We start from the raw sequence: 144,179 nt of genomic DNA on the forward strand, positions 1-144,179 counted from the left end.
GTCCTTGGCTAGGCTGTTCTTGTTTCAAGTTATTGAGGTAAAACATACATACAATAAAGTACATTAAACACAAGGCAACATTCCAACAAATTTTTCATATGTATAATCAACTCATATAATCATCATGGAGATCAAGATCTAGAACATTTCCAGCATTCCAGAAATTTTCTTCATGCTTTTTCCCAGAATATCCATCCCCAGAGGGAACTACTATTCTGGCCTCTATCAATATTAATTAATTCTGCTTGCTCTTAAACTTCATAGAAGTGGAATTATACAAATGTACCCTTTTATATTTGGCTTCTTTTACTCACGTAATGTCTGTAACATGCCTCTGTGTTGTTGCATATATCAGAGTTTGTTCATTTTCTTTTTCTCGAGTATTCCATTGAATAAATATCTCACAATTTGTTCATTTTCTCGTTGATGTGCATCTGGGTCATTTCCAGTTCTGTGATGGCATAAATACAGTTATTATAAACCTTCCTATGTCTGTCTTTTGGTGAATGGATGCACTCTTTTCTTTTGGGCATTGACCTAGAAGTGAGGAGGCACATTCTTCTCCAAAGTTACTGCCCAACACTCTCGAGTAGCTATACTAAGGGAGTTTTTACTTTGGCCTGAGGAAGTCAGGAAATTATATGATGAAATTTACATCTGTCAGGCACAGTGGCACATGCCTATAATCCCAGCCACTCTGGAGGCTGAGGCAAAAGGATTTCAAGTTTAAAGCCAGCCTCAGCAACTTAGTGAGACCCTGTCTCTAAATAAAAAATAAAAATGGCTGGGGATGTGGCTCAGAGATTAAGCACCTCTGGGTTCAATCCTCAGTACAAAAAAAAAAAAAAAAAGAAAGAAAGAAAGAAAAATAAATTTACATCTTACTCTCTCAGCCCCTGAATTAGATGTACTGAAAAGAGATGATATTCTAGGGAGGGACACCTGTAGGGAATCACAAAGGAGGAGCAACAGACCAGGTGAGGGACGATGAGGCCGAGTTTGGGCAATGGGCATAGAGGAAGAGGATGGTTTAGAGAGATGGTAAGAAGATAGAAATTATGATTGGAAGTGGTGGGAAGAGAAAGAATGAAGTCCAGGATGACTGCCAGGCCTCTGACTTGGTTGCAGCAGAATGTTGGCGCTCTTCCCTGAAAGAGAGGGCACCAAGAAAGAACTGGATTGAGGAAGAAGATGAGCTCTGTTTGGAACATGTTCAATCAGAGGGACCTATAGGAAATCAAGGTAGTATCCAGTAGGCAGTAGAGGACACTGCAGACTGGCGATTTATATTATGGAATCAAGGGAATGACTGAATCATCTAGAACTTTTGGAAAGAGGATCCCAAGGTGATGATGAAGGCATTTCCTGAGAGGTGGGAGGAAAACCAGGAGTTTTCCTGCTTCGATGAAAACCTGGAGAGGGAGGGTTTCCACAAGGAGGAAGTAGTCAACCTCTCAGAGGCTGCTCAAGATGTCAGGAAAGACAGGCACTGAAAGGTACCCAGTGATACTGGGCTGGCTAGGCCTCTGCCCCCTCAGGCCTGGTTCATGGCCTCTCAGCCTGCTGTGAGGGGACAGAGAATCAGCCTCAGTCCAGGGAAAGTGTTGTGGCCTTTCTGAGAAGTTTTGTGGGGACCTCAGCTGCACAATAGAGGGCAGACAGCAGCTACCACAGGGGCTAACCAAGTCCCTCCTGACATTGAAAGTAGTGACATTTCCCCTATGGAAATTCCCTGTTGTAAACCATATTGACTTTAATCTCAAGTGTCAGAAGGTTGCCCAGGAGTCTGAGAGCCAACCAACTGAAAGCACATTTGTATGGAAGTCAGGATAAACAAAATAGGGTTCAAAACATTTTTTGAGATTCACACCAATGCTGAACTTTTCCAGGAAATATGACAAAAACTTCCCTCTTAGGCAGAGAAGCACTGGGGTTTATCATTATTAATTTGTATTCCAACTGATACTTAAACTTGGGGAAACAGAGAGGGAAAGAATAGCACATGTCCTTTTTCTTTGCCAGGCCCAAGGGGATTGGAGGAGGCTCCCTAGAGTTTAATAGGCAGCTTTATGTATTTATATGCTTTGACTGGAGCTAAAGAGCTCTGTGTCACACAATGGGCAGTTTCTAGTTGGATTTTAAAAAGAAATAACTTTGATCATTTCAAAAGCAATGAAGCCTGATGCAGTGGAGAGAAAAGAAGGCGATAATTTATGGCTACCATTAAGAACACAAAGACAAAGGCGGAGAGAACGTTTCACTAAGTGAAGATTTACAAATGTGTAAAAACCATCCTATGACTAGAAATAGCTGAATGTCTCTCTCAGCACCAAACACAAAAGGGGAGGGAGGGAGGAGCAGAAGACAGAAAAAGGGATGGAACCTGCCTGCCTTTGCTGCGAATGAAAAGGTCAATCTGAAAACTACTACAGAAAACTTATTTTCTCAAATTCTCCATCAAGCAGCAACACTAGTAACACCTGCAAAGAGGCAGGCTCAGCAGGGGCCCTGGGCAGGGTGGCTAGTAGCAGATAGAGGTGCTGAGGGTGCAGAGGGTGGGAGTTCAGGGTAGCAGATGTGCCCCCCCCAAAAAATTTGTGTTTGTGTGCATGACCTAAGTGGGGTTTTCTGTGACATTTGTTTTGTTCACCAAAGGAATTATCATGTGTGTTTTCATAGGAGAGAGTGGAAAAATGCTGGGCAGAGAAACTCAATGGAAAACACTCATATACCTAAGTATGGCATTTCTTGCATCTAGGGCTTGTTTGTTCCTGAAGTGATGCTTAGTGTACAGCTCCAACAATCTCATCTGTGCCTAGGGTGATGTAGGAAGACCTGGTGCCTGTGTTCCCTTGTAAGGACTGTTAAGCTTGGAGAACCGAATGGCAGGCTGGCCAGACCTGATGTTTATGAGTTTAGATGATCATCAATGCCACCTGCATTCCAGGAAAAGTTGGAGCCGTTTTTTTGTTGCTGGCCCACTCTTGATCTCTAGACACGTTTCCCTTCAAGAAAATAACATTTAACTGGTTTACAGTGAAAGGAACATTTTTTTTTTTTTTTGCAGTGATTCTAAGTCCAGAAGTGTATTTCTTTCTGTGACATCGTGACCCACAGCGGGACAAGTGGGCCGGTGTCTTCAAAGGGTTGTGGGATGGGAAATCAGAGGGTGTGGGTTGAACAGTATGGAGAACGCTGCGGATATGTGCAGGCGTCAACAGAGAAGCTACCACTCTCTCCATTTGCATTGCCGTTTTCTTGAGTGCTACTCACAGGGTCAAGAGTATGTGTAGTCCCAAGACGGCTTTGGAGTTTGGGAACCATACTGGACACTTTCGGGGTGCCCTGTAACCGAACTTTTCAGGCTAGTAAGACTATTCGTCCTCACAAGAGGTAGTGGGTCAAGTTGTAGGACACTGCGAACCGGTGGAGCACCGACAAGGTTCTTGGAGCGCTGGAGTCAAGCGGGTGCGGTAGCAGCGGTTGGTGCCGGGAGCTGCGCGGGACGCGGGCACCGCCAGGCCCGCCCCGGCAGGCTGACAGCCGCCCTCGGGCCACCGCGGCCGCGCCCCCTCCGCCCGGGGCCGGGGAGGGGCAAGGGCGGGCGGGGAGGCACTGCCCCCCGCGCCGCCCGCCCCGGCCCGGGGAGGACCCTGTGAAAATGAGGCCGGGGCTCGGGGAGCGGGCGGGGCCCGGCCGGGGGTGTCAGAGCGCGGCGGGCAGGGCGCCCGCACACACCTCCCGGAGCTGCCGACGCCGCGCTCGCCGCCCGTGTTGCGTCGCCTTTGCCCGCAGCCGCCGCGCCTTCCATGGGGGCCGCGAGCTGCGGCCGTCCCGGGGCGACCCGGGCGCTGCTGCTGCTGCTGCCGCTGCTACTGACCGCGACCGTCCCGCCGAGCCGGGGCCGCTTCACCGGGCAGCCAGAAGGTGAGTGTCGGTCCGCTAGGGTGCACCTGGCACAGCGCGGCGGCTCAGACGAGCAGGCGGGCGGTGGGAAGAGTGTCCTGGGGGCCGGCAGCGCGGGACCAGGGGCTCGGCGGCTGGAGTTCGCGTGGCCCTTGCTCTCCTGGGGCCCTCACCCGCTGACCAGGCCGAGGCTCCACTATCGCTTGGGCTAGAGGCCCAGGGCCTGATTTCCCTGGCCCAGCCTCGGACCTTGGGCTATTGACAGTTTACATCCCATAGCCCAGGGACTCTGCTCCCGCCCTCCCCCAAAAGTGCCTGCTGGCTGGTCAGATTGTAGCAGTTGAGCAGGGAGGAGAGTATTGGGGCCTCCAGGCCAGGTCCCCATTGTGTAGATGGGGAAACTGAGGGCCAAGCCTGGGGTACATCCAGGAGGCCAGAGCAGCCTTTCCCTGGCTTTTTCTTTTATATGGGAAGTTCTCCTAGTGGCCCTCGGGGTCAACTTGTATCTGCGGAATGATCACTGTTTGAAAACTTGGAAATGTCCTTAAGCAGCAATCAGCCTAGATTTTGGGCAGCCAGAGGAAAGAACTCTGGAAATTCTGCACTAACTGGACTTGTAATACTTTCAAAACTCTCGTTTTACATTAACATCCTGGAGAGGGGTCAACCCAGGAAATACTTTTTCGAAGGCCAGTTCCCAGGTGAAGAGCATGGGCAGGGGTGCGGGTGGGGCAGTTGGGCACTATATCGGGTTTGCTCCATCTGAGAGCTCTGGATAGTTTTTGCTCAGAGCCCAGGGTAAACCTCTGGGTGACAGACAACTGCTCTCCTTTCAGAGCTGTTTTGCCAATTTGGTTCTTCCCTCCGAAGGCATTTTACTGTTGTTTCCTTATGTGCCAGGCACTGTGCTGGCTTGATATCAAGGCCATGACTCAGTCAAGACATTGTCTAGTGAAGATACAGCCAGGAAATAATGAGAACCCTACATGATATGTGTACTGTGAAAGGAGAGCACAGGATAGCATATAACTCCCCTATGGTGAGAGTCATGGCAGGCTTCCAGAAGGAGGTGAATCTGAACCAAGTCTTGAAGGCCAGTTGGTGATGGTGGAGTAATTCCAATTAGAGGAAACCAGATGGACCTAGCAATAGGGACCTGGACATGGTATGGCTCATCCCAGGGCTCTCAAGCACTTTCGGTTCTGAGGAGTCAAGAGGGGTGGGCTGGTGGAAGGTGATGTTAAAGAGGGCCAAGCCAGATCACACATGACTTGGACACCAAATCAGGTGCTCACTGTGCTCTTTTACAGATGTGGATGAGTGTGCCCAAGGGCTAGATGACTGCCATACAGATGCCCTGTGTCAGAACACACCCACCTCTTACAAGTGCTCCTGCAAACCTGGCTACCAAGGGCAGGGCAGGCAGTGTGAAGGTAAGTGACTTGGGGACCATTGTAGGTGGGCTAGTAGTGGACACTCATGTTGGTAAAAATGCTGCCTCCATCTTGAATCACACCACCTGCTGTCTGAAATGTATTGTAGATCCTTAAAGCTTTGACTGTAAACATCAGGTTAGGGTTGATCATAGTTTTAACTGGCTTTGAAATGTCCTTTTATTGAGCTTGTAGAAATGATAAGAGGTGTTTTAGTATCTTTTGGTCCCACTCAGCCGTACTCATGGGAGAGCTGTGCCTGCCAGAGCAGGGCTGATCCTGTCTCCCTGGCGCAATATGCACCCCCTTACTGGAGATTGAGTGCTGGAATCTTGCCCTCTCCTTCTGGCTCTGGAGGCTCCGTCCTGTCCATGGCTTTGAGATGTTTGGCATTGGGACTTGCCAAGCTTTAGAGCTACACCTCATCTGAGCTGAAATTTCACCCTTGAAAGATGTGTGTAAAGGAGTATTTTAACCATTAGTGCTTCAGATCTGGGAATGCAAAGTCCGGACTCTGCCCACTGGGGATTAGTTCAGTGTCATGAACTTTAAAGTTCAGAACTTGATGGAGACTGGGCACTCACAGGAGGAGGCTGTTCTTAGGGATGGAAATCATCATACAGTGGAGCTGGTAGGCTCTTCATGGAGCTCTGGTCCAATCTATCACTCAGATGGGGACATCGAGGCTCAGGGGATTTGTGGCAATGATCACACAAGTCTGCTGATGAAAAAAGGTCATGTCTCTACCCCAGTTCTGTCCCAGCTCCACCTCTCTCATATATTCACTCAGCTTGTTTCTGTCCCCCTTTGGTTGGGTAAGAAATCATACTATTTATTTATTTAGCAGCACTGGAGTTGGAACTCAGGGTCTATCTACCATAGAGCAACATTCCTAGTCATTTTAATTTTTTTTTTTTTTTTTTGAGGCAGGGTTTCTAAATTGTCCAAGCTGGCCTTGAACTTGTGATCCTACAGCCTTAGCCTCCTGCCTTCACCTCCTGAGTAGCTGGGATTTCAGGCTTGCACTAATGAACCTGGCCAGAAATCCTACTATTTATATTACTTATAGTCTTCCTATGCAGGAAGAAGGTTAAAATTGATGAGGTGCATTGAATTCATTCCTGCAACTCCCTCCTGCCTCTGGACCCAACCCCTTCAGTCTGAGAGGTTTTATACTCTTTACAACTTGAGCTTAACCCTGGCAGGAACTGACCTGAATACTTGCAGGATCTAAACCTACATAGTGAGTAGTCAAAGTCCCTATTAAGCACTTTGAAAAATACCTCATTAGACAGGAGGAAAACTTTTAATACATACCTATTTTAGTGCCTTTTAATGACCTCGTGTTCAAACCCTAATGTTTCAAACCAATCTGTTTCATCTTGTGGCCTCTGAGTAATGAAGGTTCTTGGTGTTGGAACAGTGTGTAATATCCAGTACTGCCTGGTATGTGGTAAACACTCGTTCTTGTTCTTTTGTTTTGTTTTATTTTGGTACTGGATTGGAACCAGGGAGGCTCTACCACTGAGCTACACCCCTAGTTCTTTCTGTTTTTTTTAAAATTTTGAGACAGAATCTCACAATAAGTTGCACAGGCTAGACTTGAACTTGCAATCCTCCTTCCTCAGCCTCCTAAATATCTAGGATTACAGACATGCACCATCGTGCCTGGCACTAGTTTTTAAATAAATGACTGTGCAAGATGAGCTCAATCATTGACACCTTGACACAAGGTATTTTCCAAAAATACTCGAACCTGTGAATGAAATATCTAGGTACAGAATATTTAGATGATTAAAGAGGTGACTGTCAAGTGCATTTGTAGTATTGTAGCAATGACTTAACCTCTCCCAGCCCCCACCTCCTGGTCTTACCTGAGACATCCTGAGATTTGAAAAATGGAATTATAATGGGAAAATTTGGGTTTTGTGGTAGGTAAAGACACTCCTTGGGAAATCATTTGGGAAACTCTCTTTTGTGCCAGAGGAGCGCAGATCTGAGTCAGGTTCACAGTCAGGGGTTGGTGGTCCCTCTTAAAACCCTTGTGTTTGTGAAGCCAAGTTTGTATTTTTCTCAGAGGCAGGCAGCCACAGCCATCTCTGACAGCCATCTCTGTATCTGTCTCTCTCTTGCTCTGCCCTGTGTCTTGGGAGGTCAAAAGACTTCCAGAAACAAACATCTCTATGCAAATTCCTCCATATCACACCCTCTGTATTAAATATTCTAATTGCAGTATCAGAATTCACATGTTGCTTCTCTGCTTGGGGGAAAAAATTCACATTTTTACCATGTGTATATAACATATCCTCTAGTCACTGTATATTCTCCAGGGGCACAAAACTGTGTCATTGGTTTCTTTTAGATAAAATATGTCTTTAATAAATGATGTCTCAAGTGACACCTGGCAAGAGTTTCCTTACTCTGAGCTCTTGTTTGACATATTACAAGTGAAATTGAATTGCTAGCAGAGTACAATAGAAAAGGCTACTATTTAGTTTAAAATAACTAATAATTGGCATTGTTGCTTTTATATATTTCGATTTGCTTTTAAATAATCTATGATTATTGTTATAAAAAATCAAAATGCAAAAATGTTGAGAAAATTAAAAGCACTTCTCATCCCTTTACCCACAGGTAATCACTGTTAACAACAAATACATATTCTTTGTACTATCATGTTAAACTAAAATCTGAGGGCTGGGGTTGTGGCTCAGCGGTAGAGCTCACTTCACTCGTGCGAGGCCCTGGGTTTGATCCTCAGCACCACATAAAAATAAATAAATAAAACAAAGATTGTGTAGAACTGAAAAATAAAATATTTTTAAAAAACCTAAAACCTGAAATGATTTGGTGTTTTGAATACTTGTAGTATTAATGTTGTGAGTCAGGATATCCCTGTTTAGTTTGGATTTCTTGCTCCAAGAGTTCAGAAATGGAAATTTTCTTTTAAGAAGGAAAAGGAGAGAAATAAAGATTGTAAGGATTCAAAGATGTGGATATTCAAAGATATAACTCCTTTATCTGTGTTGCTTTGTTTACTAATTTTTTGGTCTCTGGGGCCCAACCCAAGGTATCATTTGTGATGTGATTCTCACCAGCCTCACTGCTCATAATTACTCTCACGAATGGGAACTGGGTTTGCCTGGAGTGACTGGAATTATCTTCCATAAAGTTTCTTCTACAAAATATTAGAGGAATGGAAGTATGGGCCTGAAATAAGTAGTTTTTTTAAATAATGTGATTCAGAAGTGGCTTTAGATAAGTGATTGAGCCACTGAGCTACATCCCTGGCCCTTTATATTTTTTATTTCGAGTGCAGAACAGTAAAGAATTCATCTATGTCCTTTGCTCATCTTACTCTAATTTTACTAGCTTACAAAACCAGAAAATTAACACGGGCATAATGTTATTCACTAAATTGTAAATGTTATTCGGATTTCACCAATTTCCCCCTGATATTATTTTTCTGTTCCAGAATTGAATTCAAGGTCTCACAGTGTATTCAGCCGGTGCTTCTCTTTTGTCTCACCCAATCTGTAACACTTCTTCAGTCTTTCCTGGTGTTTCATGACATTGACATTCTTTTTTTTTTTTTTTTTGATGAATACTGCTGGCTTTGTTTGTCTTATGTTTTCTCAAGATAAGAATTGATATAAGGGGCTGGGGTTGTAGCTCAGTGGTAGAGAGCTTGCCTAGCACATGTGAGGCACTGAGTTAGATCCTCAGCCACCACATAAAAATAAATAAATAAAGTTATAAATAAAAAAAGAATTGATATAAGAGAATGTCTTGTGTTTTCCAATGATAAGATTGAGATTATTTATTTGGGGCAGGACCGCCATAGAAATGCTGTGTGTTCTTTTTAGTGGATCACATCAGGGAGACAGGTATCATCATATTCCATTTCTAGCTTTTTTTAACCTTGGTCACCTGGTTAAGACAGTGTCTGCTGGGTTTCTCCACTTCATAGTTACTACTGGTTTCCCATTACAATAGAAACATATTTGGGGAAGATACTTTGAGCCCAGGGTCAATATTGTTTCTTCTTAAATGTTTATCTAAGGATGTTGGGATACAGTTCTGGATCTTCCCTGCAACAATTATTACTGTGATGTGTGCCTACATTTTTTTTTGTACTTTCCTCATTCCTTATACATCTATTAATTGAGATTCTTCTTAAGAAAAAACTGCTTTTTCTTTCCTATTTATTTATGCATTTATTTATGTATGTACTTATATAACACTGTGGACTTATGGGAGTTGATTTTATTATATGTATAATAATTTATTTTTGGCTCAAATCATTCCAGCTTCAGCCATTAGGATTTCCTTCCCAGTGTTTCCTGTGTCATTCTGACATCTGTTTTTTGAGAAATTCCTGATTTTCTGGTATTTTAAGATGCTTGGGTTAAATCTTTTTTCTTATCTTCAACCCTGGAATCATCCACTTCTCTAATGCAGTCTGACCCCTTTAATTGGAAAATGGTACACTGACACTTTGGATTCCATATCAATATCAAAAATTCATTATTCCTCTTTAATTATTATTATTATTATTATTTTGGTACCAGGAATTGAACTCAGGGGCACCTAACCACCAAGCCATATCCCCAGCCTATTTTGTATTTTATTTAGATACAGCGCCTCATTGAGTTGCTTAGTGCCTCACTTTTGTTGAGGCTGGTTTTGAACTCCCAATCCTCGTGCCTCTGCCTCCTGAGCTGTGGGGATTACAGGCATGTGCCACTGCATCCAGCTGCTCTTTGTTTATTTATAACTTCTTTCTCCAACAGTGAGAAGTCTGGCTCTCATTATCTGCAATGTGTTTACCTCTTTGTTTAATCCTAATATAGACACAAGTATTTATAGAGTGACTGAGCCATAACCCTGTGAGTAAACCAGATTTACTAACTAGAATATAGCATACAACTATTTTTTATTTTAGCTCTAAAACATCCAATTATACATCCATTTGTTTTCTATTCCTATTCCTTTCAGTGTGGTACTTTTCTTTCCTATTCCTTTCAGTGTGTTTATGTTATTAATTTATAATACATTAGGTTCATTTGTTCCTTTTTGTGTTTCGTTTTTATCACCCTACCTCTCACCCCATCTCCTGGTTGGTTGTATATATGTGTGTATACATCTATGTATAAAAATCATCATTATGGTTCTAAGAATCAAAGCTATTCAAAAATGTACCTCAGAGAAGTGTGGCTCCCTCCTCATTTCTGTTACCCTGTTCCTCTCTCTCCATCTTTCCACTCCTTTCCTCATTCCTTGTAGGTCACCGGTCTCTGTAGTTTCTGGTTTATGCTTTCTTTATTTCTTTTGGACAAGTAAACAGATAAATTTATGTTTGTTTGTTTTTTTAGCAACTTTACTGATGCATAACTTACCAACCATAGCATCGTCATTTGCCTTTTTTGTTTTTTGGTTTTGGAAGTACTGAAGATTGAACTCAGGGGTGCTCTATTTCTAAGTTATACCATCAGCTCCTTTCTTTATGGGGGGTGGTACCAGGAGTTGAACTCACTGAGCCACATCCCTAGCCCTATTTTGTATTTTATTTAGTGACAGGGTCTCACTGAGTTGCTTAGTGCCTTACTTTTCCTGTAGCTGGCTTTGAACTGGTGATCCTCCTGCCTCAGCCTCCCTAGCCACTGGGATTACAGGCATGCACCACTGTGCCTGACACCATCAGCTCTTTTAATTTTATTTTTAATTTTTTTGGTACTGGGGATTTAACTCAGTGGCACTTTATCACTGAGCTACATTCCCAGATCTTTTTAATTTTAATTTTGAGACAGGATCTTGCTAAGTTGCTTAGGGCCTTGCTAAGTCATTGAGGGTGACCTTGAACTTGGGATCTTCCTGCTTCAACCTTCCAAGTTGCTGAGATCAATGGTATGTACCACCTATACCTCGATTTTAAATTTTATTTATTTATTTATTCTTTTGGTACCGGATATTAAACTCAGGGGCACTCAACCACTGAACCACATCCCCAGCACTGTTTTGTATTTTATTTAGAGACAGGGTCTCACTGAGTTGCTTAATGTCTCTCTTTTGCTGAAGCCTCAGCAAAAAAGGCTGACTTTGAACTCTTGATCCTCCTGCCTCAGCCTCCTGAGCTGCTGGGATTACAGATGTGTGCCACCGCACTCAGCTTTTTATTTTGTTTTTGAGACAGGTTCTCCCTAAGTTGCCGAGACTGGCCTTAAACTTGCAATCCTCTTGCCTCACCCCTCCAAATTGCTGGGATTATAGGTTAGTGCTACCATGCTTAGCTGATAGGAGAATTTTGAAGAGATTTTTATACATCTGTGTTCATAGCATCATTTACAATAGCCAAAAGGTATAAACAATCAAAATGTTCACCTGACATTGGATGAATGGATAAGCAAAATGTGCTACATACATACAATAGAACTATTGTCATCCTTACAAAAGAAGGAAACATAAACTGGGGGCTTCAATCCCAGCAACCTCACAATGTGCCTGTAATCCCTTGTTCTTACAAGTTCAAGGCCAGCCTCACCAATTTAGTGAGTTTCTGAGCAATTTAGTGAGATTCTTTCTCAAAATAAAAAAACTGAGGATGTAGCCCTGTGGTAGAGCAGGGCCTAGGTTCAGTTATTGGTATCAAAAAAATAAAATCTTGTCACATACTTAATTGGGTAAACTTTGAGAACATTATACTAACTGAAATAAGTCAGTTATCAAGAGACAAATAGTTTGAATCTATGTATCTGAGATACTTAGAATAGTCCAAATCAAAGAGACTGAAAGTAGATGGTGATTGCCAGAGGCTGGGGTGGAGATTAGGAGTTAATTGTTTAATGGGTAAAAAATTTTAATTTTACAAGATGAAAAGATTTAATGGAGATGAATGGAGGTGATGATTGCACAACATTATGAATGACTTAATAATACTGAACCATACACTTAAAAAAAGGAAAAGAAACTACTAAACTGTTTTCCAAAGTGGTTGTGCTATTTTATGTTCTCATCAGCAATGTATGGCAAAAGGATCCCCATTTTTCCACATCTTTGTCAACATTTGTTATTGTCTGTCATTGTTATTATTCAAGTGAGTGTGAAATGGTAGTCTTAATTTGCGTTTCTCTAGTCATTAATAGTATTGAGCATTTTTTTCATGTGCTTATTAGCCATTGGCATACCATTTTTGATCAAATGTCTTTATCTTTCTTTTTTCTTTTTTTACCATTTCTTTCTTTCTTTTTTTTTTTTTTTTTTTTTTTGGTCAGTCGACTTTTATTTTATTTATTTATTTTTATGTGGTTCTGGGAATAAAACCTAGTGCCTCACACATGCTAAGCAAGCACTCTACCATTGAGCTACAACCCCAGCCCCTGAAATGTGTTTTTAAATCTCTTGCCCTTTAAAATTCAGTTGTCTCACTATTTTTAAGTCCTTTGTAAAGCATATGACTTGCAATTACTTTCTCTGACTCTGTGGTTTATCTTCATATTCACCCTTGCCCACTCACCCTACTTACTGGGGATTGAACCCAGGGGCACTTTACCACTGAGCTAGAAACCCAACTTTTATTATTTATTTATTTATTTATTTATTTATTTTTAAATATTTATTTTACAGTTGGACACAATACCTTTATTTCACTCATTTATTTTTTACATGGTGCTAAGGATTGAACCCAGGATCCAGTGCGTGCGAGAGGCGTACTTTACCTCTGAGCCACAACCCTAGCCCTATTTATTTATTTTTTATTTTGAGATAGGGTCACTAAGTTGCTCAGGCTGGCCTTGAACTTGAAATTTTCTTGCCTCAGGCTCAGCTTGCATTACAGGTGGGTACCATCAGGCCAGGATTGTCTTTATTTTATTTTTAAGACAGGGTCTTGCTAAGTTGCTTAGGGCCTTGCTAAGTTGCTGAGGCTGGCTTTGAACTTGTGATCCTCCTGCCTCAACCTCCCAAGATGCTGGGATTATAGGCATATGCCACATCTTTATTTTCTTAATGTCTTTTGAAGTATAAAAGTTGTAAATTTTGATGAAGTCCATTAAATTTATGCATTATGAGTTTGGTGTTGTATGAAAGAAATCTTTACGAGGGTAAATTCTCAAAAACTTTTCTCTTAAAAACTTTATAGTTCTTACATTTAGGTCTATGATCCATTTTAAGTTGCTTTTTGTATATAGTAGGAGGTAATGGTTAAAATAATTTTTGCATGTGTATTTTCCATTATTCATCACCATTTAATGAAAAGACTATGATTTCTCCCAATGAATGCCTTAACACTTTGTCTAAAATCAAGTGACCATAAATCAAAGGTTTATTTCTGAATTCTCAGTTCTGTTCCATTGATCCATATGTCTCTTTATGCCTATACACACTGTCTTGGTTAAGTATAGCTTTGTAGTAAGTTAAATTTCCCCAAATGTGTTCTCATCTTTCAAAATTGTTTTGACTCTTCTGAAACATTTGTATTTTCATATAAATTTTAGGACAAGCTTGTCAAGTTCTAAAAAAGCGTGCTCAAATTGTGTGTGTGTATGATTTTTTTATTGTCTTATTTCTTACATGAAAACATGCTACATATACTTTTTTGCATTTTGATTTTTTTTCCATTAAATAGTGTATTCTAAAAATTACTTCAAGTCAGTTCATGGAAAACATCTTTACTTTTTTATAGTTGTATAATACTACCATCAAGTAGATTTACCATATTCAATAAACCTGTCTCCTGTATATGGACTTTTAGGTTGTTTTCAGTATTTTGTAATTTCAAACAATGCTTCCATGAATAATTTGGAGTATTTTTTATTTTTCTGCTGTTGGGTGAATTCTGAGATGTGGAATGGCTAGCTACAAGTCATAGGTCAAAGACATAGCACCTGTTTGATTTACTTCTGTTTTATTCCTTAGACATTGATGAATGTGAAGATGAATTCAATGGAGGCTGTGTCCATGACTGTTTGAATATTCCAGGCAATTATCGCTGCACTTGTTTTGATGGCTTCATGTTGGCTCATGATGGTCATAATTGTCTCGGTAAGGAGAACCTTTAGAAAAGGCAGTTCTCATCTCCCCACCCCTTTCTTTCCTTTGGTGAAAACCTAGTTATTAAGACAAAAATGGCATCAGAGACTTGTTTTTTCCTGACCCATGGAAATGAGACTCCCCGCCGGGCATTATGTGGAACACCTTGTAACCCCAGCTAGTTACTAAGGAGGCTGAGGCAGAAGGTCTGTGAGTTAGAGACAGCTTGAGTAATTTAGTGAGACCCTGTCTCAAAATAAAAAATAAAAAGGTCTGGGGATGGTGTTCAGTGGTACAGCTTCCCTGGGTTCAATCCCCAGTACTGTCCCCTGCACTCTGCCCCCACTAAAAAAAATTCAGACTCCCTAAGAGAAAATCAGGTACATGATTTATCTATAACATAGACCCATCAGTCCAAGGAGATGGGTAGACATTGTCATTATTATTTACTGATTATCTGTCATTGATTTGTCACCTTTAAGATCTTTGATTTTGTGTTGAAAAGATCCTAACTTATAGCCATTTCTTTAATGTTTTAAGTGTCATTATTCTGAAATTAGCCCTGAAGACTTTAATGTTGGCTTGGGTCACAGCCAGATAGACCTCCTTCTTTTTTTTTGAAAGAGAAAGAAAAATCAAACAGAAACTTTCCAGGAACATCCTCTTAGTAGTCCACAAAACAGAAACATCTGTTGGAGTTTCAGTCCTTGAATTAGAGACTGCAGAGTGTTGTTTACATCAATTCCTTATACCAGAAATAAAATGGAACTTAGAAATAGTGAGCAGTTGGATGGGGCTGAGTGCTGGGAAGTCTTTGAGGACTCAGCACACCTGCCAGGTAGGTGTTTGTACTTTGCTTTTTGCGGGGTGGGGGGTACCAGGGATTGACTCAGGGGCACTTGACCACTGAGTCACATCCCCAGCCCAATTTTGTATTTTATTTAGAGACAGGGTCTCCCTGAGTTGCTTAGTGTCTCACTTTTGCTGCTTTGAACTCGAGATACTCCTACCTCAGGCTCCAGAGCCTCTGGGATTACAGGCATGTACCACCACGCCCAGCTGTGGTTTGCTTTTTTTTTAATTTATTTTTTTTTAGTTGTAGTCGGACACAATACCTTTATTTATTTATTTATTTATTTATTTTTATGTGGTGCTGAGGATCGAACCCAGGGTCTTGCACGTTTGAGGCGAGAGCTCTATCACTGAGCCACAAACCTAACTCTGTGGTTTGCTTTTTAAGGCTGGCATTACCAACTGTACAGGAGGTCATTACGGGAGACAAATGGCATCAGGGTCCTTTGACACTGATGACCCTTCATGTGTTTGACCTGCTTATTTCTATAAAGCCAACCAAGAAGTAACTTGAGCCAGGCTCTGACTCTGGGAACAGCTATTTAGATGTCCCTTAGTGGTTTGTAGGGAATGGTCACTTGATCAAATGCTTTGAGATCAGCATTAAAGGGCCTAGGAAAGCTGGGTGTAGTGGCCCATGCCTGTAATCCCAGCACCTTGGGAATCTGAAGTGGGAGGATCATGAGTTCAAAGCCAGCCTCGGCAATATAGTGAGACCCTAAGCAACTCAGAGAGACCCTATTTCTAAATAAAATATAAAAAAGGGCTGAGGATATAGCTCAGTGGTTAAGTGCCTCTGGTTCATTCTTCAGTATCAAAAAAATAAATAAATAAAAGAAAAGAAAAGAAAGAGAAAAAAAGGCCTTAGGCAGAAGTTGTGTTTTAAGTGGTGGAGTTCTGGAGTGGGGTGGAGAGTATTTCCATTTGGGATGCAACCCAGATGTGACCTTTATCCCATTTCAGTATCTTCTGTAGCTCCATTCTCACTTAGATTCTGTCTTTTGCTATCTGTGCCCTATGGGAGAGGCCAGGCTTTGGGTACACAGCCTTGAAAGCCTGAAGTGTCAGTAAGATTTGATTGAAGACCAGGGAAGCAACCACCTCTCTGCAAACTTTCTAGGCAGTCAGTGTCAAAAAAGACACATTAAAGAGACAGTCCTGAGACAGGAATGAATTGCAATGAATTAAAAACTCTGAAAAGGGAAGTTCTTTTTCTGTTGGGAGGCTTATAGTATGGGTTTTTTGTTTGCTTTGTTTTCCATTTTCAGCGGGGAGATTTCCCTTTGATTTGCCAACAGTGGCATTCTGAGGATTCATATCTGATGGCAGACCCAGTCATTATGGTTATGCTCTGATCCACAGCCTTCGGGAAAATGTGAGCTTCCTAAGAGCAAAAAGCTGACCCATCCAAGGCTTCAGGACCTGGGCCAGGGCAGGTGGAATGGTTCTAAGTACAGGCCTGCTCAGACATCCTGAGGCCTGGATTCTTGCTTTGCCTTGGCCAGTAACATAGTAGGGTATTTCATCAGGGTATTTCCATTTCTCCTCTTCGGGTCTCTTTTGTGAACTTGGTGACAAACATCTGCCTTACAGAGAGACCCTGAACATCCACTAAGCATGTCTGCAGGGGCTAAGGATTCTTTAAAAGGAAGGCATGAGAAGATGAAGTCCATTTGGAAGAGTGGGACCAGTATACATAGTGACTGCCACTCAGACCAGAAAGTGCAGTTTGTGGCAGGAAAAGAAGGTCAGGACCCAAACTCTTTGGGAATGGCAGGTTCCTGTGATGACCCCTTCCTTCTCATCAGCCCACTAGCCATACATTAGCCACAAATGTATTAGCCAGAGTATAGAGTACTGGCACCAAACCCAGGGTGTTCTGAGATCCTGAATGCCCACTAGCCTGAGAAATGAATGCAGCCCACCCTGCCTGAGTTCTGAGTTGATAGAGCGCCTGGGAGCTCATCGTAGCCGTTTGGCTTCATAGCAGCAGTTCTCAGTCCTCGCCTCACTTGAAAAATCACCTTTAACCATTGCTTTTGCCTTGGCCTCACCCAAACCCAGTTCTATGTGTGTCTCTGGAGGAGGAGTACAGCAATCTGGGTGCTAACATGTGGGCAAGGCTTAGAACCCCTGTCCCGTAGTCTGGAGAAGCTCACAAGCCTGATGATATTTATTTGTGTATGTGAAAACACACTGTTGTGTTTATCTAATCATGGTGTGACACTCAATGACACAGTTCTGATTGCTTTGGAGAAAAAACAGTGGGTTAAATGTGAGGTGGGCACATTTAATCCTGGATGTGGTGCTGAGGGAAACAGCTCTCCTGCTCACTTTGAATCCTCCATGTGGAACACCAAGGCCAGGTGTGTCTCAGCTCGGCTCATCCTCTGGAATGTGCTTCCTTTACCCTTTGGCATAGACAAGGGTGAGTTTGTTAGGCTTTAGGGGATGGCTCAAGTCCCATCAGTTTAGTCAGGCATCTGCTTCGCAGTGTGGGAGGACAGATGCCTGTAAGATCTGAGGCTTGAAACCAGATAACAGACATTTAAATGTGAATTTTCTGGTTACAGATATGCCCAGGAGCTAGTGATAGGCATATGAGGAATTAGACTGAAGAAAATAAACTGTTTTTTTTCTCCCTCTGTATTGGAGATGGAACCCAGGGGTACTTTACCATTGAGCTCTTTCTGCAGCTCTTTTCATTTTTTTTTTTTTTTTTTTTGACACAGGATTCTGCCTCCTTAGTAGCTAGGATTAAATTGCTTTCTAATCAGCCTTCTTCACAAAGAGTCTTTGTGGCATCTGAGACTCTTCTTGAAGTTTTTTCTTCTTTGGTTCTGGTGATGCTCCTGTATGGATAGTGAACGACTACCTGCTTGTTCTAGGGCTGAGTTAATTAAAACAAAAATCTTGTCCTCAAGGAGTTTGCAGTCTAGTGGCGATGGATAGGTAAAAGGTCTTGAAGATGCACCTGGGTAAATGTTTCGGTGAGGGGTGCACAGGGTGTTGTGGCCACAGTGGGAAGAAAGGCCTCTAAGCCTATCCAGGGTATGAATGCAGGAGCAGGTTGGGGAGGCCTCCTTTCTCCCTGCATTCCTGGCCTTTCCTCTGAGGCTACTTGTCCCTCTTCTACCTGCTTCCTGCCCTTGATGCTGTCCAGAATTTGACTGCTGCTGTCTCCTTTCTGCCTGTTTCTCTGCTTTCATATTCCTGCCCTTGGCTTTCTCGTGTACAGTCACTACTTTGGCAACTGCAAGTAAGTGGTTTCCAAGGCTGTACATATGGCCCTGGATTCTCTTCCCATTTACCCTCCAGGTTTCCCCCATCTGCTGGATCTAGCCCTGATGTCACATGTCAGGCACATCCTCTCCCTGTCTAGAGATGAAGGGGGCAACTATGTCACCATCCCCATTTCAGTCCCCAGCACTGGTCTTGCCTATGTTTGTGTTCTAGAAGGACCCAGCATCAACTTCCCATCCTCTAACAATGCCCCACTCACAGCCTGCAAGTCTTCCAGCCCTGTGGGCACCTTATCCACCCACAATCTTCTACACCTGCCTTGCTAGCAAACCATGGTCAGGCCCAGTTTGCTGTCTGTCCCCAGTTAGGACAGCACTGGCCATGGCTGCCTGGTGTGTGTGTGCAGGTGGATTCCCAGCTATCAGTTCTTTCCCTTCTCTGCATCTGACCCTCAATTGCTGCCTTATTTTTCCCAAAGTGCCCACCCCCGCCAGTGGTTCCCAACTGCCTTCCTTTGCCTGGTATTCAAAGTCCTGCAGTGTGACTTCAATCTATCTTCCCAGCTGTATCTTCTGTGACTTCCTTCCACATTCCCTGTGCTCCAGCCAAATCAAATGACTCACTATATCTGAGTTCTTCCATGCTTCCCAGCCTCTGGGCCAGGACTTACATTCATTCTTCTGCCTGCAGTCTCTTTTCCTCCTAATTTATAATGCAAGGAATTCTAAGGCCCTCTTTTTATCAGTTTCTCCTTAAAAACTGTGCTGATCCCACATGATCAGATGTGACCTGTCTTTCCTCTGTACCACCTTTTGCCTTATCTCAGATGTCTATTTGTCTTTCTTCCTCTCCTGAAGGACATGCTCCTAGAGGGAAGAAATTTTATCTTACTCATCTAGCTCCATGCTTTGGAAAGTGAAGGTGTTCAGTAAATGAACTGATCATCTAAGCAGAGATGAATAAATGAACTGATTTATTCATCAGCCAGGGTCCTGGCTAAGTGAGTCCCAGACACATGAGGCTGGGTAATCATCTGCAGTCCTGTTGTTTTGATTCTGAGAGCTTCTGAGATGCAGGGACAAGGAAAAAAGCCCTCATCTCTGCTTAGCAGGAGTCCTTGAGCTGCTGGGCTGGGTGGGGTATTTGAAACAGTCACAAAAGCAAAGGCAAATCCCTCCCTCCCTCCAGATGTGGACGAGTGCCTGGAGAACAATGGCGGCTGCCAGCACACCTGTGTCAACCTCATGGGGAGCTACGAGTGCCGCTGCAAGCAGGGCTTTTTCCTGAGTGACAATCAGCACACGTGCATTCACCGTTTAGAAGGTACCTCTGCCCTGTTGGGGGTTGTCGAATGGTCATAGGGGAGGGTCCTCGCCCCCATGCGCACACAGTACTTCTGAGGGTAAGCGCAGCATATTGAAAGTCTGGAGGCCTGGGATCAAGTCCAGACTGAAGCTGGGGAGCCATGGATAGTTATTTCCCCTTTGCCTTCCTTACCCAGAAAACTCAGTATAAGACACTGGGGAAGCTCCAAGGTCTTCACAAACCCTCATCTCCTCTAGTTCTAATCTTTAAATAGAGTGTATTTCAAACAGAACTAGATGTCTCTGGAGAAATAAGATGGATGATCTACCAAGTTTTTCACAAGTGTGCTGAAAACCACAGTACCAGTGCCAGCCTGCCCCGTGTTCTGGGTGGATTCAGAGGGGACTGTACCTTTCTGTGGAGACTGGCCATGAATTGCCCTGCTTCAGCCCTAAACTAGTTTTTTTTCCCCTGTGTTTTGCTTTTTTTTTTTTTTCTTTGACTGGGATCAAACCCAGGGCCTCATATATGCTTGGCAAGCACTCTGCCACTGAGCTATATTTCCAGTTCTTTTTAAATTTTACTTCACTAAGTTGTCCAGGCTGGCCTTGAACTTGAATCTTCCTGCATCAGCCTCCCCAGCAGCTGGTATTATAGGCTTGGGACATGCCCAGCATGTTTTGCATTTCTTTCTTTCTTTGTTTTTTGTTTAATGGTTTGCATTTCCAACTCCAAGCCTCTAGGATTTTGAGAGGCAGGAGGATCCCTTTCTGCATTGGGGCTCTCTATGCTGCAGTTTCTTTATCCTCCATAAATGTACAGGAAACCCATCTCTTCTGATGGCCTCACTTTCATTCATTCTCTTTGATTTGAGTTTATGCCTTTTTTAAAATTAATTAATTTATTTATTTATTTTTATTCCTGATGGTGGAGTGTTGGGAGAGAGAAGCATTAAGGACATGTAGCCAATCAGTTATTTTTAACTAACTGTCATCCTTTTAATTCTTCACTGCTCTTTTAAAAGAGCAACATTGTGGTGGCTGTATTTCTCTTGCAGTTACATCTGCCTGTTTTTTAAGGGAAGTGCCCTAAATATTAAACTATTAATTTCTTTTGGCATATTCTGCAAATTCACTCTCATAACTTGAGAGTGAAGTCATTTTAAGTTCTGTTTAATCACACATTTGAAGATTTATTGTTTATCATAGTTTCGGTGACTTTTCAAGGGTTTCTTTGTGAAAGATGATTTTGACTCATTTTTCAAAGATGCAAACTCATACTGTATGCCTAATGAGAATACTAAGAAGAGTCCTCAGAGAAATCACCAGGGGCCAGTGACTTTGATGATTGTGATCACCCCAATCTGCCTATTCTAGTGTTTGTGGTGGGGGAGTCACACATGCTGACTCTAATTGTAACACAGAGTGTGGCTGTCAAGTGGGTTCTTGTCTCATGAATTTAAAGAATGAAATCCACGGACACAAAGATGAGAGCAAGGTGACAGGATTTATTACAGTAACAGAAAGAAATCAGAGCTTCCAAGGAGGGAGGGGTCCCAAGAGAGATGCCAGTTGTCCAGGGGTTTGTATGGATCTTTAGGTTTAAGGAAGTCGGCCTCCTGCCCAATCCTGGGTAAGGCATTCAGTGTTTATGAGGCATTCATGCAGCCTTTAGTCCAATCAAAATATTGATCAGGCATTTTTCCTTCTTTGGAGAGGTTACGAATTCCAAGTCACATATGTCCTGATTTAAAAATAACCTTTTTGCAAGTTTCTCAGCAAAAACCTACAGCTGCTATTTGTGCTTTGCTGCCCAGGAAGTCACCCAGGGGCCCATTTCCCTATCTAGCTAGACTTTTCTCTTCCTCCTGACTTTATAACCATGCAAATTACTTATCCTATGGTAGGTGTGGCCCTTGATAGAGTAGTAGTTGGGTTTTATTTTCCTGCCGGGTTCTGTGGTGTGCACTAAAGTCTTGTCCAAAGTAGGTAGAACTGGAGGTGGGGGTGAATTAAGTTGCCAGGGACAAAGAGTGATCCGAACCTCAGAGCATCACCCTCATTGGTAGTTCAAAGCTGTTTCATGAATCATGCTGGCTCTTCTTCTGGTGGTTGGGACAGGAGGAAGGGACCTATGGTGAAGCCATTCCTGGAAACCCCGCTATAAGTCCCACCACTCAGGGCAGCTTGTAGAGATTCAGATGCTCTCTTAACTTGCACTTCCCGGGCCCTGGCTCAACCTTTCTCTCCTTGAAAGCCCCTAGATTGAGTAGAGACAGAGGATCCTCATAACAGAAGTAAATACAAATGCAGTTCCTTCCTGCAAGCTGTTTTCTAAATTTCCTCCAATTCAGACATTCTTAGATCCCCCGAAGAGTATTTAAAATGATCATATTTGTCTGGAACTAAAACCAAAATCCAAGAATTTGGGTTGTGGTCTGGAAGAGCTCTCTGTGATTTTCTGTTGCGTTTCAACCTGATAGCTTGGTAAATACACACCAGTGGGAGCCAGCTGATCACAGGAATTTGTGACCCCATCCAGCCTAGGGTCTTAGTTCTTTAAACTGAATAACCTCTGAACAATATTCCTGTAGGACCTCCTCCCTGGGCTCTTAGAAATTGTATTAAAACAGACTTAAAAACCCACAGTTGGTATTTTAAAGGCTGTCAAAGGAGGTAACACCAGCAGGTTAGTATTTTCCAGTGCTGCTATTGTTTTTAATAACTGTTTACTAAGTACTCTTGAGTATAGGGGATCAAAACAGCTGATTCTGAGGGAAAGCTCAAGCTATTTATCTTTTTTTTTTTTTAATCCTTAGAGACCCTAAGCTCTGATAAAGAGACTGTGTGTTTTCACCCATGTAATGGGGGTAGGCTGGAGAGACACACATCACCCCTGCCTGCCATTGTTCCTATTCATGGGCGCTCAGGCTCTCAAAATGAGCATTCCTCTTTGGTTTTGTCTGCTCTGAGAACATTTAGATGGTGCAGGTAATGGGGAGCATTGGGGTGAGGAAGGCGCTGCTTTCTCAGTCCTGTATTATGTGATATTTTTTGCCTCATTCTCAAGACGTGCTCTTATTTTATTATCTGTTCCTAGAAATATCCTTCATTGCCTGGGGAGCATCAAAACAGGGAATTTCTGGTGTTTCTTAACTGTCTCCCTTCTGGTGAATGAAGGGTCTCAGATATTCCTGAAGAGCTGGGACCCTCTTTGGGCCTCCTGATTTTTAACAGACCCATCTGCCTCCCCCAGCAGTGATTTTGTTTTGAGTCAGGGTACTATGAAAGGCTTGGGGGATTGCCTCTTGAAAAATGGTCTAAGCCTCCATTACTTCTTGGTAACTGCCAATCTAGCTTGATATGATAGAATATCAGGGGGCAGCTTCTCTATGTACTGGATAGTGTCTGGCACCTAGTCATTCTTATGAAATATTTTTTCTAGATGAACTGCTCAAAGACAGTAAAGATCACTTTGCAAACATCTTGACAGACCTGTAAACAAAGTGAAAAAGGCAGCGAAGATGAAGGAAATATTCTCTTCAAGTGTTCTGTCACCTTTTCTTGGGCACCGTTACATTTACCCTCCAGTGTTCCTGGTGTGGTTATTTCAAGTGCTTCACTGACCCAAATACACACTGCTTACTGGTCCTTCTCAGGAGGACAGGACACTGCTTCTTTTGGGAGTCAGCTTTCACCTCCAGTTACCATCTTGGTACTGGGGAGTGAATGATATCTTCAGAAATTACCAGCCAGAGCAGAGAGAACTATGCACGCATCCAGAAAAATCTCTGTGTTACTTGACAGCAGTCCTTGCTTGGCAGGGGCAAATGAACCTCAGCAACATGCACAGATTGGGTACCAGGGTGCAGACCATTCAGAAATGTCAGATAAAAAGCAAGGTTGTTCTAGGAGAGACACAAGAGAGTAGGGGATGTCTTAAAGCTGTGCTGTCTTTTGGAATAGGAATGGTACCTGTTTATGTTGAAAAAGCTGTTCTTATGACACATTGGTGGATGGAGGAGACTTGTGATTTCATTAGAGCCTATTGGCTAAGGTTTTAGAGACACAATAAGAAACAGTGTTAGATCCTAGAGATGTTGAATGAAACCTGTTGAACTTGTATTTAAACAGTGCTACTTCTAGTATTAGGAAGTGTCTTGTTAATAGAGAACCAATGAGAACCAAGTCCCTACTTAGAGATATTTTAGAGTTGTACTGCATAGAGGCCAAGAAACAGCATATGAACAGGTCTTTAGTGCAGTACTCAAAGTTCCTTCAAAGTGATGGCAAATAGCAAGATCTCAATAAATTGGTTTCAAGATGAGGCAGGATCTGGTAACCCACACAGGTGTACTATACTGTTTCTATGCTATCTAAATGATGCACAATAACCCATCCAGGAACATAGCCACCTGTCCCCATTCCTACCATAATTAGTACAAGATTGGCTCTAATAGAAATTTGTAGTATACCTAAAAAATTGTACAGTAGCTAAAGGAAACCACATGTATGAGACTGACTCTCTCTCTCTCTCTCTCCTTCTGTGTTCTCTTGTCATAGTGCCATTGTATGATGCTGTCTGTCAGAGGCTTATGTTATGAAGCTGCGGAGGGCAGGGCCTAGGAACCAGCATAAAAGAGGTCCCTGGCAGGTGTACATGTGGTGATGTCAAAACGTAGTTGTCACCCTCAGCTCCACATCTGTGGATGTGGTAAACGTGGAGAGGAGGGTTGACATTTTTTGAAAAAGGTCTTCAAGAATATGTGAAAAAATTGAGACTTTTACCATCTCACCACCCCATCTGCAAATTTGCTTAGAGAGATTCTCCTTTTCTCTTTCTGGTCTTGACCAATGAATGAATGAAGTTATGGCAGAGATAAAAGTTTGGGTCCTAGTTCCTGGGGTAAGCAGGCTCAGATACCACACCCAGAAGAGTATTCCAGGTTATTGAGGAGGGCTCCCACCTCTAGGAGAGTTGAGACATCATGTCTCTTGGGTGATTAAAAAAATTGTGTTTCTGTTAATTTACCTAGCTTATTTTGAAATATTCTTTTAAAATGTGGAGCAGATAGAGACCCAGGAGGGCAGGTTTATGGCCTAGCTTCCTACCTCCCATTCCACCAGTCTCTTGGAGCTCCTCTGCAGAATCCTCAGGATCCTGACCACTACCGGATGACCTGCTGCATGCTGCTGTTTTGCAGAGGGTCTGAGCTGCATGAATAAGGATCATGGCTGTAGTCACATCTGCAAGGAGGCACCGAAGGGGAGTGTTGCCTGCGAGTGTAGGCCTGGTTTTGAGCTGGCCAAGAACCAGAGAGACTGCATTTGTAAGTATGGTCTGGAACTCAGCTGTATGAGGGACATCATACCCCAGAGGCTGCCTTCCATAGCTCAGCATGAATATCTCCTGGCACGGGGAAGGCAGTTGGCACAAGTGCTGTCCTCTATCCAGTGCTTGGTTCACTGCATGAGGGTAGTCTCTGTAGGAAAGGGGAATGTTATTTAATTAATTAACTAACTAACTAATTAATTAGTACTGGGGATTTAACCTAGGAGCACTTAATACTGAGCTACATCCCCAGCCCTTTTTATTTTTTTATTTTGAGACAGGTCTTGCTGAGTGGCTCTGGGCCTTGTTAAGTTGCTGAGGCTTGCCTTGAACTTGCAGTCCTCCTGCTTCAGCATCCCAGGTCACTGGGGAATGCTATTTTAAAAAGAACTACTCAGAAGGAAATGAAATTAGGGAGTAAAGAGTGTGAATGTTGGGCTGGGGTTATAGCTCAGTGGTAGAGCGCTTACCTAGCACATGTCAGGTACTGAGTTCAATCCTCAGCACCATATAAAAATAAATAAATAAAATAAAGATATTGTGTCCATCTACAACTAAAAAAAAAAAAGTAAAGAAAGAGTGTGAATTTGGGGGGTCAGCTCTTCTTCTTCCCACAGTATAAAGTAAAATTCTCTTATCTGGCAGTTATAGCTCCTGGCTACCTGATCCCTGCTTTCTTTATAAGTCTCATCTGCCTCCTTTTCCCAAGCTCAAAACTCATTGCCTTTTGGGGGGTGCCTCATCTTCTTGATACCTGTCAACCTTTTCAAGCCCTCCTCCAATCCTAGTGTGGTGAACTTTGGTTCAATCTTCAACATCCTACCTAACTTCTAATAATGACAAAGAACACACCTACAGTTTTTGGAGCATTTATTATGTGTAAAGTCTTTTCTCAAGGTATTCCACATTAATAATAACAACAACAATAACAATTATTATTATTATTATTTTGGCAGTATTGGGGATATAACCCTGGCTTGCTCTATCACTGAACTATATCCCCAGCCCTTTTTATTTTTTATTTTGAGACAGGATCTTGCTAGGTTACCAGGCTGCCCTCAAACTTGTAATTCTCCTACCTCAGTCTCCTGGGAGCTGGGATTACGGGTGTGTGCCTCCCCATTAATTTTTATAAGCATCACTCTATGACCTAAGTATTATTACTCCCAATTTTAGTTGAGAAAACTGTAGTGAAGATAAAGCAACAAGATCCCCTTGTGAGTAAGTGGGAAATTAGTTTCAACCTTCGGTCCTCCTGACTCTAAGGCTGTGCTCTTAATCTCCATACTTCAGTGCCTCAGAAGCCTTCCTAGTGGTAGCTGTTTTGTATTTTGGTTCCCATAGCACTTTGTTTCTTTCTCATAGTGTGTGACATTTTGGTTTGAATTGTGTTTTCAAATATCTGTCTCCCCAGTTATAAGCCATTCCAATCCAGGACTTTATCTCCCTTTTTGCTTTTCAGTCTTCTCTGGTGTCTACTGCAGGATGTATTCAGTATGCACTGGTTTAACTAGTAAGTGAATGGTGGTGTACAAATGTGGACACAGCTGCTGCACAATGGTTGTGGTAGCAAAACCCCAATGGGTAACAGGAAACGAATGGCAATTAACGGTGTTCCTAACCACTATTTATGCAGAGAGAATACTGCTACGGATAGTCATTTGCAGTGAGGAGACCTTAGTGGTTAAGAAATGAGGAGATGGGTTTACCTCAAAGCTTGCCAAACCATGGCTGGTGCCACCATCACCCTCAAATAACAGGCTTTGACAGACTCTTACAGCCTCCTAAAGTGAGGCTGTCTTTGAGGGCTTTCAGGGGCAGAGCAGAAACCACTTCTGCCTCCAAAGCTTCAAAGGAGGGCCCAGACCCCCCAAGACGCACCCATGGAATGAGAATCTCAGCATTTCAGTTTTCCAGGGGCCAATTGCTAGAGGTAGAGTACCTATTAACTTGTTTTTAAAAATTTTAAATGCTTTTAAGTTGTCACTGTTTAAAGATTCAATATTCTTTAACATTCAAATAATCAAACAGAAACATTTGGAGAATAAAAAAAAAAAGCAAGGTCCAGAATCCTACTGTATAACTAGTTATTTTGATTTTTTTCATATTCCTGTTTGGTTGTCATTCATGTGCATAAACAATCTTCACATAGCTATAATCACAGAACAGCTGCTTTCTCACATCTCAAATATGTAATTAGTTCTTTTAAATTAGAAAAATTGCAAAGGCTGATGTAAAAATTCAAACACTCTAAAGTAATCTCCCTCTCCCATTTCCTTTGCCAGAGGTGACTCTGTTAATAGTTTGATGAGCAGATAGCCTGGTAGTTGACATTTTTAATTTATTTTTTGGCCTGTCATCAATGCGTTCATACACAGTCTTCATAATTATTGGTTAATGCTGCATTAACTATGTGCAAAGAGTCATCATCTCCTCTGATTATCTTCCATTTTAACAAATCCAGATGGAGTCGGAGATTAATCCTAACATATATGTACAAATTAAATATTGTCAGTTTACTCCAGATATGAAGTGCTATGGCATTTCGCAAAGCCTCATACAGGCAAGTTTCATTAGTTAGAGCAGAGCAATAGCCTAGAATCTCTTAGTATAATTCCTCCCAACTCTGCCATCTTCACCCTCCCATATGACTTTGTTCAAACTTATGTTTCAGCATTTATTTCTGTGATTTGCTCTATGACTATCTGCTTAGGCAGCCATGGACAGGGCCTGGATGGGAATTCTCTCTTTTATGCATAGAGCCTGGCATTCACTAGGCCCTCAAATACTTGCAGAGTAAAAATCAGAGTTCCTCCAAAGCAAACAACCCTGGTTGTGGAAACCTCAGTGCTTTATGTATTGATGCATTTTGCTCTCAGTGACCTGTAACCATGGAAATGGTGGGTGTCAGCACTCCTGCGAAGACACGGCTGAAGGGCCCGAGTGTAGCTGCCATCCACAGTACAAGTTGCACACAGATGGGAGGAGCTGCCTTGGTGAGTGGTAGGGACCCACACTGGGTGAGAGTCTGCCCCAGCCTACCCACTGCTAACCTTCACCTTACCCTCATTGGAGTTTGGTGCTAGATGCAGGGTATTTCTGGTGCATCTGGCCCCAAACAGGCACTGCTGCTTCATTGGTGCAGTGGGAATGGTCTAGTTCTGGGCTGGAGGTCCCCCTCTCTCCCTGTGAGACCTTGGAAAGCCCTTCCTCCTTCACCTGGCAAACACATCCCAAAGGGCCAGGACAACACAGAGTTAGAGCTAGCTGTTTGTGATAATGCAGCAAGCTTTACAGTCAGCAGGAGCCAGGGATGCATATTTCTGGCGGATTGTCTGTCCTTTGCTAGTTCTATTTTAGAGGTTTCCAGGCTCAAGTTCTTTTTTTGTTCTGAATTAAGGTTACTGGAATGAGCTGAAGCTTGCGTTCCCTAGTGTCTCTTTGGTCAGTGCAATATACTTCCAAAACCTTTTCTACATTTAACATTTATAAGGATCTGCGGCCATTTAACACATAGTGTTTCTCTCAGAGCCTCATTATAGCACATTTTTATTGAGTGAACAGAGTCACACATTTTACATTGTTCTTGTGTCTGGGATTTCAGCAGAAATAGTTGTTGAAGGAATGAATAATGTGACTCATTCAGCCTGAGAACTGTGGTCTTTTGCTTCTCTTGTAGAGCGAGAGGACACTGCCCTGGAGATGACAGAGAACAATGCCACATCAGTGGCAGATGGGGATAAGCGTGTGAAACGGAGGCTGCTCATGGGTATGTACCTTCTCTCCCCTCCCCTGGCCACTGCCATTGTCCCTTTTCCTCCTCAGCTCACTGCATCAGGCCTGAGGTTGGGGGCCACGTGCCCTCAACCAGCTGGACTAGGGTGAGCTGCAAAGCCAGGGCGTGTCTGTTCTTCTCCCACTGCTGTTGCTTAGTCACCATCCAAGGTCAGGGGACTGTGGGAAGAGTGCTGGCCAATCCTTAAGAATAATCAAGTCAATGTCCTAGCATTGCCCCAACTAGCTGTGACACTTGGCAAACTGCCCTGAGACTCTAACTCTAGGTCTTTCTTTAAAATGGATGTAATAGAATCTACCTCTTAGGCTTATCAGGAAGCTCAGTTAAGATAATAATATGCAAAAGGGCCCAGAGTCCAGGGCCTGGGACTTAGTGGGTGGCCAGGGGATGCCAGTTCCCTGCCTTCTGAGTTGCTATAATGAGAGAGGCGCTTTGGGCAGCCTCCAGCTTAGAATGGTTATTTGTCAGTTTTTGTGTCCACTGAGTCTTCCATTTCTGACTCAGCCAGTGTTAGTGGTAGGGCAGATGAATGGAGAAGAGTGGCACTTGGCTGTGGGATGTGGGATGGTTTGCCAGTAGGCCTGACAGTCCAGCTGGAGATGAAAGAGAAATCGAGGCGGTGACTGTAGGGATGGGGACCAGACAGTTCCTTTGACATTATTCTGGGGAGTTTGGCTCTATCTAAACAAAACTGATCTTTTGACAGCTTCTGGATTATAATAGGTGTAACAATGAACAGTCATCGGTTACCAAGCAGGTAACTTTTCTGCTCTTTAAAATTAATTTAAATTTGTCTTAAAATTAAAATAGTATACATTAATACTATAAAACCTTAATTACCACTTAGCTTATAATGAAATATATCATTTCCTTATCTCAGACCTTCTCATTTTCTCAGCCCTTTTTCCAGAGGCCATAATTCTCAATTCTCTTAGTGTTTTCTTTTTGCTCATCCTTACCCGAGGTCTGAAAAAATGAAGTGTGCACTTTTTGCTATTTTTTTTTATTTCTTTCTTTTCTTTTAGTTGTAGTTGGATACAATATCTTTATTTTATTTATTTTTATGTGGTGCTGAGGATCGAACCCAGGGCCTCGCACTTGCTAGGCCAGCGCTCTCCTGCTGAGGCACAACCCCAGCCCACTTTTTGCTATTTCTTGATGTGTCAGTTTCAGGTGTAGCTTTTGACTTCCCGTTGTGGAAGATTAGGTTTTAGCCCTCCCTGCTTCCCCTCCTCCAGCACACTTGCACATCTATCCTCTCACCCATGCCCTTAATAGTGTTCTATCACAATTTAAGTCAATATTACGTGTTTATGTTATTGTGATGACCCATAGCTACATAGGATTTACCCTGAGTCACACAATGAGATATGATTGTATTTTCTTTGGTTAATTTTCTAAATACCTCCTTCCAATTCTTTGGCAAATCTCTTGCACAGCTTTCTAAAACCCTTTGCAGTGTGTTCAAATATAGCAGGATGCTTCCCAACTGGGTTCCCTTCTCTGGCCAGCCTAGCCTGAGGCTTCCCTGCTCTAGGAGGCCCAGCTCCTGCCCACAGCTCCTCTCTCAGCAAGTCCTTTCCCAGCAGCCTAGGAATTCCCTCTGCTGCTCTGTTTTGGAGGATCCCAAGTCTTGTCCTTGTCAGTACAACAAATGAAATTTCACAGTATATCCCTCAACTGTGAATTTTCCCACATGCTGAGTACTTAGTAGGCCTCTTCAAGATGGGCATTCAGGTTCCTTGGTTCTGAGAAATTTTCTCCCATATTTTCTTTACTCTATTTTCTCTGTTCTTTGTCTCTGGAACTCCTACTGGTTGACTCCCAAATTGATCATTTACTTTTCTTCTCTTTTTCCTTCTTTGTACTTTTTGCCTACTTTCTAGAAATTTTTTTCACTTTTTTCTTTTAATCTTTCTACAGGATATATATATATATATATATATATATATATATATATATATATATATATATTTTAAACTTCTGATTTCATATTTTAATTTTTCAGGAATGTTATTTGGTCTTTTGTTGTAGAAACTTATTTTCACTTCATGAATGCTTCTCTTATCTCTCTGAGGAAATGAGAAGATTTTAACTTCTCTTTTTCCTCCAAATTTCTTTTTCCCTGTTTGACTTGGTATATGTATTTCACATGTAGAGGCTTTCCTAAAATATGTGGTGTTTTTTGTTTGTTTGTTTTTGTTTTTTAACCTAGGGGGTTGAACCCAGAGGTACTTTACCACTGAGCTATATCCCCAGACCATTTTTAAAATTTTTTAAAAAAATTGAAACAGAGTGTGGCTTAGTTGCCCAGGCTGGCCTAGAAGTTGAGATTCTCCTGCCTCAACTTTCCAAGTCACTGGGATTACAGGTATATGCCACTATGCCCAGCAGTCTAGTGATTCTTGACTGATTTTTTCACATTTAATTGTGAATCTAAAAAGCCAATTGGAGGAGCCGGGGCTGTGGCTCACGGTGGAATGCTCGCCTAGCACATGTGAGCTGCTGGGTTCGATCCTCAGCCGCATAAAAAATAAATGAATAAATAAAATAAAGGCATTGTGTCCAGCTACTACTAAAAAAATATTTTAAAAAAAGCCAATTGAATATTCTGTTGGCCAGTGGACTTCATGTTTAGGTGATTAGAAGTAACTTAACTGTTTCATTTAAAGATCCTCGAATACCAGTACTTATAAATCTTTTTACTTAGGCAGGTCAATTTAGCTAGACAGGATTCCTTCCATTACCTGCCTAGAGAATATAAACTTAGCTGCCAGCCTTCTAGGAGCTGGTATGGGAGGCTGTGGGCTAAAGATCTCTCTTCTCAGGGAATAGACTTTTACCCGACCCTTCCTCCCTCTCCTCCTCTGCTATTCCTGGCACTTCTCTGGTCCAGCTTCTCCAAAGCATAAACTCCTCTTGCTGTAGCCAGATTAGGAAAGAGGTAGTCACATGACTGTTCAGAATTAAGAAGGAGCTCTGGGGGTTTGTCTGCCTCTTATACAGACTCTCAATTATCCTTCTATTTTAACTCAATCTTCACCTCTGCTTCTAAAGTAACTTGACACCTCCAATTCCTCCAATTTGGACCATTCTTTGATTCTGTTATTCAAGTGAGCTTTGCTACTTATAGGTAGCCCTTCTGCAGATTCCTAGAATTTAGCTTTCTGTTGTGCCAGTTACTGTTCCTCCATTGACATGCCACTTCCAAAATATTTGATATCTTTCATCTGTTGTCTCTTCTTCCTTTCCTGTCCTTAAGGATTTATACTATAAAAAATTGATTTACTCCCATTTTAGTGAGGTTTTTGAGAGGAAATAGAGAAAAACATATATATTACAGATGTCATTTTAATTAGAACTCAGCTTGTTTCCCCAGGGTTTCAAATTCTGTAGTCATGGAAGTAAAATGATGTTCTATGTGTCTAGATGCCAACAATGGAATGAATGTCGAGTCTCACTTTCCTGTTACTTGGAATAACTGTTGTGAAATGCAGAACTAGCAGGCCCTTTACTTATTGTTCCTCCTCTGCATAGTTGCAATATAACTAATATGGCTTATTTTTCATTTACTTGACAGGCAATTTAAGTCATTAGTTTTAAAAATGGGATGGCTGGGGTGGGCAGTGCTTATCTACCCTTTCTTGCTGTGTCCATTACTAAGCATTACTAAGACTGAAAAAAGAAGATTTGGGATTCAGAAAAGAACATTCCCCTTTGCACTGCACTCTCATCTCGCCTGCCAGAGGTGATCATTCTTAGCAGTTTGCTGGTTATGGATCATCAGGAACTTTTTTTTTTTTTTTTTTTTTAACTAGTGAGTTAAATCCCCAGTTCCTTTTATTTTTTTAAAATTTTTTTCTTGCCAAGTTGCTCCAGCTGGCCTTAAACTTGCAATCCTACCTCAGCCTCCTAGCTGCTGGGATTACAGGCATGTGCCACCGTACCCAGACATCAGGAATTGTTAGTGACTTTAAGTCTACCTGGAGTGGGGAATGGTTCTGTAGGTTAGGAGACCTTTTTACCCTAACTCTGGTCATCCTGACACTCTTCCTCCAGAAATATACCCCATTTAGATGGGTGGAAGCTGCACCCGCTTTCCCTCTATCTTAACTGCATGTGGCAGAGACTTAAGGTGTGACTAACCATTCCACCATGCTTTCTGGCTTTCACAAGCTTTGTCAAACATTAACAACCATATCAGCACTTCTTTGGGAAGCTAACTGCCTTTTCTACCTCCTTGTCAGAAACATGTGCTGTCAACAATGGAGGCTGTGATCGCACCTGCAAGGATACTTCAACAGGTGTTCACTGCAGTTGTCCAGTGGGATTCACTCTCCAGTTGGATGGGAAGACATGTAAAGGTAGTCTTCACCTATGGGGGTGGAGGGTCTGGACACCCTCTTCTGGAGAGGGTCCCGTACTGCTGATGTGTGCAATAGAACCAGTGCTTTCCCTCCATGACCTTCAAATGACTCCAGATTTGCTTATGATTCATATTGATGTGAGCTTTTCTTCTCTGGGCTAGTGGACGGTTATAATTGAGTAAGCTTAATTAAAATCAACTTAATTATACTAACTGTTGAGAAGGTCAGCTCTATAAGGAAATCCATTGCAGGCAGTGGCCTTATTAGAGAAAGTCAGTTCAAGGAAACATTCATTGGCAGGAGATAATATCAACCTATCATAAATAATAGCCTCAAGATTATTATGTAAATAACAGTCAAGATTGTTATCCAAAGAACTTAATGAATAACTGTACCATTAACTTATACTGATGAAGACAGATTCCATTAACTTGCTAGTATTTCACAGGCAAGAGAACAAAGGATTAGTTCTTTAGCATGATAAAAAATAGATATGAGATGAAACTGAGAACAGATAAGATTGAGTATCAGGAATCATTTAAAAATGTTGGGGCCATTTGATCATTGTGTAATTTGCCAAAACAAATGCTCTAGTCCCTTATAACTTTAATCATTAATCTAGAATAGAATGTTTACTAATGGGAACTATATCTTATCTTGAGAGAGTACTACAAGCATGGAAATAGAATGGGGCATCACTACTCGTTCCCACTGTTTATTTCCTTAATACTTGTTAAGGGCATTGGAAGTCAGTTTGAAAGACCCTGTCTTTCAAAACTGGTTCAGCCAGACAAGAAAACATATAAGATTAAAAACATTAGCAAACATTTTAAATGCTTTTCAGGGTCTGTTTTTATTTCAGAGAATAATGAGCACACACAATAGCACTTGGGGGATTTGTGGGAAGCAAGGCAATTTTGCTCTCTGATTTGCTGTTGCTTGTCTGTTACAGATATTGATGAGTGCCAGATCCGAAATGGAGGTTGTGATCACTTCTGCAAAAATACTGTGGGCAGTTTTGATTGTAGCTGCACAAAAGGATTTAAATTATTAACAGATGAGAAGTCTTGCCAAGGTATGTGCTGAAAATGTAGCAGTGCTCTGCAATAGTCCTCTGGTTGGAACAGAGAAGATGTTACCCACCCCTCTGCCCCCCACCCCGCATTCCCCAGTAGACACTGGTTCAACTGGTTTCCTGATAAGAGTCACTAATCCAACTTCTAACTTGGCCTTCACTTATATTTCATCTGTTAGGTAGAATAAAAGCAGGAATGTAGCTCACAGGTATATTTTGGAAATTAAGTTATTAATGATTAGAACATCTCAGCTGGGCATGGTGGCACACACCTGTAATCCCAGCAGCTCTGGAGGCTGAGACAGGAGAATCTCAGGTTCAAAGTCAGCCTCAGCAACTTGGCAAGGCTGTAAGCAACCTAGTGAGACCCTGTCTCAAAATAAAAAATAAAAAGGACTGGGGATGTGGCTAAGTGGTTAAGCACCCTTAGATTCAATCCCTGGTACGAAAAACAATCAAAGAATCCACCTGATGTGACTACAGCAGCACTCACTGCTTGAAATGGAATGAAATGCAATGCAAACAGTGTTGCATCAGGGTGTTGAGATATGGATAATTTTCCTTTTTTTAAGAATTATTTTCATGTTATTGACCTGATGCCAAAAAGGTTTTTAGCAAAAATCTGTAGAATTAGAGAACACACTTTCCTAGCCAAAAGATGGGTTCATAACCAAGACCATGAACCGGCTGGTCTCTTCCTATAGTTCTTGTTTTGAATAACCAGCCTTTGATGCTTAGAAGAAGGTTAGAGATGGAGGGAGGGGGTTGTGTGGTAGAGACACTGGTTGGTTCTTAAGCAGTATTACAGACCCCTTTTCAAATACATCCTTCCCACATAATTTCCTTTGGCAGCAGCCATTGGTATTAACAATTGTTTTGGGTGGTGGGAAGCTGTCTTGGGGCATGTTATCATTAATAGTTTCAGATAAACAGGGCTGGGGATGTGGCTCAAGCGGTAGCACGCTCACCTGGCATGCGTGCGGCCTGGGTTCGATCCTCAGCACCACATACAAAGATGTTGTGACCGCCGAAAACTAAAAAAATAAATAAATATTAAAAAAATTCTCTCTCAAAAAAAAAAGTTTCAGATAAGCACTTTTATGTCCTATTAATATACAGGAAAAACTCTCAGAAAAGATCTGCTGTCATTTGTTCTTGCTGTGTTTCTGGGAATAAAGACTGCCTTTTTTGGCTTGTTAGAAATCTCAGCATTAAATCAGAGTCAGGCCAGGTGTGGTGGCACAAGGAGGATTGCCAGGTTCAAGGACAGCCTCAATAATGTAGCAAGCCCGTCTCAAAACAAAAAATAGAAAAGACTAGGACTGTAGCTCAGTGGTAAAGATCTGATTTCACTCTGAAAAACAAAGTTGTAACATTATCTTTTTTAAAAAAACTGTATGGTGTGAATTAGGTTTTATTAATACATAATTTGCTGGGCAGTTCAAATATATTCTCCTTTAAATTCAGTGAGTTAGTGCTAGATGATCATTGTGTGGTTTTCTTCAGTTTGACTTGGAAAGCAAATTTGCTGTTCCACATAATGTTTTATAATGTATAGAGCAAGCAATACTGTTTAAGCTGTGTAAACACATTAAAAAGGAATTAGGAAAGTGATCTCATTATTTTTGGCAAAGAGAAAGCCTAGAGTGAGCTGCCAAAGTCAGCTACTGAACGAGTCCACTTTCTCAGCAACTGGCTGATATTAATAACAGATTTCATAGAGTGGCATCAATTACTAGGGAAGAAACTGACTTTTTCTCATTTTTCACTGATCAGTCTTACTAGAATAAATATTTGCACAGAACAAATTTGCTGGATAAATTGCCAGGATTTCTGGGAAAAGCTAGGAATGAAGATATTTTGCAAGAATTTGCCCTTTTTTATTTCACTTTTTCATCCTCCTGATCCATCCAAATGTTTGTTTTTTATTAATGTAGTTTCTTGTGGCACATTCAGTGTTGAAAAAGTGGTGTAGCAATGGTCTAGTTAGCTTCCACCAAGTGCTGCACTCATCCTGGTTTATCCATTTGGAGACATAAGTTGTAACTTTAAAACCCTCTAAAGACTTGAGGGAGTGAAGCACTGAAATTCTAGTCTACAGGAAAGACGTGGGGGCCAGACCATGCAAGAAGAGATGATTAGATAGACACATGCAGTTTCCTGAGGCTAGTGTGCATGACCCCATCCGTAGCCAAGGATGCATTCACACTGAACCAGGAAGATAGGAGACACATGGTGCTGGACTATGGGGGAGGAACAAAACCAAGGGACTGGTCAAGCAGATCCAGTTTAGAGTTTAACCACCTAATTTCCATGTCTGCCATAGAAAACTACTGAGGTTATTAATGTTGATACATTCTTTTAGTGCAGAGGGCTTTAAAACCCAGGATTAACTGGCTTTTTGGTTAATCTGAAGACTAATTCTTGGGAGATCAGAAAGAGAGGAGAGCCAGATTTACTTCCAGCACAAGGGTTTCCTTTGTTTATTTCACCATAGCTTATAAAGTTACTGGTGCTATTTTACCAATAGTAATATAACAATAATAATGTACAGCTAGTATCATTGTTTATAATATAGTTTACAAAAATCTTTTTTAGATATGTTATCTCATGTGACTTCATTTACATAATTTTAATTACTTATCCCTGCAAAGAAGTATAGGTGAAAGAGACAAATTAAACCTAAAGGTATGTGCAGTTTGCAACAGAATTTGGAAATAAGGATCCTGGCAGTGAGTAGACCTATGGTGAGCTGCTCAATTCTTTCTTTGACACAAATGAGAGAGGAGGATGAATAGTAAATCTCCCCCACTGCCGAGTGTTGTTTGGGTTCTTGCTCAGCAACTGGTGTTTATTATAAACCTCTCCCCTCATTTGTCAGAGCTGGTTTCATCAGCCCTCTCCCTTTGGCAATTACAGATGTGGATGAGTGCTCTTTGGATAGGACCTGTGACCACAGCTGTATTAACCACCCTGGCACATTTGCTTGTGCTTGCAACAAAGGGTACACTCTCTATGGCTTCACCCACTGTGGAGGTGAGTGGATTGGTCCTCTAGGCTTGGGAGATGGGGTGAGGTTGGGCCTGGGGGTGGGGAGCAGGGCTCATCTCCAAGGTTTATTTTCCTACAGTAGGGGAACAATTGCAACAGGTCCATCATCTTAAGGGAAGCATTTGCTGAAAGAGAACCTGTCCACATTTATCCTTTTAACATGTCTGGTGTGAAGTGAGGCAGAGAGAGAAACTGAGCTCTTTCAGCCGTGGATTGATTCTTCCTTGACTTTATTGACTTGTGGTTGTATTCAGAGAATAGGAGGGTCTCTCAGGAGCTTCGACCCTGTCCACTGGAACTTCACATCAGACAGTAAAGTTGCAGTCCTCAGAGAGGCTTGGCAGGGCACCAACCAATTCCTGCTGTGCAGAGGCACTGGCTGCAAAACCTTAGTCCAAGCCCCATAGTTAGGTCTTTGAACTGCAAGTGGAACCATTGTATTTCTCTCTCCATTCTGTTCTCATTTAGCAACAGTCTCATAACCTTGTAGTCAAGCAGACTATAGTCTAAATCAGATTCAGCACCAACTGACTCCCATTCCATTCCCCTGGCCATCAGATTCACCCAGCAATCTTTGAAAACACAGATTCAGATTTCAAGGTGATTCTGAGAATCTGCAGGACTTGGGAACCACTAGCCTGAATACTTGCTGCCTAGTCTTTCTTTCCTGTGCTTAAGAAGAATGGATCATGTTGTCTCCTTTCTCCTCAACACATCCTTGACATGCCTAACTGTATAGCTACTGAGTTTGCCAAGAAACACCAACAAAATGTACCCTAAATATGGAAGTGAATCTGGGGCCTCCTTGTGATGGGACTTAGTCTCGTGTTGACACGAGTCAGTGTATGCCACTTCTGTTTTCTGTACCTCAACTGAGGCAACAGTCAAATAGGAGTCTGAATTCTGACTCCCTTGATGTTCAACACAGAATATGATGGAGTTTTAAATTAGAAGCCTGTGGGGTGTCCAAGTTTGAACATCTGAAGGCAGAGTGTGGTCCCTTCTGAGGTTTTCTAACTGGGCAATGGTTCAGTGAACAGAGGAACTTGAGACCTCCCCTAGTAAGGCTCATGCCAATGGGAAATTTGGGGCATGTGGTCAGTGGATGCCAAGCTTGAAGGCAGTCAGCATCTTTCCTTTGTTCGGTGACTTTCAACCATGTGGCGTCGTAGCTGCTCCTTCCTCATGGGAAGGATAGTGTCAGCCCATTCAGTGACATGCTGCTGTGACAGGGGAGCATCTTGTTCCACAGACACCAACGAGTGCAGCATCAACAACGGAGGCTGTCAGCAGGTCTGTGCAAACACAGTGGGCAGCTATGAATGCCAGTGCCATCCCGGGTACAAGCTCCACTGGAATAAAAAGGACTGTGTGGGTAAGGGGCACCGGCCACAGAGCAGACATAGCCAGTGGGTTGATTCTGGCCAGTGCTGGCCCAGAGGTGGGAGGCTCTGCGTGCTCCATGTCCTCTGGATCCAGAGCACCTGACCTTCTCCATAAGATTTTCTCCCCTTCGCAGCAGCAGCCAGTCTTTAAATAGTCCAAAAACAGGAGATACTTTTCAGGCTCTTTGGTGTTTCCTTCTGTGCTTCTGCGTAGGTTGGAACTTACTTCTGTTTCCCTGGTTGCTCTTCTGCATGAAAAAAATTGCACACCAGGGAGGGACTCCTTGACCTTGGTGGGAAGTGGGGCCTGTGTCTGTGTTCTGTGTGGGCATCAGCTTGACTTTCTTTACTTGGGGCCTTTGGTGCATGGGATGCAGCTATCCTTGTCACACTTAGAAATGTCCTTCTCTTTCTGTAAGTGTCTGTGTTTTGTCCTGTTTAGAAGTGAAGGGGTTCCTGTCCACTAGTGTGTCACCCCATGTGTCCCTGCATTGTGGGAAGAGTGGTGGAGGAGACAGGTGCTTCCTAAGATGTCACTCTGGCATTCACCTCTCTTCAGGTGAGTGGGTTTGGTCCCCAGGGGCAGATCCTCATACCAGGGCCAGGTCTTCCTGGCCTGTAGGTGCTGGAAGCCCTCAAAGGCCTTTCAGGTCCTTGACCAGATACTTTTGACCACCAGAGGCGCATGCTTTCAGGCCCCATATGCTGGGTGTTTTTCTAGTGATACAAATAAGAGTGGGGTGGGGGTGACTTTAGCTGTCATCAGGATAGCCCATAGTAACCTTGCTTATGCATTTGACAATTCATATTCTGTCTGTCAGGACTGCAAGAGGCCTATTCTGTCACCTGCGGCTCTTCTTCTCCTCTCAGGAGCAAACAGCAAAAATCAAATGACTCTGCTTTTGGGGGTAATTACCAAATCTACGTATTTTCTTGGGACTTGTGTTCAGTGGCCTTTATGCAAGGGTGCTGTTCTTGAGCATTGGATTTGTTTTTTTCTTTCTTAATCTCAAGGCTTGAGCATTTGCAGGATGTTCTTGTCTGCAGCCTTAGTACCTCGAATCTGACTCACCCATGTAACAGATACTTATTGAACATTCACCGTGTACTCAGCAGCACTGTGTTCAACCCTGGTGGGTCAACATATTGGACAGAGACCCACAGAGCTCTGGAACTAGGATACTCAGGTCTCCCAAATTCCCTCTATGTCTCAGAGGCCCTGCAGGAAATGTGCCTGGATACCTGGCATTAATGGAGATAGTCCTGGGCAGAACAGATGGAGCAAGGATTCTGTCCCCCAAAGGGCAAATCCTTTCTAGTTTGTCAAAAGACTGAGATCCAGAGTTTTCATTAGGCCTCATCTGCTCAGATGTATGCACATTTGTCACTCTGTCACAAGACATCTGAATGAGGCCCATATGACATCTTGATGTCCATATTACCTTTATGGGCAAAGATAGATACCCAAGCTGTGCAGTAATCAAGTAGTTAAAATGTGCTGCCCACTAAATTATATGTATTAACTGATTTAATCTATACCACAATCCTCTGAGTCAATTTTATTAGTATCCTCATTAACCAGACAAGGCACTAAAGCTCAGAGAGATAAAATTCCAGTAAGAAATAGAAGAACCAGGATTTGAACCTAGGCAATCTGAGTTCAGAATCTTAAGCACTATCATTCACTGCCATATATATATATATATATAATTTTTTTTAAGTTGTCAATGGACCTTTCTTTATTTATTTATACATGGTGCTGAGAATCAAAACCTTTTGGGGTTGTACTTCTGAGCTTCTTCCATAAAGTAGTTGATGACGCTCAGGAAAAACCTGTGAGTTTTTGCCTCATGCGTGCTAGGCAAGCCTTCTACCACTGAGCCATTACTCCAGCTCCATTCACTGCCCTTTTTGTTGGATGTTTGGGACCCAGTCAGAGTGGACATCATGGTATGTTTCATCAAATTCTTCAGTGATAATTCCTTGGTGATTTAGGCTACCCAAGGGTGGGAAAGCAAATAGCCAACAGCTACCCAGTTTTTACTGTGTAGCAGTCAGCCAGTTAAATAACTTCTTCTTTTTTTTTTTTTTTTTTGGCATTATTACACTTAATCCTTACAACAGCCTGGTAACATAGGTACTTAAATGTGTCTATTTTACAGACGAAGAAACTGAGGCTTAGGGAGATTAAAAACTTGCTCAATATATAATAAGAATTGTGATACATTCTGCTATCATGTATTTAAAAAATAAAAGCAATTAAAAAAATAAATAAAAACTTGCTCAAGTTCTTATCACAAGTCAAGGATCTAGAATCCAAATGTAGGTCATGGATTCCAGAGCCTAATGTGTGGTGAAGACTGATTCTGGGACTGCCCCCAGAATTCTGCACAAAGCCCCTTAGAGTGGGACCTGTGTTCCCTGCCAGGCCCTGGAAATCTAATAATGTCTGGATTGGCAGCTGCCTCAGCCCTGTCCTCTCAGGGCAGGCATACATGGAAGAGTCTTCCCTTCACTCTCTCCTTAGATGGTCTTATCCAGATTTGAGCCTGAGAAATTGGACTTCATTATCAGCAGGAACAAAATTGGCCTCATCTTTTTTAAAAAAAAATTTCTATAGTTGTAGATGGACATCATGCCTTTATTTTATTTGTTTATTTTTTTATGCAGTGCTAAGGATCAAACCCTGTGCCTCACATATGCTAGGCAAGCACTCTGCCACTGAGCTACAGCCCCCACCCAGCCTCATCTTTTATCTCACCGTGGAGGCTGTTTTTGGCCCTTTCTTTGTTAAATTTGAACATTGGATTAATTCACCTCTCCCCTGAGGGGATTAGTGTAACACCGAGAAAGCTCCAGGTGTCCCCAGTCCAGGGTAATGAGCATTCCATGATCCAAACCTTTCTTGGTCTCAGGTGAGAGAGGGGGCTCAGGGTGTGCCATGCAGTGGGACCCAGCCAATGGATAGCTTGCCAACATCCACCTGGTGTTTCCGTTCCTTTGCCTTTGAAGGTAACTTCTCTCACTTGTTTCTTTCTGAAGATGTCACCACCATCAGGACAAGTGTAACCTTTAAGTTAAATGAAGGCAAGTGTAGTTTGAAAAAGGCTGAGCTGTTTCCCGAGGGTCTGCGACCAGCACTACCAGGTATGGAACCAGATGGCTGGTGTGTTGGGAAAGGGGCCTGTGATGCCTGAGCCGGAGGTCTGAGGGGCAGACAGCTGTCCAGCTGACTCAAGCGCACTTCAGATGGGATTGAACTTCAGCATCTCCAGGGACTTTTGTCACCAGAGGGAACAGAGCCTAGCTTAGCACCCCTATACCCTTTTGGGATTGTACTTCTGAGCTTCCTCCATAAAGTAGTTGATGAAGCTCAGGAAAAACCTGTGAGTTCAAAGGAGTCAATGAGGGCTTAAGATGAATTAGCAATGTGTGTTTGCATTGGGTTAAATTTTCTGGATCTCCGAGTTTGCTTGAAGAGTAAGCCAAAGAAATTTGAAAAAAAAAAAAAGGGTTGGCTCAGAAATGATAGCTTTGATGAACAAAGATGTAATATCCAGCATTCCTGCTGCTCTGTTTTTTGGAAACTGTGACTCCATTGGTTTCAACAGAACAAATACCATCTAAGTATAATTGGCCTTACTGAAACAAGCCACATCTATCTCTTCTTTCTTCCTCAGCTCACATTTTCTGTATTATCTCAGAGAACACTTTTGGAGATTAAAAAAAAAATCAGGATTTATGTATTAAGAGGTTTCTTTCCCCAGTTTACCCTCAAAAAAAAAAAATCACAAACATAAAGCTTACTCTAGTTTCTTTGACTACCTGCTGGTAACTAACCAACATCAATTTTGGTACCTCTATTTTATGGAATATTAGGCAGCTGTTAACTATATGTATTAAAAGAATGTTTAATGGCAGGAAAATGTCCTTGTTATAATGCTAAGATGAAAAAGGGGGACAGAAACATCTATATATCTAATACAATCTAAATTGTATGAAAAAGTGAAGTGGAAGGAAAACAGAAAGATCACTGTGTGAGTAATGGTTATATCTGGGTAGAGGATGACAAGTGATTTTAATTTTTTCTACATTTTTTATATGCTCCTTCGTGAGCATTCACAATTTTTACCAGAAGGAAGCATTATTGAAAAAAGATTTGGTCTGGAGTCTACTTAATGGATTATACCAATATGCTAATTTCTTAGTTTTGATAAATATGATGTTAGGGTAAGTAAGATGTTAGCAGGGTAAACTGAGTAGAGGTTATGTGGGAACTCTCAATACTATCTTAGCAACTTTTCTAGGAATCTGAACTTCAAAATAAAAAGCTTTAAAAAAGTAGATATGGGAAAATTGAAAGGAAAAAGTTTCAAGATGAATATCTTTTTAGTTTACAATTTTAAGTTAACTTTATGAAAAGGTAAAACATCTTTTAGTGGAAAATATAGAGAAGAAATAAATTTATCACTTTCTTTTGGCTCTCGATGAGCTGTTGTTTTGAATATACTTGTAATGTTAAAGAAGAATACAAAGATAATTCTTCAGTTCAATAAAATAGCATTTTAAAATAGAGCCAAATTAATCATGTGGATATGTGGACCTGCTTGCTCTTTGATTCCGATTAGCAATCATTAATCACCAGATTCACTGGAAGTCGCTGGGATGGGAGACTGCCAAAGTCAGGAACAGAGATATGCAAATCCTGGTGTCATACAAAAATTCCACTGTCATCCTAGATGCCTTCATGATATTGTTTGGTTCTGTTGATTCTTTGTGCCATTTATTTTCCCTGGTTATTTAAACATGAGACATCAAGCTGGGTGTGGTGGCACACACCTGTGAACTCAGCAACTCAGGAGGCTGGGGCAGGGAGGATGGCAAGTTCCAGGCCAGCCAGAGCAGCAATAAGAAACAAAAAGGGCTGGGATGCAGCTCAGTAGTAGAGCACCCCTCCTTCCCTGCCCTGGGGTTCAATCCCCAGTACCACAAAAAGAAAAAGAAAAACAAAACAGAAAAATAAAAAATGAGACATCACTGTTGATGTGCTTTCCAGCTCTCCCTTCTGGTTAGAATTATGTCAGGGTCAGTTTGCCTGAAAGCAGAAGTTGGTTTCCCTTCTGCTCCTGCACTAATTCCCTCTGCTGGGGCCCTCACAGTCCAGTTTTAAGGAAACCAACTGTGAAGCCAGGCATGGTGGCACCTACCTGTAATCCCAGCAACTCAGGAGACTGAGGCAAGTTCGAAGCCAGCCTGGGCAATTTAGCAAGGCCCTAAGCAATTTAGCAAGACCCTGTGTCAAAAAGTAAAATGGACTGGGGATGTGGCTCCATGGTTAAGCATCTCTGGTTTCATCCCCAGTCCCAAAAACCAAAAACAACCACCACAAAAAACAACTGTGAGAATGTGGGCACATCTCAGCAAACTATCAGCAGGGTTTTGATATGAAACGACCCCTGGTTCTCCTCTTCCACACATGTGGCTGGCTAGTTGGACACACCCAGCATTTGTCCATGAAAAGAATTTTCAAGAGCTAGATTGTAAAGTTATATAGGAGGCGATACTGGCTCTTCAAGATGAAAATGTCATCATGCTCCAAGCTGGGGGCTTTCAGCGTCTCGCCATGTGGAGTTAATCACGTAGTCCCTGGAGAGTTGTTTTAATGAAATGTTTACTGAGCTTTAGCGAATGTTCAACTGAGTGCTTTGCCAGGACTTGGCTCCCGATAATTTTGTTTCTTCATACAGAGAAGCACAGCTCAGTAAAAGAGAGCTTTCGCTACGCAAACCTTACATGCAGCCCTGGCAAGCAAGTCCCAGGACCCCCTGGCCGATCAAGCACCCCTAAGGAAATGTTTATCACTGTTGAGTTTGAGCGTGAAACTTACCAAAAGGAGGTGACAGGTTGGTCTGAAAGCCGTCTGTGGTGCCAGGCTTCTTACAGCTTGCTCCTTCATACTTTACCTTTTACCTTTCATCATTCCTGGGGGGGAAAATAGTGCAAACACTGAAGTATCTCCTGTTTTATTTTCACCCCCAAACTACACAAATTGGTTTAGAACCTGATGATTTTCTCTGCTTCAAAAAGACCCAAAGCCATCATTTTGGTCAATAAATTTCTGTTTGAATTGAATGCTGCCCAGCCTGCTAGGTGCCCACCTCCAGGTCTCGCCCTTTCTGGTCCACAGGGAACTCGGGGTGTTGGTGGGCCCTGCAGTCGGTCTGGACATCCTCACACACTGCAGCCTGACTTCCCCCCATGTTGCTGTCCTTGTTTCTGCAGCTTCTTGTGATCTGAGCTGTATTGTGAAGCGAACAGAGAAGCGGCTGCGGAAGGCCATCCGCACGCTCAGGAAGGCTGCCCACAGGGAGCAGTTTCACCTTCAGCTCTCAGGCATGGACCTTGATGTGACTAAAAAGTCTCCCAGAACATCCGAACAGCAGGCAGAGTCCTGTGGAGTGGGCCAGGGCCATGTAGAAAACCAATGCGGTGAGTAGCCCAGGACATGCTTGCCTACAGAACTGCAATGAGCTCTGTAAACACTAAAGGTAACCAGTGGGGAGTCTGGGCCATCCTTCCTTCTCTGGGTTCATAGAACACTCTGGAAACCCTTTCTCATCTGGTACCTGTCATGCTGGTGCTGTCCTGCCTACGAGACCTGGGGCTCCCTGGGGGCTGAGTGAGTGTTGCTCACCTCTTTCCCTGGCACCTGGCACCATGCTTGGCTTGTGGTGGGGACTGAAGTCACTGTTGAACTGAGGGACAAAAAGAAAGAGTCAGGATTTATAGGAAGGATGCTGCCCTTTAAATCCCCAAGGGATCTTCTTTGTACTTTTTATTTTTTAGAGCCCTGTTCCCTGGCTGGGGCAGGACTGGGGTGTGAGGCACCCCAGAGCCTTTTTCATACTCCATTCTGTCATCACTTCCTGAAGGCACTTCTCTCTGGCTTGATTGCTGATAGCAGGGATCAAACTCCTGTCCATAGTCTTGTACAGAGGCAAAGCTAGGGCCACCCTGCTGCCTTGTGAGAGTCCTGAGCTTCTGCACAAGGCTCCTAGGAGCGTCAGTTCTGTGGTATGTTGTTGCTCTGTGTATATGTTTGAGGATTAACTTTGACAAACTTTCAGTTCTTCTGATAAATCTAGCAAAAGGTTCCAGGGTGATCGGTTTTAAAATGTTTTTGTTGTCAGAGACTGTTCCAGGCCAGTCTCCAGGGGAGACTCTACTTGAAAAGTCTTAAATAGGGAAAAATGGAGTCTCACTTTATTATGGCAATTTATTGAGTTCTATTAGCAAGCACAACACTGAGCCCTGTGTCTGCATTATCTCATTTAATCCTCATAGTAACCCTGCCAGGTTTAATAGGTGAACAGCCTGAAGCTCTTCTCTTGCTGAAGATCTCATTGATGGTCTAATTCTAAAGTCTGTGCTCTGGTTCCAAATAAGGTGGAGTTCAATAGCCAGCCCCCTCAAAGTAAATAGATATTCTTTCTGAAATTGTCAATAGGGGCTGGGGTTGTGGCTCAGCAGTAGAGCGCTTGCTTTGCACGGGCAAGGCCCTGGGTTCGATCCTCAGCACCACATAAAAATAAATAAAAAGATATTGTGCCCAACTACAACTAAATATATATATTTATTTTAAAAAGTGTCAGTAGAATCATGAGGCTTGAGAACTGCAGCTTAGGTAAGATGTAATAAGTTAGGGTTTGTGAATAAGCAAAGCTGAGCCCAGCCAAACTGTCAGCAACAGCACCACAGCTCCAATCTGTTCCTTTGCCAAAACTTGGTGAAAATCAAGTGTAACTGTTCACAAGGGGCTGGTTCCCAGAGACCTCTGACTTTTACTCCAGCTGATTCTTTTAAGAAGAAAGAAGAAAAAGAAAGTAAATATAACCCATCTAGTTGATTTATTCTAATTTTAAATCCCAAGAGCTCCAGTTTCCATGCCAAAATAGTGGTGAAGGTTGGCTTTGCCGCCCTACTTTTTAGGGTGAGTGAAGAAACTTGGGGTGGGCAAGCTGGGCTTCTTCTTGACCTCTCAGAACTAAACTGCACCCCTCTCCCCATTAACTCTCCTGTTGGGGTAAGCCTGTGGGCTCACCAGGGAGCCTTCATGGTCTGTTAAGAATGTAGGAAAACTATTATAAAGGGCAGGTGGACCAACTCTCCAGGGAGACCATTACTAATACTATCATGGGTATGGTATGCTTCTGGGAACTAAACCAAGGATAGGGGCAGAGTTAACAGAGGCCTCATGATCATGACAGCCTGTGAAGGATACTGTAGAGGGTTTTTTGTCTCTCTTGTGGTGTGTGAAGGTGCCCCTGAGATGCCAAGCTAAATTTGGTTGTCATGCTAAATTTGGTTGTCACGCTAAATTTGGTTGGATTTGTTCCTAAGAAAGACAGTGTGGCTTATCTTAAGCTCCCTCTAAAATTGGATGAATTTTGTAGCCTACATGAGATCAAATCTTTGCCACCTTGTCAGAAAGCAATGTTGAAGATTCCATCGGCCCTACTTTCCCACTCTTGCATAAGGAATTACTGACATTCCTTCTCTTCTTCTGTCTGCTAGAGGAAGAAATAGATACAAAGAAAGGTTGAATGTGTTACAGCAGGTACATGGCATTGTGTGTGTGTGTGTGTGTGTGTGTGTGTGTGTGTTCTGATCTCTTTCCTGAGCCTTCTGTGTAGCTGGCACTACTCCTTCTCTCTTATAAATCCACCAGTTCCATCAGAGGGCTCCAACTTATCTAACGCTGGTCACTTCCCAAAGATCTCACCTTTAAATGTTTCAGTTGGTTTAACTTTGCACTCTCTTAGTATGTCACAATGGAGATTAAATGTCAACATACGAACCCTTGGACAACATGTTCAAATGATGTTAAAGCCTCCCCAAAAGTGTTTTGAATGACCTGGAAGGAGAAATGGAATTATTGTTTTTCTGTTAAGATATTTCAATTTAGTTTATTTATTTATTTTTATTTAATTTTATTTAGTTTTTGATGGACCTTTATTTTTTACTTATTTATATGCGGTGCTGAGAATCAAACCTGGTGCCTCACACATGCTAAGCAAGCGCTCTACCACTGAGCCACACCCCAAGCCTCTTAATTTAGTTTTAATTTTAAAAGTGCTACATGTTCCAAGTGGTACAGAAATACATATAGTAAAGATGAAAGTTTTCCCCACAGCTGCCCATCCCACTTCCCAGCATTGATCAGTGTTATAATTTGCTATGTGTTTTTTCTCATTTGTTTTTATGTACATATGAAAATGAAATTTTATGCAGTCCCCCAATAAATATTTACTAAGCTCTTCCTGTGTGGGTCAGGTACCACTTTAGGTGCCAGAATCCAGCAATGAAAAATATAAGTAAAAATCTCAGCCCTCATGAAGTTTACAGTTCTGGAGGGGGAGACAGGCAGCCAACCCATGAACATAGACAGACAGCATGCAGCAGATGGTGACAAGGGTGCAGAGAGCAGGCTGGCTGGGGAGTGCAATAGAAGGTACTCAGGCAAAGTGAGGGCTGAAAAGGAACACATTTTCCCCAAATGCTGACTGTGGTCAGTGAAGGCCTCATTGCAAAGTGTCATTTGAGCAGAAATGCAAAGGATAGGATGAAGCAAGCTATGGGGACATGGAGAAGAGGAGAGTTCTGGGCAAAGAGAACAGCGAGTGAAGCACTCAGAGGAACTGGAGGGAAGCCCAGGGAGATGAGAGCAGAGGGAGGGAGGCAGAGCCATGATGTCAGAGCAGGAGCAGAGGCCTGGAGCTTGGCAGGGGCAGGGGTGGGGGTGGGGGGGAACCAGAAATGGGTGAGGACTCCAACTCTGAATCTGAGGGAGGAAGGAAGCCAGTCAGAGGCTTTGTGTAGAGCAGTAACAGCGTTTTGACTTACATTTGGAAATAATAACTTTGGCTGCTGTGTAGAAAATGGGTTTATGTGTGAATAAACATATTTTAAAATATACCAGTACAATTTGAATACTGCTACATGTTGTTTTTAACTATAGAATACATCACAGGCATCTTTCTGTGCCAGCATGGAAGCTACATCATTTCTTTTAATGGTTTCTAGTTTAAATCTGTCTTAAGACAACAGTATTTGTTAGCTTTGCTCCTATTGGTGGACACTAAACTTATTCCTTTTTTTTTTTTTTTTTTACACAACAGTGCTTCTGTGAATTCCCTTTTTTGTACACATGTTGACATTCCTGAAGGACACACTTGCAGAAGTACAATTGCCAGGTCAAAGAACATGCATATTTGGGGCTGAGGTTGTAGCTCAGTGGTAGAGCACTTGCCTATCTTGTGTGAGGCACTGGGTTTGATATGCAGCACCACATGAAAATAGATAAATAAAATAAAGGTATAAAAATTCCCCTATTAAAAAATAATATGCATATTTAAAATAATAATAGATAATAACAATTATCTATTAATAATAATAGATAACTGCCAAATTACCCTCCAAAAAAAATACCAATGTGCTGTTCCCTCCAGTATTGTGTCTGAATGTGTATAAAAATAATAAAGTCATTTAAATTTGTTTTTCCTTGATTATTAGTAAGACTGAGCCTGCTGTCTTAGGTCTACTCATTTGTATTTCTTTTTCTCAGAACATCCATAGTCTTTGTTTATTTTTTCCATTGACTTATTTGTCTTTCCAATATCCTTTTAAAAAATAAAATTTTAAAGTCCCAAGTTACATCAAAGGAAATAGAATCTGACAAATTTGAAGACTTTCTTATTGTCATTTGAACATAGTAAAGTCTTTTATTAATTTGGTATTTGGGGACTTTGGAAGCAGCCCACTCTGCAAGTGACTTTTGTACCATCTGTGATCCATTTTAGTAAGATGGTGAAAAAGAAAAGAAAAGCAATTATATTCTACAAGGAACAAATTTCTTAAGCTCCATACAGGACTATATGAAGTTCTTCATGCCTAAAGAAAAATTAACAGTGACCCAGATTTCGAGCATTATACTCTCATGACATCAGCTAAAGGAAAAACTTTTTAAGAAATAGACTTGATAATAGGCCTATTTTTGTATTTGACTTCTTAAAACTTGCTGAGATTTTTAAGAGTATACAGGCAACTAGTGAACTGGAAAGTATTTTAGTGCCTGGGTTCTTGAGAGAATAGGAAAGTTCAATTCAGTTTTTACTAGCAGTAACTTTCCTCTGCAGCAATTGAGAAAAGTTAATTCAGCCAGGACTTATTGAGGCTCCACTCCTTTCGCTCGATGTGCTTGAGATGAAGCTGTGAGAACGTAACCAGCAAGAGGCCAGTTTGAATGAAGTTCACATGCCAACCGAGGGATATGGAAATTAAAAAGTAAAGAAAGGAGATAATTCCAGAAGTTTATGTGCTGTGAAGATAATAAAACTGAGAGGTTTGGAGGGATGGAAGGGATGCTGTCCATGGGGATGTGTGAGGAGATGGCATGCAAAGCTCTGAAAGGGATGGGGAGCTCCTTAGGTTAGGGAAGGACTAGTAGATGCAAAGGGCCTGAGGCAGGAATGAGCTGGGAATTTTATTCTTAGATTTTTCAAAATTGAGAAGTCATTTGGAATCACACAGATAGAATTTTTTTTGTTTAAATTAAGGAAAAGAAAATCTATTTTAGCAATATAGACCAATAATAGACCATAAATATTTAATAATATTTATCACAGACTTAGTAGGAATTTTTTAAATTAGATTTTTAAAACATAATTTAGTAAAATGTTGAGCACTTATAATGTGCTCAGTACTGTGCTAAGTACTTTACATATATTACCTCATGAAGGATAACATTTTACCCAACATCACCCAGCAAATAAGTGACAAAGGTAGGATTCTAACTCAGATCTGGCTCAAGAGCCTATATTCCTAACTCTCTCAAATTGAATACTCACCTCTCCTGAGTATACCCTGTGCCCTAAGATTATCCCTCATACAATGTGCTCAGATGAAACCCTCCATGGGCCAGCTCTGTGGTGGGAGCTAAGGAGACCTGGATAAATATGACACCATCCCTCAAGTTTCACTTAGCACCCCCAGCTAAGGATTAAAGAAACCTTCCCCCAAAAGAGAGAGCCTAAGTTCAGTTTTGAAGGATGCACTGGTTATGTGTAAATAGGGAGGCATTTTCAGGCAAAGGCACAGCCTTAGGAAATGAGGGAGGGTAAGCTGAGCACAAAGAAGAATAGACACATTGATATTACTACCCGCAAGTGCCAGGTAGGATGTGGTGGGCAACTAGGCCAGGCCGAAGTCATGGCCAAGTCATGGGAGACCTTGGATGTGTTGGTAAGGAGCCTCCGCTTTGTTTAGGTGATGTGATGCCCTTGGAGGATTTATTTAATCAGGAAATGTCCAGGTCATTTGTGTATTCCTGGAAGATCTTCTTGCTATATTGTAGGGGACAAAACTTACAGGCTTAAGGACCAATTTGGGGACTTTGGAAGGCACGACATTAAAGATATTGAGATCAAGAAGTTATAGAGAAAAGGCAGTGAGTTAAAGGAACATTCAGGAGGAAAGCTGCCTTTGGTGATCACATGGATCAGGGGCAGCAGAGAGGAGAGTGTGGGTGAGTTCAGAGGTTTCTGACTTGGCCTCTGATCCTGCCACTCGCATCCCATATGTCTCTCATCCCACCCAGCCCTGTTTCATATGCAGGAGGCCTGGTTGGTTGAATGGTCAGATGAATGAGATCACTGGGGAAGAAATAATCAGAAGAGATTTATGGGAGAAGCAGAGAAAAACAGCCTCTCGAGAGAGCATAAGAAAGGATGAAAGCTCAGACACAGAAAAGGAAGCTAAAGACTGAACATGAGTCAAAGAAACAGAAATGCAAGGAGTCAAGACTGCGAGGTTTTGAGCCAGGGAGTAAAGCCATCCAGGAAACATCTTGGGAAGAGAATCTAATGGCGGGTGTAAAGGGCAGAGGCAGGAGGAACAGAAAGCAAGGAACTAGGTGGAAGGTCATCACAGTAGTCCAAGTGAGAGATGGGGAGGAGCTAGCCATGAGTGCCTGGGAATGAGGCACCAGGGGCTGGGGGCCACAAATGCAGGATGCTCCAGCTCAGTGATGGCGCAGTGAGGAGAGAAGGCAGGACTAGGTGTAGGTCTGAGCCTTTGTGACACGTAGAGGAGAGATGCCATTGATAAAAAGAGAAAACCCGGCAGGGCTCAGTGGCACAAAACTGTTACCCCAGCAGCTCGGGAGGCTGAGGCAGGAGGATAGAAGTTCAAAGTCAGCCTCAGCAACTTAGCGAGACTCTGTCTCAAAATAAAAAAATAAAAGGGACTGGGAATGTTCCTCAGTGGTCAATCACAGGTACCAAAGAGAGAGAGAGAGAGAGAGAGAGAGAGAGAGAGAGAGAGAGAGAGAGAGAAAGGAAGGGGGGAGGGAGAGAGGACAAACCCAGAGGCAGGGAAAAGTAGAGATGCTTTGTCCATGGGAAAATAACTTCATCGCTTCACGTCCAGATCAGCCCTCCATCCTGCATCTGTGCACAAGCACTCCAGTGTCCCTCCTGTTAAAGTGAGTGGTTGGCCCATGCTCCCACCTAAGGCCATCTCTTCCACTTGGGTACTGGAGCCCAATCCCTCTCAACTTCAGAAGCATGTTGCTGCCTTGTCCTCACTGCCCAGTCTCAGAGTTCTCCTTCTCTACTGGGTCACTTCCAATAGCACATAGACTGAAATCCTATCCCCAAATCAAACTGTCTGTTGACCTTATGCTTATCACCAGACCCAACCTCATTTCTTTGTCTTCCTATAGAACAACAACAAAAAAAAAAATTCTTTTTTTTTTTTTTTTTAAGTATCAGGGACTGAACCCAGGGGCACTCAACCACTGAGCCACATCCCCAGCCCTATTTTTTAATTTTTGTATTTTATTTAGAGACAGGGTCTCCCTGAGTTGCTTAGGGTCTTGCTAAAATTTCCGAGGCTGACTTTGATCAGCCTGGAGATCCTCCTGCCTCAGCTTCCTGAGCCATCAGGATTACAGGTGTGTACCACCATGACCAGCCAGAACAAAACTCTTTGAAAAGAGTTGTGCAACACTCCTTTACCTCCCACTTTTTCCTCAGTCTGGTTTTCATTGCAACCTTTACACTGAAACTGCTTTTTCTAAGATTTCTAATGACTACCATGTTGCTAAATCTGCTTGCTAATTCCCTGCTCCCATTGCAGACAGGCTGTCTGACCCTCTTGATTCCTCCCTTTGCCTGGAATCTCTTTTCTGTGTGGACACCACATACTTCTGGTTTTCCTTACCTCACTGGCTGCTTCCTTTCCATGTTGGTTGCTGGTTCCTCTCCTATTTCTGTTCTCTAAGCACCAGGTGTCCCAGGGCTCAGCGCCTGTTCCCCTCCTCTAGCTTCATGTTCTCCTAGCTGACCTCATCCAGTGCTGCAGCTTTAAATATCACCAAATGCTGGTGACTCCCAAAGTGCCCTCACCAGGCTTATTTCTATTTTTAATTATAGACTTCTCTATCCCAGAAGGATTGAACATTTTAGAACACACACTCTTAAATGAATGTTTACTTATTTATAAATTATACTTGCACTATTGGCTAATATATTTACTTACAATAAAATATAGAACAAGACAAAGATTAGACACAATTGAAAAATAACTGGCTAGCTTCTTAAGGTACACTCTATGATTTGGCAAGATTTGTTGCTAATTGTAGCATTCCTAAATCCATTTTTTTGTTCATTGCTAGTGCTTTGGGTGAACTCTTTTTTTAAAAATATTTTTTTATTTTTTAGTTGTGGTTGGACACAATACATTTATTTGTTTATTTATTTATTTGGCTATCTATCTATTTATTTATTTAATGTGGTGCTGAGGATCGAACCCAGGGCCTTGCATGTTCTAGGTGAGTGCTGTACCACTGAGCCACAATCCAAGCCCTTAGGTGAACTCTTGTTTTATCTACTGAATTGTTACTGTCTGTGTCTCATGATATGGTTTGAGCAGGTGCTGAGGGTATAAGTGTCACCTAGCACTTTCCTGTTGCCACGCATGCTTGCATGGTGGATATACCTTTGGTGCAGGTGATCCTTACAGAAATCTCTGGAGCTGCTTTTTATTATTTTGTGATGTTTACTTTAGTTGAAACTGGATAATGTAATCAATAAATCCAACCAGGCACAGTTACATTGTAATTCTTCTCAGTATATAGAAAGAAGTGAATCCCTCAGTATCTTTGCCCCCTGCTCATCTCTCTTGGAGACTTTTCATCTTAACATGTGTCCTGTCCCAGGGAGACACCAGCTGAGCGAGGGGTCAGTCTCATACCACAAACTTACCCAGTACGTGGAGTGCTTCTTATCTATTAAGTAAAAATTAACATGATTTGCTCTGAGGCCATTTTGCCCATTCTAGTGGATCATCTTGTAAAGCCCTGGGTGTAGTGGCCACCTCAGAGACCACTAGCTGGCCAGTGCCTTCTCAGTCTTAACACTCGGATGGCCAACAGGCATCTCTATCTTGACGTTTCCTCTTTCCTCCTTCCCAAATCAAACCTGTCTCTTCCTCCCTTCAGTAAATGACACCTCTGTTTATCCAGTTCTGAAACCAAAAACCTCAACATCTTCCTGACTTCTCTCCTCACCCAGTCCACTGGAACTTCTGTCAGCTTCAGATGCTATCCTGAATCTAGCTGTTTTGTCCTGTTTTTTTTTTTTTTTTTTTTTTCACTCTGTGGCAAATCACCTTCTTTCTTCCAGTCTTGTCATCATAGTCTCTGAATATTCTTCCCTTTGTTTGCCCTCAGTCTTTTCTATATGCAGCAGCCATAAGATGACTGAAAAACATAAATCAAGCTGGGTGTGATGGTGCACATCTGTAATCCCAGTGACTTAGGAGGCTGAGGCAGGAGGATCTCAAGTTCAAGGCCAGTCTCAGCAACTTAGTGAGACACTGACTCAAAATAAAAAATGAAAAGTGCTGGGAATGTAGCTTACTGGTAATGTGCCCCTGCATTCAATGGAAGGAGAAGGAGAAGGAGAAGGAGGAGAAGAAGGAAAAAGAAGAAGAGGAGAAGAGGAAGAGGAGGAGAAAGAGGAGGAAGAGGAAGAAGAAGAAGACATAAATCACATTGACCGAATGGCTTCCCCATTCAGAACCTCCAGCACACATTGAGTAAGCCCTAATTGCCTTATTGTGGCCTTCAAGAACTTCAAGGGAATGATCTGGCCCTTACTTGGGTTTTTTTTTTTTTTTTTTTTTTTTAGAGAGAGTGAGAGAGGAGAGAAAGAGAGAGAGAGAGAGAGAGAGATAATTTTTAATATTTATTTTTTAGTTCTCGGCAGACACAACATCTTTGTTGGTATGTGGTGCTGAGGATCGAACCCGGGCCGCACGCATGCCAGGCGAGCGCGCTACCGCTTGAGCCACATCCCCAGCCCGTTACTTGGGTTTTAAGACCTATCTATCTCCCATTACCTTGCTCCTTTCATGGTGTTCCTATGCCACAGGCCTCCACTCTTGGGTAATCCCACTGCAAGGCTGTTTCCCTCATTCCATTCTGGTCTCTGCCCAGAAAGGCCCGTCATGGCCACCCTTCTGAATGATGCACATGGAAACTCCCTTCCCATCACTCTCTCTACAATTTTTCCTTTCTTCGTCACACCACTGCTTGGCATTCTACTGTATGTTCATTTATTTGCCTCTTTATTGTCTATTTTCTTCACAAGAATGAGGTCCCCGTTAAGGCAGGGTCTGTCATCTTCTCTGCTATATCTCCAGCTCCTGGAGCGGTACCCAGCACATTGAGTATTTATTGAATGAATGTGTGAATGAATCTTTACAGGAACAACAGATGAAATCCCAAGGAGACTTAACCTCATGAAAAGAGAGAAAAGTGTAAATCTTTGGATAAATATTTAAATCGAGGACACTCTAAAGGAAGTGAAATTTCAGGTCCAGTTAACTAGGCCTGAAGAGAGCCTGGTGCATACTTGGGAACCCAGCAAGGAAGGCGTCAAGCTGGGCTCATTTCTCTGCCCCATCTGTAAGAAGATTTTCAGATGGCAAACCTGAGTACTCGCCAAGACTCTGAATAATGAGAAATCAGACTCTCAGCCCAAGGAGTTGCTGTCCCTGTTATCCCAGGGCACTCATTTAAAGGGGGCTCAAGCCAGGATCCTGAGGCCACAGATCTGCCTGGGGCACCATCACCTCTGAGCTGGGACAAAGCAGCAGCCCCAGGACACCCTGGGAATCCGTGTGGGCTGCTTGTGGCTCTCCTTCAGAAGTCAAAGCGTGATTCTTAAGAAAACAGTGAGATGCTGGAGAGTGACCTCTTTTATTAGGTTCACCATCTTAGCCACAGAGAGACCATAGTGTTTGTCCATAGCCTGAAATACTCAAAGGCCACAGTACTGAAAAGAGGGCAGGCCTTTAGGTCTCTTTGTCGCCATTAATCCTCATCCCGCTGGTCTCTGTCTTTTGCATCAGAAAAGCTTTCTCGTATTTTTTTTTTTTAAAGAGGGGGAGAAAACAGCTGTGTAGGATTTGAGAATGGGATTTTAATGGTCACTGAAGATGCACAAAAGCTCTGCTGTGATAGTGAAGTGTTCTGGAGGCAATTGACGCCTTTGTCTGGGGCAGCAACACAAGCTGGCTGCTGAGGACAAGGAAGAAGCACCTGGGTCGAGTGATTGAGGCCAGATCTCCAGCACATTTGCAAAAAGCTGTTTCCAGGCATCCCTTCCCAACAATCAGTCAAGTTTTAGCGTTTAACCATTTTTACCTTGTGAAAGAAACAAATCTATCTGGAAGCGCTTGGCTTGAATTATTTCCATGGATCTTTCTCTCTGGAGGGAAAATGGAAATTGTGACTGACAACAGGGGGTTGTTCACGTGAAGCAGGCCTTTCACTGTGAGGAAAAAGAAGGTGCCCTCTTTTCCATAGGGTACCCCCGAGGGCATTTCTCTGCCCTTTGATCAGTTAAGAAATCGCAACAGATGTGGAATATTGTGAGACCTCTCAAAATGAAGCCTTGAAAAGTCTTTGGGGAGGGGGCTACCAAGTCCCAAGGAGGTAGACAGTGACTCAGTTAGTGAGAACTATGTCCCGGTTTAACCACAGGTGAAAGGGATCTGTTTTCTGCCACAGGAACCATGATGGAGCAGACTGCTGCTGGGGTTGTGGTCACCACAGGGGTCCATATGGGCTTCCCTAAATGAATATGGCTAGGTTAGAGGGGTTCTGGAAACCTGTTTTATTTATTTTCTGCCAGTCTTTGTGACACTTTGGCTCATGAGAGCTGTGAAGAAGTTATTCTTTCCTTTACTGGCCCACTATAGACGCTAGGATAGTCAGGTGGGACATAGTATGACATGTTGTGAATCCCTAGTACATAATTCAACCTGATTTTTCATGGGACTTGGCTGAAACAATTATCCAGTAGGGCATTTAGAAAATAACTCAGGAATTATAGACATAGATATGCCTCTGCTCATTATAATATTTTTTTTTGCCAGAAAAAGAAGGGATAGATTCTCTGTTAATTTTTTTTAATTTTTATTGTTGGTTGTTCAAAACATTACATAGTTCTTGATATATCATATTTCACATTTTGATTCAAGTGGGTTATGAACTCCCATTTTTACCCCGTATACAGATTGCAGAATCACATCGGTTACACATCCACTGATTTACATATTGCCATACTAGTGGCTGTTGTATTCTGCTGCCTTTCCTATCCTCTACTATCCCCCCTCCCCTCCCCTCCCCTCTTCTCTCTTTACCCCATCTACTGTAATTCATTTCTCCCCTTAATAAAAAAAAAAAGTGGTGTGCATGGTGGTGCATGCTTGTAATCCTAGCTGCTCAGGAAGCTGGAGCAGGAGGATTGCAAGTGTGAGACTAGCATCAGCAACTTGGTGAAATCCTGTCTCAACATGAAAAATAAAAAGGATTGGGGAGGTACTAAGTGGTTAGAGTACTTGCCCTGCATATGCAAGGTCCTGGCTTCAATCCCCAGTACTGAAAAAAATCATAAAATCATATAAAAATGATATATAAATATTATAAAAGAAAATCTAAGCAATACAAAAAAGCATTGAACTTTAATAGTAGGGTGGACTTTGTTGGTGGATTGCATTTAATTGTAGAAAAATTAGTTGAAATATGGTATATTTTGCTAACTAAGATCCAAAGCCTTTTTTTTTTTTAAAGATTTTGGAATGAGTAATGAAAACATTTTTATGACTGATTATAGACAACTTTGCCATGTTTAACCCTAACATTGCATGTGTAAATCACTCTTGTAGGATAGGATGAGAAGAGATTTTCCTTCTTATAGATATACAAGAGATATAATAACTAACTTTATTATGTGATTCCCCCCATCGCCACCATTTCTTAGCAGCTTGTTGAAAAAGAGTATGTTTGTTCCAAACTCCAAACTCTTCTAAACATTTAGAGGATTCTTGACAAAGTTTTGAATTGTGTTTTAGTCTGCACTTTGGTTAAATAACCTTTTTCTCCCTTAAACTTGAAGCTCTTGATCTTCACAAATTAGGAGTGGGACCTTGACTAAATTATTTAACTTCCCTAAGTCTGTGTTTCTTCTGTAAAGTGGAGCTAATGATAATACTTTTAGGTTGTGTTGAGGGATAAATGAGATAATGTGTATAAAACTTTTGGTATGGTGTCAGGTATATTCCAAGTACTAACAAGTGTTAACTATTAGAAAGGCCATGGGTGTGTGTGTGTGTGTGTGTGTGTGTGTGTGTGTGTGTGTGTGTGTGTGTCTGTCTCACTAAGTTGCCCAGGTTGGCCTCAAACTTGTGATTCTCCTGCCTCAGACTTCTGAGGAGCTGGGATTACAGGCTCATGGCAATACACCCAGCTAGAAAGGCTTTTTTGATGGGTACAAGGATGATGTTTGACCGATATGTTAGGGAGCCAGATTTGGTACATTTTCTTAATATACATGCACTACAATGAGCTATAAAGCCTTAACTAAAAACATCAGAAATACAACCAGCAGCATAGTTTTTTTTTAATTTCCATTTTCTTTCACATATTTTATTTATTATTATTATTTATTTACCCTAATTTGTTATATATGAAGGCAGAATGCAATTCATTTCATATTACATATAGAGCACAATTTTTCAAATCACCGATTGTGCACAAAGTATTTTCACACCATTTGTGTCTTCATTCATGTACTTAGGGTAATCTATATCATTCCACCATCATTCCTATCCCCTTTCACCCTTTTTTTCCCCTCCCTCCCCTTTGCTGTATCTAAAGTTCCTCCATTCCTACCATGCTTCCTTCCCATTGCCATTATGAGTCATCATCCTCATATCAAAGAAAACATTCAGCCTTTGTTTTTTGGGGATTGGCTTGCTTCACTTAGCATTATATTCTCCAACTTCATCCATTTACCTCAAATACCATGATTTTATTCTCTTTCAGTGCTGAGTAGTGTTCCATTGTGTATATATACCAAAATACCCAAATTTCCCTATCCATTCATCTACTGAAGGGCATCTAAGTTGGTTCCAAAATTTAGCTATTGTGAATTGTGCTGCTATAATCATTGATATGGCTGAGTCCCTGTGGTATGCTGTTTTTAAGTCCTTTGGGTATAAACTGATGAGTGGGATAGCTGGGTCAAATGGTGGTTCTATTCCAAGTTTTCCAAAGAATCTCCATACTACTTTCCAGATTGGCTGCACCAATTTGCAGCCCCACCAGCAATATTTGAGTGTGCCTTTTCCCCCACATCCTCGCCACACTTATTATTGTTTGTATTCTTGATAGCTGCCATTATGACTGGAGTGAGATGAAATCTTGGAGTAGTTTTGATTTGCATTTCTCTAATTGCTAGAGATGTTGAACATTTTTTCATATGTTTGTTGATTGATTGTATATTCTCTTCCAAGAAATATCTGTTTAGTTTCCTGGCCCATTTATTGATTGGGTTATTTGTTTTTTTCTTTTTGGTATTAAGGTTTTTGAGTGCTTTATATATCCTGAAGATTAGTGCTCTATCTGATGTGCTTGTGATAAAGATTTGCTCCCATTCTGTAGGCTTTCTATTCACCTCAATGATCGTTTCTTTTTCTGAGAAGAAGTTTTTGAGTTTGAATCCATCCCATTTATTGATCTTGGTTTTAATTCTTGTGCTATAGGAGTCTTATTAAGAAAGTTGGGGCCTAATCTGACATGATAGAGATTTGGGTCTACTTTTTTTTTTCTATTAGGCACAAGGTCTCTGGTTTAATTCCTAGGTCCTTGATCCACTTTGAGTTGAGGTTTGTGCATGGTAAGAGATAGAGGTTTAATTTCATTTTGTTACATGTGGATTTCCAATTTTCCTAGCACCATTTATTGAAGAGTCTATCTTTTCTCCATTGTATGTTTTTGGTGCCTTTGTCAAATATAAGATAACTGTAGTTATGTGGGTTAGACTCTGTGTCCTCTATTGTGTACCATTGGTCTACAGATCTGTTTTGAAGCCAATACCATGCTGTTTAGTTACTATTGCTCTGTAGTATAGTTTAAGATCTAGAATAGTAATGCTACCAGCTTCACTCTTCTTGCTAAGGATTACTTTGGCTATTCTGGGTCTCTTATTTTTCCAGATGAATTTTATGATTGCTTTTTCTATTTCTATAAGGAATGCCAATGGGAATTTTGATTGGGATTGCATTGAATCTATATAGTGCTTTTAGTAGTATGGTCATTTTGACAATATTAATTCTGCCTATCCAAGAACAAGGTAGATCTTTCCATCTTCTAAGGTCTTCTTTAATTTCTCCTTTAGCGTGTTGTAGTTTTCATTGTAGAGATCTTTATCTCTTTTGTTAAGTTTATTCCCAAGTATTTTAGTTTTTTTTTTTTTGAGACTATTGTAAATGGTGTGGTTTTCCAAGTTTCCCTTTCAGCAGATTTGTCACTGATGTACAGAAATGCCTTTGATTTATGGATGTTGATTTTATATCAAGCTACTTTGCTGAATTCATTTATTAGTTCTAGGAGATTTCTGGTGGAATGTTTTGGGTCTTCTACATATAGAGTCATATCCTCTGCAAATAGTAATAATTTGAGTTCTTCTTTTCCTCTGTATCCCTTTAATTTCTTTAGTCTGTCTGATTGATCTGGCTAGAGGCTCAAGAACTATGTTAAATAGAAGTGATTAGAGAGGGCATCCCTGTCTTGTTCAGTTTTTAGAGGGAATGCTTTCAATTTTTCTCCATTTAGAATTATTTTGGCCTGAGGATTAGCATAGATAGCCTTTACAATGTTGAGGTATGTTCCTGTTATCCCAAGTTTTTCTAGCATTTTGTACATGAAGGGATGCTGTATTTTATTAAATGCTTTCTCAGCATCTATTGAGATGATCATATGATTTTTATGTGTTATATTGGTGTTCTCATTTACCTCTAAGAATTTTTTAATCTCCTCCTTGATGTCTTTTACAACCCATTGTTCATTCAGTAGCATATTATTTAATCTCCAGGTGTTGGAGTAGCTTTTATTTTTTATTTTATCATTGATTTCTAATTTCATTCCTTTGTGGTCTGATAGAATGCAGGGTAGTATGTTATACCACAAAACAAATACTAAAGATTTGTTTTGTGGTATAACATATGGTTTGTTTTAGAGAAGGATGCATGTGCTGCTGAGAAGAAAGTATATTCACTCATTGATGGATAATATACTCTATATATGTCAGTTAAGTCTAAGTTATTGATTGTATTTTTGTGTTCTGTAGTTTCTTTGTTTAGCTTTTGTTGAGAAGATCTATTTAGTAGTGAGGAGGTGTGTTAAATCACCCAGAATCATTGTGTTGTGATCTATTTGACTCTTAAACTTGAGAAGAGTCTGATGAATGTAGATGCTCCATTGTTTGGGCATATATGTTTTTAACTGTTATGTCTTGTTGATGTTGTTCCCTTAAGAAGTATGAAGTATCCATCTTTATCCCTTTTGATTAACTTTGGCTTGAAGTCTACTTTATTTGATATGAGGATGGAAACCTCTGCTTGCTTATGTAGACCATGTGAATGATATATTTTATCCCAACCTTTCACCTTCAGTCTGTGAGTGTTCTTTCCTATGAGATGAGTCTCTTGAAGACAGCATATTATTGGGTCTTTTTTTAAAATCCAATCTATCAGCTTATGTCTTTTGATTGGTGAGTTTAAGCCATTAACATTTAGGGTTATTATTGAGATATGACTTGTATTACTGGTCATTTTTGTTTATTTTTGGTATTTAGATTGACTTGGTTTCTCTTTTGGTTGGTTTTTCTTTTATTGTAGTTCTTCCCTTTGCAGATTTTTATTGTTGTTTTTCATTTTCTGTGGAATATTTTGCCAAGAATGTTTTGTAGTTCAGGCTTTCTTGCTGTAAATTCTTTTAGCTTTTGTTTATCATGAAAGGTTTTTATTTTGTCATCTAATTTGAAGCTTAATTTTGTTGGATATGATTCTTGGTTGGCATCCATTATCTTTTAGAGCTTGGTATATGTTGTTCCAGGATCTCCTACCTTTGAGAGTCTGGGTTGCAAAATCTGCTGAGATCCGAATTGGTCTTCCCTTATAGGTAATCTGATTTTTGTCTTGTGGCCTTTAAAATTCTATCCTTATTCTGTATGCTAGGCATTTTCATTATAATGTGTCTTGGTATAGATCTGTTGTAATTTTGTACATTTGATATCCCATAGGCCTCTTATATTTGATTTTCCAATTCATTTGTGCTTGGGAAATTTTCTGATATTATTGAAGAGATTGTGCATTCCTTTGGTTAGAATCTCTGAACATTCCTCTATCCCAATAAATTTTAAATTTGGTCTTTTGATGGGGTTGCCTACGTATCCCATAATTCTTGGATATTCTGTTCATGGTTTCTTACCGTCTTCACTGTGAGGTCAACTTTATTTTCAAGATTGTATATTTTGTCTTCGTTGTCTGAGGTTCTGGTTTCCAAGTGGTCTAGTCTGTTGGTGATGTTATCTATTGAGTTTTTTAATTGGCTTATTGTTTCTTTCATTTCAAGGATTTCTGTTTAGTTTTTTTTTTGTTGTTGTTGTTTTTCAGTATCTCTATCTCTTTCTTGAAGTAATCTCTTGCAACCTATATTTGGTCTCTTATCTCTTTGTTGGTTTGATTCATGGTTGCCTGAATTTGTTCTCTTATGTCTGTTGGAGTGATTGATTTTTGCCTATATCTGGTCACTTAGGTTGTTCTTTAATACCCAAATCATTTTAGTTATGTATATTCTGAACTCCTTCTCTGACATTTCACTTACTGTACTCACTACCTATGGATTCTATTGTAGTAGTGTCTTGGTTTGGGGCACTTTCCTCCCTTGTTTTTTCATGGTGTCTGTGTGACTTCCTCTCTTGCAGTGTAGATATGAAGTATTACAGCTTCTGCCCTATTGTCTTATAGTGTCCCTATAGGTTACCAATACCTCACTTTTAAGGAAGAGATCAATATTACAGCACTCAATGTACCCAACATATAGTTATATATCAGTTAGTTTCTATTTTTACATTTACAGTTTTGTCACTATAATTGGAAATGATGAGTTCAGTTACCTTCAACCATATAGTCAACAGATTTGCGTAATGGTTTACAGTTTCTGATGGTGGAAGTGGAGACTGGAGGGTTGGCTGAAATGTTTATGAGGTAGGATGTGAGAATATAGAGATATGAGATTATATGACTAGTGAGACGAAATCATAGGAAGTTGGCTGTTAGTAGGAGAAACAAAAGGTAGGCAACCCCATGCAAGACTCCCTGTTACCTCAGCAACAGGACAACTGTTAGCACCCCTAGTAGAGAAACCTCTGGCGCAGCCAGGCCACAGGGACCTTGGTGACATCTTACCAGGTCCTTATTTTTGTCCCATGATAGAAGAGGTGATATCCCAGTTTCATGGTGGTGGCAGCCTCAGGCCTATGTGTATCTTGATGTTGTGTTGTGGAGACATGCTTTGGCCAATAAGAAACCCCAGCGTGGGTTAGCTCTGCCTCTAGAACTCTGGGCTGCGGTGGTGTGAGGCAAGCATGCTCTACCTCCTCAGCAGCATAGTTTATGAGTTTCCTTGTTGGTTATTCTTCTAGGAAGGATTTACAAGAGTTTACTCTTTGGAATGAATTCATTTTAGTACAAATATGAAGTAGGCTATAAGACTCTAGGAATTACTGTCCACCCACCCAACCAAGGGAGAGCTTTTCAGAGCACAGCTTCTGATTATGTTTCTCTTTTTTCAGTGGCTCCTTTTCCTGCAGAATAAAATCTAAATGCCTAGCATTTAGTAATGTTTGCAATCTACCCTTAATCTTCCTTTCTTCCTCTGCTCCCACAATTTAAAAAAAAAAGGGTTTTTTTTTTGTGTGTGTGATACTGAATATTAAATCTAGGGATACTCTACCACTAAGCTACATCCCCAACCTTTTATATTTTTTATTTTGCAACAGGGTCTCACTAAGTTGCCCAGGCTGAACTTGAACTTGTAACCTTCCTGCCTCAGCCCCTGGAGTCAATGGGATTACAGGTCCTAGTGTATACTACCATGCCTGGCTCATGCATGAATCTTTATCTTTATCTTTTTTCTACCCGAGGAGATTCTATCTATCCTTCAAGACCCAACATAAATGAGACCTCCTCTAGGAAGGCTTCCCAGATACCACCAGTCAGTATTAGTAATTCTCACCTCTGTTTTTCCTAGACCTAAGTTCAATGAGTGATTTTTGCCTTTATACTCTTCTGATAGCCCTGTGAAATAAGGAGATCCAAAATTTTTTTTATATCACTTCAACAACATCAACTGTCTCTGCTACAAAAATAATTAGGACCTTTGTTATTCCTGACCCCAAGGAGCTCATGTCCTTGTAAATGCCCCCCAGTGGGTGGTAGGGACCATGGTACAGAGGCATGCATGGGAACCAGAGGCAGGGCCCACTGTGTTGGGGGAATGTGTGGTCAACACCGTTTATTTACCTTCATCTCTAGCACTCATGTTATCCTTCCTCAGCCTCTGTCCCTCACTGACCAGATTGTTTCCCTCTTTGGCTAGTCAGTTGCAGGGCTGGGACATATTATGATGGAGCACAAGAACGCTGCATTTTATGTCCAAATGGAACCTTCCAAAATGAGGAAGGACAGATCACTTGTCAACCATGCCCAAGACCAGAAAATCTTGGGTCCTTAAAGACCCCAGAAGCTTGGAATGTGTCTGAATGTGGAGGTAAGGATGCTGTCTGTCTCTTCTTATTCCTCCAGTCTCCAATGTCATTATCTAGACTAAGGCACAGTGGCATCTCAAGGATTTTGGATGATGAACACTGGACCTTAGGCTTCCTATGAGTAAGGACTATGTTGGGTTGGTTTGGTTCTCCAGTGCTTGGGTCAGAACCTGATGCTGTGCCAATGCTCACATGAGCAAGTGAATGAAGATGGCATAGAATACACTGGTAGAAAAGTGTCAATGTTGCAATTGTTTGCTTTATTCACCCTAAATACATGTACCTGAGACCCAAGTAGTTCCAGTTCATAAGGAATGTTTGAAAGTGTTCAAGTGAAGAGGACTTTATTCCAGCTTTGATCTCAAATGCAAAGCTTTTTAAAAAAAAATTTGTTGTTATTGATGTACTTTTATTTTATTTCTGTATTTATATGCTGTGCTGTGAGTCTAACCCATTGCCTCACACAAGCTAGGCAAGGGCTAAGCTACAACCCCAGCACTCAGAGTTTTTTTATTTAAAACAAATATATCTTTCTGGTTGTTTTGTTAAAACTGGAAGCTCCTTTCTGAAAAGTTTTAAATCATCTCTTACAAAATGTTAACTTTGAAGCCAAGCTTGGTTAGTTTCTGTGATCTACTTTCCCATTTATTTTATTATTAAACATCTTCTTTTTGTTAAATGGGAGGAGGGCTGGCTATATGGACCTGTGCAGGCTCCAGTGGAAGATGTGATCTGGATGGTGGTTTCTAACTGATAGACCCAGCAGAGTGCAGGGGCCCTGTAATGCCTTGTGGTTCTCCATCCAGTTACAGCATTAGCTCCCATCCAAATGACTCCAAACTCAACTACAGGGATGTTTCTTTTCTTTCTTTTCTTTTCTTTTCCTTCTTTCTTTCTTTCGATACTGGGGATTGAATTCAGGGGCACTCAACCACTGAGCCACAACCCCAACCCTAGTTTGTATTTTATTTGAGACAGGGTCTCACAGAGTTGCTTAGTGCCTCATTGTTGCAGAGGCTGGATTTGAACTCGTGATCCTCCTATCTCAGCTTCCTGAGGTGCTGGGATTTTAGACGTGTGCCACCACTCCTCACTACAGGGATGTTTCTGAGTTAAACATCAGATCCTTTAATTGAGTGTATGATCCCTCCCATATCTTTGATTTGTTGTGAAACTTCAGAACTAATTGCAAGGGTGAAAAGAGGCAGCTTCTGGGCATCAGGTCATCCTTGTATGTGACCTTATTAAGATATATTTATAAGCTGGGCATGGTGGTGCATGCCTGTAATCCCAGCAGCCCAGGAGGCTGAAGCAGGAGGATCACAAATTCAAAGCCAGCCTCAGCAACTTAGTGAGGCCCTAAGCAACTTAGCAAGACCTTATCTCAAAATTAAATATAGAAAGGGCTGGGGATGTGGCTCAATGGTTAAGCACTGACTTCAATCCCTGGTACCAAAAGAAAAAAGACACATATAGCAATAAGAAAAGTATTAATAAAAATAATAATAAAAGTATTATTAATAATAATATTAATAATAGCTAACATTTATTGAATGCTTACCATTGCTAAGCATTTTGCTAAATATATGATATGAATTATTCATGAGAGGATCCTATCACAGCGATTCTTTGAGTCACTGTGTCACTTCACACAACCAAGAAGTGGAGGATTTGGAGTCAGGATCGAGGTCTGACAGCATCCAGACTCTTCCCTTCATTGTGCATTTATTTATTTATTTATTTATTTACTTGCTTACTTACTTTTTGGTGCTGGAGATTGAACCCAGGGCCTTGTGCATGCAAGGCAAGCACTCTACCAACTGAGCTATATCCCAAGCCCTGGGGTTCTGGAGAAGGGATAGGACCTGTACTGGGGTAGGGTATTGTGCATTTTTAAAATGTTATAATATCTACAATTTATGGTTTAAAAACACCATTAAAATTAACAGAGGAGAAGTGATTAAGAATACAAGAGACAGCAGATTTTTATAGCATCTTGCCAATGACAAACTTATTCCTAAGAAACATGTTCTTGAGGATTTTTTGTTGTTGTTGTTGTTAATGACTGTGTTTCTTGTCCTAACCTTGGGGAAAAAAAGAGAAATCATTGCTTAAAGTAAATGCCCTTGGATCCCTCTGTCCATGTGGACTGGATAGTTTGGATTTAGTTGACTCATTGAGGTAGGAAAGGACACACCTCAATGCAAGGAGATGTAACTTTGTAAATATAATTGGTAAGCCGGAGATTCTTTGAGTCACTGTGTCACTAAGATGTAATCCACTGGATGAGGGTATAGTATTTCTGGGTCCAATTGCCATATTGATTCCAGAGTAAAGATATCTCCCTCTCTTTCTCTCTTTCTCTGGTGACTCCTGCTTGGGGTCCCTGGGCAGTGTGTAGGCCTAAGTCTGAGACATGCTCAGTCCTTTCCTATATTTTAGAAGCAGCTGCTGTTTGACTCTTTGTTTCCATCTTGTTGTGCAGCCCTGAGCATAAACACCAGGCACTCACCAGTCACCTCCTTGGGGTGGCAGGGCAGGGCTGACCCTGCTTCTCTCACTAAGGTAGGCGCTGAGGTCAGCACAGGGTAAGAGGCCTGACCAGAGTCAGATCTTATAGAAGAGAGGTGGGAATGGCCTGCCTAGGAGCTTTCCTTATCTAGGGCCATTGGTCCCCCCAGGTCTGTGCCAACCTGGAGAATATTCTGCGGATGGCTTTAAACCTTGCCAGCTCTGTGCCCTGGGCACATTCCAGCCTGAAGCTGGCCGAACTTCTTGCTTCCCCTGTGGAGGAGGGCTCCCCACCAAACATCTGGGAGCAACTTCCTTTCAGGACTGTGAAACCAGAGGTAAGTACTTGCTTTCCCCTAGAATTGAATTTCCTTTTTGAGTACCCTGGGAGTCTGGTGAAGGTTCCATTGAACCCAGCCCAGAGGTTCCCCGTGAGGTGCTTAGTAACCAAGGGTTCAGTCCCTGTGCAGGAAGTGCTAGAACTCCCTGGACCGGGTCTCTCCACAGCCATCTTGGCTTCTTGGGACAGGGCTGACCAGGGATGGATCAGAGAGACATGAGCAGGTTTTGAACATGGGCTCCCTTGGTTCCATCCTCCAGCCCTCTTCCACCTCAGTGTCCTGGCCTAGAGCTCCCCTACCCCAGAACAGGTCCTATCCCTTCTCCAGAACCCCACTTCCACTGTCTCTTCCCAGGGGACCAAGCCTCAGCCCAGCCTCAGTCTATATCCTTGATACCCACAACCATGGTGCCTGAAGATGTCAGCTGCCACTGGTACCTGACTGCAAGAGCCACACACTCTCTGAAGACATGCACAGCTTGCTCCTTCATGTTTTCTCAGTGTCACGAGTCCCACCCAAACCCACTGTTTGAGTATTCATTAGCCCCAGATTGATAGGAAAGCACTTCTTCATTTGGGCATAAAAACTTATTTCACAAACTTTGAAACCTTTCATGTTGCATTAATAAAAATACAGTCTTCTTGTTTTGATTTTCTTCACCCTTGTCCTCACAGTTCAGTGTTCACCTGGACATTTCTACAACACCACCACTCACCGATGTATTCGCTGTCCAGCGGGGACATACCAGCCCGAATTTGGAAAAAATAACTGTATTTCTTGTCCAGGAAACACTACAACGGACTTTGATGGCTCCACAAACATTACCCAATGTAAAAGTAGGTCTCTCTCTAAGGCTTCTGTGGTCCTGATCAAGAGGGAAAGTGTCTGGGTCCAGCCTTAGAGGAGGGTGGGGTAAAGTGGCCAGGGTTCCCAGGTTCATTCAGAACCTTGTCTGTTTTTAGCCAAGCTCACAGCTATGCAGATAAGCACTGAGGGAAGGCAGGACTACAGTCTCCTCAGCTGTTAAAATGGAGATAATAGCTTTGACCTGGAGGTACTCTCCTTGTTTTTTTATGTGAGGTGCTGGAGATTGAACCCTGACCCTTGTGCATGCTAAGCACACACTCTGCCACTAAGCTCCACCACGGCCCCTACTTACCTCTGCTGACCCTGGATGCTTCCCCAGGCACACTCACAGCTGGATTTGCCCTGATTCCCCCCAACCCAGGGCATAGTTTCAGTGGGTCCTGCCCAGCATGCACTGTTCAAGGGCTTGTTATGTGCCAGGCATCCTGCTGAATAAATCAGCTGGGCCAGCCCTGCCAGGAGCCAGGCTGTGTGTCTGCAGAGGAAGGAGCGACCCACTAGTCTGGAGAGATAAGGCAAGGTCTCTGGAGGGTATGGAAGGTTCTGATGGAGATAGTGGACAGAGCAGGAAAGAGCATCTTACTGAAGAGCCGCTGAGGAGAAGCACAGACCCAGGAAAGTGAAAGGCCTCTGGAAAGAAACCCCTGGGCCTGAGCACAGAAGAGTTGGCACACCAAGTGTGCCTAGCTAAGGAGCTTAACTTGTATTTTACAGCAATGAGGGGGCAAACATTTAAGGACTTGCTGCATCAGGTTTTCCTCCTCCCCACCTTAATCATTACATAAAATTCTCTAGTAAAGGCCAAAAGTTAAGCTCAACTAATGTTGTATCTTTTTTTTAATATTTTTTTTAGTTGTAGGTGGACACATACCTTTGTTTTATTTTTATGTGATGCTGAGGATTAAACCCAGTGCCTCATATGTGCCAGGAGAGCACTCTACCACTGAGCTACAGCCCCAGCCCCCTAGTGTTGTATCTTTAAGATAGCAATTGAGGGGAGCAAGAAGGACTCCCCAAAATAGAGTAATTTGGGATGGAGAAGGGCAGTGAAACATTTGAATTTTGGGGGTACTGAGGATTGAACTCAGGGCCACTCAGCCACCGGAGCCACATCCCCAGCCCTATTTTGTATTTTATTTAGAGACAGGGTCTCACTGAGTTGTTTAGCTCCTCACTTTTGCTGAGATTGGCTTTGAACTCACAATCTTCCCATCTCAGCCTCCCAAATCACTGGGATTACAAGTGTGCACCACCCCATCCAGCTGAAGTTCTTTTAACATCTTTATAAGCAGCCATCAAGGTTCCTCTTAAATACCTGCTGCCACAGGAAGCTCACTCTCTTTCATGATCTTCTAGCCTATTGGTAAATGAGACTTTGGCAAAGTTCACAGAGTTAGGAAATTCCTCCTTATACCAACATAACTTTTTCCTTATCTTCCCACTCCCTGGCCTTTGTTGGCCCTTAGGACCACGTGACACAGTCCCTCAGGTAGCCCTTCAAGCCTGAAGGCTGTGTTTTTCCTAATAATGACAACTCTCTATTATAATTAGAGAAGAAAGTAATCCCTTCTCTCTCTCTCTCTCTCTCTCTCTCTCTCTCTCTCTCTCTCTCTCACACACACACACACACACACACACACACACCCTTAGTACTGGAGATTGAACTACTGAGCTATATCCATAGGCCTTTTTATTTTTATTTTGACTCAGGGTTTTGCTACGTTACTGAGAACCTTACTAAGTGGCTGAGTTGGGCTTTGAACTTGTGATCCTCCTGCCTAAGCCTCCCAAGTCACTGGAATTACAGATGTGTGCCACTGTGCTCAGCTCCCTTCAATATTGCTCAGATTTACCTGGCAATAGTAAACACTAACCTCTTTGAGGGCAAAGACTAGATAGATCCCTCTCAGTCCTGAACTCCCAGAGCTTTGGGTGACATGTGTTGGACAGTAGGGATTTGGTGAATAAAGACAAGGGTGGGGGAAGGGTGTGCCTGTGCACATTAGTTAGCTCTTTTTCTTCCCTACTTAGAAATAAAATGTGGTTGTAACCAGAAAGAAAAGTGAAGAAATCTGTTTTATCTTCATCAATGGCCTCAGTCAAATGTTCTCTATTGAGCAATGAGCTCTGTTCTCCCTACTTGGACAGACGTAGAAGTTCTATTCCATGGGTTCCCCCTGACACTTGGACTTCTAAGCATATATTTAAAGCTAAATTTGTTCTTTTGTTCATTAACAGCTGACCTTAGCATCTTTAGGCTAATGGGAAAATGGCACCACTCCGAGGCGTGGCCCCTTTGTGAGAGTTCACAATGACTCCCAAAGGGGGCCCTAAGTCTTATTCCCAAGATGACGCCATCTCTGTGCCCCTTCCTCCATATGGTAGGGATGTGGCAGTTCTCAAGCCAGGCTAGCAGGGGCCGTGAGAGATGACTGTGGTCGAGCCCTTATAACTCATGGCATTTCCTTTTCCAGACAGAAGATGTGGCGGGGAGCTGGGAGATTTCACAGGATACATTGAATCCCCAAACTATCCAGGCAATTACCCAGCCAACACCGAGTGTACCTGGACCATCAACCCACCTCCCAAGCGCCGCATCTTAATTGTGGTCCCTGAGATCTTCCTACCCATAGAGGACGACTGTGGAGACTACCTGGTGATGCGGAAAACCTGTGCGTCTCACCCTCTGCTTCCCTCCCTTCCTAAGGCCAGCTGGGAAGCCTGAGGACCTGCTCCCCGGGCTTTAAATGTGAGGAGAAGGCTAGACTGTCACCCCCATATTAGAACAGAGATGGGGTGTAAGTTGATAGAGTTGCCAAGGAATGACACATAGACTAAGGGCTGGAGATGTAGCTCATTCATGGGGCACTTACCTAGCATGTGCTAGGCCCTGGGTTTAATCCCCAGTGCCAAATTAATACTATTAATAATAAATTTGACTAAAACCATACATCAAGGCCTTTTACTGAACCCCAGAGGCAGGGACCCTGTAGGTCATTCTTCCCCTCTGTACTCACTGGGATTTTTGGACCCTCTCCACTGGGACATGGAGGGGAAATGAGGCATGTGCAGTGCTGGCTCCAGATACTGCCCCATGCTGGATAGCAATTCCTGACTTGGGGAGGGACCAAGGCATGATGCCAGAAGGGGCCCCTCCCTCTATCCTGACTCATGACCCAAGGTCCATAAGGGATGCCACCATCAACACAGCTTAGCAGTGGGCTTAATTCCAAATCCACCTCTTATTGGTACTATGATCTGGGCACTGCCATCTCTGTAATGATTAAAGTGGGGAAATAATAACTGCTGTCTCACAGGGTTATTAGATGGACTAAATTTGTTAAGCACTTAGAAAAATAATGGCAAGCCAGGCACAGTACTACACACCAGTATTCCCTTCTACTCAGGAGGCTCATGTGGGGGGATTGCTTGAGCCCAGGAGTTCAAGACCAGCCTTGGCAACATAGTGAGACCTCATCTCAAAAAAAATAAAACCCAAAACAAAAACAAAAAAATAAATAGAATAATAATAGCACATTGAGCTACTATATAAATATTTCCTTATTCTTATTAATGGTTACAATGTCTGATGTCAGGTGAAGATTTAATCCCAACCTTATCACAGACAGGCTCTGTGGCTCTAGGTGCGTACTTACCTCTCTGTAAAAGAGTTAACAATTGTACCCACTTTTTGTGGTTTGCAGAGGACTAAATGAGAGAAAGTCCCTAAAATGGGTATTAGCACACTTCTGGGTCTTGAGAAGCATGCATCAAATGGGGGTGAGTGATATTAGATAATGGCAGCTGGGCTCTGAAATTCAAGGGCCCTCTCCCCACCTCTGCAGTGTGCCCAGCCACAGGCAGCTCAAGCCTAGCCTTCCCTGGAGGCTATTCTATTCCCAGTACTTTACTGTTAGGATGAGTCAGCTAGACCTAAAGGGCTCTTCAACCTTGTTTTATGGTTTGAGTGTTTGAAAAGATGAGGATTCATTGTCTGCCCACTCAGTGACGTCTTAAATGACACCCTCTACAATTTCACTCTGCAGCATCGTCCAATTCAGTGACAACCTATGAAACCTGCCAGACCTACGAACGCCCCATCGCCTTCACCTCCAGGTCAAAGAAGCTGTGGATTCAATTTAAGTCCAATGAGGGGAACAGTGCCAGAGGGTTTCAGGTCCCATATGTGACGTATGATGGTAAGCACCGTGAAGCTCGGACAGTAGCACGTGGCAGAGGCGTCTCTAGTTTGAACAGAACCAATTTCTGAGCCAGCTGGTGGATTGCTGACAAGCACACATGCTCAGAAAGGCAGCCATGGTGAGGGGAAAGAACATCGCTGACTCACAAGTGCCATATTTTAAGCGGGCATTTGGGGACACTGACTACAGGGATGAAAAGATGGTTTAGAAGATCAGCTTAGTGGATCATGGGCATTGAAGTCAGACAGCCCGGCTATTATCTCATCTGTGATTTTGTGTACCATCTCCAAGCCTTCCTCCTTCTTTCCTCCTCCTCCTCCTCATCCTCTTCCTCCTCCTCCTCCTCCTTTTTTGTTGCTAGGCTTTGAATTGAGTTCACATGCATGTTCAACCCACACTGTACCACTGAGCTACACTCCTAGTCGAGTCTCATTTTCTTAATGTTTGATGAGGATAATCATTAGATTTAATGTGAGAGTTCCTAAAGGACTTGGTGCAGTGCCTGGCACACAGTAATTGCTCAATAAATACTTCTTATGATTATGGCTTTTATTATACAGAATCCTGAAGGAGGAAAAAAGGCCTGAGTTCTGGTTCTGGCTCTGCCACTGACTTTCTTTGTGACTAGGCAAGTCAGATGATGCCTCTAGTTTCATTTTCTTCATTTTCAATGAAGGAGTGGTCCTCCTGAGCCCTGGGGCCCAACTCTCTGAGTAGGTTGATGAACATTTATGGAGCATAAAATAAATTATAACTTGTCCTAGAGGGCTTCATAGACTAGAAGGGAAGAGTCATCTGTCCATTCATGAACATATTTATGCATCTACCCAACAGATATTTAATGAGCCTCTGCTAGGCTAGGAATTGGGCCAAGTACTGGAGACAATCTGGTTAGTGATATGAACACAAAACTGTATATATTGTCATAGATACTTTAACAGGGCATATACACAGCACTATGAGCACAGAAGGGGCAGCAGTTATTTTGCATGGATTTTTGGAAAGAACAGAATACAGTCTGAACAGATTTGGGTCATAATAAAATATAGGGGGCATAAATGGGGAGGAAGAATATTCAGGAAGAAGGAAAGGCCAGAGGATGGCACGTGTGGGGTCTGATTTGACCAGTGAGTGGGGAGCATGGGGCTTAACAGTGAAAGGAGATGAGGTGGGAAGGGCCTTGAGGGCCAAGTTTAGGAGAGTAGACTTAATCTTATAGGGAGCCATTGGAAGTTTTTAGGCAAAATGCAAAAACTAGATGTTTAGAAAAAATAGCATTCTCTGTCTCTCTTAAAAACACTTCACATAATTTATTTCCAACATGTGACAACAGCTACTAGGATCATTATTCCTGTCCTGCAGTTGCCTAAAATAATGTCAAACACCCAAGACAAGGGCTTTTAGTGTCTGACTCCTGGGGCAGACACAATGCGTCCCATATGCCTCTGCTGAATGAGACAGAGAGCCTAGTCATCCACCTGGAAGCAGCTAATGGGCAACCTGTCCTGTGGGAATTAGGAAGGAAGCAGAGCAGACACAGGGGCTCCAGAATACATGTCGCCAAGGCTCACACAGTTTAGTGTAGCTGTTCTCATCTCTGCCTTGGTGACACAGAAAATATCTTGATTTTTTTTTTTTTTTTATTAAGAAAAAGAGTTGTAGCTTGAGCCAGGGCAAGTTATCCATAGTCCTGGATAGGCCCATGACCAGGCATGTGTCATAGCAGTAAAACTGCCACTTTGTCCCTCCAGAAGCCCCTCAGGTCCTTATTCAGGTTTATATTTTAAAACTTGTATTTTTGTATCTGATTTCAAAGCCCAAAAGACTAGAAATCACAGTCAGAAGGTGTGGTTGGGGCTCTGACTGCCACAGAAGGGAGAGGATTGCAGTCCTGGCAAACAGGTACTGAGCATTCCTGAGCACTAATATGTCCTGAGGCACCTTTTAATAGTACAGTCCTCATAGTCACTCCCTACATGACACATTTGTTTCCTGGTTTTACAGATGAGGCCATTCAGGCTTAGACATTTAAGCAACTGGCTTAAGGTCACAGTATGACAAAGACACAGAGCTGGGATTTACCTTTGTCTTTGGGACTCCAGAGCCTGGGTTCCCACTTGCAGTGCTTCTCTGCTTTTCCTAAGGCCTGGAGCAAGGAAGGAGACACACTAGCTCTTAGAAGCAGAGGACATTTTTTTTTTTTTTTTTAAAACAGCAGTTTAGAAGCATTTGGTGCAGTGGCAAACTGCTGTCTAGAATATTACAACCAACTACATTCCTAGGGGTCAACTCCCATCAAGGACAGGAGCCACTCCTCTGAGGTAGAGACATTGCAGCAAGGGGATTCAAGATTTAAAATTAAAAAAATAATAATAAAATAAAACTTGTACACTTGCTCAATATTCAATATTCACTAACATAAAAGGAGAATGATACCACATTAGTAGAGTAGCAATGACGTTGTACATGCACCAAATTAGTAATTATATATAATATAGTGTTAATTTCCACTCACCATCTCTTGACTGAAAGGAACTTTTCAAGAGCTCCTCCCGCACAATTTCAATGATGTTCTCATAATTCGTGTGGCTTTGTAGCACATGATATGCATACAAAGAGGCATTTTTAATGTCTGGGATTTGGAAAAGATTGTGCTTAGCATATGCTTGATTTGAATTATGACTGTGGGAAAGAGACTAGACTGTAAAGGGGGAGGGCTTCATTTAGAGAAGGATTATCATGTGCACTGCATTTAATGTATGTCAGGACAAAAAATTATTAGTGAAAAAATGAACAGTGCTTTCTTCCTCTCTGGCCAGCCGAATTCTTTACCCTCAGCCCCAGTCAAATAAAGGAAAGATGAGTTTTGCTTATTTGATAAGAAGCTTGATTGTTTAATGCTAAACAAGGACAGAGGGAAGGGAGGTAGAGAGGGAAAGAAAAGCCCGGATGAGCTCCCCATGGAGTGCACACAAACAGAGAAGAGCAGAGCACCAAAGACTGAGCCCTGGAACCCTCCTGCAATAAAAGGCCAAGGAAAGGAGTGAGCAGCCAGTGAGGTAGGAGGAAAACCAAACAGCAAAGTATTCTGGAAGCCAAGAGAAGAATTTGATCAAGGTGGAGGGTGTGACCAGCAAGTCACATGCTACTGTTATGTCAAAGGTTGAAGGTCATTGCTGATCTCAACCAGCAGTTTTGGAGGAGTGATGGGGGACCAAAGATGACTGGACTGGGTTTAGGAGAAGAAGAGAATTGGGTACTGTGAGTGTTGACCATTCTTTTGAGGAGTTTTTCAGCAAAAAGAAGCAGAGAAGTGGGGTGAAAGCTGGAGGGAGAAATGAGGTCGAGGGAGGGATTTTTTTAAAGATCTGAGATATAACTGCCTGTTTGTATGCTGATAAGAAAGATCAATAGAGGATTTTTATCATGTAGGAAAGAAATCAGAGAATTACTGGCACAGATGCTCTTGATTTAGTGAGGGAAGATGGCACTGGAGTGCCAAGTGGAGGGATGGGCCTCAAGTGGACACAAAGAGGGCTCATCTGAGGGAAGAGAGGACAGGGAGACAGGGGCAGAGGTCTGTGGCCAGTGGAAGTGATGGAAATCTGTGCATGGGTGTTCTCTGATGATTATCTTTTCAGTGTCAGTGTGGAAAGTGTTCTGAGATAGCCACAGAAGGGACGCTTCTCAGAACCTTATCAAAAATGAAAGAGCACATTTGGAGATAACTAAACCATAAGAATACAAAACATGTCCTTTATTCCAACAGAAGACTACCAAGAACTCATTGAAGATATTGTTCGAGATGGCAGGCTCTACGCATCTGAGAACCACCAGGAAATACTTAAGGTGAGTACTTGTCTCTAGTGGACATGGTGTTTTTCACAGAAATCCCAAGTACAGTCTTGAAGTCTTTCCTGCTCCACCCTGCCACCTCTCAGACTCGGAGACTGCCCTTGACCAATGCTCAGTTTCATAACTTCCCCAGACATGATTTTTTTTATTTATTTTTTTGGTGTAGATGGACACAACACAATGCCTTTATTTTTATGTAGTTCTGAGGATCGAACCCAGGTCCCTCCCGTGCTAGGGCACTGAGCCACAATCCCAGCCCCAAGACAGACATGATTTTTTTAAAGAACAGGCTTCTATTTTCAGTGTTGTCAAGTGAAGTTGTATTTTTCAATTTGGAAATTTGTAAAGGGACAGTTTTGAGGAAGACTTGCTTATAAATCCAAGACAGTGGTATATAGTATTTTCATATTAATTCCAAATAGTGGGGAACCTTTTTCTCCATATTTGTCCTTCATAAAGTCTACCAAATTTTGTATACTTATAAATAATTAGCAACAAACACTTGCTATATCACCAACTGTGTAAGTATCCCCCAGCTCCCCATTTTACATTTCATCTAGTTGAGAAAAAAATCAGGGTTTTTTTGTATATTAAATGTTCTTTATAAAAATAATGCATACTTATTAGAGATAATTATAAAAAATGAAAACTGGAAAGATAAAAATCGGAAGAAACAATTTTCACAAAGTGTTTTTTAGTTAATCAAGCTACTGCTTAATACTGGGTCATTATAGTTTTGTTGGCAAAATGTCAGGATGTTTGAACAATTTGGCCCAGTAACAAAAATTCTGTTCTCTTTAGGATAAGAAACTGATCAAGGCTCTGTTTGATGTCCTGGCCCACCCCCAGAACTATTTCAAGTATACAGCCCAGGAGTCCCGAGAGATGTTTCCAAGATCTTTCATCCGATTGCTACGTTCCAAAGTTTCCAGGTTTTTGAGGCCTTACAAATGAGTGCCCACATGCCACAAATGTTCGGCTGTGGGCTTGGTGGGATGGAGCCGTCTGTCTGCCTTCCACACAGTCGGATATTGCCGTCTCCAGTATCAGTGACTCATTAGAGTTAAATTTTTATAGATAATACAGATATTTTGGTAAACTGAACTTGAATTTTCTTTCCCAACATTGTGGAATGGCTTTGAGTAGCACTGACTTCTCACTGCGAGGGGAAGTATGACCAGATGTCTCAGGTCCTGCAAGGGCTGGCTGAGCTAGACTTCAGTCAGTGCAGGTGAGACTCACCCCACTTGGGTCTCTCTCCTCCTCTGGAGTCTGTAGTAGTGAAAGGACACCACAGAAGGGCTGCTCTGTCTGAAACATCAGCTTTCTGCAGCCTGGAGCTCCCTAAGGCAGCCCTCCGAGCCCCTGGGCAGGTTCTGAGCAGGAAAAACAGGCAAGGAGGGAGGGAGGGCGCCATCCACCCACTCTGAGACCTGAAAGGACTCTGTTTTCCACAGCCTTCTCCAGCCTGTGTGAGATAAGTTTGATCTCAGGAGCTTGAGTTCTAAGCTGTGATCGTTTTTTTTTTTTTTTTTTTTTTTTTTTTAAATACTGAAAGCCAAAAGAATTAGAAATAAACCTAAGCCCTTCTGGAGAATTAATAGTGTATGCATGTTGCCAGCTCCCCTCTCCTACCCTGCAGCAAATGCACACAGCTGGTTTTAGCACCTTTCTTTGTGCCCTCAGACATGGCTGAGCACCGAATTAGGGCTTAGAGAGTTTGGGTGGATGCAGTCTTCTTGGTGGATGAGAATTCACCATCATCAAAAGGAGATTTCACCAACCCTGGTCAGTATAGCCAAGGGTCTTCTTTCCACCATGAGGCTTCCTCCCAGCAGGCACCTGAGGACCATGTGGGATATGGGGCCCAGCCTGTCACTTGTGCCTTCTGTCCTCACTCTCCAAGGGCAGATTGGATTCTGCTCTGGGCAGTACTGTTCAGGATGCGCCCATTCTCTGATGGTAGCAGCACTACTGGGAGCAGCTGCACACTGGCCTCTGCATTTTTAATAGTATCACGTTTTTAAACATTTAAATCCCAAGCCAGAGTCTCATTACAGTGGGTAGAAAAGAATCTTGTTGGATAAGCTGCCATTTCCGAACCGAAGAACTGAGTACACAGCCATAGTGTTTTGTTATTTCAGTGATAATTCTATACACAATTTTCTACACCAAAGTTCTAAAAACTGTGTAACAAGTTTTTCTTGAAGAAAACAAAGATGATTTCATTATTATTGAACATATTTTTTACCCCCATGTTGTTTTTTAAAAACCATTATAACATTGTTTTCTTTAGCCCTAATGAAGCTTCTTTATTTGGATGGGTCCTAAATCCCCACTCTCAGATTTCTCTTTAAAAATTTGAACATCTTCATTAAAAAAAAATTATTAAAACAAGCACTTGCAATTTGTTTAACTGGAGCTTGGCCTATATTTCTGAGTCTAACTATAAGATGAGAAGTTAATGTAAATAACCTGAGTTGTGATGAGACCGGTGAGGAGATAAGAAGGGCTGAGCTGTGCCATCCTGTCGAAGCATGTTAGAAACTTTGTGCTCATGCAAGTGTGATTCTCTGTTGTCAATTCCACAAGAAATCTGGGGGTGGGTATGCTCTGGGGGTTGGAAGGAGAATGCATAAACCTGGTTGCCGTGGAACATCCTCCAGGAACAGCCTCATGCACCAGAGCTGTGCTCCTGGGACAAGCATGAGCCCCTGGGCCCTCCTGAAGCTTTCTCTCTAGACCTATCAATCATCCTAAGAGACACTCCCTGTTGGAAGGCTGGTTGACTGTGGCTGCTGTTGCTCTCTACTAACTGAAGAAATATTTATCGAACATCCCCTCTGTGTCAGGTAGTGTTCTAGGCCCTAGGGAAGCACTGTGATAAGAACTAGAGTCCCTGCATTTGTGGAGCTTACATTTTAGAGGGAAGAGACAGACAACAAACAACACAAAAACAATCTGCTGAGTGGTTAATGCAATGTTGAAAATTGAAACAGGTTAATGTAATAGATGGCTGTGTTTGGGGTCTGAAAATGGCTTCTATGGGGAAATGGCACTTCAACTGAACACTACTTGGCAGGGAGGAATGAGCCTTGGGAAAATAGGGGAAGAGCATGCCTGATAGAGGGGCACCAAGTGCAGAGGCTGGGCACAGATGAGGCTGTGTGTCTGTCACAGTCTGGTGAGAAGGCCAAGATGAGGCTCAAGAACTGCACAGGGGCCAGATCACACTGGGCTGTGGCATCTGGAAGGAGTGGTTTGGGTGTAATTCTAAACAGATTGTGAAGTTTCAAAGAGGATTAAGCAAAGAAGTGAGTTGATCTGTATGCTTTTAAAGGTAGTAGCACTGACTCCCGTATGGACGGATTTTAGGAAGCAAGTATAGAGGCAGAGAGTAGATAAGAAGCTATCACCAGAGACTCACCCCACCAAAAGGTGAGGGTCTGATTTAGACTGATGGTAGTGGAAATAAAAAAACGTAGAATTCTGGGCTCTATGACTGTTTTGCTGATAGAATATGGCAGAAGCAGCACTTCTAGTTTCCAGGCCTAGGACTTAAAGACACTAGCAGTTTCTACTTCAATCCCTTGGGACATTTACATTTGGAACTCAGTCACTATGCTTCAAGGAAGCCTTAGCAGCCTGTGGAGAGAAACTTTGTCCTCATCCCTCCAGGCCAGGCAACAGCCAGCTAAGCTTGCCAGCAGCTTGAATGAGTCATCTTGGAAATGGACTCAGCCCCCAAGCAGAGCTGCCCCAGCTGATGCTTCTTGAGCAGTCTTTGTGGAACCACACACAGAAATTACAGATTTGTGAACAAAACTAATGACTATCATTGCTTTAAGTTACTAGGTCGGGGTTGATTTCTTATGCAGTATATAGGACATTTGGGAAATGGGAAGAGATTGAGAGTTCTGTTTTGACCATTCTAAGTTCAAGGTACCTATTAACTGTCCAAGTAGAGAGTTCAAATAGGCAAGAGGTTATAAGAGGCCCCAGGAGAGCTCAGGTCTGGAATAAAAAATTTAATGTCATAGAATAAAGGAAACATATGAGATTTTCCCTAAATTAAGATTAAAAATACAGTTGTGTTTCCCCCTAATCCCTTTCCCGTGTCAACTACAATCCTGAAATATTAAATAGAGAATTCCAGAAGTAATTCATAAGTTTGGAATAAATTTTATTACAATATATTGTTATAGTTGTTCTACTTTATTTTTAGGTATTATTGTTACTATGCTTAATTTACAAAGTATACTTTATCATAAGTATGCATGTATAGGAATGAACAGAGTATATATAGGGTTAGGTAATATCTACAGTCTCAGGTATCTGTGGAACATCTTGAAACGTGTCCCCCAAGGATAAGTGGGGATTACTGTCTGTAGATGAAAAAGAGGAGCTGTGAATTCTGGGAGGACTCCCCCAGGTGGGCACAGGGACCAGAACTTTGAGGAGCTGCTTATCAAGTAAACAGAAAGAAGCCAAAGCTGAGCTTCCACCTTCCCTCCAAGTCGGCAAGTTCTGTGGGTATACTCCAAGTGGGGGCAGAATCTATACAAGTCCTTCCTTCCAGCTGTGGATACTGTTCTTTAGCCATTTACTGAAGTGCTGCATCCATGGATTTGGCAACATTTCCCTTGAGTTTCCAATGCTAATGAAAGAGTGTTCGCCTTTTCACACTAACAGATGATTATCTTCACTTTGGAAAATTGCTTCCTCTGAATCATCCTCTGGGCTGTTAAGTGCGTCTGTAGGCACTCACTGGATTTAGGTTTGCAGGTGATTTAAAAATGTCATGTGGTAACTTGGGAAAGTTGGTGGCTGCACAGCACAAAGCAAAGACTCACTTGCCCTCAGCAGACCTTTGCAGGAAGATGTATCAAGGCTGTTCCCTGCTGCTGAATGCAGCTGCTGGTGGACCTGTACACTGGGAAACCCAGGGATCCCATGCTAGACCCAGCTGCAATCTCTGGACCCACAGGAAATGCCTTTTACTAAGACTGTCTGCATCTCTTCTTCCTTCTTCACAGCAGAATGGGTTCTGAAAGCATTACCCAAGTCTACACATTTTTAGCCAGCATTCTAGAGGCAAATGGTTCAGCTGAGGCCTGAGAAAAGTGGTTCCTTATTAAGTGGAGGGAGCAGCCTGGTCCACCAGCAGGGCAGGTCATCAGCTATCTTAAAGCCAGACCCTGGGAGAAGCTGGGGAGGGGGCCCATCCACAGGAAATTAGAGGCCTTGATGGGACTTTCTTTCTGTGACCACCTCCCACTCCAGAAGCTCATGAGTCCAGCAGAGGGTGACCTAATATTTGTGGTACACTCCTCCTTCTTCTCAGGGCAGTCTTTATCAGCCTGCAAGAGACCATCCTCAGGGGACTCTTGGCCCTGCAAGGCTTCTCCTATGCTCTTAGACAGTGATTCAGCCATAAAGACATACCTACATGACAGGGCTCTCTTTCCAGAGAACACAGTAAGATCAAAATAGATTTAGAATATGAAACCACTCTAATAGGCAGGTTGCTCTCATTGAATAAAAAGGTTATGAAGTAACCTTTTTGCTTCACTCCAAATGATGACATTAACTCAAAATTGCTGGTTTTCAGATTATCTCATAAGAGTAATGCAACTATTGTCCTTTGTTACTAATCATTGTTATATGTTTGCTCATTTATTCATTTATGTAACATATCTATTGAGGGCCTACTAAGTGCTAGGCATTGTAGGAGCTAGGGATATAGCATCGAGCAAAATAAAGTCCCTGCCCCTGGGGAATTTAGATTACAGCATGGGTCAAGGGGACTGACAATAAACAAGTGAACATATAAATGTTCATGCACTCATTCAAGTCAAATAGTGAATTCACAGTGAGGAGAAGGATACACAGTGAGGAGAAGGGGGAGTGACTGTTTTAGGTAGGATGAGCTTATCACTGGTGTCACAAATCTAAGCCCTTTCCAGGACATCAGCTCCTCAAACTAAGCCTGGCAGCACAGACCCTGGCAATCTCCTTTACTCACCCAGCAAGAACTTGGCATTTCATGTCTCACCAGGCCCAACAAAGCACCAAAGGGTGAACAAAAAAAATTCCTAGAAAAGGCACCACCTAGTGGTTGTAAGATGGAGTTGACCTGTATTTAGTTGCTCATCCCTTTGCCTGGGAGCTCAAATGTCCACAATTCAAGACAAAATGTTACCCAGCAGGGCCTTGAGGACCAGGGCTATCTTTCTGAGTGGTTATATATAGTTTGACACAGATTCTGGGGTGTATCTGTTTAGATCTTTCTGTTTCCTCTGCCTGGTCTAAAAACTAATGATCAAGGGGGAATTCATTGGTTTACATCATTTCAAATTATTCACACACACACACACACACACACATCCATGTCCATTCACTCATTTTTTATGGTCTAGGCACTAGAGTGTGTGTGTGTGTGTGTGTGTGTGTGTGTTTGTGTATATATATATATATATATATATATATATATATATATCTCCAAGATGGGGGGGGGAAGAAGTTGAAAGAATGATGGAAAAAATTACCCCTAAATTGTAATCATATATAATGTTTGAGCATGTGTAGCTCCAGGAGCTACTACTATGCCCCTCTGACCTGGATTGTTCTCTGCTTCTACATTCTTTCCTAGGACAGAAGGATAATTCTGAGGCATAGTTTGAAGTTTTCAGTCTTTTCCTATAAAGTGCAGGAGATACACAAGCCTACCTCAAACCTGACCTTTGATGCTGGCTTTTCTTCATTACATTAGTTTTGAGTTTGAAAAACATTAATAGTTGCTGGGCAGGAACTGGAACCGATGCCACGGGGTAGGACAGAGCCCAGTGGTGTTTGACACAACCATGCACTGCAGAAGAGCACGGCCGCAAAGAGAAAAGCTTGTGGTGACCCTGGCCAGGACTGCTGTGCTGTGCTCACTCTCCACAGCCTTGTAGTGACCACAAATTCACAGTCATCACAGGTGCCAGCGCAGCTGCATGTATGTTCACCTGGTCATGATATAAAACTGTGGACAAGGAGGCAAGATGGTGTGATGGTGGCAAAGCAAGAACATGGGCCCAGGACCCTGATATTAGTTCCAGGTGACTTGGCTGGAGCTGCTTTTAGCAGCTGCCTCAGGTATTTCAACTGAAGTGTTGAGCAATGTGGGTATAATTGTAAGAGGCTGGGTAAACCTTCACTCAGGGCTCCCCAAAAGGAACTGGGGTGACTTGATAGTTCACTCACCCAATATCACCCCTCCCAGGATTCTTAGTGTGCTTTTCTGAGAGTGCATTCTGCTTATCACAATGAAATGTTCCTTCTCTAAGGTTTAGGTTCTATCATGCTCATTCTTTCCAAGACTCTCATTATCTCCTCTGCAATACCTGGATTCATATCCTAGTTCTGCTGCTTATTAGTTATATGACCCTGTACAAGTTACTTAACATCTCTGTGCCTCAGCTTTATCATATGGTAAATAAAGATATTGAACACTTACCAACTATGGCTATTGTGAGAATTAAATAAATTGATAAATGAAAAGCTCTTGAAACACTGTCTGGCATGTAGTAAGGGCTGAATAAATGTTAACTGTTATCATTATCATCACTAACTTCCGCTTCTTGACACTGGAGAAGTTCAACCCATGTATATTCCTTAAAGGGATCCATGTTCTGTTGGTTTCTCCCATTCCACCAAAATAGATCTGCAGCAGGAATGAAATGCCACATGCCTGACTTGGGATCTCACACAAGACTTTTCTGAAAACCTCCTGAACTGTAATGTGAAATGAGCTCTTCTGGTCTCCTAAGACAGCTTCTGTAAAGACAGAATTGGCATTCTCTCTCTCTCTCTCTCTCTCTCTCTCTCTCTCTCTCACACACACACACACACACACACACATGCACACACACTGTTCCATGTCCAACCCTCGCTTCATGTGCCTTCAGATACTATGTCCTGAGAAGAGCAAAACATCACCTATACCATACTCATGCAGAGGATGGTGATCCATCTCCTTGTAGAGTCCAAAGTTACACATTCGCTAGTGCTGCCTCTTCTAAAGTTGATGTTTCTGGCATGACCAAGTCCAACTTCTCACTCCAGGAAGGCCATTGCCTGGGGCTATAATGAAGACATTCACTTTAGCGGGATGCAAGTAATTTGCATGACCCACCGTGGTCAGTGGGACAAAGCCTTTTTCTGAGACATGAAGACACAGGCCTGGCCAAGGTAGGTCTGACCACTGTGCAGCATGTGCTTGGGAGAGCACAGAACTCCAAGTGCAATGTGTGATGTGAATTGCATCTTTATAAAATTCATGAATTGAAGGGGAGAAAAGCCAATAATTACACAGTAGCAAATTCAAGCAACACACTGATCTCATGATCAAGATTAGCATCTCTAATAAGGGACAGATGGATATCATGTGCCTCCAGATATGATGTTCTGAGAAGAGTAAAATATTACCTATACCATACTCATGCTAAGGATGTACAACCTCAATCTAAATAAAATAAAATATCAATAAACATAAAACAAGGAATGCTCTGTTTAAAAAAGAGGAGGATTTTTGTTTAAAAAACAAAAAAGGGGAGAGGAGTTAAAAACAACTTGTATATCAATGATTACACACATTTGTGCTTCACAAGACACCATTAATAAAAGGAAAAGGCAGCCTACAATGTGGGGAGAAACTGCAAATAATTTATCTCTCAAGGGACTCATTTCTAGAATAAAAAGAACCACTACAACTCAATAATAAAAAAGATAATTCAATTTAAAAATGAGCAAAGGATCTGAATAGATACTTCTCCAAAGAAGATAAACAAATGGCCAATAAAACCCTGAAAGATGCTCAGCAACATTAGCCATTAGGAAAAAATGCAAATCACAATGAGATGCCACCTCACTGCACTGGGAGGGCTGTCATCAAAATGATCAACAATAATAGCTGTCAGCTAGAATGTGGAGAATGTGAAGAGACCTTCATACTCCGCTACTGGAGAGGTAGGATGGTGCAACCACTTTGGAGAGCAGCCTGTTAGTTCCTCAAAGGGTTAAGTATAGAGCTACCATATGGCCCAGCAATTCTATTTCAAGAGAAATAAAATGTATGTGTACAAAAAGGCTTATACATGAAAGTTGATAGCAGCATTAGTTAGAATGGCTAATAAGTAGAAATGGCTCAGATGTCCAACAACTGATAAATGGCTAATAAAAATGTGACATATCCATACAATGGAATATTATTTGGCCATAATGAAATACAGATACATGCTAAAATATGAAATAACTTTGAAAACGTTATTCTAAGTATAAGAAACTGGTCACAAAAGACCATACTTCTTTAAAGTTTTTATTGATGCATTATAATTACACATAATAGTGGATTTGTTGTTACATATTCATACACACACAATAGAACCATATAATTTGGTCAATTTCATTCCCTAGTACCTCTACTATCTCTCCTTTCCTCCTCCCCACCCCTTTCCCTTCCTCTATTGTACTCGTTTTTTTCCCCACATTTTTTATTGGTGCATTATAGTTGTACATAATGCTGGGATTTATTGTTCACATGCACACAATATGATATAATTTGGTCAATATAATTCCCCAATATTTCCCCCTCTCTCTCCTCCTCCCACTTGCTGATCCCTGTTTTCTATCTGTCTCTATTTCCTCTATCTACTTTCAGTTTTCCTGAGATACCTTACCTTTCTTTTCCTTTTTCTTTTCTAGCTTCCATATGTGAGAGAAAACATACAACACTTGATCTTCTAAATCTGTCTTATTCCACTTAACATAATGGTATCAAGTACCATTATTTTCTTAAAAATGACATAATTTCATTCTTCTTTGTGGCTGAATAAAACTCCACTATGTATATATACCACATTTTCTTTATCCATTCATCTGTTGATGGACACCTAGGCTGGTCCATAGTTTGGCTGTTGTGAATTATACTGCTATAAACGTGTGCATGCAAGTATCACTATAGTATGGTGACTTCAATTCTTTAGGATAAAGAATACTGAGAATTGGTATAGCTGGGTCATATAGTCAAAAAGACCATACATTGTATGATTTTGATTAAGTAAAATGTCCAGAATATGTAAATCCACAGTGACAGAAAATAGATTATAGATTATCTAGGGCTGGAGAACTTGGGAAAAAATGAGAAGCGACTGATAATGGATATGGAATTTCCTTTGGGGTGATAAATGTTTTTAAAATTTGATTGTGGTGATGGTTGTGCGGATCTGTGAATATATTAAAAAACTATTGAGGGGCTGGAGTTGTAGCTCAGAGATAGAGTGGTTGCCTAGCATGTGTGAGGCACTGGGTTTGAACCTCAGTGCCACATAAAAATAAACAAATATAATAAAGGTATTGTGTCCATCTATAAAAAAATTGAGCTGTACACTTCAAGTGAATTATATAGTATGTGGGTTATATTACAAAAAAAAAAAGTCACTAAAAGGAGGGGATCGTATTCTTCAAAATTGTCAGTGTCAAAAAGGACAAAATTTTGGAAATGTTCCAGATTAAGGAGGCTAAAAAGACATAATAGCCAAAACCTGACCCTAACCTGAATTCTGTTCTGGAGGAGTACGTTATATATAACTTTATAATGGTCAACTGACAAAACCAGAACATAAATAGTAATTTAGATAAAAGTACTATATCAATGTACATACATGAAGCATATGTCTGTACTGTGGTTATAGAAGAGAAAAATCCTTGATCTTAGGAAATACACAATGAAGTATTAGAGGGCAGGGATCATACTTTTTGTATTTTATCTTCGAATAGGTCAGAAAAAAAGCTGTGTGTGTGTGTGTGTGTGTGTGTGTGTGTGTGTGTGTGTGTGTTTGGGGAAGCAAATGATAAAGCAAATGGAGTAAAATGTTAGTAACAGGTAATCTCGGTGAAAAAATACAGGAATTCTTTGATCATGTTCGTGTTTGCAAATTGAAGGTTTGAAATTGTCTCCAAATAAAAGTTTTAAAATAGCCAGGAATATCTTTCCTATCTGGACAATGTAGAGATGTGTGAAAATAGGTCAGAGTGAATGGTGTGTGTGTGTGTGTGTGTGTGTGTGTGTTTGTGTGTGTGTGAGTGAATGTGTCTGCATGCCTGGGAGTCCACGTATGTTCCACAGAGTGTGTCACCTCTCTACTGCATTTGCCCAGGCCCTGTGGCCTGCCCTGCAAGGGCCAGTGACCTGTCACTGTCATACCCAAGCAGCATACTTAGTCAGGAGAAGAAGGTGGAGTCCTCAGTGCTCCCAAGGTAGACAGTAGTTGTAGTGCAAGCTGCCCATCTAGCTGTCCCACTCTGGTTGGGGCTGATTAGAGATGTGGAATGGAAGGTCAGGCCTAGGTTTTGTTGGATTCTCACAGGCTTGCTGTCCTCACAGATCTCTTTTCTCCACCACCTCAGGAGGGCCCCACTTGTTTCCGGGTTCCCTATTTGTGTTGAGGAGGGGAAGAAAATAGGAACAGGACTCGGGTTTAATGAGGACTCACTTTATTCTAGGCCCTTTATGTTTTACATAATATCTTTCTAAACTACACAGAGCCTTCAAGAACTGAGGCTGAGAGCTTTAGTTACTTAGCCAAGGTCCCACAACAAGCAAGGGGCACAGCCAGACTCAAAGTCAAGCCTAGAGTTCCCTTCCAGACTTCTACCAGACACTCCTGCTCCAGATACTGAGCTTTTCCCCGCCTTTCTCTCCTCTTTGGCTATCCAATTTGAGGTCAAAATCCGTCCTCATCCCAGGAAATGAAACCAAATCAATGCTGACAGGAATGGATCCAAAAGAGTCCGCCAACTTTGGAAAACACCAGCAGGGCTGCCATCAGCCCTATTTTTTGAGTCCACAGTGTTGCTTGGAACTCCTCTGAAGAAAGAAGACAAAAAAACTCTTATCTTTGCTTTAACCTGCCAAAGTAGACACAGTCTTCAGGGCTAGGTGCCAAGTCGTGGGCACCATGCAGTCAGAGATCCTGGCACACATCTGGTACCTGCAGCAGACAACTGTTTGAAGAATCTTCCTTCCAAAGGAAATTATGAGGGTGGTGAGGACACCAGAGTGGGATTAGAGCTCTGTTCCTAGCAAGAAGGATGGGGGTGGTGAGAGAAGATGGCTCTGGGGAGCAGACATTCTAACTTTGAAGGTATGACGGGGGGTATCATGCATGGGTGGGCAGACAAAGAGGATGGTAAGGGGAGGACAGCCTCCCTTTTATCCTTTGCTCTTTTCCTCTATGTTTCTAGCCTCTCAGCCTCAGAACTCATTCTGTGTCCCATTCTCAAAGGCCTGCCACCTGTTAGTTGAAGACCTGATCCAAAAGAAGGGTGCTAGGGGAAGAGGTTGGAAACCTGAAGCTGTTGACAGCTATTAGACAAGAAGAGCCTGCCTACTGGGACATCAATTCAGAAGAACATAGAGCTGAAACGCACTAAAAATGTCATTTGGGTCCTTAGATCCAGTCATGCCTGAAGCCCCTGCATTTTTTAATGAAGGGAACCAGAAATTTTGTATTTTTGCTTAAATTTCCAATTGGATTACTGTCACTTATATATATATATATAACATGAAAAAGTCCTAACTGAAATAGTATTGGCTTTTCCAGTATGATTTTCAAGTACAGATTCTCTACAAGAGCCAAGGTAAGATGCAGAGAACTTTAGAATGGAGCTATCTGACATGATAAGTCCAGAAACTAGAAACACTAGGGAGCTGGCCAGCCCCCCTCTCTTAGGAGACCTCAGCCCCAGGGAGGGGAAAGACATTCAGGTTTGACTTGTGTGCCTAGAGCTCTACAGGGAGCCTCTGGGGGAGCATAGGCCAGACCCACCTCTGAGAGCACAGCAACCCACAAATTTTCCTGAGGTTGTCCCAAGCAATGATGGTAGCTACCTCCTGCCAAGCCTGTGCTATGTGCCTGATGGTGAGATATATTTATATATATATATATAGATAGATAGATAGATATAGATATATAGATATAGATATATAGATATAGATATAGATAGATAGATATAGATATAGATAGATAGATAAATATAGATGTATAGATATAGATATAGATATATATAAATTTAATCCTCACAGCAATCCTGAGAGGTAGAGATGTTACTGGCATCATTTTATAGATGAGGAAGTAAATGCTCACAGTGGTGAAGTCACATAGCTAATAAGTGGCAGAGCAGGAATTAATATCTAACATACTGAATCCCAAACCTGTGCTTTTAACAAGTATATTACAGTCTTCCCAAGATGGGCCAATGCTGCAGGGGAATTTGGCTATATGGAAAATTAATAATAATCTTTTCTGTTGATGCATCTTTGGAGAGTTTACAAAGCACAACTGTATATGCAATCTCACTGCATCTTTTTTTCCAGATATGGAAACTGAGGCCCAAGAATAGGGAATGACTTGCTCAGTCATTTGGAGAAACATTCAGAGGCAATCCTCCTCAAACTGAGCAGCCAGTTTGTATTTTGCAGAAACTCACAATGTGAGTACAATGGGGTGCTGGCCTCACCACATCAACCCAGGCTTAAAGGCAGTGATGGTATCAATCTGGCCAATGGAAGTCTCTGACAGGGAGGTGGGAGACCAACTCTTATTGTGCCCACATATCCAATTGCAGATCACAAATCCCACTACAGCAAAGAGCTCTGAATTCACAAAAAGATTCCCAGTCCTAGCAAGTCCCCATTTATTTTTCAGCAACACTTGATATGGCCAAATTCCAGTTCAACAAGAAAGATTCAGCTTCCTGGCATTCCCAGGGGGATCCAGCTATGAAAGGAGCCCCTTTCTTCTGCAGGGACATCCTCAGGAAAAAAAAAATAGATTGCAGGACTGAGCTGAGCTGCCTCAGGGATTCCAACTCCTCCCCCAGAGCTTCTACCAGGTAGTTGTCTGGGCCCAAACCACAGAGGCCCTCACTATGGGTCCTGTCCTGAAGCTTTGCCAAGCCCAGAGGCACCTGTTCTAAATAGACAAGGCAAAGCCGTCTCGCCATTCCCTGGGCATCCTGTGCCTAGAGAAACGACCAGGTAGGGATCAGGCAATGGGAAAGAAGAAGCCAGGGCAGCCACTGTTGTTCATCATTGGATGTGTACCAGGGGACTGGAAGGTGAGCAGGAATCCCACCCAGCTTCTCAAGATCCTGCCCTTTGCTTGTGGGGAAGAATAGAGGAGGAATCTACCTCTGGGGCTTCTCTGAAGGCAGGTGAGTGGCCTTCTGGATTTGTTTCCCAAAAACGATTTGTGTTTTCAGAAACTAAGGCAAGTGTTGAAGGTAGATCAGAAAGAAAGAAGAAGTTCATTATGTCAAACCCAGTCCTTCCAGGTCTGGGAAGCCTGGCACATGTTCTAAGGGCAGCTCTAAGGGCAGCTCTGACACTTGCTTTCCTTGGGCACAACCTTAACTTTTTGCCATACTTATTCTAATATTTATTGAGAGGCTTTTATGAATTAGGGATTCAATGTTAAGCAAAATACAGACTCAGCCACCTTCTTGGGGTTTCTAATCAATGGAGGAGACAAATATTAATTAAAAATGAGTTCTCCTATACACAAAGAATGAAATATCCAGTAGAAATACATACCTCATAATAAGGAGAATTTACCCTCTTGAAGGTCAGAGTCAGCTCTCTTAAAGAAATGATAAAAAAAAGCTGAAGTCTGGAAGTACAGGCATTTATTTACTAAAGGAGGTAGGAAGAGGTATTCCAAGCAGAAGGAAATTCAAAGGCAGGCAGTTTGGCAAGAGAGAAAATGACTCCTCTAAGAATTGGAATAAGTTCATCAAGTAGAAGTGAAGAGTCCAAGGACAAGTGGGCAGACCACACAAGAATATGGGTCTTTATCTCCTGAGCAGTAGAATGTATTTTGAGGTGCTTTTCACAGGGAGGTGAAATGATGGCACCTAAAATTTTGAGACGATCACTCTGGGAGCACAGTGAACAATTTTTAAGAAAGGAACTAGGAAATATTCACAGGCCAGTTAGGAGGTCTCATATGTTTCTCCATAAAGGGAAATACTATACTATTTTATAAGATGTTACCAGGACTCAATGAAATGCTGCATTTTGCTTATTTGTGTACCTGGCTCATGGTAAAGGTTCAATAAGTGTCGTTATTGTTACTTGAATTGTTGGTTTTCTTTAAAGTGCAGATCTTTCTGATTCAGCCTGCTCTTGTGAGATGAGGTGGAGAGAGTAGTTGTGTCGTGCAGGATGGAAACATGGTTTGTACCAGTTACAACATCAAGTCCAGAACCCTGAATGCCTGAAGGTCCCCACAGAATACCTTGAAAGTATGAATGATTCAGAAGAAAAAGGGGTTTGTACGACCCATTTCCACAACGATGCAGGAGAGATGGGTGAAAGACATCGCAGCCTCGACCATAAGCCCTAGAGTTTGCTGAGAAAAACAGGTGCTTTCTGTCGGTGTCAAGAGCAGGTGTGGCGTTCCAATACGAAATGCCCGGAGGCGGGACCTTGTCCACTCCCCAAACCTCAGCAAATCTTAAGGTTTGCAACAGGACCAGCTTCCCTGACTCGAGCCCGTGGATGCCTGGATCCAGGTAGAAGGTGCCAGGAGGAGGGTCCTGGAAAGGCTGACTCCAGCCCTCACGCACAGGCTGCCCCTTCTCTAGTCACGTGTCCCCGAAGGTGGAGATCGACTAGTAGTTGGAGAAATTCTGAGCTCTCTCAACTTCAGAGTGAGCCACCCCTCTTCCGTGCAGTGGGTGCGGGCTCAGGGCAAGGCACAGAGGTGCGAATCCGAGAAGCCGAGCTGCGGCGCAGGCGCCAGAACCTGGGACATGGCCCAACTGTCGGTGATCCCCGGGACGGCCACAGCGTGGACAGGTGAGCTGGCACCAGGGCGGCGGCTGGGTGAAAGAGGTTGCTGGAGCATTGGGCCCCACAGCCCATTACACTCCAGGGCATGCGAGGCACCCACATGGGAAGGGGGGCGGTCGGGGGAAGCGGCTGCAGTGGATCCTTGGCCAGCCGGCCGGTTCGCTCCTTGCTTAGTATTCCCGGTGATTTGTAGAACAGAGGTGGGCGGAGAACCCAGGACCTCAAGGAGCCGAGCTCCGGGCGGGGTGATGTGCCAGCCCCGCCTGGCCCCCGCTCATTGGCTGATTCCCATGACGTCATGCTCGGCTATAAAAGGCGGCGCGCTGTGCTTGCAGTGCTGGAGCAGCTCGAGGCTGAGGGCGCTGGGTTCCGGGAGCCGCGAGCCGCGGGGCCCCACGGCCGCGGGCGCCTCAGCAATGTTTTACTCAGGGCTCCTCACGGAGGGCGGCCGCAAAGAGACCGAAATGCGGGAGGCGGCGTCGCTTCGGCAGCAGCGCAGGATGAAACAGGCCGTGCAGTTCATCCACAAGGACTCCGCTGACCTACTGCCCCTGGATGGCCTCAAGAAGCTGGGCTCGTCCAAGGACACGGTGAGTCCCCACTGCCGCGCCCGCCTTGGGATCCCCGCCGCCGCTCACGCCCCCGCCCCGGCCCTTGCAGCCAGGTCACCTCCGCATGGCTGGGGGCATGACCGCTGCTGCTTTCACTGAGTCACCCGCAGGGCCCGCAGCTGTCAGCTGCTGGGCCGATGCTCGGTCAGGGGGATTCCAACATTCCCTTGTGACTTGGGTTTCTCTAGGGATTCCGTAGTACCTTTCCTAACCTGCACTGGCTCTGGGGTTGCCTCCTCTCTCTCTCGGTGCTCTCCTTTCGGTTAGAAGGAAGAGACCCTGCCGACCTACCCTTTTTCCTTCAGGTCTCCTTTCCTCTCGCATATTTAATACTGAATTTGGTTCTTAGGATTCCAGCCTCTCTCAGCGTGGGCTTCCGCTGCCTCAGAGGCTGCGTGTCAGGTCCTATGACCCAGACAGAGGTGACTCCTAACGGATGAGTGAAGGAAGAGTGGAAAGAGAGGTTTCTTGACAGTCACCATATCCAGATGACTTTTGGTTCACTCCATGCCTCCCTATGCAGAATCTACTTCTTCGTTTGGTTTTGGTCTTATCTACCTCTGACTTTCCATCCTGACTGGGGAGAAAGAAAAGGGGAAGGTTCCCTGAACCCCAGACATCTCTTGATCATTCGCACCTCTCCTCCACCCCACCCCCCCTCAAGGTATAGGTGGAAGGAGGAAGCCAGGCTGCTCCAACTCACTGTCCAGCTATTGTGTGTAATAGCTGGAGCTGGGGCTGGTGCAGTCGTTCGTTTCTGGAAGACTTGACATTAAGTAAAAGTGAGTGCAGGCCTGGAACCTGGGTTAAAAACCATGCTGTCCTTTATCTATAGAATGGGGATGGACGACTAAAGGTTACCAAAGGACTGTATCCGATTCTCATCCCTCAGTCACTGTAGTAATGAGGGGCCAAATTTATGTTTAACTTTGTAGTTTTATCTGGACTTGTACTAAATTCACAATAACTTTATTAATCTGGGAGTAATTTATGAAACATTAATTATGTCACTTTTATAACTGAAATAAGTGTTCTACATAATCTTTCTAGTATTTTTATATTTTGAATTTTTGAACTATTTAATTTTGATGTGGTTGTTGGCTACAGGGTTCACTGAAATTGCCATTTCTGGCTCCAAGATGATAACAGAAGGCAGAGATTCTGCATCTACATTTTCTTTTTAAACAGTTCCAATGACACACCCATGCCAACCAATTTTCCCTCCCTGCCATTAGTGACTTATGTGCTAAGGATACCTACTCCAGTCATCTGTTTTTAAAACATTTTTTTTCTGCCTAAGCCACAAAATAGTTGATCTGATCATGCTAATGCAGAGTGAAGAGTGACATGTATTCCTGCAAAAGACATGACTCCCTTTTCCCTTCTCTCTCTTTAAAGCAGTCTAGATTCATTTAGCAGCCCATACTCAAGTCTTCACTTCTTCAGACCAAAACAGTCCTAGGTCCTGGAAGCTTCAGAAATCAGTAAAGAGAGAAATATTAGGAGGGGAATTAAAATGTGGACTTTTTCATATTGGATTTTAGATTTTGACATTTGATTGTCTTGGATTGTCAAGGACTCCCCCCTCCCCAAGAACTACCACAGTCTCCTTCTTCCTAAGATTTGTTATACTACTTCATGCTATGTTAGAAGAATTACATATGCTTTTCTGACTCCAATCTCTCACATCGAGCCACCAGGAGCTGATGGCATAGAACATTGCAGTAGATGCAAGAGGAAGCATCCTCAAGAAGCAGGATATTGCCATAGGTGTGACACACAGCAGTTGACTGTGAAGCTCTGAGCCATGGTTCACACTTTTTGTACCCATTATCATGGAGTTAATTTCCTTCTCTCACTGTTCTCTCACCTTTAATGTGCAAGTTATTGCACAGAAGAGTGAGAACAGGTCACAGAAACCAAAGCAAACTGAGGTAAGATTTAGACAGCTGTAAGACTAGGGTGAGACAGCATGTTTTAAGCTCTTTTGGGACTGATGTTGCAGTCTCAGTACAATCTTAGAACTATGTCTTATCATTTTACTTTATAAATAAATCTGGCAGGATAGACCAGTGCAGACTCCATATTCTCTTAGTAGACGTAAAATTTGGAAAGTGTTAAAATTAGTTGATAATTCTTAAAAAAATCTCAATAAAAAGGGGATAAAAAGGGAGGGTGAAGAGGAAGAAGAAAAATTAGCTTTCACCAACTTGGGGTTTATGCAACATGAAGATTGTGGTTTTTGTTTTTCCCCATATTAGTAACCTGTCTTTGAATTATGCTGTTGACTTTTTTGAATTATCTACCTCATACCATGTAATTTCTACAATATTCAGTGATAAGTCAGCCCTCTTTGGCAGAAATGACCTATAGGCAAACAAAGTGGTCATGTTCTTTTAGGCCCAGGAAAGTGCCTTTGTCTTATTATTTTGTGTTTGGAAATGGCTGCTATAAATTCTGCTATGGAAATTAATTTTATTTCATATGTCTGGCTCTCTTGTTTTTTTTTATCCTTTCATTCTGTTGTGTATTTTGTATTAGATTAAGAACTAAAAACAGAGATATAAGTCATATTTGATTTTTTTTAACCTTTATGAAGCTGGAAAAAAGAATGTTTCCATTCTTGCAGTCTTGCCTATTGTAATTTCTCTTGTTTTAGGTACCAGGTTTATAAAAGTTCTTCTCATTGTTCCAAAGGCTTTTTAGTTTTTAAAAATGTCACTTAATGGGGGCTGGGGCTGTAACCCAGTGGTAGAGTGCTTGCCTTTCACATGTGAGGTACTGGGTTCGATCCAGCACCACATAAAAATAAATAAATAAAGATATTGTATTCATCTACAACTAAAAAATATTTTTTAAAAAAGTCATGTCATGGATAATATGCTCCTTTTCCAATATATTATTATTGATCTATATGCTTTAAGCCATATCCTTGTCTGGTAGTAGAGAGTTTTCCTTTCCTATCTATTATTTCCTACCTATTCTGAAAATAGCCAAATGTTATAGTTGTATTCATTATAGTTAGGAATGAAGGCCAGGGCAAAGATGAATGAAGGCCAGGGCAAACATTGAGACAAACTGACCATGAAATACCTGATTAGAATCTCTCAATCAGAGTAGACTAGGGTAATGCCCTATAGTTTAGCCATCCATAATGCCACAAGTCTAGAGCTAGAGAACTTTGGAACCTTAGGAGAGAAGCATGAAATACCAGTATAACACCAGATGTTTCAAACTGATGATTTCCAGAACTGTCATCAAATCCTGGTTATAACAAAAATTTGGACTGTGTTCAGCATAGTCTAGGTGATAGGACCACAAAGATGAAAATAGAAAGGTTTCTATCTATAAGAAGTTTGTAACTTAGGATACGACACATTGGTTCATTTATCACAAAGATATTTATTGAGTACCTACTGCATGTTAGGTGGTAATCTAGGCATTGGAGATATGATGGTAAACCAAAACAGAGTTCCTGACATTATGGAACTTGTATTCTTCTGGGGAGAGGAGATGGAAAATAAAACCAAGTAAATATTTAACATATCAGGTAATAATCAGTATTGTGGAGAAAATAAATCTAGATTAGGGGAATAGAGAAGGTAATGTCCAGCATGGATTTAAAACCTTGCTATTTCTTACAGGACAGTCTGGAAAGGCCTCTCTGATAAGATTACATTTGAAGATATGCAGAAGGAAATGAAAGATCAAAGTATCTTTGGAAAGAGGATATAGGGAGAAGGAATAGCAAGTGCAAAGGTCTGGGCACCAGGGTACTTGATATGATTGAAGAATTGTAAGATGGCCAGTATGGCTAGAACAAAATGAGCAAAGGGGAGGGCTATAGGAGATAAAATCAGACATGCAGTGGGAGGCGAGATTACCAATGACCTTGTCAGCTAGTATGGAGGCTTTGGGGGCTTTTATCTGAGATGGGAGACCAGTGGAAGATTTTGAGCAGAGGGTTGACATGACATGATTTATTTTATAAAAAGATTACTCAAGCTTTATGTGGATTAGACTATAGAAGGTATAGAAGCAGGGTGAATGATCAGGAGGCTATTATATAGTAATTCAGGTGAGAGATGGTGGTGCCTCAGAGCATGTGGTAGCTGTGAAGGGGACAAAGTCATATTCTGGATATATTTTGAAGGCAGATTAATGGATTGAATGAAAAGTCTGAAAGAAAGAGTAGTCAAGGATGAACTCAAAGTTTTTGACTTAACATTTTGAATAACAGAGTTGTCATTTACTGAAACAGGTATGAAAACAGTGGGAGCAGGTGTGAGATAATGAATAAAAACCAGGATTTTGATTTTTGAATAAGTTTGGGCTCTTTAATAGTTATTCAAACGTAGATTTTGAATAGACATCATGCAAAAAGGTAAATAGCACAACCAGGCAGACTTTGCTAGTTGTCATGATGTTACAATAAATGCAAAAGAAGTAGGGGAAGAAGTCATCACTCTGGCTTGTGTGAGGACAGGAATGGAGATCAACATCTAATTACAGCTTCACCATTCCCTCTGAGCAGCTGTCTGTGAGAGAAGGCTGCCTCCAGAGCATGCTCTGTAGAACCTCAGAGTAAGAGGAATTTTATAGGTTATCTGCTTCAGTTTCTCACCCATTTGTGAATCCTTTCTGGAAAATTTAGTCTGTATGTATAGCTGGGAAACCTCCATCTCAGACCAGTCCACAAGCAGATAAAAATCTGGAAAATGCTATTTTCTTTGAAATAACATGTCTGCAGCCACATCAATGTTTATAGCAGCACAATTCACAATAACTAAACTGTGGAGCCAACATAGATGTCCTCCAGTAGATGAATGGATAAAAAAATGTGGCATATATACACAATGGAATTTTACTCAGCAATAAAAGAGAATAAAATCATGGTATTTGCAGGTAACTAGGTGGCGTTGGAGAAGATAATGCTAAGTGAAGTTAGCCAATCCCCAAAAACCAAATGCCGAATATTTTCTCTGATAAAAGGAGGCTGACTCATAGTGGGGTAGGGAGGGGGAGCATGGGAGGAATAGATGAATTCTAGATGGGGCGGAGGGGTGGGAGGGAAAGGGAGGGGGCAAGGGATTAGCAAGGATGGTGGAATGTAATGGACATCATTATCCAAAGTACATGTATGAAGACACGAATTGGTGTCAACATACTTTATATACAACCAAAGATATGAAAAGTTGTGCTGTATATGTGTAATAAGAATTGTAATGCAAAAAAAAAAAAAAGAAAAGAAATAACATTTCTGTTGGATCATGAGGCAGTGGCAGAGAAAACAGAACACAGAAGGCCCCGGGGCAATGTGACAACCTGCATTAGGCAGATTCATATTTATATCTACACACACACACATTTATTTATTTATTTTTAAGGATTTTTTTTTTTGTGTGTGTGTGTGTGTGTGTGTGTGTGATGCTAGGGATCAATCCCAAGGCCTTGTGCATGCCAGGCAGACACTCTACTACTGAGCCACATCCCCAGCCCAAGGATTCTTTAAAAAATTTTTTTAGTTGTACTTGAACACAATACTTTTATTTTATTTGTTTTTATGTGATGCTGAGGATCAAACCCAGTGCCTCACATGTACAAGGCAAGTGCTCTACTACTGGGCTCTAGCCCCTCCCATATGTTTTTAGGAACTGTAAATACAAGAATAATCTGTCTGTGTTCACATGGGACAGGATGGATCACGTATTATATATTCAGCTAGTAAGCAAAGAAAAGAAGGCAGAGATATTAGTGCCCTTTTCAATTTTTAAGGTTAGAGATGGATATATGTGTATTGGGTTTGAATCAGAGTCTATGTTGTCTATAGAATATGTATGAGGACTAAAATAACATAGGATTTTCAGGCCCTTTTAGGGTAGAAAAAAGTGAATGATATCCAGCTTCAACTTTAGGCTATGCATGAGAATTTAAAATACACATATATGCACACAAGTAACATTTGAATGTTTATATCTGACATGGTATTAAATGCTTTATATGGATAATTTCTCTTAATCCTCACAAAAGTACTATGAGGTACTTAGTAACTTGAACTTTAAATCATATACTTTTAGACACTACTCAAAATCAGAGGTTGAAAAAATTTTTCTGTTAAGGACCAAATAACAGACATTCTCAACTATATAGGCCAAACTCTTTCTCAACTGTTTAACTCTGTTCTTGTTTGCAAAAGGAGACATGGACATTATTCCAATAAAACTTTATTTATAAAAATAGGCAGCAGGCCAGATTTGGCCTGTGGGACATATTTGCTGACTCTAGTTGTAGGATTTGTTTTTTGTTTCTGTGGTACTTGGGATTGAACCCAAGGACACTCTACCTCTGAGCTACATCTCCAGCCCTTTTGGTTTTTTATTTTGAGACAGGGTCTCACTAAATTGCCAAGGCTGGCCTAGAACTTGCAATCCTCCTGCCTCAGTGTCCTAAGAAGCTGGAATTACAGGCATGCACGACCACACCTGACTCTAGTTGTAGTTTTAATGCTATCTAGAGACCTTGGATTTCTCCTCTGGGAATAAATGCTACAAAGAAAGCAGACTTCTATCATTTATTCTGTTTTCCAGTCTGTTCTGTTCTGAGCACTACAGAAATGCATTAATTTCTTTTTGTCTAGGTTTAGTATGGCATGGGTAAAGGGGTTGAGAAAATGGCTTTAGAAGTTTTACTCAAATCATAATTCTCTGGCACCCCACATTACAAGTCTTTTTCCTCTCACCTCACTTTTCTTTCTACTCTACTGCCTGGTTGGAAGAGATGTTTAAGCAGTGCTGCACTAGGTTGAGGAACTTCAGCCATTTCACCCAGAATAGAGCTCTGCCCACAGTGCCAGTTTCCTTCAGACGTTCTGGATGGTGATGGAGACACCACATTATAACTTGCATGGTTAAAGTTGAGATGCCTATAATAATCACATTTCAAAATATATAGAACCAGGAACTTCTTAGATTTAGTAGCTGTCTTGTTGTGGTTTAGCGTATAGTAGGATCCAAGTCAGGTAGGAGACTTGAGAATTATCTCCAAAAGTCCACCAAGGTACCTGTAGCACCTATCTTGCCAAGATAGCATTTGGAAAGACAATATTTCATAGATGAAAACACTTAAGCACATTTATAATGAAATAGTCAAAAAGTGGGAATACAAGCAATACAAACTATTATATAACTATTGAAGGGACTCTGAAAGAAAGAACTAGATAATGTTAATCAAGAGAAGGTTTTTTGAAGAAATAATGGGTAGAGGTCTGTCCATGCAGTATTGTGTCAAGAGCAGGGGATATATTTATGATCAAGTCTCTACCCTTGTGTAATTAAGATTCTAGTGAGTGGGTAGGTGTTATGGTTCAGTGGTAGAGTGCTTGCCTAGCATGTGTGAGGCACTAGGTTTGATTCTCAGCACCATATAAAAAATAAAATAAAGATATTGTGTCCATCTGCAACTAAGAATATTTAAAAAGAGACTCTAGGGAGGGAAACGAAATAGTAAACAAATAAACAAAATAATTCGGGGTTTCCAATTGCTATGAAAGAAAAACTGAAATATGTTAGTTATTAAAGAAGTGGGTTGCCTACTTTAAGTAGAATGGTCAAGGAAGTTATGTCTCAGGAAGTGACATTTAAGCTGAGATCTGAAAATTAAGAGCAAGCTAATTATTTGAAGAGTTGGGGAAGAATATTCCAAAAAGAGGGGCTAGAAAATATAAAGGTATTGGAATGGGAAAGGGTTTTGAACAAAAAAGTGAGCATGGATTGCATCAAATACATAAAGGGATGAGCGACAGGTACATGGAAGTTGGAGAGAAGAGCAGGAGCCAGCCCTGTAGTCCATAATGGAAAATTTGAATTTTGTTTGAAGAATGTGGGAAGCTATTGAAGAGTTTTGAGTAAGAGAGTATATTTTTAAAAACTCACTCTCACTACAATGCAGAGACTGGATTGGATAAAAGAATAGGTAGAAGACAAATTAGGAGGCTGTTGCAGTATGGATAAAAATTGATTATGTCTTGGTTAGATCGGAGATAGTGAAAAGGAGGAGAAGTAGATTTATTTCAGACATGTTTCGAAGGAAGAAGCAACAGTACTTGGAAGGGAGGTTAGGAAAAGAAAATAGTCAACAGATGAATGGATAAAGAAAATGTGGTTTATATGCACAATGGAATATTACTCAGCCATAAAGGAGAATGACTTTGTGACATTTGCCGGTAAATGAATGGGTCTGGAAACTAACATGCTAAGTGAAATAAGCCAATCCTAAAAAACCAAAGGTCAAATGTTCTCTCTGGTATGTGGATGCTAACCCATAACAAGGTGTGGAGAGGGGAAGAATAGAAGTTCAGTGGATTAACAAATGGGAATGAAGGGAAGGGATGAAGGGATAAGAATAGGAAAGACAGTGGAATGAATCTGATATAACTTTCCCATGTACATATATGAATACACCATAGTGAATTGCAATATCATGTACATCCTCAAGACTGGGATCTTAATTAGAATAAAATGTACCCCATGTTTGTATAAATAGGTCAAAATAGACTCTACTATCATGCATAACTAAAAAAAACAACAACAACAACACCAAAGGATGAGTGATCTGGGACGAGTAGTCAATACCTGTAGTCCCATCTACTTGTGAGGCCACTGAGGTGGGAGGATCACTTGAGTACATAAGTTCATGACCAGCCTGGGCAATACAGTGAGGCCTAAGCAACTCAGTGAGACCCTATCTCTAAATAAAATATAAAATAGGGCTGGGGATGTGACTCAGTTGTTGAGTGCTCCTGAGTTCAATCCCTGGTACAATGCTCCTCCCCCCACCTAAATACAGTGAGAATCCTGGTTCAAAAATAAAATCAATGGACATTGATGCCATTTACTAAAGTTGGCAGAAAGGAAGTAATCCAGAGTTTTGAAACTGATCAAGACTTGAATTTCAAACCTCTTTTATTACTGCTGAAGAAAGCAAGGCATAGAAAAAAGTAATGCTCAGGTCGCTTAGTTATTTACTTAAGGTAATATGGGATAAGTGGTAATTTGCTAAAAATAGAAAGTCTTTGTGGAGGAATAATTTAGCAAATGAGACTGGGAAGGAGGATGAATGGTAGTTAGTAAAAGATTTTGAATGCTAAGTTGAAGATTTTTGTTCACTACAACTGGCAAGAGAACCACTGTGGAAGAGAGGGATCAGGAAAGTAATGTTTTAGGATTATAGATACTTAGATTTTGCAATAACAGTGGAAATGAAGAAGAATATGTGAGATGTTAAGGAGGCAGAATTTCACTCTCTGAGGTAGGGGATAATACAGGAAGTGCAAGTATTATGGGAAAGATCGGTGAGAAAAGTTAAGTTTGAAGTGCCTATGGAGTGTATATAGTAAAGGAGTTAAAAAAAGACATTTGGATCTATGGGTCTAAACTCAGAAAGGAGAGCTGGATTTGAATTAGAGTCATCATTTTAAAGCCAGTAATTTATGCAATGAAAGCAAATAAAATTGCCCTGAGAGGATATACAGACTGAGAGAGAAAAGGACCAATGGGCAATGTGGAACACTGACATTTTAAAAATGAGCAGAGCTGGGCACAATGGCACAGGCCTGTAATCCCAGTGGCTCAGGAGGCCAAAGCAGGACGATTTCAAGTTCAAAGCCAGCCTCAACAAAAAATGAGGTGCTAAGCAACTCGGTGAGACCCTGTCTCTGAACAAAATCGGGCTGCGGATGTGGCTCAGTAGCCAAGTGCCCCGAGTTCAATCCCTGGTCCCACCACCCACCCTGCTGCCAAAATAAATAAATAAATAAATAATGAGCAGAAGTGAAGGAATCAGTGAAAAAGACAGATACAGAATAAACAGACATGTGGTTTTAGAAGCCAGAGGAAGAGAGTTTCAAGAAAAATGGCATGTTGAGTTTATTACAGCATTTACCTGATGACAGAATGTGAAAGAAAGCTTAAGGTTCATAGTAGTTAAATAGTTAACTCAAGATTTGTTTATATAGTAAACCCAAATATCTATAGGGGGTGTGTTTTAGAATGAGAAAGTAGGACAGATGTGGAAAATAGTTGCTAAGCTGATTATAGGATAATTTGGTATTTTACCTGTCTAAATTACAGTAGTGGGTGGGGGGAGCACATGCATGCACACACACCTCAGTTTTTTCATGACTGTCAGACACTGTTACTTATCTAGATTATCACCAATTCTTGGCCTACATGCTAAGTGAAATAAGCCAATCCTAAAAAACCAAAGGTCAAATGTTCTCTCTGGTATGTGGATGCTAACCCCAGGCCTGTTTCTATCTGCCTGACTCCTTTACAGAGAATAGAAAAACTAAATTCTCTCCCAAGGTCTCTTGCAGCTAGGAGTGGCCATGTGAGTTCTGACCAAGAAGATATAGGCAAAGAACTACTGAGGGAACTTCTGGGAGAGCTTTTATTCTGGTAAAAGGAATGGAGGGCATTAGCATGGTCCCTTTCTCCTTCCTCATTTCTTAAATATGGATATAAACCTGAAGTCCCTATATTATGACCATGGGGAATGTTCAAGAGAATGACAAAGATGGTAAAACATCTGGTTAACAGCTCAAAAGCTGTTAATCTGATGCGTTAATGTCAGTACCTTCAAATTTCTTGTTTTGTGAGAAAAATAGACCTGTATTTAAGCCACTGTAAACTGGCTTTTCTTGTGACTGAATTATTTCCTATTATATGGGATATTTTTGTATTTTATTATTTATAAAATATGTGTATGCAAATTAAATTAAACTGCTGCTTGTGTTAAGGATCACCATATTTCTAAATGGTGATACTGTTACTTTTTGATTTATTGCTTTTACTGTTATCTACTAATTTCATTAAAATGGATAAAGATTGTATTTTCTTATATTTTCCCATCATATCCTCTCTCTCCTATTATACTAATCTTCTGATAAAAAATTATTTTGGATCAAATCATCTTACATTATTATAACTATATTTACATTCTCAGCTGAGTCAAATATACCATGATTTTTTTCTTAAATAAAAATTTGTTTTTCTCAAAATTACTTTCTTTGTGTTTTTCTTTACTTAATTTTCAAAGTAAATTAAAATCTCTCCAAGAAACTTAAAACTATAGATGACCTAGCAAGTCCAATTTTTTTTTTCTTGGAGACATCCTTCCTGAAGCTGCAATTTTTCCCATTCCATTTTGGGCTAGTTGTTCTCTTTTTCCCCCCTATTTTTAAATTTTTAAAAATTTGTTGTAATTAGTTACACATGACAGTAGAATGCATTTTGACACATTGTATACAAATGGAGCACAACTTCTCATTCCTCTGGCTGTACGTAGTGCTGAGTCACACCAGTAATCATACATGTATATAGGGTGATTTCTGTCTCATTCTGCCCTCCTTCCCATCTCCACAGCCCTACCCCTTCCCTCACTCCCCTCTGCATAATGCAAAGTTCCTTCATTCTTCCCTACATGCTCCCCCACTATGGACCAGCATTTGCTTATCAGAGAAAACATTCAACCTTTGGTTTTTTGAGATTGGCTTATTTCATTTAGCATGATATTCTCTAGTTCCATCCACTTACCTGCAAATGCCATAATTTCATTCTTCTTTAAGACTGAATAATATGCTATTGTGTATATGTACCACATTTTCTTTATCCATTCATCTGTTGAAGGGCATATAGGTTGGTTCCATAGCTTAGCTATTGTGAATTGAGCTGCTATAAACATTGATGTGGCTGTGTCACTGTAGTATACTGATTTTAAGTCCTTTGGGTATAAACTGAGAAGTGGGATAATTGGGTCAAATGGTGGTTCCATTCCAAGTTTTCTGAGGAATCTCCATACTGCTTTCCACAATGGTTGCAATCCCACTAGCAATGTATGAGTGTACCTTTTCCCCCACATTCTTGCCAGGACTTATTGCTTATATTCTTGATAAATGCCATTCTGACTGGAGTAAGATGAAATCTTAGTTTTGATTTGCATTTCTCTAATTGCTAGAGATGATGAAGTGTCTGTTCATTTCCTTAGCCCATTTATTGATTGGGTTGTTTTTTTTAATGGTAGGTTTTTTGAGTTCTTTATGTATCCTGGTGATTAGTGCTGTATCTGAGGTTCGGGTGGTAAAGATTTTTTCCCATTCTGTAGGCTTTCTCTTTGTGTTATTGTTTCCTTTGCTGAGAAGAAGCTTTTTAGTTTGAATCCATTCCATTTATTGATTCTTAATTTTACTTCTTGTGCTTTAGGAGTCTTATTTAGAAAGTCAGGACCTAAGCTGACATGATGAAGATTTGGGCCTACTTTTTCCAGACTCGCTGTTCTTAAAGTCTGATAGAAAACCAATTCCTTAGACTTTTCCTTCAATATAATTCTCAGATTTTCCTTTGTTATTTTTTTCTCTATTGGATCCTTTTTTTGGGGCGGGGGATATGTTCCATTTGTTTCTCTTTGTTTCCCTCACTTTGGTGGAAGATGTCTTTCAGTTGCTTCTTTAGGATGTAGGGGAAATAGTTCTCTAAGTCTTGATTGTTTGGCTAGTTGTAGAAATTATGTACTCTCAGATTCTTGAAGGAATTATTCCATTGTCCTTTAGCATCCATTGTTACTGCTCAGTAGTCCTGTACCATTCTGGTTCCTAATCCTTTGGATGTGGCTCATCTTTTTCTCTTTGGAAGCTTTTGAAATCTTTGTCACCTATGATGTTCCATAGTGATGTGAAATCTTGATGTAGATCTTTTTTCTTTATTATGCTAGGCTCCACATGAGCCCTTTCAATCTTTTTAAAATACTTTTTAGTTTTTGATGGACCTTTATTTTATTTATTTATATATTGTGCTGAGAATCGAACCCAGTGTGTCACACACACTAGGCAAGCGTGCTACCACTGAGCCACAATCTCAGCTCCCCCTTTCAATCTTTAAACTTATGATCTTCAGTTCTGGCTTAGAACCCACAATAACTTTCAGCTGTTCTAGAAATCTGAAAACCTGTCCAAACAAACAATTAGTCTCAGTCTTTTGATTTACAGAAAGAGTACACTTTTGGCATTATTCCCAGCTGTCTGAGTCAAATAGGAGTATTTCATAGGCTTTAAACTAACCTATTTCCAACCCTAATCATACCCTATGACTATAGAAGTTCCAACTCCTCTAACTCCTAAACTTTTGCAGGGTTTTAGTTTAAGTGAGAAAACCATTTTCACAACTGGATACCAATAAATATAATAGCTCAAACATAATAGTTATTTTTTGTTAAGTAACAGTGCAGTCAGTCATTGGCATCTATGTTATATTATGATCCTATTTATGCATGTTTGTATTTTTTAGAAGTATATACTTCTATATGTAATGATCATTATTTGTAGGAAGTGGAACTATGAAGGGGCTGAGACGTTAAAGAGGCTTTCACCTTTAATCTTTTTTTTTTTTTTTGTCTGTTTTGGTACTAAGGATTGAACCCAGGGGCATACTGCCACTGAGCTACATCCCCAGATCTTATATTTATTTATTTATTTATTTATTTATCTTTGAAACAGGGTCTTGCTAAGTTGCCCAGTGTCTCCCGAGCCACTGGGATTACAGGCAGGTTTCGCCATGCCTGCCTCGCCTTTATTCTTATATTGTAATACTTTATTATTATTTAATATTTTATCATTATTATTATTATTAGGTACTGGGGATTGAACTCAAGGGTGCTCTGCCACTGAACTATATCCCCAGTCCTTTCTATTCTTTGAGACAGGTTCTCACCAAGTTTCTGAGGGTCTTACTAAGTTGCCAACGCTACCCTTGAACTTGCAGTTCTCCTGCCTCAGCCTCCTGAGTCTCTGGGATTACAGGCATGTGCCACTGCAGCCAACAGATATATGAATATATTACACTGAGTAAGAGTTTGAACTTTTTTGGTCACTAACTAAAAAAACAAATGAAAAGATAGAGGGGCAAAATGCACTGGAGAAGTAAAGTAAAATTAAGGCTGAAAATTGTCTACTGGATTCTAGATCATTACTGGTATTGTGAGATCAGAAGTAATCTCAGTGAAGAAAATATAGTATATCACGAAATAGACTTAATGGTTTAGGCTTAAAAATTATAGACAAGAGTGTGATTACAGATGAGGATGAGTTCAAGAGGCAGTATCTGGGGTTTTGGGTGAGTTTTTTCCTTAGTGTCTAGAAAATTTGAGATGTTCTTTAGCCTATGGAGGAAGGATCTAGGAGAAAGAAAGGAAAATACAGAAGATAATACAGAATAGAATGACTTCAAGGAGGATAATTTCAGAACTTGCCTTATTTGCCTCATTTGTCCTTAGATTAGGCCCCACTGCAAGATTAAGAGTAAGGAAGTGAAGTATTCAGCAAAACCAGTGTAAGATTGACTGGGGTTGTAGTTTGGTGGTAGAGTGCTTGCCTAGCACATGTGAGGCACTGGGTTCGATCCTCAGCACCAAATAATAATAAAAATTAGCTCAATTTACAGTAGCTGAACTATGGAACTAATCTAGGTGTCCTTCAATAGATGAATGGATAAAGAAAATGTAGTATATATACTCAATGGAATATTACTCAGCTTTAAAGAAGAGTGAAATTATGGCATTTACCAGTAAATGGATGGAGTTGGAGAATATCATGCTAAGTGAAATCAGCCAATCCCAAAAAACTAAATGCCAAATGTTTTCTCTAATATGAGGATGCTAACTCACAATAAGGCTGGGGGCTCGGCACTAAAGAAGAATAGTGTTCCCTTAGATTAGGTAGAGGGAAGTGAAGGGAGGGCAGGGAAGGGGATGTGGGGATAGGAAAGATAGTAGAATGAAACAGACATTATTACTTTATGTATACATGTGATTGCATGACCAATATGATTCCACAACATGTACACTCAGAAAAATGAGAAATTATATCCCATCTATGTATGATATAGCAAAGTACACAAATGCATTCCACTGTCATGTATAATTAATTAAAACAAATAAAAAATAATTTAAAAAATGGGAGAGTCCCAAGCTTTAGGTAAAAGGGATTTGATTAGATGGCTTGTGAAACCCCTTCCAATCTTCAATTCTACAAATTCATTTTATCAAAGTTGGTCCTCCTAGGCATGAACTTGAAAGAAACAAACACCCTGCTTTAGAAGGCTTGAGCAGGAAATGCAGGCTATTAGTGAGAGAGAATAGGATGAAGAATTTACTTTTCTTTTGAGGAGCAAAGCATATTGCATCACAAAATTGGACAGAGTTAGCACTTCCTCTAGCCCCTTATGAAGCTAGGAAGCTCTCATTTTCTTTATAAGTGCCTTTCCCGCCTCTTTCCCCGGGGACACTAATTTAGAATCTGCTTTGCCAAGAACCAGTATATTTTAGGAATTCATTTCTTCACCTCACCAGGGTTATAGTGAGTCATGGATCTGACTCCATTCTTCTTTAGAAATCTGTAAGGTGAAAGATAATGAAGACCTCCAGTGCTACCCCTGCCCTAGGAATATTTTAGGCTCTGGGCTTCTAAGGGTGATTTATTCCCTTCCCCCTGGAATTGAAGAAGGAATGTGTTATATGCTAGATATCCTTTGAGGGATTTTAAAAAAATTTTTTTTTAGTTGTAGTTGGACATAATACCTTTATTTTATTTATTTATTTTTATGTGGTGCTGAGGGTCGAACCTAGCACCTCGAATATGCCAGGGCAACACTCCACCGCTGAGCCCCAGCCCCAGCCCCCCTTTAAGGGATTTTTATGTGTATTATAAACTGAGCATTAGATGCCTGTTTATAGAAATTTCTCAGGTCAAGCGACTTCAAAAGATGTTCTTAGGGGGCCACTTGGAGTAGGAACAAAAGGGCCTGAATACATCTTCTGGAAAAACTCTCCTAAGCTCTATCAAAAATCAGACTTAAACAGTCCTCATTCTACTTTCTAATATTGGGTATCCTGGCACACACATAAGATCTAAATAAATTCCTGCTTCTTGGTTAGTGTCTGCCCCTCTTATGCCCCAACTTTTTGACCCATTGAAGAAAGGGGTTGGATAACAAAATGAGGCAAGAAAAGCCAGTGATTTGAGGTTATCAGTGAGGATGATTGTTATGGGTTCTGTGAGATTCCAAAGTATGTCTGTTGAAAAGCTTGTTCAGCAAATGTGAATCCCTTTTCCACCCTATCCATCCCATGGAATCACACAAGAGCCATGTCACCAAAGCATTTGCAGACTAGGTGTATATAATAATGTTAAAGGAGTAAAACGTGACATAAAAGTAAATAGCAAGGCACATTTCTTCAGCCTGTGGGAGTGAGCTCCCCTTTCTGTAAGGCACTGATTTACAGATTACTTATTCCAGAATAAGGTCACTTTCCCCTTGAAATGCCCTTACAAGGGGAAAAAAAAGGCAGGAGTCCACATCACCAGGGTTTTACGACTCTGTTGAGCCATAGAGTAGTCATTGGTTTTATCCATATTTTCCAGTTTCCTACTTTACCTTTTCATTTATTCAGGGTAACCTGTTGAAAATTGGCTTATAGCACTTGCTGACAATGAGAAATCCCCACTTGAAGGAAGGGTAGAGTTCAATCATGTGAGGGTAGAGTTCAATCATGTGAGGTTCCTTCATTATTTTTGTGGTACTTTGGGAGTAGAAGGAGAAGGGGGAAGTTACCTATCTCTAAGAAGTCTCTGTTTTCTATCCCTCAAGCAACCTCATAACATTCTGCAGAGGCGACTCATGGAAACCAACCTGTCTAAGTTCCGAAGCAGTCGTGTACCTTGGGCCTCCAAGACCAACAAATTCAATCAAGCTAAGTCTGAGGGGCTAAAGAAGTCTGAGGATGATGATATGATTTTGGTTTCTTGTCAGGTAATGTTCAGAGAATAGCTTTTCTGGGCTTGAGGGCAGGATTTGGGTGGGGCCCTTTATGATCCCAATAAAAGGTGCTTTCCTCCAAAACTTCTAGACAGTGGGTCTCATCGTGGAATTCATAAATGACTTTTAAAGGGGGCATTCTGGGAAACACTGGAAGTATATGCAATATTTGGTTTGCATGTTCATCTTTATGGGAAGGACCAAAACTTTCATCAGATTTATAAAGGGGTATGTGATTTTTTAAAAAATATATTTGGTATATAGAATTAAATACCCAAAGTCCTTTGAGATGTTTTGTCACCCTTGGATTCAGCAGGAAAAAGAGCCAATCAGAGGCAAATTTAGCAGTGGGTAAAGATGGGATCCTACCAACCCATAACTGGGAGGATGCTATCCAACCCTGCCTTTCATTTGACATCTGCTGCTTCTCTGCCTCTCCTTTTCTTATTGCTTCTCTGGCTTTTATTTAACAATATGTTTCCTTCCCACAGTGTGCTGGAAAGGATGTGAAAGCCTTGGTTGACACAGGCTGTCAATACAATATCATCTCCTCAGCCTGTGTAGACAGATTGGGGTAAGTAGCCACTTGTTCTGGGTGGAAATCAGATGTGAATGCACTTTTTGCTTGAATATATTTTGAGGTTAGACATCCACAGAAGTACAAAGAGAAACATACAAAAGTCAGATCTCAGCTGGAACCAGAGTTCTTATAGAGGAAACAAGGGGTAGGTTCTCAGGCATCTGGGAGAAGTCAGTGAGCCAGGAAGTCTTAGGCTTTCTGTTAGCTCCCACCTATTAAGTTCTGAGCAAAGATCTATAGATTCTGGAATGAGAACATGGGACTTCTGATTTACCATATGCCCTGCTCTGGTCCACCAGACAGTAAGTCAGAAGTAACTGTCCTATTGTTACTCCTGGTGAGTAAAAGCAGGGATATTGTTGGTCTTAACTTACTCAGGACTTGGAGAACACACTGCCGGAAGAAGCATTAGTCGGAACTAAGAATAGGCTGCTGTTGCTGCTGGGCCCTGGCTGTCATAGGAGTGATTTCTTTTTCTTTTTTAAAGAGAGAGAGAGAGAGAGAGAATTTTAATATTTATTTTTTAGTTTTTGGCAGACACAACATCTTTGTTTGTACGTGGTGCTGAGGATCAAACCCGGGCCGCACGTGCCAGGCGAGCGTGCTACCGCTTGAGCCACATCCCCAGCCCCCACAGGGGTGATTTCACTGGGAGTTTCTTAGTGCCTCTCCTCCCCACGAAGAACATGTAAAATCAGGTCCTACTGCTTCCCCTGCTGGGGAATGAGTGGGAGGAGGACACCTAGTATATCGAATGTCTTCAGTTCTCTTAACAGATAGAACTGGGCTCTCCCTCTTTTAGTCAAGAGAAAACCATTCTGTATCTTGCCTACTTTCTACTCAAGCTCTACTTTTCTTCTTTCTACTCTTTCCTTCAAAGTACCAGATGGGCCTTGAAGTCTAGCCCAGAATCAGTAAGATCAACCCAATAATCACTTTCCATATTTCTAGCCCTAAGTACAATAAATTATTCCCTAGCCCAAATCTCTGCAATGATACAATCACTGATATAGACATCGTGGTCCAGTTTGAGTTACATTCAAGACATCCATATTCTTAAGTAGGCTTTATATAGGGCTTCATTCTGTGTCTACTCCATCTTTTATCCCTCGCCACCACTATGACTCTTTGAAGTTGACTCTATGTATTTTGTATATTGCTATGTAGTGTTGGTGATGGAGGAGTCTGGGACTCAAGTGCTCTTGCGGGATGAATCCTGAGCTCTTATGTGGTAAAGAGATGAGATATGGTGCAACATGATGGTTCCAGAACAACTAATAATGTTCTGTGTATAATTAGGCAGCAGACTGCCATGATTCTCGAGAAATTAATAACCATCTGTAAAACTGCAGTTATTTTTCTTTTGGATAGGCTGTAACACCAAAAGACAGGATGTGGAGGAAAGCAGAAGTATTGGCACAGAAAGTCCATAATTATTTATCTACCAACCCATAATAGCTCGGGTGCTAGCTATTCCAATAGGCTTATATAATTATGTGAAACATTGGTGCTATTCTTTTCCTTCTTCTTGCCAGGTAATATTCAGAGAATAGCTTTTTTTTTAAATAGAAAAGTCAAATTAATGAGAATTTTCTCTATAATATTCCTTGCTGATACCATTATTCCATGCATTTACGAAATACATACTTGCTCCCACTAACCTTATAGCCTGAGACAAACCTTCTAAAATTAGGATTAACCCACCTTCTTTGATATTTGTTACCCACAGACGAGTAAAAGGACATATTAACTAAACTGCTCACACATAGGTGGGAAGTTAGGATGCAGAATAGGATACTCTCTGAATATGTCAACTTTCCTATTTCACCAATGCAGATAGTGATATAAGTTTTTTGAAAATAGTAAACGAAATTTAGGGGTTTTTTTTTAATATTCCCATGGCATGTTTAGGACAAAATGCTGAAACACATGTAGCCTGGATAGTTCTTATTTTAGTAAATTAATCTCCAGAAATCCCTAGAGAATTCCAATTGTGGATCAGAAGGTAGGCATTGCTGGATTCTACCAGAAACCTCTGCCAAGAGGATTCTGATATCTTTCTTTCTGGTGCAGACTCAAGGAGCATGTCAGATCTCACAAGCATGAAGGAGAAAAGTTTTCTCTACCCCGACATCTCAAAGTGGTGGGCCAGATAGAGCACCTAGTGATCACAATGGGCTCCCTGTGCCTGGACTGCCCAGCAGCTGTGGTTGGTGAGTAAAATGGGAAACTGAACCTATGGGCCCTAATGTAAACCCTCATGAGAGCTCATGCCTGTAAATACTTTCTCAAAATCCCAGTTTCTCATTTTTCTGTGCTATAGACCTTGTTCCAATTTTGTCATCTAAAGTATTAGACGGACCCAAGCTAATTTAAAACATGCTAAAAATCAATCAGAAAAACAATTGTGGAACTCAGACTTAAAAATCATGGAGCAAGGAAACAAACATTTTTGTGTGCAGGTGAAACTATCCCAGGAGCTTTCCATTAATTAGTTAGTGGCACAAAACAAAATCCTCTCACTCCTTTTCCATAAATCCCTTAATAATTTCCCATCTACCTCCTACAATATTCCTCTCATGCATTCTCTTCTAAACTGTTCTTGTTTTTGACTACAGGTCTCTGTCTTTTAGAGTGAAAAGACTTGCATTTGAATCTTGACTGCATCCTTTTTTTTAAAATGAAAAACATAACCAATTAATAACAGAAAAATACAAATTATCTTTGGGGAACATACCTTGTTCACAGACAACCATGTGCATAAGACACACATATATACAGCTCCTGAAATCCCTTGCTTTTTAACTATAGTGATCTGAGAAAATTACTTAATAATAGATACTTAACAGATGTTCATTAGCTGCTGGCCAGAAGGAATGAAGGATGAAATGAACCTAATGATGATCAAACTGGCTTCTAAGCCATCAAGGAAATGGCTGAATCTTATTATTTTTTGTTTCATTTTCTTTTCATTAGAGGACAATGAGAAAAACTTGTCTCTTGGTCTCCAAACTCTCCGATCCCTGAAGGTAGGATTGACTTCACTTTTCCTCTGATGTTTCCTTTTTGAGGCAGGGATCCTTTTGTATGGGGACCCTATTGTGGAGTTATTGAAAAGGGCTGGGGATGTAGCTTAGTGGTAAAGCAACCCTGGGTTCAATCCCCAATATCAAAACAATAAAGTGACCAGTGATTCTCCTTTGTTTCCAGTGTATCATAAATTTGGATAAGCACCGGCTGATCATGGGGAAGACAGACAGGGAAGAAATCCCTTTTGTGGAGACAGTTTCTTTGAATGAAGACAAGTAAGTGTTCAGATTGGGCCAGGAAAAGTCAAACTCATTTGTCATGAGATGAGGGGATTCTCAGACAGTATGTGGGTTACATCCTGCCTTTAGCTTTCAATCATACCCCAAGCCCACCCCTTCCCACCCCCATAGTTCACTATCCCACAAAACTCTGTGGCCAATACTTCAGAATGAGCAGTGATAAAACCATACAAAGTGGGGAAAATGGGGAACTTTTAAACCAAAGTTTGATTTGCCTTCAGTCTTTTTTTAATTTGGTGTCATTTTTCTGATGTTTCTTTCTCATTTCAGCACTTCTGAAGCATAACTACAGTGTATAGCATAACTGCACGTGTGCACACACACCAGGTTGACAGATTGAGAAAACTGGGTTTGAACCAAATGCTGTAGCAACTTGCTGTGGACCAAGTCCTTCCCTCGAATAGATGCTCCAGGGACTCCTTCCCACTCACACCTTTATAGACTACTGTCTGTGCTTAGAGATCTTGTCTGGTTACAGCCATTGTTTTCTACTTCTTTGATCACTTAATTTATAGACCCTTTTTGACACTGCCAGGTCTCCCTTGTGGCCTATTTCTCTGCTTCTTCCAAGAAATTAATTAGTTAAGTGTAGGGGCTGCCAGGTTGTATTTCTTCATAGATACACTTGCTTTTCCTATAGCTAAATGTGTAACAAACAGGAACCTGACTTTTATCTCCTTTCAGAGATATAGGAAACCTATGTATTGGAATTAGATTCCCTTCTAATTAATTGATTTATCAAGTATGAATTGATCGTAAAGAGCCCAGATAAGTAATCTAGTCGAAACCTTTATTTAAAGGTCCAGAGAGGCCAGTGAATTATCTAAACTTATATTTAAAGTCAGTGACAGAAGGGACCTAAAATTCAAACCTGATTTCTAAGCTAAAGCTCCTGTGCTGACTCATTTGTTTTCAAGCCTTAATGGAAAGCAAAAAGGTATGTGTAAAAAACCAAAAAGGCAGGGTAGGGAGATTTGTGCTTGGAGATGTATTCCAGGAGGAACTGGGTCACCTTCTTTGCTAGGTGCCAAGCCCACTAATAGTTCCCTCCCCTAAATTGTTACATGTAGGCCATTATCTCAGTGCCTAAAGACTGAAGGTACAAAATGAAATAGTCTTTCACTGAAAACTTCTTGAACAGGAGGAAGGGGAAGAAACCACAGATGGAGGAATATTAATCCCTCTCTGAGATATAATTGAAGGCTTCAGTGAATAATAGGGGCATCACTGAGACATTGAGTGTCCCCAAGATCCAGTCAATATTTTTGCCTAGCTTGACAAAGTAGTTGGAAATAGGGGTAAGGAAAGGAAATTTAAAAAATTCTGAGCAGGGCCAGAATAGAAGGGAGCAGACTAAGTAGAATCAATTGGTAGGGAGGCCTACTGGGGGAAACCTTTCTAGGATGGTGGTAAGGAGTAAAACTGACAGGCAGGGAATCAAAGCTTGGGGAAGTCCCCAGCTCTGTCTTCTTACAAAGAAGTAGAGCACTGGGTGGTGTTAAGAACAACCCTTTTTAACTGATGTGATGCAGCAATCTGTATACGGGATAAAATTGGGAGTTCATAACTCATTTGAATCAAACTGTGAAATATGATGTATGAGGAACTATGTAATGTTTTGAACGACCAACAATAAAAAAAAAAAAAAAAAAAGAACAACCCTTTTATAACTGCTCAGTATTCCCTGACCCCTATCAAAGAGTTGGGGATATCATGAGGGTAGGGTTGGAACTTTTTTGTTAGGGTGTCAGCTTAGGCATACCTACAATGGAATCCCCCCTTCAGTTCAGTCATATAAGTGGTGTTTGGAAAAAAAAATAGGAAAGATAGCCAGCTGTAAGTATCACTTTAAGATATTCCCAAGTCTACCCTTGGTTCACAGCAGTAGTTCACGTGGTGTTTAATGGATCCCACTTTGAACCTTGCCAACTACCACCAACTATTTTGTTTTTTTTTCTTTTTTTAATTGGTTGTTCAAAACATTACAAAGCTCTTGACATATCATATTTCATACATTAGATTCAAGTGGGTTATGAACTCCCATTTTTACCCCAAATACAGATTGCAGAATCACATCGGTTACACATCCACATTTTTACATAATGCCCTATCAGTAACTGTTGTATTCTGCTACCTTTCCTATCCTCTACTCTCCCCCCTCCCCTCCCCTCCCATCTTCTCTCTCTACCCCCATCTACTGTAATTCATTTCTCTCTTTGTTTATTTACCCATTCCCCTCACAACCTCTTATATGTAATTTTGTATAACAATGAGGGTCTCCCTCCATTTCCATGCAATTTCCCTTTTCTCTCCCTTTCCCTCCCACCTCATGTCTTTGTTTAATGTCTCTTTGCTTCCTGCTCTTCCTCCCTGCTCTGTTCTTAGTTGCTCTCATTATATCAAAGAAGACATTTGGTATTTGTTTTTTAGGGATTGGCTAGCTTCACTAAGCATAATCTGCTCTAGTGCCATCCATTTCCCTGCAAATTCCATGATTTTGTCATTTTTTAGTGCTGCGTAATACTCCATCCACCAACTATTTTGTCTAGTGTTTAGTTCCTGCCACTATCAAACAATTTCTTGGAACCTGAATATTTTTACCCTCACAGAAGCTCCCTAAAGATTAGGAACTTGGTGACCCCCATTTGAACAATTAGGCAGTCATTGGTCATTGTCACTGGGTCATTCCCTAGGCCTCTTTCCTATCAGCCTCTACAAAGGAAGCTGGATGGACATATCTGCATTGCCATAGTGGAGCAGACTAGGCTACATCTGAAGCTCAGTATGTGAACCAAAGATTGCCAACTTCAGTCTGTCCTTTAGCTACACCCATTCCCTTACCTAGGAGATATTTGCTCCTTCCCACACTCCTCTCCCATCATGTGATGCTTTGTCCTGTGTCTTATCCTAGGATAGAGCTGAAATATTTAACTCCTTGTTTTCCTACATTAAAGTTTAACTCCAAGTCTTGACTTGTGGCCACATGTGAGGCATATTTCAGGCTCTTTCTGGTTTATCCTTATTGAATTCCCTTTAGACCAAGTAAGCCAGGAATTCTCAGATTCTGCAAAGATGCAAGTGATTCTGGTTCTTAGTTTAGGACCATATAGCATTAGGAGGATGATTACATAGTGTTTAATGATCCTCTGGTCTCTGAAAATCAGTAAGCAATTTTCTTGATGGAGACACCTAAAAATGCCTAAAGGCAATTAGGGTAAGTCTTAAAATTCATTAACTTTCTTTAAATGCTCCAAGTGGATTACTCTGATAGCTTTTATCTCCCTGAGGTTCATAAGGGAGCACTGTCTACTTTGGAGGGGGCTGTCAAGATAAGGTGAGGTCAGTTCTTCCCAGAGTCTTAGAAAATTCAGGTGCCTCTGAGGGAGTGGGAGAGGAATGTCTACCTACATCATAGTTCTGAGGATAGGCAGGAGCAAGAAGTACCAGACTTATCTCATTCCTTATTAGATGACCACCACAAATATAGGATGTTTAAGAATATTTTTGTCATTTGATATTTCTATGCCTGACTCTTTTGAGGAATGAATATTTTCTGACTTTTCTATTGCTTTGTCCTTCACAGACCCTACCTGGTATGATTTTTTATTCCTTAGCTCAGAGTGGATTACCTGGTATGTTAGCTGCCCTCACTCTCGTATAATAGAAATCTTTCTAGGCTGGGTACATGGAGATGAACTGGATTCCTCCCTCCTGATGCCAGGCCTCTCTGCATTGGCACTTTATTTGCTCAGTGTTTCTGGCTGTGTTGGGTTTATTTGTGAGACTGTTGAAACAATAAAGTGAAATCTTCCCTCTGTGCTTGTCTGACAGTCTCTGTGTTAGAGCCCTAACCAGGAAGGTGAGGGAGCCCAGGCACAGCCTGATTACATCAGTGTTTTTCTCTTAGGGCCTTCTGAACACAAGTCTTTGTGGGTTTTGGTTCCTCCATTGCTACTAGTCCTTCAGCTCCCTCTTACTGGCTATATGTCTTTAGGCAAATTGGTGGATCTCACTGAGCTTGGTTTTGTAGTCTATAAAATATACATAATAATAGCACTTACTCATAGTGTTATATGAGATAATCCATGTAAAGTGGTCATGCAAAACTTTATATATGAGAGTAATCTTTTATGGTGGATCAATCAGCAGTGAAGGAGAGAATACTTCTAGAAAAAAATATTAATTCAAACAGGAGAGGTTAGGGAAGGAAAATGACTGAATGAATCTTAATATATTGTCAAAGTCAATGTCAAATGGCATTCCAAATAAATGCATTTTATATATTATGGAAACTTAACTCTTAAATGTTAATATCTTTAATCTTTATAAACAGAGTGGTTAAATAGTCAACTAGTAACATGATTTAACTATGAAACCAGATGCTCCAGTGTTGACATACTCAAAACCTGCCAGTTGCCTTGAATAAGAGGAAGTTTGATTTAATAGAGATACTTGTATTTGACAGGGGAGAGACTTGGAGGGTAGAGGGAGTGGGTACATATAACCTTCTGTACTATAAGCATGAATAATAGGAATCTAACTCTACTTGGATCTGATCTGGGGATTCTGTTATGAAATGCTGGACTCCTTGTTACACTGGATGATCTTTACCTGGGGCTGCGGATTTTATATTGAGAAGTGCTATACTGATTCTTATCTTACTTATTCTGGAGATAGATAAAGGTATGAGAACTGATTGATGCTAGGGTTGACCTTGTGAGGAACCAATTACCATGTTAAAGTCCTACAGAAACGGTCCCCCATTTCTAAGCTCATACTAATTTCTCTGTTGTATAAGGAATAACTGGGGAATAGAAAATATACCATAATAAAGAGGTTTCATTATGGCAAATTTGAGCACAAGGGTCTATGAAAGGGACCTATTCTAAGGCCTGACCAAATGGAGGATCCAGCTGTGAGTGACCCCTAAGGAATAGTTCAATATCAGCAGGTAAGTCATGAGGTGAAGAGTAGATAATCATATTTCCTTAGTCCATTCTCCTAAATCAGGAGCTAGCCAACTTTTTCTGTAAAAGTCCAGATAAACATATTTGGCTCTATGGGTCAGTCCTTTGCAACTACTCAGTGCTATCACTATGACATGAAAGCAACCATAGGCATATTCAAATGAATAAAATTTGAATTTTATATAATTGTTAAATATTACAATATAATGTCATCTTTAGATTTTTATTAGCCACTTCAAAGTATAAAAATTATCCTTAGTTTGCAAACTGTATGAAAACAAAATCTGGCTATAGGTTATGATTTGCTGTGCTATGTCCTAAATTATTTCATACCTTCTTTTTCTTCTCAAATTCCAATACCTTCTTCCCCATTCTCACTTTGAGATGAAGACTTTGCTTTCTACTTCACTCATGAAGTAATCAGAACACTCACCACTTCACCACATCTATTCTCTTCCCAGCATCTGTATGCATATATTAGCTTTTACTTCTGTTACTGTTACCATAGTATAATACTAGATCTGTATAACTTATTGTCTGCTCCCACACAGAAAGCCTTTGTCTGCTTTGTTCACTTATGTTCACCCAGTATCCAAAATAGTGTTTAGCACAAAGTTACTTATCAAATATTTGAGTTAACACTGGCTACCAGACCAAGTCAGAGAGTTAAGTAGTTTTTCTCCAGTTACTTACCTCCCTTTCCAAGAGTAAGGTGGAGATGTTCTTGATCACCCTAAGTGGAACTTTTCAAATTTCTATTCTATTCTGTCATTTGGTTGTAACTGATTAGATTGATTTCAAAAACTACCAAAGTGTTTTTGAAAAATATTGCCATGGCTTATGCAGGAGGCTGAGGCAAGAGGGTGGCAAGTTTAAGGCCAACCTGGGCAATTTAGTGAGACTCTCTCAAAAAATGAAAAGGACTGGGGATGTAGCTCAGTGGTAGAACACCCCTGATTCAATCCCCAATACAGGGAGGAAAATGAAAAATACTGCAGTACCTCCTTCTAATTGCAAGCCTTTATTGTGTACACAGAGCTTTGCATCAGCTTTCTAATGCCTTATTCTTATATAAGAATAGACAGCCAGTGATCTCGACATTTAAGAAAAGCTCCCAACTCAAAAGACAGAAACAAAGACTGAAAAACTCACATAGACAATTAAAGAAGCAAAAGAAAATATTAAAAATATTCTCAGAGAAATAAGATATTACATCCCCAAGTGGAACAGAATGCTATTTAAAGTCACAGGGACAGATAGGCATGGTACAGAATGCCTGTAATCCTAGTGTCTTCAAAGGGTGAGTCAGGAGGATCGTTGAGTTCAAAGCCAGCCTCAGCAATGGTGAGGCACTAAGCAACTCAGTGAGATCCTGCCTCTAAATAAAATACAAAATAAGGCTGGGGATGTGGCTCAGTGGCCAAATGCCCCTGAGTTCAACCCCTGCTAAACACCCCCTACCCATCCCAAAAGTTGCAGAGAAATGGACAAGAAAGTGCTGCCCTGGAAGATATTATGCTAAGTGAAATAAGCCAGGCACAGAAAGACAAATACTATATGACCCACTTACATATAGAATATAAAACAATCAAATTCATAGAATGAGAATAGAAAGGTGGCTACCAAAGGCTGGGGGTTAAAAGAAATAGGGAGATGTTGGTCAAGGGTACAGTATCAGTTAACAGAAGGAATAAGCTTTTTGAGATATAGTACACAACATGGCAACTACAGCTAATAACATTGTATATTCTGAAACTGCCAAGTAAATTTCAAATTTTCTCACCACACAAAAAAATGTATTTTTTGTGCATTTGAGATGTTGGATATGGTGATCTTGGTAAATAATTCCACATTGTATACACAGATTGTGACATCATTTTGTACCCTATAAATACGTAAAATTTGTTGATTTGTAATAAAATGTTTAAAAGTTAAAAGGAAACTAGACAAAGTACTTTAGTATATTAAAAATATGATAATAGAAATTTAAAAAATAAAAAGAAGAGTTGGAAGGTAAATTTTTTTCAGAAAAAAACCCAAAAGAGGTGGAAATGGGGAAGACAGAGTAAAAATTTCCTAGAACAAAAGCTGTGCAGTAGGTGTAGAGAATAACCAGTCTGGAATGGAGGATTACAGACTCCAGGAAGGTTGACTCCAATTTAAGAAATGAATGGATAAGGGTTGAATGTGTAGTTCAAAAGTTGAGCACTTGCCTAGCATGCTCAAGGTCTTGAGTTCAATGTCTAGCACCTCAAAATAAATAAATGAACAGACTATTTGATGTGTTTGAATGTTTTCAGAGACTTTGGGATAGATTAATTATAGATACTTGAATGTCAGGTACCTAAGAAAGTTTGAATGTAGTAGTAGGCAATGGCTAACGTCAAAGAAAGGAAATATAATCATATACCTTTGCTAGTAAGATTAACTATAAATAATGTGTACATTTTTGTAATAAAATAATGGTTATTTGCCTAAGTAAGGTAATATAGATACATTGAGGGATAGAGGATGCAGAAACAATATGTGTTTATAAGAAGGTTTTAGAGGGGGCTGGGGTTGTGGCTCAGCAATAGAGCACTCGCCTAGTGCTCTACTGTGAAGAGAGTGAAGCCCTGGGTTCAATATGAAGCCTTGAATGTGAAGGCCTGAGTTCAATCCTCAGCACCACATAAAAATAAATAAATAAAGGTATTGTGTCCAACTACAACGAAAAAGTAAATATTTTAAAAAGAGAAAAAAGAAGGTTATAGAGGGGCTGGGGCTGTAGCTCAGTGGTAGAGCACTTGCCTAGCATGTATGAGGTACTGGGTTCGATTCTCAGCACCACATAAAAATAAACAAATAAAATAAAGGCATTCTGTCCATCTACAACTACAAAAAAAAATTTTTTTAAAAAAGGTTAGAGTATAAATTCATTGCCCATAGCAAGAAATAAAATGATGGCCCAAATTGAAACATTAATAACTAGTGGGCTGGGGATATGGCTCAAGCGGTAGCGTGCTCGCCTGGCATGCACCGGGTGCTTGATTCGATCCTCAGCACCACATAAAAAAAATAAAATAAAGATGTTGTATCCTCTGAAAACTAAAAAATAAATATTAAAAAATTCTCTTTAGGGGCTGGGGATGTGGCTCAAGCGGTAGTGCGCTCGCCTGGCATGCGTGCGGCCCGGGTTCGATCCTCAGCACCACATACCAACAAAGATGTTGTGTCCGCCGAGAACTAAAAAATAAATATTAAAAATTCTCTCTCTCTCTCTCCTCTCTCACTCTCTTTAAAAAAAAAAAATAAAGAAGCATTTAAAAAAAAATTCTCTTTAAAAAAGAAAAAAATGAAATAGTTATGTAAAAATAACCAGTATAAGCATGTTATTTAGAAATATGAAAATAAATCCCTGACAGATGACCAAAAGATTAAAAATATATTATCTCTAGGGTGTAAAAATTAAGAGTGTAGAGGGCTGACAGGACCTGGTGTTTTTCCTTGTAAGACCACTGATCCTATTTGATTCTTTTAAATGTAATATGTTGATAAAAATGAATATGATTAATGTAGTATTTATTTGAAAATATTAGTAGTAAAGAATGAGGAACAGTTCTCATAAGTATTGTAAGACACTGGAAAACCAATACTGATTTATTTCCCCTCTTAAACTATCTTGTGGCCTGAGTGCCTGCCTAGCATGTGTGAGGCATTGAGTTTGATTCTCAACACTACATGAAAATAAATATTAATATGGTGATTATGTGAATTAAAAAAAAATATCTTGCTACTCTGGTACCGACCATACAAACTGTGTTGCTTTGTTATTTCAAGGGCCCAACTAACTTGTTGGCAGTGGTAGCACCAAGAGTTCTAGAAACAGATAATATTATGGTCCCATTCATTGTTATTATAGTGGGCATGAGCAAGTGATCACATAGTGTTGCATACTAAAATGGCTTTACAGACAACCAAAGGCAGAAAACCTCAGTAAAGGGGGCTGAGAAGGAGAAAACATCCTGACATAAGAAGGCTCATCTAGGACATTCCCAGGGTATGCTAAGAAATAGCTGGAAGGACTTTTGTGCATGTGTGCACAACCTTCTGTATCTACTGGAAGCACAAAGGAAATCATCATCATTGATGCTGTGTAAGATTCTATTTGTTCTCCTGGACTGCTGTGGCCTGGTCAAGTGCTGAATAAATCAGAGTTGATGGGGTGGAGGAATAAGAAAGAAGGGGTCATGCAGAGAGCTCCAATTAATCACTGAAGGGGAATAGATAGGGAGCTGCAGATAACTGGCATAGCCTTGGTCCTAGATACATTTGTCCCAGATACATATATTGTCACTTCTTCCTAACCTTCTGACTCCCTCACTTAAATTTAGAAAAGATTCCTCTTCCGTATCTAACCATCCCCCACCAGGGGATTTTTCAGGCCTCACGGAGAAGAGGACCCAGACTAGGTGGAAGGGTACACCTGGACTGCATCACTCAAGAGGAATACAGTAGGAAATCTAGTTACAGGAAAGCAAAGAAAAGAGCAGGGAGAAGAGTGGTTAGGCCAGCCTCACTTTTAGAAAGAACAACTCCAAAGTGATTCAGGGTCTAGGAAGACCATAGATCAGAAATCTTTCTTCTCCACTGCCTACTATGGTGCCCACGATCCAGATGCCACACCTCAGCCTCTTACAGTCAGAAACAATCAAGCAAGGATTCAAGTAGATGCCTGGTATTTTTCTTTGAAGCCAACTAGAAGAGCTTATTTCATTCCCTTTTCTCTTTTCCCTGGTTTACACATTTATTGCTGTTTGCTCCAAGAGTTCACAATATTTTGGACAAGGTGAGGGTTATAAAGGGAGATAGGAAAGCATAATTTTATCATAATGGAGTAAATCAGGAAAGATATTTATATCAACACAGAAGAGAGTACATTTGTTAAGGAAAGCTTTCTGCCCTAGAAGACCCCTGACCTAAAGGAAAGAGTTATTGAATTATAAGCAGGGCAGAAAGAGGAACCAACCCTTCCACTTCTGATGAGTCACTTGAAATTACATTCATTTTTTGCCAAACATGTACTTCTCTCAGACCCTCAGCTCTACCTTTCCCTCCCTGATACTCTTCTTACTTACGTCAGCCTGAATCTTCAGTCAGCCTGTAATCAGACAGCAATCTTATAGTCATACTCCACTAATGGCAGCCACATTATATATTCTAGAACAGTGCTGCCTAAAAAAATATAAAATTTTTAGTAGCCACATTTAAGAAGTAAAAAAGTGAAATTAATAGTATATTTTATTTAATCCACTATATCCAAAACATTTAAACTTTACTTTTTTTTCCTTTGGTACTGGAGATTGAACTCGGGGGCACTCGACTATTGAGCCACATCCCCAGCCCTATTTTATATTTTATTTAGAGACAGGGTCTGAATTGTTTAGTGCCTCACCATTGCTGAGGCTGGCTTTGAACTTGCAATCCTTCTGCCTCAGCCTCCAGAGCCACTGGGATTACAGTTGTGCCCAGCAACTTTAGTCAATATTTTAAAATTAGATATTTTACATTTCTTGCATGCTATATCTTTGAAACCAGTGTATGTTTGACATTTTTAGTATAGCTCAATTCAGACTTGCCACATTTCAAATGCTCAGTGCAACTCTAAATGCTGTCTTGGTCAGGGCAGCTGTCCAGATTGAGAGTATTTGATGTTTCTCCACTAAAAAGATGGAAGCCAGATGGGCATGGTGGAGAGAAGCCTGGGCAATACAAGAAACCCCCATCTCAAACACACACACAACAGATGAAACCCCTCAGATGGAGGCAGTAAGGTATATATCCTGTAAGCCTCTGTACCCCTATCAAGGCATTGAAAACAATTTTTAAGGAAGAAGTCTTATGAGGTTTCAGCAGAGTGAGCACTCCATTATTTAGATACCAGTCCTAGACAACTCTAAACTGATGCCAAATTTGCAGCTGAATCAGCTTTTAGCAATCAGATCCACAGTGCCTCACCATTACATCTAACCCAGGCTGTCTCCAGATTTTCTCTGGCCAGCAAAAACCCCACTGCAAAGACTTGAGAGTTCACCAGTGTGACAGTATCTTCACAGGAAATTGGTAAGAAAGCAACTAGCTCAGCTGATCTGGCTCTGATTGGGGTTTGGTGTCATTTGCCTTTTGGGATCCAAAATGGCTAAATACATGTGGTGCAGTAACAGAAAGCTTGTGTTGGAGTCTGGCCTAGAAGCAACAAGAATCACATGGGAGGAAAAATATTTAGAAAATTTTACCTGTTGAAACATTTTCACAAACTAGAAAGGACCACTTTTTAAAAAATTTTTTCTAATTAGTTATACATGACAGTAGAATGTATTTTAACACATTGTACGCAAATGGAGCACAACTTCTCATTCCTGTGGCTATACATGGTGCAGAATCACACCAGTAGTGTAATCATATGTATATATAGGGTAATAATGTCTGTCTCTTTCTACTGTCCTTCCCATCCCCACAGCCCCAACTCTCCTCTCACTCCCCTCTGCACAATCCAAAGTTGCTTCATTCTTCCCTACCCATCCCATGGATCATCATCCACTTACCAGAGAAAACATTCAGCCTTTGTTTTTTGGGGGGCGATTGGCTTATTTCACTTAGCATGATATTCTCTAATGAAAGGACCACTTTTAAAATCTATTTAGAGAGAGAGAGAAAAAAAAACACGGGGTATCACAGGAACAGATTTTGAAATTCATAGTTCAATTCCCTTAGGATGAGCAAAAAACCAAAGACCCAGAAAAGGGAAGTGATTTGCCCAATGTCATTCAGCAAATCCATAAAGGTTGTGATGAATCCTTCATTCCTTCCACTACCTCGTCAGTCTCCATTAACTGAAAAATATTTTTAAATATTTATTTTTTAGAAGTAGTTGGACACAATACCTTTGTTTTATTTTTATGTGGTGCTAAGGACTGAACCCAGGGCCTCGCGCGTGCTAAACCATCGCTCTACCGCTGAGCCACAATTCCAGTCCCCTGAAAAATATTTTAATGGGAGACCCTGTGCCGCCTCTAGGGTGCTTCTAAAATATCTGCTGAGGATGATGTGCCCTGAGGAACTGGGTCAGCACTATCCCATCTCGGACTTAGCGGTCAGACGCCAAGGATAGGCAAGTCCTCACCGGTGCGCAGCGCCCGGATTCCCCACCTCCTTGGAATCCTGGGCGGAGGATGCTGCTACCCAGCCCAGCCCTGCCGCTGTGACCCACTTCCTAAATGCAGGCTGGACCAAGGCGGTCAGCCAGAAGCGGAGGCCACACCCACCAGGGCGGCTAACAAAGGCTGTTAGAAACCTGGCAGGCAGTTGTGTCCCGGAGGCTCCCGAGAGGCAGGTTAGTACCCAAAGTGCAGGAGACGACTCCTTAACATTCCGACTGGGGTGGGCTTCCGGGAAAAGAATGCTCGGCCCAGACCCAGCCTGGTTTCCGCGCTTGGCACCCGGCAGGCCGCGCCAGCCAGAATGAGCCTCTGCCCCAGCAATTCCTGGAGCTTCGGCTCACCCCGGCCTCCCCTGGATGGCAACGAAGGCTCCGACCCCGCACCCCCTAGGACACTGGAGCTTAATGGGGTCTCCCTGAGTAAAAGAACTTTCCAGCGCACCGGCAGCTCGACCAGCCCCCGCTGCTTCTGCTCCCAGGAAGATGTCCGAGCGCCCAGACTGCAACCCCAGCGCGAACCCTTTCCGTCCGGGGACAGAGCATTGGCCCACCCCGCGTGGAGTTCGTACAGCCTCCGGGCCTTTCCGCACAGGGAACAGTTTCCGGGGCGGATGCATTTTACAGCTGACCCGGCGCGGCTGATGACGTGAAGTCCCAGACGGAAGTGCGGCGCAGGATCCCGAGCCGGATTCCGAGCCGGGAGTAGGTCTCCGGCCTCCGGGCTGCCGGCTGGCTGGGCGGCGGTGATGGCGACTCTGTGGGGAGGTCTCCTTCGACTTGGTTCCATGCTCAGCCTGTCCTGCCTGGCGCTCTCCGTACTGCTGCTGGTACAGCTGACAGACGCCGCCAAGGTGAGTCCCGCCCAGCCTTCGCTCCTGACAGGAGCTCCTCCCTTACCTCTGGCCTTGCGGAAACTGGATCTGCCTACCTGTTCTCTACCCGAGCCCTCCCCCAGCCCTGACAGCCATGCTCCTAGCTTCACAGCCCTTGCAGCACTCACCCTTACTCTTTACTGCCCGGTAGCACTCCTGCCCTCAGTCCTGACAGCCTGGCAATCGCCGCCCCCACACCCAGTCCTGACAGCTACTCTTCCACGTTTTGACATTTCCCTCCCCAGCCCAGACAGCGTCCATTACAACCTTTCCAAGAATCTTTAACTCTCCACCTGCTCTGATACCTTACCCCCTACCCTCCACCAGCCTCAGAACCCCTCCCCCGTGTTCTCCAAACCAAATGATAGGAAGCCCCTCCCTTACAGAAGTTTTTCCTATTAGGAACTAACTCCCCTGAACCCATTCCTAAACAGATTCCCTTCCTATCATGGAAACTAATCTTTCCTGGTAGACTCCCTTAGTAGCAGGACCAACAGAGTATCTCTCACCAGCTTAATAGTCTCATCTCTCCCTCTCAAGGACCTCTTTGCTTCTTTCTTGCCTTCTCTCTTTCTTATAATTTAGTGGAAAAGGAATGAGACAAACCACAGGAAAGGTGAGATTATGGCCTTTCCCAAGTTTTTCTTTCTTTCTTTTCTTTTCTTTTCTTCTCTTCTCTTTTCTTTCTACCAGAGATTGAACTCAGGGGCACTCAACTACTAAGCCACATCCCCAGCCCAATTTCGTATTTTATTAGAGACAGGGTCTCACTGAGTTGCTTAGCGCCTTGCCATTGCTGAGGCTTTCTTTGAACTGGGGATCCTCCTGTCTCAGCCTGTCCTGGTCTCATACATACTTGTTTTTCTTCTTTGATGAGATAAATCATTTGGAGGCAAAAATAGAAAGACTTCACATTAGTGTGATGGGAAAACAGAAAGCCATTGCATTTTAAAATAGGAGCTTAAATCTATAATATCCTTTTTATTATTTTTAGTTACAACAGTAGAGAGATCTATAATATCTTTAAACACAGGGAATAAGATAGATTACAGGCAGGCAGATGTTTTTGAAAAGGAGTTCTTTTTGAAATTCTTTCTGACCTCCCTCCAGAAACAGAGACAGCAGCAAGTCTCTTGACTTTTAAAACTGCATATTGTTCATCATTACTTTATGTAGTATATTGTGGTCATGTATGTGTTAATCTCTTCTTAGGGTGTGTCCTAGGGCAGGAACCATGTCTCATGCTTATCTGAATCTACCTCATTGAGCCACAAGGTCTGGCACAGAGTAAACATTGAATGGTTGCTGAGTAAGTTTATGAACAGTGAACAGCTCTGCCAGACATAGGGCTATATGTGGGAGCAATGGGCATGGTCGTCTGGGGACAAATCAGTAATTGTTTTCTCAAATTCCCCTTTACACTTTCTGTTTGTATATGCCTCTTGATTTTTTTTTTCTTTTTTAATGCTGGGGATTGAACCCAGGGCCTTGTGCATGCAAGGAAAGCCCTCTACCAACCAAGCTATATCCTCAGCCCCTGCCTCTTGAATTTTTGTTGTTGTTGTTAGAAGTTGTCCTCGCTGTCAACCAGAGATTAGTAGCAAAATTTCCTGGGAAGAGTAGAATAAGCTGATTTCAACTAGAATTAAGCTACTTCCCCTATGTACTTCCTTCTTAGTTGTAGCTAAGTGCCTCTAAAAATTCTTTCCTTATAGGGTTCTAGCCCAGTCAGTGCATTTTATCCATGTCAGTGCCTTTCTACCAAAGGGTGAAAGATGGTAGGCAAAAGAATTGCAACTTTGTTTTTTGTGATGCTAGGGATCAAATTCAGGAGCTCACTATACTAAACACTGTTCTACCACTGAGCTAAATTCCCAGCCCTTTTTTTAAAAAAAAATATTTATTTATTTATTTATTTTAGTTTTCAGCGGACACAACATCTTTGTTTGTATGTGGTGCTGAGGATTGAACCCGGGCCGCGCGCATGCCAGGAGAGCATGCTACTGCTTGAGCCACATCCCTAGCCCCCTCCCAGCCCTTTTTAAAATTTTTATTTTGAGATAGGATCTTGCTGAATTACCCAGGCTATCCTTGAATTTGTAATCCTTCTGCCTCAGCCTCCTGAGATTACAGGCATATGTCTCCCCCATCCTTTTGTAATTAGCATTCTTATTTATAGGCACAACTATTTGTCAACTATGTATTTTTCTACTGGCAGGTAGGCAGTGATAACATTAACACAATTTGATTGTTATGTGATTAATAAGTAACAGATCATGTATTACATATTATTTCAAAATAATTTAATGTAATATATGATGATTCATTAGCTTAGCATAAAGGACTTATGGTTTTAAAACTTACATCACTCAAAATTAAAATTTTAAATGAACAGTTTTATAAAATTTGACAGGATGTTTAGCAAAGTGAATATTTGCAGTTTTTAAAATATATGAATGATAAATCATAAATCATACTAGGTTTTCATTTTGGTTACAGAATTTCGAGGATGTTCGATGTAAATGTATCTGTCCTCCCTATAAAGAGAATTCTGGACATATTTATAATAAGAACATATCCCAGAAAGATTGGTAAGTATTCTGGATCACTTAATTGCCTGCCACATTTCTTTCTGTGGTTGTTACTGTTGGCTCAGAATGTATATCCAATGTGTCATTTTCTTTTTAAGTATATCTTTTTTTAAGCAAAGATGTTACATTCTTCTTTATTTGAAAAAGAGTAAGGCTAAGGGCATGATATAAAGCTAAAAGAACACTATAGCCCAAACACCAAACCCTCCACAGGGAAAGTTTTGTATGCAGATGGCACTGAGTAGTTTTTTTTTTCTTTAATTTTTTTCCTTTTAACTGTTGATGGACCTTTATCTTATTTATTTATTTATGTGTGGTGCTGAGAATTGAACCCAGTACTCCTACATGCTAGGCAAGTGCTCTACCACTGAGCCACAATCCCAACCCCAGCACTGAGTTTTTGGCACCTAAACTACTCATTGTTACCTGCCTATGCCGCACCATTTGATGAGGGGCCTTTTTCTCTCTCACTTTTCAGTGAAAGGTAAGCAAACCTTCATCTGAATTATAATTTGTACAACATCAGTTTTGATAATATTTGGTATTGCCACATAGAAGAGGCTATGTTTAAAAGTGTCAGAGCTCTCAGGAATGATGATGAATGAACTATATATATTAGTTTCCCATTTGGTGTGAGTAATTAGTTTGTATGTATACAGAGATAGTGATCCTTTTGCCTTCAGGCAATCAGGCAGACCTATAGTGATTGGAATCCTGACTAGCCAGCCACCAGTAGCCTTTGTTTATCACAGTAGACCTTATAAATGATAGCTTTGTACACACCCACACATTTTAGTTGTTTAGTATTTTAGTTGTTGATATACTTTATTTATTTATTTTTTTGTGGTGCTGAGAATCAAATCCAGTGTCTCATGCATGCGAGGCAAGCACTCTACCACTCAGCCCCAGCCCCAGCCCCAGTGATAACTTTTTCTATATGCTTCATGAAACAGTTGGGAAATGGATGTGTTATACTAGGATGAGTGTATGCCTTCCCATAGAATTGTGATGTTCATAGTTTATTGATGTTCATAGGGGTTAGGTATCCAAGGAAAATAGCTCTAAATGCTAGCTATTTTCACAAGAATCTGATTTCATAGCTCAATAATCAGCAAAGGGTCTGAAAGCAAGATTAAATTCTTTCTGTCACAATATTTCAAACTGACTTTGAAAAAGAAAAGCCTTCCTTTGAACATGGTTAGCTTCTCTGATGTCATTGTTTATAATTCTCATGATGAATGCTTTTAGGTTTAGTCTGTTTGATGTGTTCCTGAGAACTTTTTGTGTTCCACTTTAAAAGGTTTCGTATTACAAAGTGATTTGACAATATTATTACAGATTTTGTATCAGCAAGTTATTTTATATAATGCAAAAAAACACAACACCCTCAAATAATTGTTAAGTTACTTCTATAAATTTTCCAAAGATTCTGAAGATTAACAAAATCAGTTTTGTTATCAGTAAAAGAATATGAATTCGGGTTGCAAATAAACTCACTGTTCAGTGATTTATACCAATCTTTTCACTAACTTTTTGTTATTCCAGGCTCAGATAAAGCCATACATTGTTCATTCCTGGTTATTAGTCAAAATAGAGCTTTGAAAATAAACAGTTGAAAATAAGCCTTGTTTGAGATTTTTCTTCCTTCCCTTATCACACTTTCCCTTGCTTCTTTCTTACAGCTTAACCTTTTACTGGAATAGTCTCCCAATTGGCACTGAAATTTTTAATTTGCTTTAGAAAGTAAAACAGGTTGTCATCAATCAGGATGTTGTTGCTTCCTGAGGCCTCCAATATCAATATATCCAGAACATAAAAGAAATGGATGCACAAAGGTAGAGATGAAACATGTAGGTCAGGCATTAGATTGATGGGGGTCATATGCTGAGTACCCGTTGCATATTTCTGAAATCAGGAATAGATATTTCATGCTGTGAAGGGTGTAGATGAAGTCAGGCTTCCAACCTTTATTCTGGTTTGTGTTTGGGGTGTGGTTCAAAGCTATAATATCTTCCTTTTGACACTAGGGGGAACTGTTGCCTAGTTCCCAAAAATAGCTGAACTGCCTCTAGGTTTAGCTCTGCTCCTGACTGGTTGGTTTGAATGAACCTCCCTGCTTCTTCAGTCTTGCACAACTGTTGCACAGTATCCAACACCTGTTGTTACTATAAAGTATTTGTCCTTCAAAGAAATACTCAATATTTACTCGGCACTTAGATTCTCAAGTAATTCTTAGGTATTGCTGAGGTTTATGAACCTGAAATAGGAAACTTTTATGGTATTACTTATGGAATAGCTTACTCTTATTTGAAATTCTACTAGTGAATATTTAATTTTTTATTACTGTTTGTTAAAATTAATTACCTGTTATTTATCATCATTTTGTGTTTTCTTTCGAATGCCACATTTCATAGGTAACAGAACACAAAAAATGTGCATTTTGATAGGACAAAGAGAAGGAATCAGCTAGAGCATTGAGTGTCCCCAAGAAGAATGGGAGGGGTAGGATAGGTTGCTGTAGTTGAGTTATTGAATAGTTTAAGCCAGAAATGTCTAAGGAAGAGTATCAAAAGGAAAAAAAAAATTGCTCTGTAGCCAGCAAGACAGAAAAACTTTGCCTCCTTTTGCTGAAGGTAATCAGAGTGGTAAACTCTTAATAGCTGAGAAAAGTAATAAAAATGTGTGATACCTGCCCCGGACATATAGAACAGACATATATCCCACTAACACAGGCATTTGTAACTGTTAACAATAGCAACTGAAAATAGACCACTACTATGTATGTGTCTTTATTATTTCTTAGACTATAAAATCTTACCAAAATGCTAATATTGAGAGAGGAAATGTTTTCACTTTGCTTTATTTGTTTCTTATGTTCTTTCACTGGCGTAAGTTCGATGATAATTCTGGATTTCAGGAAGTTTTGATCAGTGCAAGTACAAAATCAAGCCAGGCTTTAGCAATATTTTATTTGTGTTTTCAGTGATTGCCTTCATGTTGTAGAGCCCATGCCTGTGCGGGGGCCTGATGTAGAAGCATACTGTCTACGCTGTGAATGCAAATATGAGGAAAGAAGCTCTGTTACGATCAAGGTGAAATATACATGGTCTCTACACAAGACAGAAAATTTGAACCCCCTTTCCAAAAGGGATAATGGGCCTGCTCTCTGCCTAATTGAGTTGCTTTGTGGTTATCGATATGATAGATAGATATGTAAAATGAATAGATATATTAAAATGTGCTATGTTTAATCATCATATTCCAGAAAGATATCCTAGTTTCTCTGTTGGCCATGTACACCAAAGGCTAGTGGGACAGTAGCATGATTAAGCCCTCCATTCACTAATCTCCCAACCCTTTGAATAAATTTATACACACACACACACACACACACATATACACACACACATATATAACTATTTCAGAAATATTAGTTCTAAATTTTAAGATTTCCCTTCTTCAATTCTTATAGGAAATGGAATACACATAACTCTCATTGCTATTTGGATTCTGATGGGCTCAATTTATTTATTATAGTTAGGACTAATGGTTGTTTTCTCAAGTTTTTTTTAATATGGTGCTTAACATTCCTTTCCTCAAAAAAAAAAAAAAGCTTTGTTATAATGGCCAGTCATAATAAGATTTCTGCTATGATAGACCCCACAGGAGAGCTCCTGCTCCAGCAGGGTTTAGTACTACAGAGAAATCCTCACTGTACTTTGTCTTTTTACATAATTTTTGGGCACATATAATTTTTGTGCCCAAATTTAAAATTTACTCATCATAAGTGTCAATTATATAAATTTTAATAAACTTAAAACAACTTTTTAAAATATGATTTTAAATATTCCCATTACCCTGGGGCTGGGGATGTGGCTCAAGCGGTAGCGCGCTGCCCTGGCATGCGTGCTGCCCGGGTTCGATCCTCAGCACCACATACAAACAAAGATGTTGTGTCCGCCGATAACTAAAATAAATAAATAAATATTTTTTTTTTAAAAAATTCCCATTACCCTAAAAATATTCCTTTATGCTCATTTATAGTTAATCCTCATTGCTGTCCCCAGCCCCAAACAATCACTTGATCACTATTCTACTTTCTATCAGTATATAGCTGAACATGTCATATAAATGGAATTATGTAGTATATAGTCTTCTGTGACTGCCTTTTTTCATTTAGCATAATGGTTTTTATTTATTCTTATTTTTTAAAATATTTTTATTAGTTTGATGGACTTTTGTTTATTTATTTGCTTATGTGTGGTGCTGAGAATCATACTCAGTACCTCACACATGCTAGGCAAGCGATCTACCACTGAGCCACAACCGCAGCCCATGGTTTTTTTTATAAGTTGTAGCAAGTATCAGTACTTTATTCAATTTTATTGTTGAAGAGTGTTCCATTTCATTTTAAAAATATATTTTATTTTGAGACAGGGTGGGCCTTGCTTAGGGGCTTGCTAAGTTGCACAGGCTGGCTTTGAACTTGGGATCCTCCTGCTTCAGCCTTCCGAGCCACTGGGATTATAGGAGGATGCCACTGCACCTGCCATAGTGTTCCATTTTATGAATATTCCTTCCTAAATTGATGGACATTTGGGTTATTTCCAGATTTATACTGTTAGGACTATCTGTGTACATGTCTTTATGTAGATATATGTTTCCCTTTCTCTTGGGTATATTCCATAAAGTAGTAAGCTTATGTGTAATTTAACAGTCAACCAGATTGTTTTCCAAAGTGGTTGCACCATTTTACCAGCAGTGTATGATGTTTCTGTTTCTCTACATCCTTGTCAACAATTACTGTTGTCTATTCTATTTTATTATAGCCTTCCTTGTGTGTGTCTCATTTGTGTGGTCAGCACACAAATTAATATCCCAAGAAAATCAGTGGCCTAAAAAGTGTTTCTGTAGACTTAAATTGATCTAAAAGAGTATCCTGTTGAAATTTATCTGAACTACATTTTCTGTTACGATTCCTTTAAATTGTTTTAGCAAGAGTTCTTCTAGGAGACTATGTTCAGGTTAAAAAAAAAAAAACTGCTATGTTAGCAATGGTGACAAAGGATTAGTATTAAGTGAAGATGAAGTTTTTGAAGATTCATAAAAAGATCCCAAAGACAAAATGCTTTTTCTCCTTTATCTTAAATAGTACTTTGGTAAAGATTTGAGTTTGTGTCTTATTGGAATCTGGTTGGTATAGAAATCCTTTATGCTTGGCAGATAAATCAGTCTTCACTATGGCTTTACAATTATCATGACAAAATTCTGATTTCTTGGCTTGATTAGCAATGTAACTTATTTTCAATTTCGTTTAGGTTACCATTATAATTTATCTCTCTATTTTGGGGCTTCTACTTCTATACATGGTGTATCTTACCCTGATTGAACCTATACTGAAGAGACGCCTCTTTGGACACTCACAGTTGATACAAAGCGATGATGATGTTGGGGTAAGTTTCTAGCCTGCCTTAGCAGCTCATAGCCAGTGTCTGTCGTCATCTGATGTAAAGTGAAATTAAGCAAATGAATAGGCCAGGTGCAGTTGTACACTCCTGTAATCCCAGCAGCGTGGGGCTGAGACAGCAGGATCACAGGCTTGAGGCCAGCCTCACAACTTAGCAAGACCCTAAGCAATTTAGGGAGACCCTGTCTCAAAATGAAAAAAATTAAAAGGGCTGGGGATGTAGCTCGGTGGTAAAGTGCTCCAGGATTAAACCCCCAAAAGCAAAAAAAAAATCATTGCACATGGAACACATCCTCAATCTGAAACACTAAAGAGAGTTCTAATTTTAGTGTCTATCTCTTTATGAGGAAATCGTTGTGTAAAGCCATAATGTGTTACTTTAAAATGATGACCCATATTCTGTTTGCCTTGAGAAAACCATCTGATATAGTTTTCTTCCCAAGTTTCTGCCTGAAACACTTTTCCTATTAGTATCACCAAATATTTTAGAAGGCAAAGAAAATTTGCTAATGGAAACCATGAAGACACAGCATTCTTTTCTTATTGAAATATAAGTTGATGACTTTCTGAGGTTTTATGTTTTCCTCCTGTTTTTTTTTTCAATATTTGTTTTTTAGTTTTAGTTGGACACAATATTTTATATTTATGTGTTGCTGAGATCGAACTCAGTGCCTCAAACATGCTATGCGAGCACTCTACCACTGAACCACAACCTCATCCCTCCTCCTGTTTAAAAAAAAAAAAATTCAGATCCTCCTTCAGTCTTTTTTTTTAATTATAGTTGGACACAATACCTTTATTTATTTTTTTGTTTTTATGTGGTGCTTAGGATCAAACCCAAGGCCTTGCATGTGCTGGGCAAGCACTGTACCACTGAGCCACAACCCCAGCCCTTCTCCTTCTGTCTCTAAAACACATTTATATTTGTACGAATAGTTGGCATAATCAGTATATAAATTGATGCATTGTCTCCTTTTCATTTTAGCGTTACTTAATTTAAAAGTATCTAGATATTGATTTTGTCCATAGCTTGATATTCAGTATAGTTTAGAGAATTGTATTGTTTGATTTATCATTATTTTGTTTGGGATTATTCTTTAATTTTTCCACTATTTTATTATTATATATAATTAGAAATTACTTTTTTGGGCTGGGGTTGTGTCTCAATGGTGTGTCTCAAATATATGGGGCACTGGGTTCAATCCTCAGCACCACACAAATAAATAAAATAGAAATAGTGTCCATCTATGACTAAAAATTTTAAATGTTTTAAAAAAGAAATAGGAATGGTGGCAGTGTAATCCCAGCTTCTCTGGAAGCTGAAGCAAGAGGATTACAAGTTTGAGGCCAGCCTCAACAATGGTCTTAAAAATTAATTAATTAATTAATTAAATATACAAACAAATGGGCTGGGAATGTAGCTCAGTGGTCAAGTGCCCTAGATTCAATCTCCAGTACTATAAAACAAACAAACAAACAAAACAAGAACAACAACAAAAGCTGGGGTTGTAGCTCAGCAGTAGTGCACTCGCCTAGCATATGCAAGGCCCTGGGTTCGATCCTCAGCACCAATAAAAACAAATAAAGGTATTGTGTCTAACTACAACTAAAAAATAAATATTAAAAAATAATAAAAAAGAAATTACTTTTTCTGTTGAAATATTTTATTGGACTATGTTCCTGAAAGAGATAAAATTCTTTATAGTTTTAACAATCAATTCTAAATGCCAAGCCTGAGTGAGCTTGCCAACCAGTCAAGAGTTCTTTTACTCTGGAATGCCTTTGTGGACCTGTTGGTAAAAGCTAGGAAAGGAGAACCTGGCTAGATGATTTGAGTTGTAACTATAAACAGAGCCTGCTTTTTTTTTTTTTTAAGAGAGAGAATTTTTTAATATTCATTTTTAATTTTCGGTGGACACAACATTTTTTTTTAATTTTTATGTGGTGCTGAGGATGTAACCCAGCGCCCCGCGCATGCCAGGCAAGCACGCTACTGCTTGAGCCACATCCCCAGCCCCCAGAGCCTACTTTTTGAACAATAAACTGTTGTCTCATGAGTATCAATTACAAATACTTAGCTTATTTGGGCAAGATTTATTTATTTATTTATTTATTTTTGGCAGGAATTTTCATAAAAGCACCTCTCTTTACCTCTTTTTCCTTTGGTGTTTTTATTCGACCAACATATAATGAGATAATGAGTTAAATATTCTGTTCTTGTTACTAGGGATAAAGAGATGAATAAAATAAAAAGATATAAATGAAATGACTATAGTGGTTTCTCCATTTTATTTTTTTTTTTTTGAGAGAGATAATTTTTTTAATATTTATTTTTGATTTTTCAGTGGACACAACATCTTTATTTAATTTTTATGTGGTGCTGAGGATCGAACCCAGTGCCCCGCGCATGCCAGGCGAGCACATTACCGCTTGAGCCACATCCCCAGCCCTCCATTTTACTTTTAATATAAGAAACACATATTTACTGTAAAAGAATTTCAGGAGGAGACTGACAGGCTGGGATAAAAGACTAGAGATCTGATGTGGTCAAAACCTAAGCATAGTGATGGAACTAATACAGGGAAAGCTGGAAAAACAGATGTTGTATGTTAGAAACTAATATTAGAGCCTCTTATACTATTTCCATGTTTAGGGTTTCTCAACACTGACTAGCTATCTAGGGTCAAATAATTCTTTGTTGTGAAAGGATATCCTGTTTATTGTGAGATATTCAGCAGCATCCCTAACTTCTATCTACTAAATGCTAGAAGATTAATGCTGCATGATTGCTATTCCAGTCACGGCAATCAAAAATGTTCACAGGCATTGCTAAATGTCCCTGGGTAAGGAGCAAAATCACACCCAATTAGTTGGAGAATATTGTCACTGAGAGGCCTGGCTGACCCTTGGATACCTGTTAAACTAATTCTCGATAGGGAGAGGTTTTCTGACCAGAGCTATGAATTTATGGCAACTCCACACACAAAAAAGTTAAATTCCTATAATTGTTAGACTCAAGATATAAGTTTTTCCTTATTTATATACTTTTAAGAATGCTTTTTAAAAATTCTTAGTTTTCATTTTTGTTCAGTGTAAAACATTTTAAAGCAAATAAAAGTACAAATAGTTAAGAAGCTCATTGCAAGTAGTCATAATATTTACTGTATCATATATCCATGACACATCATCACTATTATCAAAGCATTACATTAAAACATGTTTTGTATTCATTGTAATTTTATCAGGTGTAAAAAGAACAAACATAGGAAAAAGATAAATCTCCTGTATTTGCATTCTCTCAGCATCCATGACCACGAGCAGCTAGTTCAATCTTGTTCTGATAGGTGGAGAGCAGAACAAAAGGATTAACTAGTTTGTTTAGTCTTTTGAATATGTTCCTTAAGAAGATTTTTCTCCCCTTACCATGAAGAGTAGAAAACATGAATGTGAAACTGCAGGGTGCTCTTCTGATAAAGTACATCCTTCTTCCCAGCCTTGTTTGTGTTAAAACAAGCCAATGGTAATAATATTTGATATACAAGTTCATTGAAACACCATATTCCTATAGTGTCATTTTAATCTACCTGAATAAAATATGTGTATTGAGAAGATCTAACATCAAATCTAGTTAATTAGGCAAGCTAAATTTTAGTGTTTATGCTAATTTGTTAAATGACTTTGGATTAGTTTATTTCCATATGGGGAATCAAGTAAACCTATAAGTTTAGCCTTCCTTTGTGTTTACCTTCTTTTTCAAACTGAAAAAATTTGGACTTTATAGGATTGTCTTTATTATTTTCATTTGTAAGATTAAAAATAAAAAATAAATGGGATTTGCACAAGCCATTACCATTAAGTGAAAAGTAAATGATATTTGGATAAAGAAGGCAAGGAAAGCCAGGTTCGGTGGCCCATACCTGTAATCCCAGTGGCTCGGGAGGCTGAGACCAGAAGATCACAGGTTCAAAGCCAGCCTTAGCAACTATGAGGCACTAAGCAACTCAGTGAGACTTAACTCTAAATAAAATACAAAATAGGGTTGTAGATGTGGCTCAGTGGTTGAGTTTCCTTGAGTTCAATCCCCAGTACCAAAAAAAAAAAAAGGCAAGGAAAGATTATTTTTATAGAAAACTCTTTGAGCATGTAGTCATGGTTTAAATGTTATGCTATGAAAACAAGACCAGGTATCATGACACCATATAGTTATGTGGTTATTCATAGCTTTTCAAATACTTGCTGACTCCTGCCCTAGATATGTAATACAGCTTTTTAGACATGCATAGCAGAACAATGTTGTTTCTTTCCTTGAGGCAAAACTTAGTTTTAAGAGGTCTGAATTGTGACTTGCTTGCATCTTGTGTTGGAATATTTAGAAACTTTGCTAATAGGAGTTTCAGGAAAAAGAGATCAAGGAAAAGGCAAAACAAAAACAATAAATTACTATTGAATGCTTTTTGTCATTTACACAGCTGTGTTTATATCTCATTCATAGGTAGATTAACATAGTGGTTTCCTGTGTAATGACTACAAACATCCAGTTGCATTAGTTTACTTCGGCTAGGAAAGGTTGGTTTTCTACAGATATCAGGGTAACCCTTTAATACCTCTTTTGTAAGACAGTAAATAACATGGAAGCCATTGGGTGCTCAGCAATGAAAAATTCAAGTCTTTGTAGAATAGAGATGCTGAAGTAAATCAATCCTCATATTCCTTGGAAATAGAAATCATAGCACTTGATTTCTTTTCATTACAGGGTAGAGAAGGGGGAAATGAGAAAACTTTTTAAAACTACCTATTTAGTTTGTGTTAAGAGTATAAGGAGAGCTGGGAATGTGGCTCAAGTGGTAGTGCGCTCTCCTGGCATGCGCGGGGCGCTGGGTTCGATCCTCAGCACCACATAAAAATAAAATAAAGATGTTGTGTCCACTGAAAACTAAAAAATAAATATTTAAAAAAAGAGTATAAGAAGAGATTAAAACCAATCAAGATAAGATCCTGTCAACTTATCTGCCATGGCAAATGCGGCCCCAAGCAGCTAAATAAATAATTTTAATATAATGGGAGTCAGGAAATTTAAAGATATATTTCCTCTGTCACAGATATTTTTATAGTATTAATTAAAGCAAGGAAAGCCCTTCATTCTATGTAACACAGAGATATGGATATGAACATAGACTTCCTTTGCCCTACTAATCAAGGAAGACTTCTCTTTAACAAGAATGACCATTGTGGGCTGGGGTTGTGGCTCAGTGGTAGAGCACTCTCCTAGCATGGGAGAGGCACTGGGTTTGATCGTCAGCACCACATAAAAAGATAAATAAATAAAGGTATTGTCTACAACTAAAAAATACTAAAAAAAAAAATGACCATTGTATTTGCCTTGGTCTCTGCTTCTTAAGGGAAATGTCTTTGGAAAAATGTGACCCATGGAAATGTTTCACAAATATCCTTCTCACTTATGTCTCCTAAACCACCTATTTCCATAGATTTCATCCTTCTTCTGCATAGAAGTGTATAGTCACACAGCTCTAATGTGTGTAGCTTTGAAGTAGGACTGGTATTCTATTGAAAAATTCACCTGTTCCCATCTCTGTGGCTAGCTAACTGCTGTTTTGTGTATATTTAAGCTGGTCTTGTCATCTCTGATGTTCTCTATCTGGACTTGCAGGATCACCAGCCTTTTGCAAATGCCCATGATGTGCTGGCCCGCTCCCGCAGTCGAGCCAATGTTCTAAACAAGGTGGAATATGCCCAGCAGCGTTGGAAGCTTCAAGTACAAGAGCAGCGAAAATCTGTCTTTGACCGACATGTTGTCCTCAGCTAATTGGAAATCAAATGCAAGGTAACTAGAAAGACACAAGGCAGACAACTGAAAAGAATTGACTGAGTTTTCCTGGGTTTTGTTTTAATACCCTGTTGTTTTCACCGATTCTTGCTGGAAGACTCAAAATTGGAAGCAAAAACATGCTTAGTATTTTTTTTCTGGTTAACATATTAATGGAGACATTTTTAAAAGCACAGAGTTTGGAGTCAGTCAATAAGCCTTTTCCTACTTTGACTTTTACTAATAAAATTATATCTGCCTATAAATTATCTTGAAGTCCTTTACCTAAAATAAGCACTCTCTTTTTCACCATATAGTTTTAACTTGATTTTCAAGATAATTTTCTGGTGTTCTTTGTTTTTATTATTGTTTTTGTTTTTTTGGCAGGAGAGGGGAGGGATATGTGGGAAGTGCTTGACCCAACTTTTCTCAAGTTACTTTACAAACAAACTTTTGTAAATAGACCTTACCTTTTATTTTCAAATTTCATGAATATTTTCCAGTGTAGTTGGCCTCATTAAAGTGCTGACTTACCCGTTTGACTTTTGCACTGACTGTATTAATCTTGGAATTTGGTTGGCCTGTGGCTTCATTTTATGGTAAATTGGATCTGAAATGCCTGGCAGCTCTTCACAAAAATGCAGATTTTCTTCCTGTACTGTGATGTCTGATGCAATGCATCCTAGAACAAACTGGCCATTTGCTAGTTTATTCTAATGACTAAACATAGTCTTGGTGTGTGTGGTCTTCCTCATATTTCCTAGTATTTTTAAGGACAAATCCTAAGGACTTGGACACTTGCAATAAAGAAATTATCTTTTAAACCCAAGCTTCCCTGGAGTGATGACATACTGGTCAGTATTTCTGGTCAGTTGAGAGGCAATGGTTTAAGCTCTAATGTGTGCAGCTTTGAACTAGGACTGGAATTCTGGGTGCCTCTCTGAAAAGTATAACAGTTATTGGATAACTGGCTTTTTTCTTCCCATGTCCTCTTTGGAATGTAACAATAAAAATAATTTTTGAAACACCTATCAGTGTGTCTATGTTCTCTAAGTTTCTTCTCCCTCTTTGCTGTATGATTAGCTTGAAGATACAAGGACATTTTGTAACCTGTTGTAAGACAGTTTTATACCAATCTAATCATAAAACACTGGCACTAAATTAGCTGTGTGTGCTAATGTATGGATTCTTAGGTGAGTCTCTGAAAAGTATACAAATATTCTGATAATTTGAGACATGTAAAAATTCCCCAAGGATTGCTTGTTCTAAGAAGTTCTTAACAAGTTCTTAGGAGCTATTGATTTTGTTGTTGTTTAGGGTTTTTAAAAAATTTTTAGCACCCAAAAATCTAACCTAAAATTAATTTTATTGTTAGTATTAAAAAATAATAGGTTCAATCATGACTAAGTGAGATTTATCCTACAGCATACAAGACTAGTTCAAGAGCGTACTACAGGGATACTGCCACATCGATGTTCATAGCAGCACAATTCACAATAGCTAGACTGTGGAACCAACCCAGGTGCCCTTCAATAGATGAATGGATAAAAAAAAATGTGGCATTTATACACAATGGAGTGCTACGCAGCACTAAAAAATGACAAAATCATGGAATTTGCAGGGAAATGGATGGCATTAGAGCAGATTATGCTAAGTGAAGCTAGCCAATCCCTAAAAAACAAATGCCAAATGTCTTCTTTGATATAATGAGAGCAACTAAGAACAGAGCAAGGAGGAAAAGATTAACATTAAACAGAGACATGAGGTGGGAGGGAAAGGGAGAGAAAAGGGAAATTGCATGGAAATGAAGGGAGACCCTCATTGTTATACAAAATTACATATAAGAGGTTGTGAGGGGAATGGGGGAAAAAAACAAGGAGAGAAATGAATTACAGTAGATGGGGTAGAGAGAGAAGATGGGAGGGGATGGGAGGGGGGATAGTAGAGGATAGGAAAGGTAGCAGAATACAACAGTTACTAATATGGCATTATGTAAAAATGTGGATGTGTAACCAATGTGATTCTGCAATCTGTATTTGGGGTAAAAATGGGAGTTCATAACTCACTGAAACTAATGTTTGAAATATGATATGTCAAGAGCTTTGTAATGTTTTGAACAACCAATAAAAAAAAGACTAGTTCAACATTTTAAAATAATATAATCTATCACTTTTAAAGAAGAAAACCAGATGATCCTGTCAGTGGACACCAAAAAAGAATTGGACAAAATCCAACACCCATTCATAATAAAAACTCTCTCCAGGCATGATGGCACATGTCTGTAACCCAGCAACTTGGGAGACTGAAACGGGAGGGTCCGAAGTTTGAGGCCAGTCTCGGCACTTTAGTGAGACCCTGTCTCAAAATAAAAAGGAAAGGGGGCACGAGGGCAGAAAAGATGGTGGAATAAGATGGATATCATTACCCTAGGTACATGTATGACTGCACATATGGTGCAACACTGCATTGTGTACAACCAGAGAAATGAAAATTTGTGCTGCAGTTGTGTACAATGAATCAATACGCATTCTTCTGTTATATATACCTAATTAAAATAAGTTAATTAATTTTTTAAAAATAAAAAATAAAAAGGGATAGGGATATGGCCCAGCACACCCTGGGTTTAATCTCCAGTACCACAATCAAACTAGGAAGAGAGGGGAACTTCCTAAACCAGATAGAGAATGTATACAAAAAAAAAAAATGTACAAACATTGTATTTAATAATGAGAAACTAGAAGTTTTCCCACTAAGAACAGGAACAAGGCAAGGATGTCATTTCTCACCATTTCTTTTCAACAGTATACTGGAGTCCTAGCTAATGCATGAAGACATGAAAAAGAAATAAAAGTTATACAGATTGAAAAGGAAGAAATAAAATCATCTTTGTTTATAGATGACATACATGATTGTCTGTTGAAACCCCAAAAGAATCAACAATAACAAAAAATCCTGGAACTAATAAATGATTATAGTAAGGTTGCAGGATACAAGGCTAATATGCAAAAGTCAATTGCTTTTCTATATGCAAATAATGAACAAGACGAATTTGAAATTAAAAACACAAGAAAATTTACATTAGCAACCCTAAAAAATAGCATTTTAAGCATAACTCCAACAAAATATGCATAAGATTTAGGAGAAAAATTACAAAACCCTGATAAAGAAGTCAAAAAATTGAATAAGTGAG

General features: G+C 40.8%; 3 protein-coding genes and 1 long non-coding RNA gene across 16 annotated transcripts; 3 read left to right on the forward strand and 1 right to left on the reverse strand.

The window, feature by feature from the left end:
* The first annotated feature begins 3,614 nt into the window (after positions 1-3,614).
* Positions 3,615-79,211, forward strand: Scube2 (signal peptide, CUB domain and EGF like domain containing 2). Of its 8 annotated transcripts, XM_026409595.2 has the most exons (23): positions 3,617-3,927; positions 5,217-5,339; positions 14,253-14,378; positions 19,650-19,784; positions 24,970-25,095; positions 27,977-28,093; positions 28,777-28,866; positions 33,141-33,257; positions 34,213-34,335; positions 37,255-37,371; positions 38,639-38,761; positions 39,214-39,330; positions 39,593-39,679; positions 41,814-41,918; positions 44,519-44,674; positions 45,054-45,260; positions 64,846-65,016; positions 67,696-67,863; positions 68,541-68,702; positions 71,208-71,405; positions 72,780-72,932; positions 76,705-76,784; positions 77,592-79,211. In XM_026409595.2, the coding sequence occupies exons 1-23, from the start codon at positions 3,810-3,812 to the stop codon at positions 77,742-77,744; spliced, it is 3,072 nt and encodes a 1,023-aa protein (XP_026265380.2). In that variant the 5' UTR covers positions 3,617-3,809; the 3' UTR covers positions 77,745-79,211. The 8 variants fall into 8 exon arrangements, with proteins under 8 accessions (XP_026265387.2, XP_026265381.2, XP_026265380.2 ...); XM_026409596.2 differs by lacking the exon at positions 38,639-38,761 and having other exon boundaries at positions 3,616-3,927; XM_026409598.2 differs by lacking the exon at positions 24,970-25,095.
* Positions 21,282-53,164, reverse strand: LOC113197333 (uncharacterized). Of its 5 annotated transcripts, none has more exons than XR_003302679.2 (5): positions 53,052-53,164; positions 45,466-45,526; positions 44,659-44,753; positions 35,304-35,369; positions 34,108-34,288 (listed from the first exon to the last, which is right to left on the reverse strand). It is a non-coding gene; the product is annotated as an uncharacterized LOC113197333 (long non-coding RNA). The 5 variants fall into 5 exon arrangements; XR_003302682.2 differs by lacking the exons at positions 34,108-34,288; positions 35,304-35,369 and adding exons at positions 41,755-41,841; positions 47,554-47,685; XR_003302681.2 differs by lacking the exons at positions 34,108-34,288; positions 35,304-35,369 and adding an exon at positions 21,282-23,673.
* A 13,831-nt stretch (positions 79,212-93,042) lies between the features above and the next one.
* Positions 93,043-115,652, forward strand: Nrip3 (nuclear receptor interacting protein 3). The gene is made up of 7 exons (XM_026409565.2): positions 93,043-93,278; positions 109,994-110,155; positions 110,653-110,735; positions 112,815-112,954; positions 113,718-113,770; positions 113,952-114,046; positions 114,341-115,652. The coding sequence occupies exons 1-7, from the start codon at positions 93,105-93,107 to the stop codon at positions 114,354-114,356; spliced, it is 723 nt and encodes a 240-aa protein (XP_026265350.2). The 5' UTR covers positions 93,043-93,104; the 3' UTR covers positions 114,357-115,652.
* A 10,759-nt stretch (positions 115,653-126,411) lies between these two features.
* Positions 126,412-142,020, forward strand: Tmem9b (TMEM9 domain family member B). 2 transcript variants are annotated; one of them, XM_026409561.2, is made up of 5 exons: positions 126,412-127,086; positions 129,607-129,698; positions 132,682-132,790; positions 135,017-135,151; positions 140,834-142,020. In XM_026409561.2, the coding sequence occupies exons 1-5, from the start codon at positions 126,982-126,984 to the stop codon at positions 140,987-140,989; spliced, it is 597 nt and encodes a 198-aa protein (XP_026265346.1). In that variant the 5' UTR covers positions 126,412-126,981; the 3' UTR covers positions 140,990-142,020. The 2 variants fall into 2 exon arrangements, with proteins under 2 accessions (XP_026265346.1, XP_026265347.1); XM_026409562.2 differs by having other exon boundaries at positions 126,996-127,086; positions 132,702-132,790.
* Positions 142,021-144,179: the final 2,159 nt, after the last annotated feature.

The sequence above is a fragment of the Urocitellus parryii genome, chromosome 4 (assembly GCF_045843805.1).
Source record: "Urocitellus parryii isolate mUroPar1 chromosome 4, mUroPar1.hap1, whole genome shotgun sequence".
Lineage (NCBI taxonomy): Eukaryota > Metazoa > Chordata > Mammalia > Rodentia > Sciuridae > Urocitellus > Urocitellus parryii.

What these genes read in the sequence shown, in the direction of transcription:
- Scube2 (XM_026409595.2), top strand. Translation starts at nt 3,810, where the DNA reads ATGGGGGCCGCGAGCTGCGGCCGTCCCGGGGCGACCCGGGCGCTGCTG. An exon ending in TCAGGACTGTGAAACCAGAG is followed by an intron (nt 67,864 to 68,540) that starts GTAAGTACTTGC and finishes TTGTCCTCACAG; the next exon opens with TTCAGTGTTCACCTGGACAT. An exon ending in AAACATTACCCAATGTAAAA is followed by an intron (nt 68,703 to 71,207) that starts GTAGGTCTCTCT and finishes TTCCTTTTCCAG; the next exon opens with ACAGAAGATGTGGCGGGGAG.
- Nrip3 (XM_026409565.2), top strand. Translation starts at nt 93,105, where the DNA reads ATGTTTTACTCAGGGCTCCTCACGGAGGGCGGCCGCAAAGAGACCGAA. An exon ending in TGGGCTCGTCCAAGGACACG is followed by an intron (nt 93,279 to 109,993) that starts GTGAGTCCCCAC and finishes CTATCCCTCAAG; the next exon opens with CAACCTCATAACATTCTGCA. An exon ending in AAACTCTCCGATCCCTGAAG is followed by an intron (nt 113,771 to 113,951) that starts GTAGGATTGACT and finishes CTTTGTTTCCAG; the next exon opens with TGTATCATAAATTTGGATAA.
- Tmem9b (XM_026409561.2), top strand. Translation starts at nt 126,982, where the DNA reads ATGGCGACTCTGTGGGGAGGTCTCCTTCGACTTGGTTCCATGCTCAGC. An exon ending in AGCTGACAGACGCCGCCAAG is followed by an intron (nt 127,087 to 129,606) that starts GTGAGTCCCGCC and finishes TTTTGGTTACAG; the next exon opens with AATTTCGAGGATGTTCGATG. An exon ending in AAAGCGATGATGATGTTGGG is followed by an intron (nt 135,152 to 140,833) that starts GTAAGTTTCTAG and finishes CTGGACTTGCAG; the next exon opens with GATCACCAGCCTTTTGCAAA.